The sequence below is a fragment of the Dermacentor andersoni genome, chromosome 10 (assembly GCF_023375885.2).
Source record: "Dermacentor andersoni chromosome 10, qqDerAnde1_hic_scaffold, whole genome shotgun sequence".
Taxonomy (NCBI): domain Eukaryota; kingdom Metazoa; phylum Arthropoda; class Arachnida; order Ixodida; family Ixodidae; genus Dermacentor; species Dermacentor andersoni.
In genome coordinates, this window is record NC_092823.1 from 124,818,853 (window position 1) to 124,963,031 (window position 144,179).

Consider the following 144,179-nt stretch of genomic DNA (forward strand, 5'->3'; position numbering starts at 1 on the left):
TAACTCAGCTATCTGTTGCATAAACCATGTAGTAACGAAAGCGACCGCCGCCACCCTCGGCTGTTCCGTGCACGGGAATGGCATACAGCCTCGTAAAAAGGCTCGTATTTGCCTCGTATTTTGTTTTTTCGTTAATTCAAGTTGATAACACTGAGCTCTATGGGTACCTGCCGGGGAATGTAAATTTCTTCGTTAGATCAGTTACTTAGTAAAATCGGTTGTCGTTAGCTCAAGTTTTAACTGTAGTGCCTTGCTTCCTCCGTTTCCTCTCGCTGAATGTTTTAGGTGTGGTGCTTGTTTTAAAATTGCAGTTTCCCAGACGTATATGTTAGGGATGTTGATATTTCTTTTGTGAATGAGTGAATCAATGCAGCACTTACGGAACTACACATCGCGTGTAGGCAATGCGGCTTTCGCCATATCCTACACAGCTAGAGGATGTGGGTTTAATATCCGGCTGAGCAGACTGCATTTTGGTGAGAACTGAATCCAAGAAGTATTGTGTAGTGGGCCCTAGGTGCACCTTACGGAATCCTAAAGTGGGCGAAATTGTAAGGGAGTCCAGCAGTGCATTGACTTTGAATTCATATGAGTCATTCAGTTATTCAATTGTTGAAATGCGCCGCCTATTGAATTGCCCAAATTCAGTGGTTACAGATACAATACCTCCTTCTTTATTTGTATAAACAGTCACGATGTGTACGCGTACATAGATGCAAACGCGCTGCAAATATAGAGAACTGAAGAGCGTTAAGCGTCAAAAGCAAGGAAGGACAACGTCTCGATAGGTTGACTCATCTTTAACAAAAGGAGTCTTACTGCTTACAGCATGTAAGTTTTACGTGGCTTAGTTTTACGTAGCGTTGTGACCACAAAAAACAATCCAGTATTGATCAAGCCTTCTTGAATAGAGGTGTGTCTGCCCACGCAGAAAAGCTGGAAAGGATTTATGAGACAACTTAGGTGTATTACTGTGTATGTATTTAATTGAATGTCTTATGCGAAACTGCGGCGTATGCTGTTCACGACGGCGCTCCCGGTGCGCTATGGTATGACCTCGCTGTCGTCATATTTTCCACGCTGTCGCTTGTTTGGACCAAGATGACGGAGTATGTGATTATGGAGCCTGCAAGCTGTGGACATCAAAGCAACAATAAAGAGTTTGAATTAAACAAGAGCATATGGTCTTGAGACGTTCGAGCAAAAATGCTGATTTTCACAGCTTATATACCTCACATCACGACATACACAGCGACAGCAGGCCTCTGCTTCCTGGGGCAGCCTTTTATACACACGTCCAGCTGCTGCCATGCTATCGCTGCCTTCAACAGAAGCCCCGACCATTCAAGATCATTCGAGGTTAGACATGTTTCCAGGAGCTGTTGGCCTAACTCGTAACAATTTCGGTACAAGAACGGGTTACACTTCAAAAGAATTATTGTATTTTATGGTGTAACCCCGCGTAGAGAACTACGTAGACTTTTTTGCGTAATGAGAGATGGAGAGATCATACGTAATAAAACGCACGCAAGTTTTGTTTTATGCGATGAGGCTCTCCATAATTTCATATGGAGTGCACATGTTTGGTACAAGTGTGAAAAATCAACACGTAAAGAATAAAAAAGGAAGCCCAGTCTACTCTCAGCTCCAAATAAACAATATCACTATAGCTAACGCTGCTTCAACATTATCCGAAGCCGAATAATAAAAGCACAATAAAAACCCACTTCATCACACCTACATGCCGCGTTGCAGTTCTAGTCACAAATCATTGAAAATAGAGACTTGCGTGACGTCAGTGGAAGAAATGACCCACGCAGTTTTAAACCGCTGAGTTTGCCTCTTCTGTCTTTGTTGAAGCATGCTAGCGATGCCGCAATGTTTTTACCTACAAAAAATGATGTTATCTATACATTCCAGTGTCTCGTTACGGTACAAAAGGATAGAAGGTTGGGCGAGTTGGCACGGTAACATGATCTTGGATTGTAGCGCGCAGTGACACGGACAGGGACTAGAAGCAGACAGGAGCAGCGCTAAGTCTCAACTAAATTTTTATTGAAACTAACAACATATATATAGGTGATTGCAAATACCGCAGCATATGAACATGACAATGTGTAAAGACATCAGTGATCTGTGCTTAACGTTCCAGAAGGAGCACGTCTGTTTGCACTATTCGCCTAGGGCAAAGAAACCACTGCTTGAATTTTCTTCTTGTCATTCCAAACTTGTTAACAGGCGATAGCATACTCAGCTCCTAGGTCTGCCACTGCTAAGTCGTGACCACACAATATGCAACAAAGTTTTTCACAACAGATAGATAGGCTCGAGAAGGCTGGTTATTCTGTGAATTTGTTATCACTAACCTGCGAAAAGCTTCCGAAATGGGTAAAAAGACCCACTAAGAAACAAGAAAAACAGAAAAAGGAAAAAAAGTTTGCTGTGGTGGCCTATGTACATAGGTTATACCATGGTTTGCGAAACGTGGCCAATTGATATGACATCAATACAGTTTTCTCGCCCCCTCCCCGCCCGCCCCGCAAATTGTCTATCATGTGCCCTATGATAAAGAGGAAACATGAACAGGGTGGCCAAAAAAAAGCAAATATGATTGCGGCATTAGACATGTGTTCCCTTTTGTGCCTTGTAACACTGGTATAGTTTATCAGATTCCACTTAAGTGCGAGAAAACTTAGATTGGACTGAGCGGCAGGTGCATTAATATTAGACTAAAACAACACAAATATTCATTAGCAACCCTAATGCTTGACATCTAGCGGCCCATTGTTACATTTGCGGTTGTAAACCTTTGTTTGAAGACAAAAAATTCTTTCAAGACACAAATGCTAAAGCACACGGGAAATAAGCTAGGCATTTCACATGAAATGATTAGGAGAGACTTGCGTTAGCGACGCATCATTGTCTCTGTTAGAATGCGAATTTCAGTATTTTCACATCACGTGTGTTTATGACAAGTAGTGTCCTTTTGTTTTTGTTTTTTTCCTTTTTGACTTTACTACCTCTTGATATGTTCAACTGATGTCTCTTGACCTTGTCATGTTGATATGCTGCGGAATTTGCAATCACCTATATATATGTTGTTAGTTTCAATAAAAACTTAGTTGAGACTTCACACTTATCCTGTCTGCTTCTAGTTTGTGTCCGTGTCACTTCGTGCTACAATCCAAGATCATGTTCTCATTACGGTCTTGAATCGGCATGGCGATCACAGTCTGAGTTCACCTATATCGTTGACATGAGTCTTGTAGTTCAATTTATTAGACACAAGTTAATCTACTACACTGAACCCCTAGTTTCATTGTCTTCATTACCTCCCCAAATTCAGCACTCCACTGACGTCATTCTCATAGGATAATACGCTGTAATGTCACTGTGGTTCGTGTTTTCTGAGGTGCCCAATTCATATGCACGAATGTTCTCCTGTGTGAAGATTTGTCTTATTGGCGTCGTGTTTTCAAATGGTCCTTGTTGGGAACGCTATCGGCATTCAGATCTGGTGTTCCTGTCTAAAATCTAGGGAGAATTTTTCAGAAAAGCCATAAAACGTTCTGAAAGCGAGCCTGGCTTTCCAGTGACTCGTTTGTTGTAAACGATATTATTAGAAAAGAACCTTACCGACACAAGAAGGGGCATGTTAAGAGTGAAAAAATTCCCCCCAGTTAGGAACATTTCGCCTGGACGAATAGAGCTGCGCAGATAGGCAACCTGCATACAGAAAAAAAGAAATACGGGGTCGTTAGAAATGTGAAGCAAGCAAAAAAAAAAATTATGGAGTTTTACGTGCCAAAACCACTTTCTGATTATGAGGCACGCCGTAGTGGAGGGCTCCGGAAATTTCGACCACCTGGGGTTCTTTAACGTGCACTTAAGTCTAAGTACACGGGTGTTTTCGCATTTAGCCCCCATCGAAATGCGGCCGCCATGTCCGGGATTCGATCCCGCGACCTCGTGCTCAGCAGCCCAACACCATAGCCACTGAGCAACCACGGCGGGTCCTATAAGTTTATTACTGGGAGGGTAAATAAAAGAGCGTTGCTCAAAACAGGGTTCGCTGCTGCCACATGTGCCACGGTGCGCTCCGACGTGCGACAGCGTACCATTCTTGCTGGCCCTCTCGTGCTCTCTCAAGTTCACGCTGATAGGGCTCCCCGACAGCTACCTGGCATTTCCTTCTGCGTTCAAATGATTTGCCGCCTTCTTTTAGGAAACAAATAATCTTACTGGAAGAACGGGTGAGGAAACTTGCCGGGTAGCTGGCGTGTGTTAGCCTACTCAATGGCTGATCGAAGCTCTCCTGAGTGGTCTCTGGGCATGACGTACACAAAGCCGCCTTTAGGCACGAGGCTCCGATAACCCCTTTAATAAACTTACACTGAGCTGAAGTGTAGTATAGCGGTTTTACTTAGCTGGGGCCATACGCCCACAGAAATTTTCCAATATGAACTTCAAATACAGAAACTGTGTAGCATCCACTTTTGGCATTTCAGATGTGAATTTCAAGCAACGTCACTTTTCTTGTCCACTACTTCAAAGAACAGTTGCCTATATTTATTTTCTTTTTCAGCAGCGCCCCAACTAAACCTAAAGTCTTATCTTGCTACGAATGTCCTTTCCTGTATTTCTGTGTTATTACTTCCGTGACGTTGCTGCTAGAATTTGTATTCACGAGTTCTATTCTTCTGTGAAGTGAAGTGTACTATATCAGTACTAACAGCATAGATCACTGAAATGTAACAAATCGACGGTAAATGAAGACAGGCCGTTACTCCCGTCGAACAAGTAGCCACCCAACATTTTCTTGTTGAAGTGTAGTCATCAATATTTCAAACAGGGTCCTAATGTGGACACTTCTTTTTGCCACAGGTGAGTTCAAAACAAACTAAAGTGTTAACAGGACGAAGCAATTTTTCGTGAATCTGCAGTGCCTGCGCACGTCCACTTACCTGACGGAATTCCGCAGGTGAGTCATGGAACACAGCAGCCTTCGTCAGGCTCTCCTTCATCTTTAGTGTCTTTATAGCATGGAGAAGCAGAAAGCAGAATCATAAAAAGACACACTAGTTGGTTCACTGACAGCACATGCCGAATATTTACTATGTATGCCTCAATGAAAAAACACTTTCTACATTTGGATGAACAACAAAATGTTAAGACAACGACTGAGCGCTTATTCGCGCCCAAGTTATGTACTATACCAAAATATCGGATAACGCCTTTCATACCAGACAGTTTACGTAAGATTTGGTTACAGAAAAAGGAACATAATGTCTATCCGAAGTCACATGTTATCGGCACAGGACATTCTCTCAGTTCTAACTCTTCCTTATTGTTTATACACTTTTGTAGGCATCGTTCCATCCTTGGCGAGAAGTTTTCTAATATTCTTCCAATAAAAGAAAGCAGTCTACATGCGTATACAAGGGGTAAGACGACAAAATGGATGAAGACTGAATTTGTCCCAGAAGCTCTAATTACAGTTTGCTACAACAAGACAGTTTATAGACGTAGACAGAACAACCAGCAAATGCAGGAACCTCATCACGCAAGGTAGGGCACTAACCTCGTTTGCCATCTTCTGACTCAGCCGTGCGACATCAACGAAGTCGATGGTGGCATAGCCGCAGTATGACATGGTCAGCAGGAGTTGGTCTTTAGGGACACCTTCGTCGAACACACTGTAGACGCATATGCAAGCCACAATCAAGAGAACTACAACGGAAGCCATGATTGAGAACTGCCAGGCCGAGTTGAGCACTCTCCTCAGATGCACGATCGAGGAAAGGTTCAGCCTCACCCTATCCAACTCCGAGATGAGCGTCGTGATCTTGAAGGTCGATTTCTCGCCTACCGCGAGAATTCTTTTGAGCGTGTCCTGCTCCTGGTGAACGTAGCTTATAAGAACCTCGCAACAGGGCCTCAGAATGATGAAATGCATCATGTCGTACGCGAAGAAGAGAAAGTTGAACAAGAGCATGGTGCCCTTGAGCACGAACTCAAGGAAGGCGTCGCCCTCGACGTTGAGCAGCCTGATGGTGATGTTGGCGTTGGCAACCAGGTGCGCGAAAAAGAAAATTGCAACGAAGAATCTGTGAAGAAATGACATTTTTCATATATTCTCTCTCGCAGTGCATTAGAAATGTTTAATAAGAAAATGGCAAACTGTGCACCCATTTCCTGAACATTTTATTGACGTGCTTCTCTAAGCTTGTGCTTTTCGCAGAACTTCTGTCAGATTGACTTGGCGTTTTACGACTAACCTGCTTAAATTTTACAGTTGGGTCATCGGCCATAAAGTAATACGTTTGAACGATTCTTAGCGCTTTTTGTGTTACACAGGCTCTAGTTGTGGCCGTGGAGAAAGTTTTTAGCCCTCTTAAACAAACGGGCAACAACCTTGTCAGCGATATATTTTACTGAACTACAGGATGAACGCACCTCAGTGTGTAGCTGAGGCGACAACTCCATTGATATTTCTTCCAATCGAACGCCGTCCTCATCTCGTGTTCCGCCGATTTCTTGAAAAACTCCAGCATGGTCCAGGAGCCGAACACGGCGCTTGCGATGTTCACAACCACCTTGAAGGCCACGACCGTCGGGATGACTAACACGAGAGACTTCGTGAAAGAACGAACTGTGGTGAAGAGGCGGAGGGAGTTGTTTGCGACGAAGTACAGCTCAGCCAGTGTAAAGGTCAGAAGGCAGCCGGCTGAGTAGAGGGTGTACCAGGACTTCCAGCTGACCACCACATCTTTTGCGCTTCCGCACTGAAGATCTCTGATAAAGAAAACGCCGGCTGCCCGGCAGAGCCAGGCATAAGGCTTGATCCGTGCAGCCATGGCGCTGACCATGATGGCTTAGGGTGACAGAGGAAAGAGGCAGCTAGTTCGCAGCGGTTTCGATGTGAACATTCAGTCCTCAGCAATGCCCAACAGCGCTCCTCCGAGAGTGGAAAACCCCGTCGACTCTGAGCAGAAGAGGTTAATGAGAAAAGCAGTCAGGCATCAGGTGGTTAGATAAGATTGCCTGGTAGTTGACACATAGCAGGTAAACAAGAAAAGTGGACACAGAAGAAGACACGTGCAATGCTGACTTAGAAGAAAATTTTCATTTGGAAAAACAGAACGCGCACGAGCGTGTTACGTTAGCCCAGCAGCCCAGCAGAAAATTGCAATGTCCTGTAAAGCAAATATCAATTGATATCATCGAAATACTACCTACGACTTAAGTAAGGTCCGATGAAACAGAGTTGTGAGTTTTCGTGAGCATAGATAATCATGTCTTGATTATTTAGCACTTGATCATATCTGTTGGACTACACATCACTGTTTCCTGTCGGCTCTTTTAGTGTATGTGCCATGCGTTTTAAATATTTGTGCAATACATATATTGTCAGCTCGACCTGCGTGTGTTGTTCACTCGGCCCTGCTGCCCTGTTTTCTCTTCTTCTGAGTGCACAAATAGTCAAAATTTTGTACCAACAAGCCCAACTGATCACGTGCCATGACATAAGTAAAGTTGACTTCCGTTGTCCTATTTATTGGCACAGTACGTGAGATTCGTGGAAAAGCTTAATATCCGCAGACCACCTACCTACGCTCGAATTCAGCGTTTCTATCCGTAAAACGGTTTTGTGAGATGCTAGGCGACCCATGAAATTAATTGCTCCACGCTTTGACAAAGCCGAATTTCTTACCTTTCCAGGAACCCACGTCCGTTCAGTTTTCAGGGCGGGCTGTATAGCTGTCGACTGCTGATACTGACGGAATTCTACTGAACTTGCCATGCATTCTTTTAACCGCAAGCACAAGTCACTGAAATGTTGTTACTCCACCCGTCAAAAAAAAAAAACATCATATGCCACGTAAATACTCCAGCGGGCTTTCGGCGAATCATCAAGTTGTTGGCAAAACCAAACACACGCCTTCCCGATTCACCATGTACTAAATCAAGGACCATTTAAATTGCCTCTTCGATATCAGTTCACAGAAGTATTGATTCACAAGTTTTAACGTTGCAAAGCAACACGTAAAAATGAGGTTATGTACTGCGAAAACCGTACTGACTGCTCCGAATAATTGTGTGCAAGCTCGAGTTTGTTAACTTGCTCCCAATGTTGGATTGATGACCATGTTGGCATTGTACACAAGAAAATTCGGTCTGGCATTCCAACCCCTTATCTTGTGTTCAGCAGAAGAACACGATAACCGCTAAGATTCCGCAGTGGGATATCTGGAGTCCTTCTCGAGGTTTCGACCGACAAGCAACGGTAAAATTGAGAACTAATCACATTGTGTTAATTGGTCCAAGGTGAAGTCAATTAGAAACTACAGGTAAGGGAAAAAAGAATGTTGATTCATGTTTGCTGCTAAGGTGTGTTTTCCTTTCGGGAAACGTTGGCGCATAAACCTTATAACCGTTTCGCTTTATGCTCACAGATATTCAAAGTAATTTACCCGCTGTGACTCACCAGATCGCTTTGTTAACACCACGATTTCCTTGTTGCAGTGGGGAGACAGGAGCCAGCTACGGGCTTGATCAACACACTCTTACTTATTTAGGCGTGCTGCGCGCCGCAAATTGGTGCTGCCACTGCATAGAGCGCCACCTTCTCTCGAACGCGCGCTTCGTGTGGTCGATATTCGGGAGAGCGAGTGGTGTGGGCTTGTATAAATTATGTCGAGAACCAGCAATTGCGAGGCAGGTGGCGAATGTTGTGGCGGCGTGAATTTGCTTTCTTTTTGCCGGGCAGACTGCGTGTTTGCGAGGAGCAACTGAGTGCTTTTTTGTCAAACTACGTATCGCAATCTAAATAATTCGACTAGTTTATCGGTTTTTTTTTGTGTTCCTCTAATTATGTCTGCATGTCTGCCTTGTGCGATATGTGTTACCGGCTAACATGTAATACTTCATCTAGCTGTCCACATTTCTGATGTCTCGTTTGATCGGTCCACCTGCAGTCAAAACTATTTCATTACCTCTACGTCGAAAAGTCTGTTTTTTCCTGTAGTGCGACCTACCCTTTTACCTGCATGTTTATCACGTATTTCTGTAATCAATGGAGTCAATTTCCGATGTACGTCCTTACGTCTTATCCGTCTATATTTTTCAACTTATTCTTGAAATTACCTCCCCGGATAAGAATGAAATACGACTACTTGGACATTCATGTCGGCCACTAGCTACACACCTGTCACGCCTATTCTTCGTGTTGTGCCTGTGTCAGCGCACAAATTTATATACTTAATGTATCCCTGACTACAAAAACTCTGTTTTATGGAATGAGATGCCTTTTTGGCGGTTCTTTGAACAATATGTAATAAAATGGCAACGCATGCGTAGCATACTCATGATCACATAACGGCAAACAAATTATTCTTCCTACTAGCCTCTCCTAACGAGAAAACACATGAAAACTTATATAGCATCGCTATTATCGCCATGGCATAAAATGCCGCTTGAGGAGCGTAATTATGATATTTCAAGTGTGTACAAACCCATTGTAAAGAGAAAAGAAAAAGGAGCCGCGTTTTCTTATTGGCAGTCAACCGCAAAAGTTTGCGGACAACAGTTGACCTGAGAAAAGCTTCACATTTGTGCAGCCTTGGAACGCTACCTAGTGTTGAAAATTTATTCGCTTTTTCAGTCAATACATTGTATTGCCCGTGAGCCAGGACTATAGGAGAAGGTAGCCTCCTGACTAGGTCTTGTTCTCGCATGGCGAAATAGCAACGGCGACTCTCAAGAAACACGAAAATAGCCACGATTCAGTATACACATCAGTCATCTGTATCAGTCACAGGAGCACAGGATGGCAAGTACATGTACATGGACTGGTAACGAAAGTAAACTGCGTACCAAGAAAAACTTAACCCCTTGTATGAAATAAGCTAATTCGAAAAAAGCGCAATAGCAGAAGAGGTGGAACAGGTGCGAAGCACAATAACTAGGAGACCTTGTACTACGTAAACTCTATACATATCTGAGAAAGGAAATGTCACACATTACTTCAATAAATTTACGTAGAAACTATTTCCACTCGAAGACGTTGTCAGTGCAGATAACGAGCGCAGAGCACGCGTGATACCACCTATGGTTTTGGAAAGCATACAGCAATGTTAATCTTATCAGGACGGATGTAGCGCAGTGATATAATGTGATATTCCATTCGCTGATTACCATAGGTAGTCAGCAACCTTTCCATTACTGGAGAGGCCCGACGTAAAGCATACCCATTTTTTCTATTTAAACGATCATTCGCGAATTCATGCTTGCTTTTTATTAATTACGCAACCATATACGTACCTAATTTAACTCTATAGGAATCTTGAAACTGTGGAAGCTTGCTTGCCCATTGACTCTGGGCCCTTTTTCTTGGCGTGGAGATTTAGATAATCTTGCTGCTCGCCACAGTAGCACAGAAACCACTTCAATATCAGTCTTATTTCATGTACCCTAAATCAATACGCAATAGCTATTACGAGGTTGTGTAATAAAAATATAGTTACCTTATAAGTCTAGCAGGTTGCAGGTTTTGAAGTCGACACTACATACCAATTGACTTCCATACTTTCATGCGAAAACTGCATGCACGTGTAACCCAACTCAGGTTTCTCTGGAAGGTAACCCCAAAAAAGGAATGACTGCCGACATGTTCAAGTCTTAACTCTAGATAGTGCAGTTCAATTTGATAGAATACACGCCTGTTTTTTACAGCGACGCAGTATACCTATACCATCCAAGGAAATTTTCGTGTCGTTGTGGTAAGCAAGAAACTCCACATACGTGCGCCGATCCCGAAGATAGTGCAATGCCGGGCCGACCCGCAGCGTAGGTGAAGCAGCCGTTAAGCACTCCCCATACTTGGACCGATTCTGAAGATAATGCAATGCCGGGCCGATCCGCGGTGGAGGTGCAGTTCGCCATTAAGGGGCCCACATACAATGCTTCGCCGGTCATCCTTCTTCGAAGAGTAGAAGGGCACTGAGATTTTTTTTTAATAAAAGAGCATATATTCAGTTTTTCTAGCACCAACCTCAATTCTGTGAGCTAATACCCAATTAAAAAGTTCATGTCATAGGAATGCTCATGTACTCAAACGTCCTGCCCTTCCTAAAGAGAGACAGAGAGCTCTTCGATGAATCCTGGTGAGATGTGTCAGGTGGCACGCCTTGCTTGTGACTCTAGATAGGTGCGATGAAAAATGAAACAGTATTCACAGTGCACAGTGCAAGTGAGACATACAACATGCTCAGAACCCAGAACAGACCAGCACACATAGCGTAGGAAATACTTCGAGACTAAGGAAGGAGAAATGTGCTTTCCAGCCAGGGTGGGGGAGGGGGGGGACATACAGACTCTATTCGCATATGCATACAACCAAGTGTCGCACATTTTTATTCGCTAGTGTCGTAAGCTGCTCAGAAACGCAACATTGCCCTGATTCGTGGTGGGCAAACTTTTGCGGTGGAATATACGTAAGTTGAGAGCGCCTATGCGGCGTCCTTTCTGGTCGCTTTAAGGTTAGGCTCGTTTTTCATTTCCAAACAGTACCAGCTTGTCCGGCAATGCCCTTTGCTAAGACACGTATGTAACTTTCTTTTATTGTCAATTTTGAAAATGTATTTCTTTTCAGTTTCTTCCCCAGTATGATAATCACTAAGGCAGAAGTCTCGGGACTTTTCTTTTTTTTTTAGTCTCATGGATACTCCAGCACTTCCGATGGCATATACCTTCTCGCAAAAAAAAAAGTTATGTTGCCCTGCCGTGTTGGCGCATTGTATGCTGATTGACATCGTTATTCGATTCGCTTACGAATACATGCTGTCGCGAAATTACCCTAATGAGCTCTTCTGTATTAAAGGACGCCCACGTCTGTTTTACTGCGTTCCCAACGATTTTTTTCCGCCAATCGAAAAGGCATGCGTCATGTTGGGAACCCATGCGGCTTGCAGCAGGCATTAAGCACTCCGTCGTGAAGATCATTAGGTTCTTCTTATGTAAGGCTTGATTCACACGAAACCACGAATCTCTGTGTGTGGTTTCGCCAAAGCAATTAAAATGATGACGCCCCAATGGCGCTGACAAATTCATATGCGTCATTGCTTTCAATTTTTCATCCACAGGCATTGGAACACACAGAAAAGGTCGAAGTTGACCTTTCTGCTTTCACCCGCCGTGGTTGCTCTGTGGCTATGGTGTTAGGCTGTTGAGCACGAGGTCGCGGGATCGAATCCCGGCCAGGGCGGCCGCGTTTCGATGGGGGCGAAATGCGAAAACACCCGTGTACTTAAATTTAGGTGCACGTTAAAGAACCCCAGGTAGTCGAAATTTCCGGAGTCCTCCTACGGCGTGCCTTATAATCATAGTGGTTTTGGCACGTAAAACCCCATAATTTAATTTTTAACCTTTCCACTTTCATTTGAACTTGTTTATCATTACTTCATTTTTTTACGAACTAGAAATAATTTGCCCTAATTGTCCTTGGTGTCATTGTTAGCTTCGTGTGATTTGACTAATGATAATCGGGCGCCTTGGCTTCCGTTCTTCTCGTTCATTGCATAGCGAGGGTCTTGAATCCGGCAGCTTTAGTGCGTTCGGGTGACATGTGCGGGTTTGTTGACCAGTTGCTTGCACCCAAAACGTTCACGTAGACGTGACGCCTGTGGCAGAAAGGATGTCCCACATCCACCACCAAGGCCGTGAGTGGTGGCGCTGACTATCACTCCCAGCGTTGGTTCTTGTAGCTAAACCCAAGTACCCGAGAAAATGGACGGAAAAATGGCGCCGAGGTAGCTGAATTGGTAAGAGCAGCGCATGCGTAATGCGAAGACGAGGGTTCGCATGCCACCTGCAGCCAGTTGCTCTTTGATCCGCTTTCACTTAAAATTTATTTATCATTTCCTTACTGCAATTAGGAACTACAAATAATTTAGCCTATGATGTCCTTGGTGTCATTGTTTGCTGGATTCGTATAATTTGACACACATATATAAAATTATGAGGATGAACGAGCAAACGGCAACAGCTCAACTTTGATATTTAACATACATGCCCGCCGCTGTTCCCGATGTTTTTTTTAAGACGCCATTTTTTTTTCACATCGCCTACGACCGATGGCACTTTCATGGTTTTCAGTTGCATTTCTAAAATAGGCGGTAATTAGGAGCATAAAAATCGCGATGGTGAGGTAGACAAAGATATTCTCTAATAAACTGTTTATTACCCCCTTTGGGGCACCTGTTGGAAGAACAAAATTAAATATCAATGGGGACTCTGCTGAGTTGAAGTACGATATGCGAAAACCTATCTATGACTGCCTCTGTTGCTTTTGTCTGAACTGTTCTGCGAACGGACGCCGCCGTGGCCGCGAGCATGGGATGCCATCACAGCCATATGGCAGCGAGGTTTGTCGCCGATGTGCGCGCACACCCACGTGCATGTGCGCGTTCTCCCACGTGGCCACTCGCACAGCGCTACTGCACGGCGCCTCCTCTCCTTGCTCCCCTCGCCGGTGGCACCTCCTCTCCTTGCTTCCCTCGCCGGTGGCGCCTCCTCTACTTGCTCCCCTCGCCGGTGGCACCTCCTCTCCTTGCTCCCCTCGCCGGTGGCGCCTCCTCTCCTTGCTCTCCTCATCGGTGATCACCGCTTTCCTGCGTCCATTACGGACTGCGCCCGGACACTCATGAGCCACTAAAGGCTTACGCCTTAGAACCGAACTTTAGCGAAAATGCTAAGAATAGCGTCAGTTTCCAAATATGTTTTTTTATTTTTTAAGTTGTCTGCGAAATACATTGGCGTTACAGTTACGTTTCCGGAAAGCATTTCTCGGTGAGCTCGAGGCCACCTGAACTGAAACACCAGTGCATTCTGAGACGATTTTCAATATGGACGGCACAAAAGCAGGGCTTGCATGAAAATTTCTACCAAGCAGACACGAGTTGCTTACTGCTGGCCTTCGGTATCACAATTGCGACACGTCGTTTAAAGTGGAGTATTAGAAAGTTAATTAGCGAGCATTTTTTTAATAAGTTATACGTGGAAACTATGGTTTGCCGTGAAATTATATTGTCCCTAACTGCAGGCATTCCACATGAGTCACCCGAATTCCATTAGAGATGTTAAAATATTTTAACAGCCACAAAATGGTGTTTCTTCCCACTTGTCTATATACAGCGCGAGGCAAGTTCACTGCACTTCGTTTACGAAGTTTGCGATAACGCGCTGTATGAAAACAGCGGGATGTGAGTATGCGCGGCAATACGTTTACGAAATGTCTACTCTCGACCTGACTGTTGCCTGAAGGTCTGGCAGTTGCTTTGGCCGTCAGGAGCGCGTTCTAGACAAGTGTCTCCATCCCCGCATATACGTGTTGGTGCCGATAAAGAATATAATAAAAGCAGCACCATTAGTGCAGCATTAATTTCTTTTTTATGTTTGCCGCATTGCAAATATTCTACGTTAGACACATTTCGGTACAGGGGACGTATTCTGCGGCGATCACTTCGGCCTTCGGCACTGCGGCCTTCGCGTGACGTAGTGCTCAACCAGCCAATCAGCTTATTCAAGTTTGCTCAACGAGCCAATCAGCGCGTGCGTGATGGCGATAGTATCGCTGAGGCGACGTTGTCGCCAAAATTGATTGTCGCAGAATACGTCCCCGGGTTGCTAAACTTCCAATACGACAGTCCCTTGTGTGTTTGCTGTTGATTGATGCTCAATATGTGGGAAAAACGTAGTGAATCCATCATGTGTGAACCAAATTACTGCACAAAGGGAACTTCGAATGCATGACGAACTAATTACTCTCTCATAGAGACAGATGCAATTCAAAAAACGTGCTCCAGCAGTCATCAATATGCCACGTAATTATCAAAAGATCACAAATTGTGGCGCTCGCTGCGTTAGTCGGGAGTGAAATAGAGAAGGGCAGTGTCTTGAAAAAAAAAAGAAAACGATGTGGGATATGTTGGCATTCGTTTCCAAATAAGCCATATTAACGAACACTTGCAATCCATCACACTTGCACTTCTGTCTTCGCAGCGGTTTTACTATATGCATGCAAGTTTCACAGTGAGGTTGCTTGTTTAATGAGCGGAAAAATGCAACTTCATAGAAAATCCTAACAGTGGCAGGGTTCGGGCCCCTAGAATCCACTTATGTTTTCTTTGCTCATTGCATAGCGAGAGCTTCGAATACGGCCACCTTGATGCCACAGAGAAACATAGCAGGTTAAGTGGCCAGTAACCTAATCCGAAACTTACGCACTATATGATATCCTACGGTTAAAAGGATGTTCCATACCCAACACTGTGGCCGTGAGTTGCACTGACTAATACTCCCTGACCTAAGCTAGTGCACATAGACAAGTACCCAAGAAGCTGTCTCCCTAGGGTGACGACCGCCGGTGCAACTTCATGGTTTAAACGCCGCACTCGTAATGAGGGAGATCTAGCTTCGGTTCCTACAGGCGGAAACTCCCTTTTATCTCAGTTTCCTTTTGCCTGTACCTTCTTATTTCTGCATTTCTATGCCACATAACAATATCCCTTGCGCTACACGCACGTATGCACTGATGGGTCAACTACATCAACCAGTTCCGGTGGCGCTGTAGTTATACCAACAATGAGAATAACCCAGCGGTTCAAAGCTTCCCATGTCACTACATCTACAGCTGCCGAGCTGGCGGCTCTCCGCGACGCGCTTCATGTGATGAATGCTGAAAGTCCTAGAAAATGGGCAGTCTCCTGCGATTCCAGGCCAGCCTTCAATGTGTGCAGTCGTTTCTCCGAAATGGAACTCACGATCAGCTCACGTGCGAAATCGTGGAACTTGTACATCACTTAAGAGAAAAACGCCATGATATCTTTTTTCAGTGGATACCAGGTCATTCCTGTATCATAAGAAATGATGACGCCGATAATGCCGATTGGACGTCAATCCAAGAAGACCGCTGCGTCCCGACTCCTCTCTCAAGGACGGACGCCGCTAGACAACTTTGCATTCTAGCACGCACGATCTCCTTAGCACAGTGGAATACCGCACATACAAGGCGCACAAGACTGCACAGACTAAACCAGTCACTTCAACTCAGAGCTCCAGCCGGTCTGCACCGACGTGAAGCGTCTCTTCTGGGTCGGTTATGGCTTGGAGTTGCCATCACAAATGCCTACAAAGCACTAATTGGAATGGCTGATAGTCCTGCATGTGATGCTTGCGGATGCGAGGAGAACATTGACCACTTATTGTGCCCTTGTCCTCAGTTTCAAGCACAAAGGCAATCTTTGTCCAACACATTGAGGAAATTAGATGATCGTCCTCTGAGTGAACAGGCAGTACTCGAGCACCGTCCCGACCGATCATCGGCTCAGAAGGCAGTGCAGGCACTTTTGTGCTTTCTCAGAACTTCTGGTTTGCTTGAGCGGCTTTAACTCAAGTGCTGTCCCTACACGTATCTATACCTTCTCTCTCCCTTCTCTCTCTTTCCCTTCTCCCTTTCCCCAGCGTAGGGTAGCCAACCAGACTATTGGCTGGTTAACATCTCTGCCTTCCTATATTCCTCTCTCTCTCTCCCCCTGCGCTTTCTTTGGCTTAATTGTGTGTTTGTTTCATGAGGCAACAGAAGAATGCACGCGAGTTTGCAACGTTCGACAATTCAGCCTCGCATGGTTTACATTTCATGGTCCTAGTCATCTGCATAGGCACCTGCATTCAATTTTACATAACCTCCTCTTCGCAATTTCTGTTAGAACCCTGGCAAGTATAACTCGTACAACTCGCACGTGCCTACATGTGGATGGCGCACACCCCTCCCTCTTCGAAGTGAGGATTGTGCGCATGCTACATTTGAAAATTATCTCGAGATTACTTAGAAGTGGGGAAGCGAGAAGTCAGCGCCTTGCTCAGTGTAGTACGATAGACTTCTCGAAAGTGAATTTTTATGGAGTAAACGTCTTCCTTTTATCACATCGGCACGCCTGAATAAGCTGATGCACCTACAACCTTAGCAAACGCTCAGCATGACATAAAAGGTTTATGCCATACAAAGCTCACAGGAACATAAAATTCAACTGTTTAGAAGTAATTGCTTGCTTTAAAGGGTCAGTGTGTCTGATATCAGAACAAGTTGATGAACCGTGAACCCAAACCACACCGCAGAAATGGTATAATTGCGTGATTGAACTCGCAGTAACTAATCAAAGTATAGTTTCCATCTACAAGGCTCCGGCAGCTGCGCCTTACTGGAAATGACTATCAAGTCACGTGCAAGTTACTTATATCGACATCATGTATTCACTATGTGTGAGCGTACGTATGGGCCTAAGTGCTCAAGTTTGTAATGTCAAACTAAGCAAACACGCCTACTCCGTAGTAAGGCGTCGGTGCAAAACAGCTGTAGTGTATTAACGAGATGTACAAGTCAGATAGCGGATGACGCACGGCATTTGATCGCAAGCTCACAGGACCTTCTCTTGGCTTATAGAGACCAGGGTTGGCTTGCCCGAACATATCATAACGAAAATAATAACGAATTTACGAACACGCTCTTTGGCCGACTAGGCGTTGTTTATGGAGGAACATTCAAGAAGGTGTTCTTAAATTCGGTATTTTCGTTATTAAATGTCCGTGCAAGCCACCCCAGACCACTTCAGCAACGATTTTAAAAGTAATTTATTCACAGAGGCATAATGTGCAGTAATAGCATCAAAGTATTTTTGTCCGCAAGTTGTCTTTTTGCAGCTATATGGAGTGAAAGCAAATTGCCAGATGACAGCACCACAGTTTTTCCTCAAGTGTACGAACAGAGAAATGACATTTCGTCGAAAGTTCTGGTTATTGGTGATGACTACAGCCTTGATCTAGTTAAAGCTTCGGTGTTGTCCGACCCTGTTTTGCTCCGTGTTGTCACAGAGTCCGGAGTTGAGCAGAGATACGTAAGTATAGATGCCGATTCCTTATTTTCCACAGGTATCCTTCTGACGCATACGTTTGTGGATACCAAAATTAATTTATGCGTCAAAAATGTCTCTTTGTTGTGCTATGCTGAAGATGAACTTCATTTACTATATCGTAGTGTTGAATTGCTATTATGTTTAAAACCTCCTGTTTCTGCTATACCATTGTTCTATGCTTTTTTTTTTGTTTCCCAGTGCATTGTATATTTCAATTATACTTTTGTCTGACATTAGGTGCAATTGTAATTCTGCATTGTGTACGATTCCTTGATTCATAATGTATGTGAAATTGTATTTTTTCCCTTCACTGCTGCCATCTTGTAAATGGGCCCCGGACCCCGTCAAGTTGCTTCAAGGCAGCTTTTTGGCCCGGGCGTTTTTCTCTTGGAGAAATAAATGAATCTTGAATCCTAAACCCATGAACTCAGTCACACTAGCATACACGGAAGTACCTTAATCATATATGTTATCGTATGACCAACTATACTAGCTTCAGAAGAACTTCACTTTGGCCTAGTTTGTGTTTACTGCATATCATATTGACCGCAACTAAAGACGGGGACAGAGGGGGAGAACACATAAGCAGCGCGGGCGGTACCCTCTGTCCCCGTCTTTATTTGCGGTTAATACGATATCCAAATATATTAGTTTGCAGTGAGAAAGTTCACCTTAAGATTGATGTACTCATCGTGAAAGGCATTTTTATCAGAACACAAATTGTTTGTATGTTGTGTGGCAGAAAGGAAATACAATAAATCTATTAACCTTGTATACACTGGAGCAAGTGTATAAAATGTTCTGTGTTATATCAAAATATATTAATTCTCACTGATAAAATTTAATTTAAAATTTATGATGAACCTCAGCCTTAAAGTCATCCGCATAAGACAATATGTTTAGGCTACGTGGCACAAAAGAAGTAGAAAAAATCTTTCGCAGTAGTGTACAACTGACGCACATCTATCATATATTTGGCGTTATAACAAAATGCATTGGTGTTCATCGAGAAAGTTTCTCTTAGGTTGATGGGCCGTATCACGAAAGGAACCTGTACCAGGACACTGGCAAGCAAGCATCGTTAATTCTGAAACCTCTGAGAGATGGGCATTACCACGTAGTAAGTACGGCTCATGCACCTTTCTATCCCGGCCAAGTGAGGGTAAGTTAATTTTCAGAAAGCGCACTGTGTCCGTACAGGTCGGTCTTCTGAATTTTACGCATCGAATAGAGCCTCTCCTAAACCATGAAAGATCCTCAAGAAGCGGAGCGGCGCACAAAATATCAAAGGTTGTCTCGAGAAATGGACCACTAGACGCCGCTACCTCACTCGGTGAGTCGAGAAGATTGTGAAATGAGAGCTTTATCGCAATGGTCAGTTTTAGGTAATCAACTTACGCTTGCTGGGGATGAAATGTTTCATGCGGTTCTGGGCAAAATAGAGTTTTCAAGAAAAATATAAGTTGTCACACCCAGCGTAATGGAAAGGAAGAAATGTTTTCCAAAGGTAAGCTCCATTATCAACAAAAAAAAAGACCACGGAGTTCCTCAGAACGTTATTTAACGCAGCATGTAACATACCAGCATTATGCTCACTCTGCCGCGTAGGCTGCTTAAAATTGAGGGTAAATGGGAAAATGTGAACTCTATTCAATAGCTGTAAATTTAGAACGTCATAAAAGCACAATCTTACCTTAAGCGTTAATCTACCCTTAGTGCAAACGAAAGTGCATTTCCGGTGTATCACCGTTGACCCTATTTGTCCAATCATGAATTTTGCCGCTCGCACTTGCGCATAGGCTTCATTATTGCTCGAGCTTCACCAGGCGTGAAACCTACACTGGCAACTATTTATTTATTTATGTATTTATTTGTTTGTTTATTTATTTATTCACATTACAATTGCGCTTCTACGATAGCGATTAATTTTAGGCCACTTTACAGCCATGTTACAACCCATCATCGTAACTCACCAACCAGCACTTAACGCAGCAGTATCAGTCATGGCGCTCTTTCGCCATACCTGGTCCTTGCGCCATTAAACAACACACATCTATCCATTATTCACATTACCTTACAGGCCCATTGAAGGGCATTGAGTAAGAGGGGCGACAGTAATTATATACCAGAAATATAGCAAAGTGCAACATCGTTATGCAATATTAACATGCAACCAATTCATGTTATCACGGAACGTTTCACGATTGGAGATGGATGCAAATTGATCCGGGAGACTGTTCCAATGTGCAATAGCTCTAGGTAGTGGTGATAAGTTAAATGCCTGCACTTGACTACGGATGCACACGAAACTAAATTCATTGAGAATGCGTCCAGATGTGCGCGCAGGAGCATGAAGCGGCAAAGAGTGAAAGTTATTACTATAGATGTACCTGTGAAACAGACGCAAAAGAACGATGACACGGTGATCTTCTAATGACTGGAATGCAAGGTCCCTGTTTCATTCGGGTATATAATGCTCGAATGATAGTCGTAGTTGCCAGATGAATCTGGCTGCCCTATTCTGAACGGCTTGCCACATACGGATTAGATAATCTTGATATGGGGACCATGTGGATGAGGCGTATCCTAGTCGGGGGCGAACATAAGTAAGACATGCTAATTTTTATACATCAGAAGGCACGTTGTGCAAGTTTCTACGCAGGTAGCCGAGAGATTGAGGAGCTTTGGATGAGGCAGTTCCTACACGTGTTGTCTAGTATAAGTCCGATGAAAGAAAAACGCCGAGATATTTATAAGAAGGGGCCGTCGAAACTGCGGTATTATTATTCCAGTAGGGAAACACTTTGCGCGCTTTCGATAAAACGAGATTAACTTGCATTTGGGGGTGTTAAGGGACATCTGTTACATTGTTACAGGATGCACTGCGTCTGGCGAGTTTACAGACGACGTTTCCCAGATAGGGCTGGCAACGGGAGTTCGACCAAAGCTCTACACTCTAAAAACAGATGCACCCTTTGGGGTGTATATTTGTCACGCAACAATAATCGTCACCTGTCTTGCCCGCATTACCTTTCTTTAACGCTGCGAGCCCGGTACTTCCAAGTCATGAACGGCATGCGCGTTATCAGCATGACAGAGCGTTCTCGACATGAAAGTAACGAGCGCAGCGTTTTCAAGAAAGGAAATGCGGGCAAGAGAGATGACGATTATTGTCGCGTGGCAAATATACGCCCCAAATGGTGTAAACGATTTTTAGAGTGTAGGAGCAATATATCTTCTAAACGCTCCCAAAACAATGACACTCTTTTTCTCGCATTGTGGGGAACGTTCACACGCCTTCTGAAAAAAAAAAATGCTCCGGTTCATAAGGAATTGCACACAGAGCTCAAATATGAAAACACGAAAAATCAGGTTGAGCAGCTCGACATCGGGAATATGGCTCAGTATATTGCGTGCCTGTCCCGTGTTCTGTGCTACAGCTTGAGAGGGTTCTATCGCTAAGCGTATTACAATTTGGCGTATGCAACTTCTGTTTTTTTTTTTCGTATTCATTTATGTATGGCAATAAAGTTGACTAAACAATTACGCAATTCGAGTCCCTACGTAGTATTTGAAAGGCTAAATTAACCAAATTAACTGATAAAAACATTGTCACACCGATAACAAGTATTTATGCTTTCCAGGGGCAGGTGAAGACGAAATAGAGGCACCGGCACCAGGTCAGTACAGCGCACGTTTCTATTCATTTTACATAAAATAAAGCCGGGGACCGACATATGGAGTAGCACACTGCGGTATAAAGGTTACAAACAAGAATAACGTGCCTCAGAAAGCCTTTCTAATGCAGACATTTGAGGAAACCAGAAAAAAACTTAGATGCAAACACGACAAAAGGAAGACACCACAACGCATTGAGGTGTGTCTTCTTTCTGTCGTGTTTGCGTCTCAACTTCGTTGCTGGTTTTCCCAAGTATCAGCATGAAAAGAACTGGTCCAGAAAGCCGTATGTCTGAAGCACCTTATCCCTCTTTGTAACTTCTGTCCAACGGTACTAATATTACGTTTCATTAGTCTTTTTTTTCGTGAACTACTTGGTCAAATAGCCATTACAAGAAAGGCGCAAATTGGCACACATACGCAGAAAACGACAGCTCGTCTTGTTTTTCGTTCTCTCAATGTAGGCGTCATTCTCGGTCTATCTTGTTGTAGCTTCAGACAACACACAAAGGTTGAAAACATGGAGTGGAAAAAAGGCTTCAAAACATGGAGCAAGTAAAAAAGTTGGAAACCCAGAGTACACATCAAATCAGTGTTCCGTTCTCAATGTAGAGAAAGTACAAAGGTCGATGTGGCTCCGGAATGATTTTCATCATCTGAGTTTATTTAATGGGTATCCAGTACGTGAGTGTTAGTGCATGCGGGGTCGTTTGCATCGAAAAGCAGTGTTTAGCCGGTGCATATTCGCCTAAATGCCACTCTCAAAAAAATAGGTCGGACAAGCAGAAAGACCCTACTAGTAGGTGTGTAGAATAGAAAAAATACAGAAAGAGAAAGAATCGCCAGTTTTCGCTCAAAGGTGAAGCACTGAAGGTGATAGCAAGGTTTGGCGTTGCGCTGAAGGCAGCTCAGTTTGATGGCACGATGACAAGGGCCGCCGGCGATAATGCAGGCGTCGCACCTCAATTAGGCCGATGGAAAAACCGTCGGCATTTCTTGGCGCCCAATGAAAGTATTAGATACATTTAGCTTGGCGTTCACTACTCGTTCCGCTCAGACCAGTGGGTACAGCATGTTGCGGTATGCGCACTGCTGCCCAGCAGGAACATTAATGTGTGTACGCGCGAGTCCGGTAACCCAGCACCCTCTTCAAGGTCACGCAGCCTCGGTCGTGCTTTTCCATCTTCATCTCCGGCATCGGCGTAGATTTCGTCTAAGTTAGGCACTCAAGCAAGACGTTTTTTTTTTAATATTTAGACACTTCTCGAGGTGGAACATCCCGCAACCTCGACTTATGATCTCGTATTCGCGCAAAAGGAGAATTCTTGTGTACGCAACGCTTAGTCGAAGCCGGTGATAGAGGGTCTCCAGAAGCTCCACTGATAGCGAGGCTTCAACTTTGGCGAAACGCTATATGCTCGCGGAAAAGAACTCAAACTCATATATACCTTCACCTAACTATACTTTTTGTATACCATTGACAAGTAATTCCAATCAAGTCAACCGCAATGTCTCTATAACATGAGCAACATGCTTCACATTGGCGTGTCGTTGTTGTGTTTACTATTTATGTGTCGTTGCTGTGTGTTCACTGTGTCATTACGTTTACTGTCGCTTTCAGTGGAAACAGACTTTCCAGATGTTTATTACGGACCCTACTTTGTATTTTAGGCTTCTACAATAACTGCTTTCTTTAGATGCAGAAGAGAGGGCTCCACAACAAAGCTTCACCATCGAATTATTTGCCATCAGCGACCACATGCATGCTACACATTTTGGGACTCAAACAGACGAGCACGTTGAATACTTGGCGGCTTTCTGGAACTCGGTAAGCGCTTGTGTAACACTTTTCAAATATATTTCTGCACAAAGGAATTATATCCATAAGTTTTATACCGTATGATACATCCGTACCGCGTGCTGCATTAACCGACTATCATTACGGCTATCTTTCCGAAATAGGTGCCGATAGCGATAACATCAGTCAAAGTGCTGCAAAGATTATTCAAATGGCTTCATCTGCCGCTAGTCGAATGTGACTTCATCGTTATGGTTATGATACAAAAATGTTCACGAAAAAGCTTGTTGAAGTAGCGGTAGAATGAAAACTTGCGATGTCTGCATAGGACACAACGCCATTCACAAAACAAACTTTCTTACAGAACGTTGCATTGCAGTGACTTCATGAAAACTGTTACAGGTTATGCATTTGTTTACCAACCTGCGAATACCTATTTTGCGTACATGACCCTATCAAAAGGCGATAAATACGTAAGCATTGCAGTTTCGCTCGAATGCGATGGTAGAATACTTAGTTCCAGCTAGAAGGGACCAAACATTTTTAAAAGCTATAGCCTGTCGGCACAAAATTTACGCAGCCGAAAGTGAAGGACGTCCGCGTCTAGATAACTCTGAAAAGAAAGTGTATTTGAACGTACAGATTGGTAGGTAAAAAAATCGATTAAAATAAGAAGTACAAATCTCGTCCCTAACTTATTTTCATAATGAGTGCAGTAGAAATATTCGTGCAGCACAAGACTACTGGGCCGTAGAATTCTGATCGGGAGGTAATATTTTCAGGTCAGTCTACGAATGCAGCAACTCGATACTCCAGGGTTCATAGCACTCATTGCCATCGAGATGTCCGCAACTGTAAGTGAAATCCCTCTGAATAACTCGTTCTTTTTTATAAGACAGTTATGTTTTCTTCAGGGAACAGAGCCTTATCTAGATCCGCGTCCCGATGGCACACTTGTCTCCAATGAAACCCTATTGAAGTTGCAGCAATACACTTGGAGAAACCGTTCAATACGGGTGGCAGACGTCGTCTTCCTGGTTACCGGGTGAGTAATCTCTAAGCTTCCTAATACAAAATCAAGCGCACACTAGTAAATGGCTGTAGCCTAGTAGCCGCAGTTCTTGGATGAGAACTATTCGTGGAAAACGAAAGTGTCAGTTTGACGGCCACTCAAGTAATAAACATGGGCTACCGTAGTAAAAAATTATGCGCAGAACCCAACGACGATCATCGTCAATGTATTGAAAAGCTGAGCTTTTCTAGGAAGCTATTCGCGTTATTAAGGCGCTGTATTTGAAGGAGTACATTTGGTGTACTGAGATTATTAGAGTGTTTTTGTGTGGTGAGTAATTCTTCGGAGAATAGAGCTATTAAACCGCCCATCTGTGGTGGTGGTAGTGTATATCTTTCAGCTCATGCGTCTGAAAAAGCGTTAAAATAGCGTTCGGCAGCGAACAGCCCCCATAACTCGGTCCCGCGAGAGCAGGCACCCTTTGCAGGGGTATCTTTGAATCGGCGGTAAAAGTCCGACCACCGGCCATGACGATCACAGCTCAAAGAGCTAAAGAAAGCTATTCACCTTCTTAATGTTCGACACTCGTCCCCACGCGTCACAGGTCATTGCTCTGTGAACAAAAGCTTTCGCTGACCTCGCGAGAGTGGGGCCGAGGACGGCTCTGTGTGATCCCTTAGTCACACAAGGTTGCCCCAGTGAACCCAATGAACGAAAGCGGAGCCTTCTCGGATGGCTTGAATTTAAAACCTGTGCTCGCAAGACTGTGAGACGCCTCGTTGGCTCCTACGCCGATGTGTGAAGGTAGCCACGGAAGAAACGATGGCCAAACTCGTATTGCTTAACTTCTTAAAAGTGGGTAACGCACGCTTGCTATATTTGTCTACAGGGACAAGCCATGTTGTAGTAACTGCAGTGTAGCCTTGTTGTTTGAAAAGATAAGTTGCTTAACGTAGTACTTCTGCTTCCGCAAAGCTGCCTCAATGGCTGCACTTCGGTAGTCATCATCGCCCATCATGCTCCTGTCTTTCCCTCTTTCTTTCCCTATTCACTCTAGCACAGAGTAGTTGGCTGGAGGAACGTACTTTAGGCCCCCCCCGGCATTTCAGATCATTAAAATTTTCTCTCCCTCTACAATTCCAAATGCTGTAGAGCACACAGTCAAGAGTAGCATCGGATTACACCTCGATATACAAAATAATGTAAGCTACTGCACAAGCTCGATTCTGATTATCGACAAAAACATCGACAGCGTGAATCATAAAGGGGCAACATTAAAAAGTACATTTACTTTAGTGCATTGAATCACAAATCACCCCTTTGAAGTTATGGGTGCTAGCGTCATGAACGCCCGGTCACAGTGCCGATATGCACCTACCTGCATGTTGCCGGTCATTACATGCTGCAGTACAAAGATTTGTAGTGATGGCTCATGAACAATACCACTTATGTAGATTATTAATTTTCCTATTACCAATCACTAATTTTAACTGCTGTTATGCGTACTATATAATTTGCATTGCTGAATGGTATTTCAGCTTTGTACACATTATTTTTGTATTCGTTACTACTGTTTCGTGAGACATAGAGCATGTTTGAATTTTGCTTAGTGACGTTGCAAGCATCATGTGGAACATTTTGTAAATATGCTGCAACCGTATGTGCTTAGATCATTGAGGGGAGGCTGGGCTTTTTCAGGTGATGCAAAACACCTAAAGCCGAATCTTCATCAGTTTGTAATGTGTGTTGTGAAAAGGCGTAAAAGGTGTTGCTGCTGTTTTCTAGTAATTAGTTTTTTTTCAGATGCTTTGACTCTTCGTGTTCATCCAGTAATCTGCTTAAAAACCTTTTTCAGGGGCGGAGGACACCGTACAACAATATCGTTTACAAAAATATACGATTTAAGCAAGCATAAGACACGATCACAGTTGTTAAATTTCTTAATCAACAATATTGTATCTACGCAATGACACAATTATTCACATAACATTACGGCATGAATATTTTGACATATGAAGAGATTGCTAGAAAGGATGTGCATTGTACGAATGCGAAAAAGTTTCCGAAAAGCTATGTAGAGGAAGGAAACGAAGACCGTTCAGGTCATGAGCCCGCAAAGTTCAGTGAAGATGAGATGCATTTACAGAAATAAAGCTTTCAGAAGTCGAGATATTTTCACGAACAAATTAAATGAAAGCAATTATGAAAGCAGTCGGAATTCGTTACTCAAAGTTCACTGTAAGAAACACAGAATGTATTTATCTTGCACCTCTTTACAGCGTAACGTTAATCGCGGCATCTTTCAGGGGCGCTACGAAAGTGCAGTAGTTAGTATATTTAGCGATATGTTCAAGAAGACGATCTTCTTCGCAGACTATTCGATACATAAATGAGAATTGTAGAATATTTTGTCATGTCGATCAATGGCTTTAGATATTCTGTTTGTATGGGACGCGAAAAACGTATTTTTTCAGCTGTAGGTGCTGAGCAACAGTTTGCATCGAGAGGCCACTGATAGCCGTTGAAGCAAAAACTCATTGCAGTCCGCGTACCTCAGTAGTTACCGTCAGTCAGTTAATAGAAAGGAATTGGCTCGCGCATTTGAATATATTTTGGTGAAAATAAACGTTAAAAGTGGCAGAATTCATTGTTGTGGTCATTGTAAAGGGATTCATAGCGTGTAAGCGTGGCTTTAGAACCTTCGTTCTTGCAATACATGTATACTGTTTTTTTTTTTCATTCCAGTGGAGTTAAAGAACAAATGGTACACTCTTGCGTAACTATCATCTATCTTATTAATCCTGCGTAAGATTTTTGCTAGGTAACCGGAGTTCTTTCTAGTGGCGCTTTTATAACAGATTATTCGTGTCTGCCATCGTGGCTGAACGACTTACCTTCGAGGCTGTCTGTATGCCATTTTTTAGGTCAAGTGTATACATGCACTACAAGCTACACAAATAGTAATGACAATGGGTCATGAAAGTTTGAAAGAAAAATGTCCTCCCTCCGCCTTCGCGGCGATCTGATCTTTCAGCTTGCCTCTACTTGTATGTTTGTGCATCAGATTGCTGAAAGGTTATAGTACTAGAGTGCATATTTAATATGCCAACATAGCTTTTTCTCTTGCTTGCTTTCAGACGAGACATAGTGGACCTAGTGCCTGGGGGCGTAAGTACCGACGCAGCAGGTAAGAATGGCAATGGCTCACATTGAGACCTAAGGCTGCAGATTCCATCAGTGTACCTAGCCTATATGTTCGTATTACTTAGCATTGACATTTGAGAAGCCATGACTGGGTGTTCAGTTTGCCGCAACTATAGGCATTGCAAGTGCCTTACTGAAAGACTGGTTAACCCCAGTTTTCTGCGGTGTGAAATTCTTAAATCATAGCACGTATTATGTTTTTTCACTGGAGAGATCATGTATTTACATCTTTTATTATGCAATAAAATGATTACTATGTAGAAAGAAAAAATTGAGCCTTCATTTTCTTTTGTTTTTATTGAAAAAATTATGGGGTTTTACGTGCCAAAACCACTTTCTGATTATGAGGCACGCCGTAGTGGAGGACTCCGGAAATTTTGACCACCTGGGGTTCTTTAACGTGCACCTAAATCTAAGTACGCGGGTGTTCTCGCATTTCGCCTCCATCGAAATGTGGCCGCCGTGGCCGGGATTCGATCCCGCGATCTCGTGCTCAGCAGCCTAACATGTTTTTATTGATTAGTTTCGAGGCATGTAAGTAACGAAACTTGTCGCGGCCACTGTCATACGTTTCTACTAACAGAAGCTTCGCATAATTTCTTGTGTATTTATTACCACCTTTTTTAAGAAGGAACGGGTGTGAGTAGAATGACCAGACAATACTATTCACTGCACAAGATATTAAAGGCCAGGAAGCGTGTCATCACGTACTCAGGCACGTTATAGATCCGCTGGCGGTCAAAATAAATGAGGAGTCTCCCACTACGGTGTGCCTCACATTTAAATCATGGTTTTGACACTTGAAACTCCAGAAAAAAATCACATACTTGGATTAAGGAGCACGTTAAGGCACCTCAGACAGTTAAAAGTAATCCTGAGTTTCCCATTAGGGCGTGTCTCCAAATCACGTGGTGGTTACGGCACGTGAAACCTCACAATTTAATTAGTAGCAATTCATTAACAGAACATGTGATCACAGCTGTCGGGATATATAACCACTTTTTCTTGTGGTTTTTTATTATTGAAAATGGAATTTTTCAATTTGTGACACGTCGCATTATTCCGTGTTCACCTCTCTATCGGCAAATTAGTTTCATCGTTTCACAATAATAACGTTGTCTCAACATGCTGGGATTAAAAAAAAAGAAACGCGTCAATACACATGTTTATGATGGTGTTTAATAACGGAAGTTTGGTTGGTGTCCTATACTATGTTGGCGCCAAGAAGTACACCGTGGTGTTGTTGTGCAGGTGTAGCCTATCTGGGCAAAGCTTGCGGAATAAAGAAAGTCGGCATAGGAGAGGACAATCCGGGTCACTTTTCGGGCGTAAACGTTGCTGCTCACGAAATCGCACACTTGTAAGTACCTTTAGGCATCAGCCGATTAGATGGTACAATACTGATCATAATAGCAATCTTTGGTCTGTGCATCAATAATGTCTCGCTACTTCACGCTTGCGCCTTCAGAGAAAGCGTACGAAATATCATGAAACAGCGAACGCAGTATGATGAAGCACTATGCTCGTGAGGGCTGTTACCACATGAACAGATATGTTAAAATGACTCGAAACAGTCACTGGACATGTTACTATGCAAATTAACCTAATTATCTTTCTAACCAAAAAGGTCAGACGACTGTCATAGTTACAAGACTTGGCGCCGGTCCTCCGAGCTCGTGATTGGTTCCAGGCATAAAAAGATGACGATGCCAATTTCAACATGCAGTGTGTAATGAATTCTGGGCGGTTCTATCCATAAAACCAGGACTGAACAGCCGAAAAGCGTAATTGTCACGCCCCCAGGGTGCGGACACGGGTGGTGTGAACGTTGTTTCTTTACCTACCGCCGGGCGAAAATGAAGCGAGCATCTTTGTAAAGCCGCGATCTCGCCTGCTTCATGCTCACTCTAGTGCGAGCCTCATAAACAGTCGCATCATTCGTGGCCGTCTGCTATAAGGTTGTCACATGTGCACTCTTCAACAGTTGAATTTCGGATCACTGGCTCGAATTCATTACACTGCACCCAGACAATGGCAGCAGCATCTTTTCGCATGTATAATAGCACCTGTTGCGGAATAAAGGGCACATGCCCTTTATGGGGGTATGTGTCACAGGGCACATGCCCTGTGACACATACCTAATGACACAAGTTGGCCTGACGGTTGGTTCCCAACGCTGTTCCTTCAGGGACACCTGTTACAAACTTCTCAGATATGAAAAGTTCCAAGTCTTGCATTGTATGAGCAATCGTCTGGCTCTTTCATCTAAAAGTCATTACTCTAATTTGCCCAATTTTCCTAGTTTATTATCGCTAGTCATTTGAAAAATCTATGCTTCTGTCCTAAGCGCCGTTACAAGAAAGTCGCCTAATTATCTTTTCTCCCCTATTTCAAAAGTACAAGTATTAGCACATTACTACAAAATTGCTCCGCGGTTCAATCCTGCAACGTAATTTTTTGTCCAGCCCATAGTGAAGATATCCCGAGGTCGTAATAGCGCCTTCAGTTACGGTGTAGAGATTTGTACATGCGGCTTTCTTTTGCGAGTTTTGGTGAACCGTGGCAACAACAAGAAAAATTTAGAGCTCAACTTACGACGAATGACAGTGTTAATGAGAAATTAGCATTCAACCACTGTAGCAATACACCGCATTGCAGCCGCAGGGACACGTTATACATGAGGCATGTGTGCAACCGGCTCACCGCATCATCTAGTAGCACTGCAGTGAAGTGCGTGCGTGGCGCCTGTGTGAATCTACATTCAAACAAGATTCAGTGCAAATGACGCGCACTGAATTCCGCCAAGCAGAATACAATTTTTATTTATTTTTTTTAGTTCGAGAGTAGGTACCCAGGGACCCAAGATGGCGTCAAAGAAATTCACAGGGCACATCAATCACAGGGCACATGCCCTGTGACACATACCTAATGACACAAGTTGGCCTGACGGTTGGTTCCCAACGTTGTTCCTTCAGCACAGGAGCCTGATGCTATACCCAGTAGGCTAGGGACCACCGATTGGCCCAAGTTGATGGGAAAGTGATTATACAGACTGGAAGATAGCGCCCTTAAGCAGCGTGAACTTCCCGAAGAATGCCAATGGCACAAAAGACAGAAAGACAGAAATAAACTGATATTTCCCTTTAACGTAAAAATGAACACTCAGTTAAAGATACACAAAACATGGTTCTAGCACTTGGAGCGTCTTTCAATCCGGGGTGTCTGCAGTACCTGCGACAAAATTATTTTCTTCTGTCACAGTTATCGACAGTTCATCATAACTCCTAGTCGTTTCCTTTGTTCTAACACAATTTACCTTGAGAATAAGTTTTCCGTTACCTTGACAACGCACGCATCATTCGGTACATGTTCTTTTCTACGAAGTGCTGTCATTTTGGAACCATCTTTAGCCACATGATAAAAAAGAGTATTTCTTCATTTCGTACTTTCAAAAAGGAGCTGTTCTCACGACGGTTGTTTAGTCTGTGAAATTATCGTCCAATAATCAGGGATTTTCTGGGCATAATTTTGTTGCGCATGTTTTTATTTTCCTTTCTGATCTAATTATTGCACTACAATATTGGATTCTCTTAGCTGCGGTTTTGTTGGCTGTTCGCTACTCTAATAAATACCATGGTGGAGGCATTCGTATAGCATTGAACTCAGAAAGATTAGGTTAATTCACCTGTGTATTCCCTTTCATTCGTTGTATCAAGTTGATTGATTCATACTCAGCTTGACGGGCTGACATTAGTTCCAAAGAACAGCACGCGCAGAATCTGCTGCATAGTGGGTTAAGGGAGACGTGTAGAGTTAGTTCATCGATGTACTGTCTCAGATCGAACGGTGTATAACGAAAATTAAATTCGCTTTTTGCAGACTGTCATCCCCCCATGACGGCGAAGGCACCTCAAGTAGTTGCCTGGCATCAGACGGCTACATCATGAATCCATCAACCGCAGGAAGAAATATTTTTTGTTTCTCCGATTGCAGCAAGAAAGCCATTGCTGCCTTTCTGCAGTAAGTAGCGTCAGAAGTAACGCAGCGTACGAAAGTCTAGAAGCACGCAACACCAGCTGGATGAATAGGCAACAGGGACGTTTAGCTCCAATTGCCTGCTACCCGGCTAACTATAAACAAACATAAGAAGGCGCTCCGGCTTTGAAAGTGAACGAGATGCAATGGCGATCACCTCTAGAGCACTTATGTTCTCCGTTTTAAACGTGTTCGAGCAAACATGCGCTTGGAAACGCGGTTATCACATTTACGATGCGTTGACCCCATGTCGTGATGTTTAAAACTACTCGTTTACTGATAATATGGGGAATGCGGGAAACGGAAATTCAAGACGATGAGCGACACGATAACAAAGTGAGAGCAGAAGCCAACGTTGCGAAAAGTGGACTTGTCTTTTTCGTATGTCGCTTATGTCGCGTTGACAAAAGAGAAATCCACTTGTCGAAACGTTGGCTCCTGCTCTCACCTTGTTGTGTTGCGCTTCGTTTACTGATAAGTGTTTGGGATTTACTCTACATCCCGAGCGGAGCGTGAAAAAAAAAATTACGCCTTTTCACTTTGGCGCATGAAGTTGCACCGCTTGCTACGCCAAACTGTAATAGCGCTGTCTCAGCTTCACGTGGGTTCTAATGAACTGAAATTCCGGTCAATTGTTAACCATGCGTCGGATTGTCGTAAGCGCCAAGCAATACCACAGGAGATGAAGAGGGGCGATTGTGTCACTCAAAATTAAAACTTAATGAAAACCTGACAAACACAATATCTCCAAAAATTCTCAACAAGTAGCGCACGCGCCGAACTCGAATGAATCTATCAGCTGGTCTTCATTTTTCACCATCCACTCTAGAGATTGATTTTTATAAGGCTCATGAATGTCCGTTGTTGCCTCCAGCTCTGTAAATATTTTCCTAAGTTTATACGCATGTGTCGCACGGGTGGAGTTTTCGAAAATATTTGTTGTCGACTTATTGGTCTTTTTGTTTCGGGCAGCACCGCGTTGTCGGCCTCTTTCTCTTGCGTTCGTATTTGTCTCATAATACACTGAGAGAAAGGTTTCGGTGTTTTCTGAACGCGAGGCTTTATAGTGTTTCACGAAGCTTGCGCGAATCAGCCCCTATCCCTGTCGCCACACATGCGTAGAGCTATCGTGACACGTTCTTATTATTTCGTCACTTCACTGGGACTTCTGTTTCGCGTATATATAGGAGAGATTTCTCATACACGATAAAACCACCCGATTGGGTGGCCCTCGTTCTGGGAGGAACTATGTATTGGTAGAATGCAAAGAACCAGAACCTCTACGTAAAAAAATAATTTACTTTAACCTGGAGATATCACGTTCCGCTTAAGCCAGCAATTATCCTTGGTAAAGAAACATTTTAAGCAAATAATGCTTTTAGCTCCCGTTGTTGGTGACTTTCAAGCGACCTTGAGCCAAAAAGCTAGAGCCGTTATCCGGGAACTCAAAGGAGAACATCCGGGCAACCAGTCAAAAGTTAAGATGTGGTCTCTGGCCCCCTACCCTTTGTACAGGACCGCATTACATGCGCTAGTTACTGCTCAAAGAAGTTACAAAGAAAATTGCTTTCGAGTTCATCCTAATGTTTGCTCACAATATCACTTAAGCTGTAGCTTCTAGCTGGCTGAGAGAGAGAACAACTTAATTGTTTGCCCGGGATGGGGTCAAGGGAAGGGGAAGAAGTTTTATTCGTCATTCCCAATAGGGACCGTAAACATGCAGATTCAGGGCAGCATACACTTCATTGTCATGTATCAGCGCTGAGACAGGGTTGCCTGCGCTCTTTTAAACGAAAGCGGTCCGTCAGTTGCGTGGCGCGGTTCTTGCGGGGCCTCGAGAGATGGCGCCACGCTCTGGGGCGCCTCCATCAGGCGCTTTTCTTCTAGCTGGGCAGCGTCCATATGAACCAATAACAGTATGGCGTGGTGCGGTGTGGTGGGCTGTGCCGCTGCGAACATGCACTACGCTCATTTTAAGTTCGTGGCTAGTATCATCTCCAACTAATCTGCTCTGCCGGTTGCCATTTCATGCACACATCTACTCTTGATTACGGGAGAGCAAGCAATTTTTTACAATAAGTCAGTATTAAAGATTTTACATGATATTAGTACATTGCAGGTCATCATCCCAGGGGACCATGACACACCCGATCACTAGGGGCTGCAGGTGCCACAGTACCGCTTTGCATGGCATGTGATTGTGTACTTTTGAGACTGAAGGTTGTGGTTAGGCAGTAGTGCTACTAGCACTGACGTCTTTTAGTGTATCGCCCTTCATAGATTACGTTTTTTATTCATAGCAAACCTGACGTCTCATTGTCATAGTTTTAACAAATGTACAGTGCATTTAAGTGAATTACAGCGGCTATTTTTAAGCCACTGTACAGTCATTTCACAAATACCACTTCTCATTGACCGCACCATCACCTACACCATATCGTTTCTTGAGACCCTTTGGCCATCGTTGGCACTTGCGCCACCAAACCACATACACGATGATTATCGCGAATGAACCGATGGATCAAATGATTGATCAATGGACTTTACTGCCGCAAGGGAGTCGGGGGAGAGATTTAACCAGTTATATTACACGATGTAAGATGATGTGGGTGAAAACAATACGGCACACCAAGAGTTTCGGTTGTTGGTCACAGTCACGTAAAGCCTACAGAGTGAAGCCAGGAAAAGCATATAGCAAGAAAGAGAGATATAATAAACTTTACTAAATACTTTGAGCCAGTTGTTTTTCGCCCGAAATGGGATCAACCAATCTTGGCAAAAATGTAGAGTTGATACATCACAGAGGAATGAAACTGAATGAAAAACTTACCGCTTGGGGGAGGTGAACTTACACCTGCGTTACGCGTGCGCTTTTATGACAGAATTACCACGGCAACAGTCCACCCGTACTTCGCTATTTGTGTAGGTCTTCAAGATCTAGCCATCGAAGTGCTATCCAGTGCCATTCGTGGCCATACAAGCGAATTTGTAACATCCTTTCAACCACAGGCGTCACGTATTACGTGAACTTTAGAACCGGGCAGTCAACTAAGACTCCGCCCTGGTCACATTCTCTTCCTTGTCTATGTATTTTGGCGCTGTTTAAAATGCATTAACAGTCAATTAACCAATACACATGGTATTTGTGACGTGACGAACTTGGTGACGCGGTAAATAATACGTTGACCTTTCAAGTTCAGAAGCTATGGTTTATATCTCATGGTTGTCAAGACAACTATCTGGCTATGTAGGGCACATTGAGGTCTAAAACAATCTACTTATATCATGGGAAGTTATGGAATTTCATGGCCCACATACACGACCTTAGACACATAGACTGGATACTGGGGTAAGAAGACGGGACCGCTGTTCTTCTGGTAAACTTTGATAAACAAGTTCTATACGAAGAAATCGTACCACTATTCCCATTGTGCGCAGGTCTCCTCAGTCTTACTGCTTAAAGGACACCAACCAAAACCGCCATATCGTTCTTTTACCCGACGACTCTAAGAAGCTCCCTGGAGAACTGATGAGTGGCGAGCAGTACTGCAAATTCTACTTTCCAAAACATCCACAAGTGACCTATATCAAGGTAAAGCAGTTCCTTCCTCCACGATTTATCGTATATTCATTGCATCTATCTTTGTTTTAAAGTTTAATGCGTAAATATACGGTCTCTTCCAAAACTCAGTACACAAAAGAAGATCGACGAAAACGTTCGAGCACAGACAACTGGGCTACTTGGTCTGATTCTGATACATGTGTCTCTATCGCGCTCAAGTGACGCGCACACAGATAAAAGTGCAGGGACGGTGCGCCAAATTCGGCGACAGAGTTTACAGATAGCGCACTTTTCCTTGTATATTAGTGTCCGCGTCTCTTAAGGACCATATGGTCTCGCGTATCAGGCAAACCCAACGACTTCCCTATCTAATGAGTTTATCCGATGAGTTAATTGGCCATACATGAGGCGCAGCTTGCTGTCTCACCCCTTTTCTACGTTTGCGCACTCTTTTCGTCCTGCATTTGTCAAACACTTAAGCCAACTGAACCCGAGTATATTTCCTACGATAAAACGTTCTCGGATCGCGGTCACAAAGGGCGCTGGCACTGATGCGTAACCGGCAATTTTTTTATGTCACCAGCCTCCGTGACCATTTTTACGTTCCTACGATTGTTCCACATCGGTTAATATACGATGTGGATCCTCCTTGTGAATACGTCTCACTGAGTTGTTGAAAAATATGTGGACCGAGACTTAGATGTTTCGCGCACTTAGTGACACTTGCGTGGAATAATCTTCAGAGTCATGTACACGCGGCCGCACGATATTACGGACCATGAAATCTGAGAAAAGGCTGAATATTTCCGTAACCTCGCAACGCAGCTTGGTATCTACATTTCGGGCCTCGACTAGAATATGCTAACATTTTCGCATGCAGTTTTACTGGCTAACGCTACAGGCTAATCGAGAATTGAACATTTTCTGAGACCCCGTGGTCCGTAAACATTTGTGGCCAGGGGTACATTACCAGTGACAAGAAGCCCGACCGTGCAGGAAACGCCTGCGCTTAAGTATATTTGCTCCACGTAGAGGTTCACTTTAAAAGAAGCAGCATTCTCGCAAATAAGTTCCCCTTACTTTGTGGAACTTATGCAGAATGAGATTAGGAGTATAGTCCTCCTGTGCGTTTCCTCTCTGCCTTCTGGCCCCTTTTCCTCCTTTTATGGTTAGCTGTGAACGCCGCTGAGGAGACAAGGCATGAAGCAAAGAAAAATGCAGTAATGAAATCGGCAGACCACACCTTGACAAGGTCAAGTTCTTCGCGATGCACACAACGTTGTCGTCGTGCACTGCAGTACTGCATGTTGCGACCTCTGAAATACACGCACAGAAGTTCCACTTTCAGAGTATGCGTGATGCCTAACACCAAACGCAAAAAAAAAACGAAGTTGCGCCCGAAAGGCGAAGCATTATTTCGATAACCAATGTTTAGAAGGGTATGCGCAGTAAGGTTAGTAGCGTTATCAGGTGTATTAACTGCTGTAAACATTCCTTTACTAACTAAATTAAAAAGCGTTGTGTCTTATGCAAACGCGGCTCGCATGGGCAAACTTGAACACATCTCACTCGATTACCGCAGACACTCGATGTTAAGACGCTAGCGTGATGAAGAGCGGCAGCAGCGGCGAGCAAATTGCCCTTAGCGCTCCTTCTCGCTTCTATGTGAACTAGCCAGGCGAGAACACAGCGCAGACCAAGCCGCCAGATTAGATTCCTAGATTAGACATACGTGACCGCACTCAGCCACCGCAACTGAAGTAGTCTAGGGGATGTGCGCTGACCTGCCCCCTTTCTTACTCCTAGAGTCTGCCCCCCGCTTCCCCCTTGCGCGCGTAAGACGCCGCGCATACCCTCACCGCCTTCGTCCCATGCGAGCGCATCAAGCCACCATCCTTCTCGGCTCGCCCTCGCAAGCTGTCGCTCGTACCTACATATACGGTGCGCGGCATTGAGCTATGCGTACTTGGACTTTAAGCAGAACATCACGGCGACGCCAATGCCGACGGCAACGACAACGGGGTAAGTTCGCCCTTTATGTCCACATAACCGCAATAAAATTCTCATGACTTCGAAGAACAGATAGAAGTCATGCCATCCGCGGTGGTGGATTAGGGCTACGGTGTTGCGCTTCTAAGCACAATGTCGCGGGATCAAATACCGACCATGGCGGCCGCATTTTGATGGGGGAGAAATTTAGAAGCGCCCGTGTACCGGGCATTGGGTGAACGTTAAAGAACACGAGATGATCAAAATTATTCGAGTCCCTCACTTTGACGAGCCTCATCATCAGATCGTAGTTTTGGCACATAAAACTCCAACATAATGTTTCAATTTACACATGAAGCTGTGAATAATTATTATTTTAAATGTAGTGACAAATTGAAAGCCACTGTATATAGCGTCTGCCGTAAAAACGTGACACGAGAAGTTGAGCGTGAGAGCAGTAGAAATTTGAGAAAGCGACTAGCTAAGCATGACAAAAGTCTAGCCTATTCAGAAAGACGCATGCGTCGCGTGACATAATTTCATGTGGTCAGTAGTAAGTGTTGAAAGGGTAGCCAGTTCATGCTTAACCATTTAAGACCATAACACCTATTTCCACATTTATTGAGAGCCTGTTGCGAGAGCAGTGACGCGTATTTGAAGCATTTTTTTAGTATGCTGTGCAGTGCATGTTTCTATATTTTCTATTTCATTGTAAGCAGAATAAAAAGTTGGAAGTTAGCGCACCTGTTCTCTTCGTCTTTACTTATGTACATTTTTGCGCCAAGGGGCCATGAGCATTATGGTCTAAAATTATCCTAGATGGTCATATGTGTTTATATGGAGACATAAGGGCTTTCGTATAGCAACCAATTTACTCGTACTGGATTATGGACACTGGTCAAGTGGGGCACAGTAGATTTTTCGGTATGGTGTGATTTCAAATTACACCATTCGTTTTGCCAGGCGTCGCTAAAAGACCGCAAAAAAACCGATAATACTTTCAAGTTATATAACCTAGAAAAGCGGCAGTATGAGTTAGCATGCTGATATTCTAGATAATGGTATTCTAAGCTAGCCAGTATGCAGATATCTTAGACAATCTTAGGGGAAAAAAATGGAGTGCGAAAATTACACGTATGGTAGATAACGAGTGGTATGATAATGCGCCCCATGAATAACAAGCAAATGGAAAAGCATTAGATAAAGGGACAAGAAGACGTCTTCTCGTAAGACAGCGATGCTTGTATTCAATAGCAAAGAGTCGGCTTACACAGCACAGCTGTAATGAAATATTTTTGGGAGAGGCCGGAGTGCGACTGTGGGCGTAAACATAATTATGGTCATCACTGATGAACCCTGCAATATATGTGGTTCTGCTTAACTTTTTCCTGTCCAGCCTTAACCAATGGCATTTCAGAAGACAACAGTACTATTCAGAGGACCATGTTTATTCATTTGTACTGTAGAAAAATATTCGAAGTGGTATTGAACGCATCTTTAGACCATCAACAATTTCACTAATTTCGGACTATAATTATGGCCGTCTTCATGTTTTGAAAGTCCAGCCAAAGTATTTCTACACTTCCGTGAATACAGACCATTGTAAATTGATAAAGAATGTTGACTACAATGGTAGTGAACTATGTAAATAAGGTCAATTAACACTATCTCTGCAGAGACGTCTGCGTCAGTAGGCGTTTAGTTGGTTGCGACATCTTGGACCCGAGCACATGAGGGTCGGAACCTCCCGCGTGTAACCAGGCGCGGCTTAACCGTGTCTTGGGGGTTGAGCCGATGCCAGGTGTTTGGACCTTCCAAGGCACCCGGGCGGAGGCAACACCCCTCTTTGTCGTCATCATCGTGTACACGACCCCCTCGGTCCTACCTACTTGGGAGAAATCGGCACTGTCCTTTTCCTGTACACCTCTTCACATTCTTTTTCTTCACATTTCTCTTTCATAACTTTCTTGCCTTCTTTTATCTTCTATATACTTCCTACTTTTCTTGGTGGCAACCGAGAGCCCGTTTTGTAGTTAACCTTTCTTGACGATGTCATATTTGGCAATACCAGCGGTGTACAAGTGGTATGGGCAGGGATTGCAGAACCTCCGGCCACGTCCCTTTGTTGGGCTCGGTGGTGGGCGGCTTGCATCGCAGCCGAAATTCAGTAATAATTTATGCCATCATCTTCATTCCTGAAGCTACCTGATCGTCCTCTTTTCCGAAGAGGACGCACCAAGGAAACGTTGAATTTCTTGCCCAGCATAAGGAAATCATTCCTCGCTGAAGCATTATACATGGAAAAAACTTCGAAAAAAAAACTGTCTGAGCCTGTTTCCCATTTGTCATTGCTAAGTGCTTCACCGACACATTGGGTCGCGGCTGCAAGGTCAAAAAATGGCTAGCGACGACATCTTGTTCGAGGTTCGCGACAAGCGTCAATATGGAAATGTCTGAAAGCTTATGACATTTGGTGACTTTCCAATTACATGACAGCACATCGATCAGTGAGTACCTCCAGAGGAGTCACTTCAGACAGTGTTCTCTTAAGCTTGAGTGAAGAGGAGGTTCGGCATGGCTGGAAGAACGAGAACGTTATAAAGTGCAGCGAATAATCCTCAAGCGTTAAAACAAATTCGAACAAAGCATTTAATACTCACTTTTGCAACGAGTGTACTGTCATTCTCTTGCAACTGAGTTCTCAAAGACAAGAGTGAGGGTAGACAATCCCAACCCGCGCAAAACGCTCGCAAAACTGCCGAAGTCAAGTTACCTGTGCGAAATGTCGAGACATTGAACACAACTCTGGCAACTGTAGTGGTACGCTGCAATGTCCGAATAGCGACGGTGAACATGCAGCACCCTCGCGTTCATAAGCTGCTGTGGATAAAAAGGAAAAGGGTATAATAAATATCCAAATAAGAAAAACATTTATTTCCACGAAGCACAGAAGCGTGTTTTACTCCTTCATACAGTAGGGTATGCTGATGCGGCACGTAAGAGGGGAGTGCCGCAGCAGACTCCGGGATCTTCCCCGCCCACAAAGACTGTGGCAGCGGCAGTGACAGCAGGTCCCTTGGTTAAACAACCAGTGCTGCTTCGCCATCCCTGAAACAGGGCCTATCGACCTCGGAGTTGGTAGGCGCCACGGTTTCGTCTCTTGAGACGAGGCATTCACGACACACACACGGCTCACTAGAGCAGACGTCGAGCGCCTCCAACGACCAGACAACCAGACAGTGCAGCCAACGGCTGAAGACTGCCGCCAGTTCCAGGACCGTGGCAAGAAAAATAAACCCCGCATTACAAGGCCGGGAAGGGGTCCTGTAAGCAAAGTTTTCTTGTCTAAACACACATCACCAATTTTTCTCATTATGGACACACAAATATTACAATGAGACATGCGACTTTACAGTCAAGACGATGTTAAAGAACTCCTTTGTAAATTCAGTCCAAAGGTGCCTTGTGTACAGGAAACACTCTTAAAATCAACTTAAACTTTCTAAAGCAATAACCACTTTCCGCAAAGACCATGACGACGCTCTTGCTTCATCCGTAGGTGTAGCAATAGTTGCAGATTAGTCTGTTGCTTGCCAGAATCATTCTCTCCGCACGCCCTTTTAGGCGATGTCTGTGCGAGCTATTCTCTTTAACAAGTTAATAACTACCTGCTGCAATTACATATCACCACAGTAAAACAGAATTCTAGATGCTGATTGACCAGCTCCAGGAACCATACATTATTGCCTTGGATTTTATTGTTCACACTAGTTTGTGGGGAGAGTGCTTCTGTGATGTCATGGGTCGACTTACGGAAAACTTTCTAGTAACCTCAGCTGCGTGCCTCAATTATATAAAACAGCCCACCCACTATATTATCCACCTCAATTCATATTCTTCCATAGATGTAACCAATTGGAACTGCGCCCCTCCTCCCCTAAGTACAATCGAATGTCTTAAAAAACCCATTAGGGAGTACCACTTACCTGTAACAATGAACTTAATACAGCAACATAACAGTTTACCGCCCGTCCCCCATTGGAAAAAACATCGGCTCACTAGAAACCTTTCAAGTGTCAACTGTTTAACACGATATTTTGTCAATGATTTTAGTTTTGATGACGCAGTATCGTATTTTACCGCTTTTGCTCTTGACGCAGCTGAAAAATTAATTCGCAAATAAATGGTCGCTCACGTAAAAGACATGTCCCCTGTTGAAATGAGGACTGCAGACATGCGCGAAAGAAACAAAAGAAAGCGTAGAGTGTGCTGCGTTGCTCCCCAATGGCATAAAATCTTGTAGAACTTAAATTTCTAAAATTACAGCGAAAGTGGACGCGACGACTGGCGAGGAGGGCTAGCTGAGAGAGGATTGTCTCTGGCATAACATCTTGCACACAGCAATCCAAAGCATCGAATGATCTATAAAGGCTAAAAGGTCAGGAAACTCATCCGTTGCCCCTGGTCAATAAACAAGGAAACAGCTTAGAAGACCAGGCTAACGCTATTGGTGGACACTTACAGAGTTAGTCTAGCACAATCTAGTATTCTGAATCTTTCTTAAACACAAAAATTAGCCGAACGTAAGGCGCTCTAACATAAATGCACGCATATTAACCCTTATAACCTTGCTTTTAATGTCACCGAGCTGAGAGCTTCCTTGAACGCATGCAAGAGTTCTGCCCCGGTTCTTAACAGAATCACGTAAGACATGATTAAACAGCTCGACGCTGACACTCATACGATGCTAATCGCGCCTTTCAGTGCTATATGGGCGGCCTGGTACCTTCCATCTGCAATGAAAGAAGCCATTATTATTCCAGCTTTGACACAGGATAAAGGCCCCTCATTAGTGACAGTTCATCGCCCAATAGCCCTCACAAGTTGTATCTGCAAACTATTCGAAAGAAGGGCTAATTGTCTTCTGCATTTTCTGAAATCTAACTTCTTGACCTGTGTCAGTGTGGTATTAGACAAGGCCGATTGACGTCTGACCATCTTCGACGCAATGAGGGAAACATCCGCGATGCCTTCATTCAGAAACGATTCCTTGATAAATTCCATGATATGGAAAAATTCACACAAAACTTCCTCAATATGCAAAAAGCATATACAAGGCATATACAGGCAAAAGGCATATACAAAGTTCATAGATATAATTTCTGGTATATACAAGTACCACTTTCCCGAAAAAAGAATTACCTCAGGCAAACAAATTAATAAACCTTGGATAACGCCTGAACTGCTTGCAAAAATACATCGCAAAAACGAATTGTATCATAAATTTATTCAAAATAAGGACCCATATACCCTGAAACAATTCAAAACTTATCGAAATAAACTGAATAAAGAAATAAAGCTAAGTATAATGCGACACATTCAGTCTGAATTTGAGTGCTCTGCACCAAAACCTGACTTCTCATGGAAAAGGTTAAATACTGTCCTTAATCGTAATAAATCGCATTCTCGTATAGAAAAACTGAACATAAATGGCAATGAGATATATGGCATCCCTCTCGCCACTATGTTTAATGATCACTTTGTTAGCAACAATCAAAACAGTTCATCTAGGACATTGCTTAAGTTGAAGCCTGTTGCTAGCCCCTTCTCATTATTTCTTGAGCCTGTCTCTGAACATGAAGTTTTCTCTGCTTTCACGTCACTGCGAAATAGTTCCTCGTGTGATTTTGAAGGCATGCAAATTAGACCGATAAAGTACGTGTTAGATATTGTCACACCGTACATTATATATATTATTAATTTATGTTTCTCCAGTGCAACTTTTCCGAAAAGAATGCACATCGCTAAAGTGAGTGTTTTATTTAAAAAGGGAGACAGAAATGATATCCAAAATTATAGGCCTATATCCATATTGCCTATCTTTTCTAAGGGCCTGGAAAAAATCTTACATCGCCAATTTAATAATTTTTTCGAGAAGAACAATATATCACCTGCCCAATTCGGCTTCAGAAAGCTTAAGTCCACCGAATATGCACTGTTGGAACAAAAGGAATTCATCTTATCCCAGTTCGAAGAAAGAAGACTTGTGCTTGGCGTCTATGTGGATTTTAGCAAAGCATTTGATAATATTCACCATTTAACATTGATTAAAAAACTTCATAGCTATAGCACTCGAGGTCATTCTTTAGCACTAATTAAATCTTACCTAGCAAGCAGACAGCAATTTCTTCAGATAGATATGCATTGCTCAAGTATGAAGCCTATTTCAAAAGGAGTTCCGCAGGGAAGTGTTTTGGGGCCCCTTCTTTTTAACGCCTATATCAATGATGTAACTAATATTTACCTAAACGCGAAATATGTCCTGTATGCTGATGACGCCAGTATATTTGTTTCAGGAACAAACTGTACAGATATAGAGTATGAAACGAACCTCATGCTCTCTAAGCTGACGGACTGGTTAGTAATGAACCAATTAGAAATAAATAGAAACAAAACCAAAGCCAAAACCAAAACCAAAACCAAAACCAAAATAAGCCAGTGAATTCAAATATTAACATTATGTACGGGGGAAAACGATAGAAATGGTTACTAGCATGAGAACTCTCGGCGTAACGTTCTCGAGTAATATGCTCTGGGACGAACAGATTGACGCAGTCACAATCCAGTTATCTAGGGTCATTGGCATGACGTGGAAATGTAAATCACTATTGCCGTTTAAAGTTAAACTTCTCATTTATAACTCGCTTTTTTATTCGTACCTCTATTATTGCTTATTGGTATGGGGTACAACTTCCTTTGTTAATTTGCATAAACTACTTGTCTTGCAAAAGAAGTTTGTTCGGCTATTGTTTAATGTCCCCTACAACTCCCATACTATAAACTTATTTCAGGAAGCCAACATAATTTCTGTGTTAAAGTTATACCAGTACAAGTTAACAACTGCATTTAGGCGGGAAGTAAAACTGAACTGTTCCTTTCTACGAGAACTTTCTAACCTTGAACTTAATGACAAATTTTATGTTACCCGTCATAAACAGATATGGCGGGTGGTCACACTCAGAACAAATTATTTAAGGGAAAAGCTGTCACACACAACGCCAATGCTTCTAAATAAATATGATAATCTAGGCGTTGATATCACCCAAATAACGGCCCAACAACTGAGAGGCTTGTAATGCAGGATTTTTAAATTACTGATTGAGTGTACATCCTCTCGGCTAGTATGTATATAAAGTGCGTATATATGCTTCTGTATATGTGTGTGTAGGTATGCATAGAGTGTGTATGCATATACGTGTATATGAATGCATGTGTGTGTATATATATGTGTGTATATAATGTTCAACTGCGTATTCTTGTCTCATTTGTATTCTCCACGAGAACCACACAAGCTACCCTAAGTATTTTTGATTTAGTCACCAGTGGTTCTGTATGGATATGGTGTGCATGTTTATATGCGAGTATGTGGGTTCATGAGAGTATATATGTGTATATATATGTATGTATATATATGTATATGTGTATGTGTATATATGTATGTATGATGCACATGTGTTTGCATGTATGTTGTTGCCGAATATTCTGTAGAGGGGGCTGCGGGCCTCGTCAAGCTGCCTACTGGAGCAGCTTTTACTTGCAGCCTCCTCCATCAAGTAGATGGAAATAAAGCTATTCTATTCTATTCTATACGACACCGCCTGGCGTTGTTGAATATTACAGGAACTTTCGGCAATGAGAATCCACGGAAATATGTTTAAGTTAATTGAAATCAACATTTCCAAACATACATTCCATGTTAGTACTGGAAACACCTTGTCTAGGCAATGTTTACAAGAAATTAGAGTACTACCGGGTGGCGCACTTGGCTAGGATTAAAGTAACCTATCTATATGTGAGCCACATGTTCAGCTGGGCCTGAACAAACTTTCAAAATGGGCTAAACAGAATAGATTAAGCTAAATTCCGGAAAAAGAAAGATTCTCAGTCCTGCTTCCATGAAAGATATGCCTAGACCCAGAGCCTAATATCGAACTCCGTGCAGAGCGAGCACCCGTGAATGCAGAACACAGATTATTAGGTATCATACTAGACGAAAGATGACTTTTATTTCCCACTTTATGTATGTTGATGGCAAATGCTTAAGAACACCGAGTATCCTTAAAATCCTGTAGCAAACAAGATGGGGTACTGACAGGTAGTGCCTCGTGACTCTGCGCAAGTCTTTTGAGCTCGCGTTTGGACTACGGCTCTGTACTTTATCAGTCTGCTACACCATGCGACCTCAAGACCACAGCAGCTTTGCACCATCTTTGTATCCGTCTCACGACCGGTGCCTCTGGAACAAACCCCATACAGAGCCTCTACGTAAATCAAATGATTGGTCCCCTGACCTGAAGAGGACAGAATTTTCCATACTTTCTGAAAGTAAGTTCGTACGGTGACCACTCAAGTTACTCTACGATATACGATGCTCCTAGTGCACTTGTCCTTAACTGAGTTTCTGTGAGAGAGCTCTTCTCATTGCGTGTCAGAAAAATGAGGGGCATTTGGGTGTTCCCCCCCCCCCTTACAAATAAAATAGTGGTTTCACTTAAGTGATTTCACTATTTGTCGAAATCACGACATATACTCCCGATATACACATTCGTATGCACTTTAATTCCGATGGAACCATGCCTGCCCGCAATTTTACATGGACGCATCGAAGTTAAGCTCCGTCGTCGCATATGCAGCTGCTGGTCCATCTTTTACAGAATCAGAAGTTTTGCAACTGGAAATCAGCATCTTCACTGCAGAAGCCTATGCAGTGATTGTGGCTCTGAAACACATTAGGAAAACAAAGTTAGAATATTCACAGACTCTTTAAGTGTTGTGAAAGCTTTAAAATCTTTACACAAAGGTCAAAAATCCTATAATCAATTTATACGCGCTGCTTTTCACAACCTGTACATCTAACCAAGACGTGGTAACATGCCGGTTGCCTGGGCACAAAGGTATAGAGGGAAATGGCCAAAGCCATAGCAATGAAAGGTAGCAATCAGTCCATAGCAGTTCGCGCCCCAGACTTAAAGTAACCTATAGCTAAAAAACTGAGGAGCTTTTGGTAACAGTTGTGGGATGTCGAAGTCCTGAATAAGCTCCGCCTACTTAAACCCCACTTAATGAATTGTCCATCAATATCAAATTCGCGACGCTGTGACATACAGTTTTGTCGACTTAGAATAGGGCAATATTAGTCAGCCCATTCTCTTTTAACTGGTGCTGAACTTCCCTACTGTGCTAGATCTTGCGGCAGGCTGACCGTGCTCCACGTCTTGCTGAAGTGTTGGGAAGGAGAACTTGAACGAAAAAATCACTTTCCTGTTGCATACGAGCAGCATGTTCCCCTTCATCCTGCTCTGTTTCTCGGCGCAGAACCATTCTTCGAGAACAAATCAGTGCTTATTTTTATGTGATGTGTTGCACGTTATCAGCCCAAGAGAATCGTAGCAAGCCCTCTCTCTAGAGGGTGCTGCTCCGATAGTAGTGCTGTAAGGCGTATCTATTTAGGCCCTGGTGCTCAAGGGCCCCATCGAAGTGGTTGTCATACTGGCACTGACATGTTTTATTGTATTATCTACTTGTGGTAAATATCTGATGGTCATAGCCCACATCACTTGTCATTGTATCAATCTGAATCTATTTGACGCCGTTTACAGTTAATGTTCTTAGGCATCTATACAGCCATGTTACATTTATGAGTTGTCAGTTACAGCTCTATAAAATGCTTCACACTATCTTTCTTGGCGCTCTTTAAGAACGAGAAGAAAGAGGGTTAACCCAGGGGCCCGATGTTTAATCATATCATGAGAAGCATACAAACAAATAACACCAAGGAAAATGTAGAGGAAATTACTTGTACGTACTAATTGAATTAAAGAAATGATAAATTAATGGCAATGAAATCGGATGAAAAAACAACTTGCCGCCGGTGGGGAACGATCCCACGTCTTCGCAGTACGCCTGCGATGCTCTAACCAACTGAGCTCCCGCGGCGCGATTTCCCCATTCACTTTCTTGGGTATTTAGGTGTTACTACCAGAATTAACCTTCGGAGTGTTAGCCAGCGCCACCACTCACAAACCTTGGCGGCGAATGTGGAACATCCTTTCTGCCGCAGGCGTCACGAGTACGTGATCATTCTGGATGAAGGCAACAAATAAACCCGCTTACGCTATCTGAAGGCATCAATGTTGCCGGATTCGAGACCCGCGTTATGTAAGAAGGAGAAGAAGGGGGGGGGGGGTTAACCGAGGGGCCCGATTTTTTTAATCATATCATGAGAAGTCAACAAAGACATCAAAAAAAAACAGGGGAAATTACTTGTACTTGTATTTATCATTTCATTTATTGAATTAGTAAGTAAAAGTAATTCCCCCTATGTTTTTCTTGGTGTCTTTGTTTATTGGCTTCTGATGATCTTTAAAAAATCGAACCCCTTGGTTAACCCCCTTTCTTCTCGTTCTTACATAACGCAGGTCTCGAATCCGGCCACGCTTATGCCTTAAGGTAGCATGTGCGGGTTTATTGACCAGTCGGCTTCACCCAGGAGAGATCACGTACTTGTGACGCCTGCGGCAGACAGAATGTTCCACATTCACCGCCGAGGTTTGTAAGTAAGCTACTCTGTGTTTTTCTTTGTGTCTGTTCATTGGCTTCTCATGATATGGCGCTCTTTGGCCATTCCTAGCCGTTGCACCTACAAAGCCCATATATCATCAAGATCAACACTTTATGTTGATTCATTCTTCTCTTCAAAAAAGAATCACCTGGACACATATTGAACAACCCTCGTTGTTCTGTCTGAAAGCTATCTGACAGAATTTCTTTATCAAAAATCACTTTTATTGTTCGTATGTTTGCTTCAAGTTCTCGTCAAATTAAACAGCGTAATTTTTCATATTTTACAGTGGGACTCGGATCTCCGGAAATGCAAGTTTCGCTGCAAATTGGGTGTAAAAGCAATGGGACACCAAATTATGCCATTAGAACTGCAATAGATGGAACTCCTTGTGACCGGCATAAACCCAAGATGGTAACTTACTACTGCATCTCTCTATGACCAAAACGAGATCAAATTGAAAGCAGGAGCCAACGTTTCGACAAGTGGACTTGTCTTCTTCAAAGCGGCAAGTCCACTGATCGAAACGTTGGCTACCCGCTATGGTTTCTCAGTGGCTATGGTGTTGTGCTGCTATCCACGAGGTCGCAGGATCGAGTCCCGGTCACGGCGGTCACATTTCGATGGGGGTGAAATGCGAAAACACCCGTGGTACTTAGTTAAGGTGCACGTTAAAGAACCCCAGGTGGTCGAAATTTCCGGAGTCCACCACTACGGCGTAGCTCATAATAAGAATGGTTTTTGGCGCGTAAAACAAGAGAATTTATCTTTTTTGAAACGTTGGCTCCTGCTTTCACCTTGTTCTCGTTTTGCTCATCGTCTTGAATTTCCAGCTCCCGCCTTCCCCATGTTTTCCCTAGTATTACTACATCTCTCTTGAGAGGAAGCTGTAGCTTGGGGCCCATTTTGATTTTCCAATCAGTATATATAGAACACAAAAGCATCTTTTGGACAAATATGAAAGAAATTTGTCACATTTGAGAGGGAAAGTTAAGTTCAAGTAATTGCAAAAGCACAATTTTAAATCAAGGCTTTACAGTTTTAATAAAATCTTCCGAAAGTTGGTATGTTACAAAATTGTAGCAGGACATTTAGAAATCCGTATTTTTTTCATGTAGATGCTGAAACGTAGACAAGAAACGATGTCAGAGCTGACCATTCCGAACTTCAAAAATTGTTGCTCGAGCAGAATGGGTGCCATATGTGTGCCCTATTCTCAGTCAACAAAATAGGAGGTCACATCATCGTGAATTTTACAGTGACGGCCACTTCCCGAAGTGCGTATAATTATATGGAGCTTATTCAATATTCTAACCATGAAATGCTTTTAGGTCCCGTTGTCAGCCGCCTTCAAGTGACCTTGAGTCAAAATCAGGAGTTGTTATGCTGGCCCGCGAACGAGAACATCCGGCCTAGTTGCGAAAACGAGTTCATGCGAGCAACCACTCAAAACATTGGAAAATGTGGTCTCTGGCCCTCAACCCTATGTACAGGACCGCATTACATACGCCATTACTGCCCAAGCAAGTTAGGTAAAATATTGCTTCCGAGTTCTTCCTAATGTTTGTTCGCAATATCCCTCAAGCTGTAACTTTATTAAAGGTTAACAGCGCACACAGACGGGGATAGAGGGAGCAACAGCAAGACACAGCGCTGATTACAACTGGTACTTTATTGGAAGAGGCAACATATGTATAGGCTGGAACAGCCTGTGGGAAACCTAACAAAGCCAAACACCAAAAAAATAAAAAAAATTCGGACTCACCATATCGCCCTCTGCCCTTTACAAAGCGCCATCCAGATATTCAATTTGCTTTTTGACAGCGCAATAATGTTTATCATGATAGATTTCAAAAGCTTCAATCACTTCACGTGTTATCTTATCCTTCTCTTTCTTAATCACTGTACACTCCCCGTAGACCGGTTCGCATGTAAAGCTTCTGCCGTGTAGGGACAGGTGCCCTGCAACGAGTCCTTCCAATCAGATTCTTGTGCTCCCTAAGCCTGTCGCTCTCACACATACCCGACTGGCCGATATACCTTTTCCCGATGTACAAGGGGAGAGAGTAAATTACACCTTTCTCGCAATTAACAGACTGCCCCTTGTGATTTATTGAGCATCCTACTTTCTTTGTGGCATCAGGGTTGACCATCAAAAACTTTTTTTCGAAGTTTGTTGGAGGCAGAGAAGATAACGTCTACACCATCGCGCACACCTATTTTCTTGAGATTGTGTGCGATTCTGTGCATATAGGTCACTACAACGAACCTTTCCTGCTTTTTATTTGCCAACTGTCTGTCCTTGTCACCACGTTTTAATTCTTTCAGCAAGCCACGAGCCACTGATATAAGCAGATGAAGCGGGTAGACAGGCGACACCAGGCAAGAAACCTGAGGAAAAAACTGCTTTCAGCCAAATGAAAACATAATTTGACGAAAGAATTTCTTAAGCAAGACAAGATTATGCCCCTTTTCACAAGCTCTGTGTGATTGGAGGCGTACGGGAGCAGCGGTTTACTGGCCGTAGGCTCGAACAACCAGCAAGCATATGCTTTAGTGATAGGAAACCTCAAGTCAACAAGCTTGCGCTAGTCATCCACAGGAACGTCATGTTTACCTGCAGTGGCTTCAGATGCTCACTAAAAATGGCCAGAACACGCAGTAGAGTTACTTGAAAGGTAGCTACATCAGGTATTAAAATGATGAGATAGCCGTTCACGTCCCTAAAGACGTGTCTCACATGCGCCACTTCTGAGCACTCCCTCAAAATGCGATTGTGGAAGGCAAGATAAATGTCACTTAAGAGGGGCGCGATGCATGAACCGACGCAAATGTCATTTTTTGTGTGAAAGTGCTATCTTGCCATGGTAATGAACCTTGACGTCAGATAAAGATTTGAAAGCTCTAAAAAACTGCGCTCAGGGATACTAGCAGCATTCAGAAAGCCTACTGCACTATGCTTGTCAAAAGCGCTTTGAACGCAGAACTGTTTTTGCAGAGTCGAGTAAAGCAGGTCTTTCATAGCTACAGAAAAAGGTGAAAACCTTTGTTGTCAGTTTTTAAAAATTCAATCACCTGGTCAGAGTTCCTAATTAAAAAAAGGTCGTCAGCTGTTAGAAACTTGAGTTTGTGTTACAAGAACATAGCAACGAGCTTTTGCCACGCTCCATTCTCGGAAATGATCACACGAAATGGAAAACCTATCTTGCGGGTTTTTACTGAAAAGAAGACTTTCAGGCTTAAGTTTACTTTGTGTGCAATAGCGCGCTCAAGCAGCATGGAGTTTCATGCTGTAGCAAAGACGCAGGGCCTCTTCGTTGACACGGCATAGCTTGACGTCATCTCGCCTGTAAAACAAAGTGTTGTCTTTGATAGCCCTCGACTTACACTCGCTCAGAGGACTTTGGCAGCCAACATTAGTACGCTGAAGTTTAATTTGTCATTTTCAATAGTGACGTTCAGGCACATACAGGGCACCATCGGCTTCATTGTCATATTTCGGCACTTAGACAGGGTTGCCAGCAACCCTTGTTGCACGCGTTTCGCGTCGCCTCGAGAGATGGCGCCACGCTGCACGGCAAGTCCTTCAGGAAATTTTATTCTCCTAGCTGGGCAGGTCGCGCTGTCTGCCTGGCGTCTGTCGCTGCCTGTCGTGTCACCTTCAGCAGGTTTTCTTCTAGCTGCGCAACGCCCGTGTGGACCAGTACACAATATGACGTAGTGCAGCAGGGTGTCCACCACACATATCTTAGGATTGTGGCTGGTATCGTCTCCAACCAACCTGCTTTGCCTGTTACCATTTCATGCTTACATCTACTCTCAATTAGAGGAGAGCCAGAAATTTTTCTGCATCCCGAAAATGTTGCCAATAGCTCCTGGGTTATTTACTCAGGAAGAGCCTCCCGCAGGGGCATCTGCGTCAGCAGGCGTTTGGTGTGTTGCGACACCACGTACCCGAGCACACGAGGGTTGGACCCTCCCGCGTGTAGCCGTGCGCGGCTTAGCCGTGTCTGGGGAAAAGGGGATCCTGGGGGTTGAGCCGATGCTGGGTGTTTGGACCTTTAAGGCCCCCCGGCGGAGGCAACACACCTCTTCGGCCTCGACTTCACATAGACGGCACCTCCAGACAGACCCACCTGGAGGACATCGGCAGTCGCCTTTTCCTGTCTCCCCCTCCTCGAATCTTCGTCTTTATCTCCCACTTTTTGACCTTTCCTGTCTCCTATCTTCTTTTTACTTCCTTTCTCCTGGCGGCAAGGGTTAACCCTGTGTGGCTATCCAACCTTGGGTACACCATATTCAGCTATAGTGACGGCGTACGACTGGCGTCGTGCAGACTTGTATGTTTGCTCTGCCCCGTCCCCTCGTTGGGCTCCGTGGTGGGCGGTCGGCGCTGTTGCCGAATGTATACATTCTTCATCGAAACTTCTTACCCTTCCCTTGCTGATCGCCCTCAGAAACGAGGGCGCACCGAAGATGTCTTCAAGTTTTTTGGACGCCAAACCCAGAATTTTCCCCGCTTCCACGTTATTCATTCCGAAAAGCCAAACAAAGCAGTGCGAAACATTTCACCTCTCCTTGTTTCAAAGTCCCTGACTGATGTTTTTGGTCCAGGTTACAAGGTGTCGAGGATGGCAAGCGGCGACCTCCTCTTGGAGCTCCGCGATGTAAAACAATATGAGAAACTACCGCAACTAGTGTCATTGGGGGAGACCCCCATAACAGTAACCCCGCACCGTACAATGAACACCACCCGTGGTGTTGTGTCAGATGATGATTTGCTTGAGCTGACTGAAGCGGAACTCCTGGAGGGCTTCAGCGAACAAAATGTGATCAATGTCAGAAGAATTAAGATGAGGCGGGATGGTAAAGAGATTCAGACAAATCACCTAATAAGTACTTTTGGATCAAGTATCTTGCCCGAATCAATCGAGGCCGGGTACATCAAGCTCCGTGTTAGGCCGTACGTGCCAAACCCACTCCGATGTTTCAAATGCCAGCGCTTCGGTCACAGCTCGCAGAGCTGCCGAGGCCGCCAAACTTGTGCAAAATGCAGTGCTCAAGAACACACCTCTGAAGCTTGTGAGAACGCTCTCCACTGTGTAAACTGTGATGGGGAGCACGCCGCATACTCGCGGTCGTGCCCCTCCTGGAAGAAAGAAAAAGAAATCGTAACGATCAAAGTAAAAGAGAATATCTCATTCAAGGAGGCACGCAGGCGGGTATCGTACCTGCCCAAGAAAACCTTTGCCGATGTGGTGTGTCAGGGAGCAGCGTCACAACGGCTTCCGGCGGCTGTCCGACCCACAGGCAGTGAGTCGGCAGTTACGGCATCTGCCCCCTCGGCGGTTGCAGCTAGTGCTGCTCCGTCAACACAGCAGAGGGGACCATCGACCCCGAAGGTGGGCGCAGCCGAGGCTGCCCCAACCTGCCCGGCCCCTTCCAGCGCTGGCAACAGCTGGCGCAGCCAAATCCCGCTGGGTGCCCGCCCCATCGACCTCCGGGCTGGTGGGCGCAGGGGTCTTGCCCTCCAAGGCAGGACTCTCTCTTGTAACTTCTCGCTCGCAAGAGCACGTGTCCGGCGCCTCACAAGAGGCAATGGACACTACACCTGTCCTCAAGGCGCACCAAACGCCTAAGAAGCGGCGAGGCTCCCTCGAACGCTCCAGAAAGGGTAGAACCCCCGTTACAGGGCCTCGAAAGAGCTGTGTAACCTAAGGCATCACCTCCGTTTCCATACACACAACACTTATTTACTTTCAATATGGATACACAAATTATTCAATGGAACGTCAGAGGTCTTAGGAACCTTGATGACTTGCAAGAGCTTATCCAAAAACACAATCCAAAAGTGCCGTGTCTATAGGAAACGCACTTAAAACCACAACATACAAACTTTCTCCGACCGTATGTCAAGTTCCGCAAAGATCGCGATGATGCTGTCGTATCATCAGGCGGTGTTGCCATTTTTATTCATAAAGGTATCTCCTGTCAGCGTTTACAGCTACAAACGCCCCTTGAAGCAGTGGCGGTTCTTCTAAATAAACTCGTCACCATTTGCTCGCTTTACGTACCCCCACACTACAAATTAACGAAACATGAACTCCAATCCTTTATAGATCAATTGCCAGAACCTTATGTTGTTCTGGGTGATTTCAATGGACACAGCAGCTTGTGGGGAGACTCTCGTATCTATGTGCGAGGTCGTCTCGTTGAACAATTCCTTTTTTCGTCCGATGCGTGTCTGCTGAATAAGAAGGAACCCACTTATTACTGTCTTGCAAACAATACCTTTTCTTCAATTGATCTGACCATAGTTTCCCCGTCCATACTGCCTAAACTCGCATGGGAAGTTACGAACAATCCTTACGGAAGCGACCACTTCCCCATACTATTAAGAACACTTAAAGAAAACGAATATCCACCACAGGCTCCTAGGTGGAAGATTGAGACAGCTGATTGGGAGAAATTTCGATCTCTTACTAGTATCTCATGGGCTGACATGTCTTCGTTAGGAATTGATGCTGCTGTTGAGTTGTTTACAGCCTTCATAATAGGTGTCCCATCTAAATGCATATCAGAAATAAATGGCTTGGCGTGCAAACGGCGTGTCCCGTGGTGGAACGACGGTTGTAGGATCGCTCGTAAAAAACAGAACAGGGCGTGGGGGTTGCTACGCGCTTCTCCCACTGAGGAGAATCTTATCAACTTTAATAAAGTCAAGTCCCAAGGCAGGCGAACCCGCCGACAGGCCAGAAGAGAAAGATGGCAGAAGTTTTTATCTGGCATCAACTCGTACACAAATGAGGCCAAAGTCTGGAACAGGGTTATTAGGATAAGAGGGCGACCAGCACAATCACTCCCTCTGGTAAACACACAAGGCGATACTCTGCAAGATCAGGCAGACTCACTTGGGGAGCACTTTGAGAGCGTGTCGAGCTCAACCCATTATTCTCAGTCTTTTCTCAAATATAAACAAATAGAAGAATGTAAGCCAATAATTAGAAAATCCAGACAGAATGAACCCTATAACCGGCCTTTCAGTATTGCCGAGTTGAGAGCTGCCTTGAACACATGCAAAAGCACTGCACCGGGACCTGACAGAGTCATGTATGATATGATCAGAAACTTACATACTGACACACAAGTTACACTACTCACACTTTACAACACTATTTGGGCTGCGGGATACCTCCCATCTACATGGAAAGAGGCGATGGTGGTTCCTGTCCTGAAGCAGGGAAAAGACCCCTCCTTGGCAGCAAGTTATCGTCCGATAGCACTTACGAATTGTCTGTGTAAGCATCACAGACTCATACACTTCCTTGAATTCAACAATATACTCGATCCCTATCAGTGTGGCTTCAGACAAGGGCGGTCAACAACAGATCATCTTGTGCGCATTGAAGGATATATTCGCGATGCCTTTGTACACAAACAGTATTTCCTCTCGATATTCCTCGATATGGAGAAGGCATATGATACAACATGGCGTTATGGGATCTTGAGAGACTTGTCGGGAATGGGCATGTGTGGAAATATGTCGAAAATAATTGAAAGCTATTTGTCCAATCGTACCTTCCGTGTAAATGTCGGCAATGCACTGTCACGTCCCTTTACGCAGGAAACTGGTGTACCCCAGGGAGGCGTGCTCAGCTGCACTCTCTTTATCGTTAAGATGAGCACACTACAGGCTACACTACCACCTGCCATTTTTTATTCCGTATACGTGGACGATATACAAAGAGGCTTCAAATCCTGCAACCTCACAGTATGTGAGGGACAGGTACGGTAGGGCTTAAACAAAGTGTCCAGATGGGCCGACCAAAACGGAATTAAGGTCAACCCCCACAAAAGTTCTTGTGTTCTGTTCACAAGAATGAGAGGCCTGGTGCCAGGTCCTTGTGTAGAACTTGGCGGACAACAAATTCCTGTCAACAAAGAACACAAATTCCTAGGTGTTATTCTTGACTCCAGGCTCACTTTCATTCCTCACATAAACCATCTTAAAGAAAAATGTTTTAGAACAATGAACTTACTTAAAATCCTATCCCACACAACGTGGGGTAGCGACAGACAGTGTTTATTGAATGTTTACGAGAGCCTAGTTCGATCACGGTTAGATTATGGTGCCGTGGTATATTACTCTGCCGCACCGAGCGCGCTTAAGATGTTAGACCCCGTACACCATCTGGGTATCCGTCTGGCCACTGGCACATTTAGGACAAGCCCTGTTGAAAGCCTATAAGTAGAGTTGGATGAGTGGCCACTCCATCTTCAGAGAACCAACATCAGCTTAACGTATTTTCTCAAGGTTCGCTCTAATAAGGAACATCCGTGTTTCACAACCGCTAACGACTTGACATGTGAAACACTTTTTCATAACAGACCCTCTATGAGATTTCCTTTCTCACTGCGTGCAAGAGAACTTAGCACGGAAATGGATGTCCCAGTTCTCGAACAACGCCTAATGCCTCCAGCTAAGCTAGTACCGCCCTGGGAGTGGCAGCTGATAGAGTGTGACACGTCCTTTGTAGAGGTCACTAAACATGCGCCAAAGACACATATCAATATGCATTTCTTGGAGGTCCAGTACAAGTACTCGTGCACAGAGTTTTACACAGACGCTTCTAAGTCGCATGCCGGGGTGTCCTACGCAGCCATTGGTCCATCCTTCTCGGAATCCGGTGTACTGCACCCTGACACAAGTATATTTACGGCTGAGGCCCATGCACTATTGTCGGCTGTGAAACATATCAGAAAATCAAATATTCAAAAAACAATTTTATTTACAGACTCCTTAAGCGTCGTAAAAGCCTTGAAGTCGCACTGTAAATACAGAAACCCCGTAATTAGTGAGCTCTATTCCATTCTCTGTAGAGCGTATATGTCTAACCAGCTTGTCATTATATTGTCACGCGCTAAGGCAAGAATAAGCAGCAGTATCGGCAGCCAGACAGGAAAATGTCAGACACAAGGAGGATGGTTCACCAGCTGGCGCAAGATCCTTGACTTCGTCGTCTTCAATCACCGTTTTTGCTGGACACGCAACGCTGGCTCAAAACACCAGGTGGCATTATTCCCCCTCCCAATGGAGCTTCGACTCGATGCTCAAACACAAAACGTACATGGAAACTATACAAATTAGGTAATACAAGAAAAGTGGGGGGGGGGGGACGCGCTAGCACACATACGGAAATGCACACGGAAAAATGTGTTCTGTGGTCGGGAACAAAAAAAACCGCTTCAAAGTTCTCTGGAGGAAGACGCGACGACAGCAAAAAAAGAAGGTTGTTTCACTAGTACACTTCCCCGTGTAAAATACGGCTTGAGGCGGACCACATGTACAGTCTCTGCGCGTGGTAAACAGCGCTTGGGCGATGGTAGGTCTCCATCTGGAATCACTTCATAGTTCACGTCGCTTACACGCCTTAGTACTGTGTATGGTCCGAAGTACTTGCTGAGGAGTTTCTCGCTGAGGCCTCGCCGTCTAATGGGTGTCCAAACCCAAACTTGGTCACCAGGCTCATAGGTCACTTGTCGATGGTGGAGATTGTACTTTATTGCATCGGTACACTGCTGCTGTCTTATGTGCACGCGGGCCAGTTGACGCGCTTCCTCGGCGCGCTGAATGTACTCCTCGACGTCAGGAGCTAACTGGTCGAGCTGGTCGGCATCTTCATATGGCATCATGGCGTCTAGCATAGTTTGGACATCTCGACCATAAACGAGGAGGAATGGTGGGAAGCGTGTAGTTTCCTGCGTGGCAGTGTTGTACGCAAACGTTACGTACGGTAGGATTTCGTCCCACGTTTTGTGCTGCACATCCACGTACATAGCGAGCATGTCTGCCATTGTTTTGTTTAGTGTTTCTGTCAAGCCGTTAGTCTGAGGGTGGTATGCAGTGGCCTTTCGATGACTCGTGTAGCTCAGCTTGAAGATGGCATCCAGAAGCTTTGCCGTAAATGCCGTCCCTCGGTCAGTGATAATGAATGACTGCGCGCCATGCCGAAGCACAATGTGATGCATAAAAAACTGGGCAACTTGAGATGCTGTCCCGCGTGGTAGTGCCTTCGTCTCAGCGTAACGCGTCAAGTAGTCAGTTGCGACAATGATCTACTTATTGCCGGAGGAAGACAAGGGAAATGGTCCAAGAAAGTCCATTCCAACTTGATCAAACGGCGTACGCGGAGGGTCGATGGGTTGTAGAAGGCCTGCAGGCTTGAAGGGTGGTGACTTGCGGCGCTGGCATTCACGGCATCCTTTCACGTAGCGTTTGACGCAAGCAGTCAGCCTAGGCCAGTAGTACAGTTGCCGTACCCTGTCCAGAGTTCTTGAGCAGCCCAAGTGACCAGATGTTGGCTCGTCGTGGCAGGCTAATAGGATGTCGTCGCGAAGGGCTTGAGGTACTACTAGCAGATGTGCTTTGTCGCCGGCACCTGTGTTTCTTTTGTATAAGATGCCCCCTCGTAGGCAAAATGACGACAACCGTCGCGAAATGGGGCGAGGAATGGACGCGATGCCGCCTTCTAAGTGATCGATGACGGGTCTTAACTCAGCGTCCGATCGCTGTTTAGCGAGCAGATCCGGCCCGCTGAGTGCTCCCAGAAAGGCGCTGTCGTCTTCCTCATCAGGATTCTGAGATTTAACAGGTGCCCGTGATAACGTGTCAGCATCTTCATGTTTCCTGCCTGACTTGTACACGATGGTGATGTTAAATTCCTGGAGTCGCAGACTCCAACGTGCCAATCGTCCAGAAGGGTCTCGGAGGTTGGTCAACCAGCACAAAGCGTGATGGTCAGTCACAACTTTAAATGGCCGCCCGTAGAGATACGGCCTAAACATTGTGGTAGCCCAAATAACCGCGAGGCACTCCTTCTCTGTGGTGGAATAATTGGACTCTGCGCGTGACAGAGTGCGGCTCGCGTAGGCGATAACTCGTTAAGTCCCGTCTTGTCGTTGCACCAGGATAGCTCCGAGACCGATATTGCTGGCGTCAGTGCGGACTTCTGTGTCGGCATCCTCATCAAAATGACCGAGCACGGGAGGAGAAGACAAGCGACGTTGTAGCTCCGCAAAGGTGGTCTGTTGTGCATCAGTCCAGAGGAATGGCGTGTCGTCACGCGTAAGGCGAAATAGCGGATCTGCAATCTTCGAAAAATTTTCAATGAAGCGTCGATAATATGCACACAAGCCCAAAAATCGTCTCACACTTTTCTTCTCGGTTGGAGCGGGAAAAGCTGCTACGGCAGCAGTCTTCTCAGGATCAGGCCGAACACCTGCCGCGCTTACGACGTGACCAAGGAACTTCAGTTCCTCATAACCGAAATGGCATTTCTCTGGCTTGAGTGTAAGGTCAGCCGATCGAATGGCTTCGAGTACATTCCGAAGGCGTCGAAGGTGCTCGTCAAAAGTTTCCGAAAAGACAACGACATCATCGAGATAGACGAGGCAGCTTTTCCATTTGAGGTCAGCGAGAACGGTATCCATCATTCGCTGGAATGTGGCTGGAGCGGAACAGAGGCCGAAAGGGAGTACTCTAAATTCGTAAAGGCCGTCCGGAGTCACGAAAGCAGTTTTCTCGCGGTCACGCTCATCTACTTCAATTTGCCAGTAGCCACTTTTCAGATTGATAGAGGAGAAATACTTCGCGTGCCTCAGCCTGTCCAGAGAATCGTCGACACGAGGCAATGGGTACACGTCTTTCTTTGTGACGTTGTTTAGCTTCCGGTAGTCTACACAAAATCGAAGCGTGCCATCTTTCTTTTTAACAACAACGACTGGCGATGACCAGGGACTGCATGAAGGCTGGATTATGCCGTCTTGAAGCATTTCCTTCACCTGCGTTTGAATAGCATGTCGTTCGGTCGGGGAAACACGGTAAGGCTGTTGCCGTATGGGGGGCACGTCGTCATAGGTGATGATACGGTGTTTCGTAATCGATGTCTGACGCACCTTCGACGACCGTGCAAAGCAAGAGTGGAACTCAAGCAACAGCTCGCGCAGAGGTTGTCTGTTCTCTTCAGGAAGTGTTGGACTAATGTCGACGTTGCGTAGAGGTGCTTCAGCAGTGCCGATTGCCTCGGAAACAAAACACTCAGTGACATCGGCGATCGGGTCGGCGTAGGCGATGACAGTACCGAGGAAAAGGTGCCGGTGTTCGTAGCTGAAGTTGGTGACAAGAACCTCACAGTGGCCATCGTGGAGATCGACAAGGCTTCTTGCTACGCAAACACCATGAGAAAGCAGGAGAGAGCGATTGCTTTCTACGACTGCTTCACCGTGTATGAGCTTGTCACATGCCACTTGAACCACGACACTTGCACGCGGTGGTAACGTGACAGCGTCATCGATAACACGAAGAGATGCTCGAGGGTGGATGGTGTTGGTCGTCGCTGTGGCGCTTTTTGTCGAGAAAGTGACGAGGCGTTGTCGAATGTTGATTATAGCGCCGTGCTCCCTGAGAAAGTCCATGCCGATGATTAGGTCTCGAGAACACTGAGGGAGAATGCTCAAACTGGCAACAAACGTAGAGCCGCGAATCTGTATTCGTGCTGTGTACATGCCGAGTGGTGTGACGATGTGCCCGCCAGCTGTACGAACTGGCGTTTGATTCCAAGGCGTGGTCACTTTCTTCAGAAGGGTGGCCAGTTTTTCGCTGATTATAGAATAATCCGCTCCAGTGTCCACTAAAGCAGTCAATTCACGACCGTCAAGCAGTACAGGAATGTCCAAGGAAATTCTTTTTCTGTAATCAGCAGGTACTGTCGTCGTCGATGTATCGTCGGTCCGCGTACGCGTCAGTGGGGGTCCTTGAGCACGTCCAGACAGAGCGGCCTCGCCCCCAAAGGTCGCTGTGGTTAGTTTTCCCGTCGTGGGCTGGGCGACCGACCCTGCACTACGCTTGAATACGTACGACGAGTCGGAGAAAACCGCCGCGGCGAAGGGGAGCGTGACTGGTGTCGAGCTGATGGAGATCCGCGCTGCTGGGCAACGTATTCTTCAATTTCAGGAGGACGCTGGCCGAACCTAGGTCGCGGCGAGTTCGCTGAGAATCCGCGTAGTCCGAGCTCTCGATAGGAGCACTGTCGGTAGACATGCCCAGCTTCGCCACAGTGAAAGCAAAGGGGACGGCGATCAGGTGCCCGCCACACGTCTGATTTCCTCGGGGCCTGTCGGTGGTCCTGGTAATGCCAGGCAGCTTGAACGGGCTCTAGCATGGCCGGGCGCGCGGCGCGAAGCGGGGAGGGAGGTGGGGCAGGTTGCCTCAAGGCTTGCGAATATGACATATGTGGGCTGTCATTTCTTAGCGGTCGAGCTTCTGTATTGAAGGGTGGTTCTTTTAGCGCATGCTGGACTTCGTCACGGAGAACGCTGGACAGAAGCTGAGCGTCGGCTGTGAAAGTACCGACAGTTTCTGGAGTTCTTCGCGGATCACGGAACGAATGAGCTCTCGAAAGAAATCGACGTGACCCCCGAGAGCTCCGAAGAAGTCCGGATGTGAGGCAGTGTTCACTTGACGTTCGTATGATGGTGTCCGCTGGCGAAAAGTCTGCTCCATGGTGATGGCCTCGGAAAGAAATTCTCACACAGTCTTGGGAGGACTGCGCACGAGACCGCCGAACAGCTGCTCTTTCACTCCGCGCATCAGGTACCGCACCCTCTTTTCTTCCGACATGCTGGGGTCGGCTCGTCGAAAGAGACGCGTCATGTCCTCGACGTACATTGCGACACCCTGGTTCGGTTTTTGTATACGGGACTGGAGATCACGCTCAGCTCGCTCTCGGCGATCAGGGCTCGCATACGTCTCGAGAATCCGCCGTTTGAATTCTGCCCATGAAGTTAAGGCATCTCTGCACGGTTCTCGTACCAAACACGTGCGCCATCGTTAAGGCTGAAATAGTCATTTTTCAGCTTGTCTGCGTCATCCCACTTGTTGAACGCGGCAACACGTTCATAGTGCACCAGCCAATCTTCAACGTCCTCATGTATGGCGCCGTGGAAGGGATTCGGCGTTCGCGGATTGAACAGCGTACAATGAATCGGCGTTGTGCCTTCCATACCGGTAGGGGTGGTCGGAGCTGCCATTTTCTCTGGGAGGAGTCCAAACTCAGGGGCTTGTCCACGAATCCTTCTGCTGGCGCGGTGTACAGGCGTAACCACCGGTACGGGGCTGGAGCTCCTGCTGCCCGGAGGGGTTTGGTGCATAGATTAGATTACCCCGCACCTCCACCAGTTTGTCACACGCTGAGGCAAGAATAAGCAGTAGTATCAGCAGCCAGACAGGAAAATGTCAGACACAAGGAGGACGGTTCACCAGCTGGCGCAAGATCCTTGACTTCGTCGTCTTCAATCACCGTTTTTGCTTAGCACGCAACGCTGGCTCAAAACACCAGGTGGCAATATGCTGGGTGCCTGGACATAGGGGCATCGAGGGTAACTTTCTAGCAGACCAGATGGCCACATCAATTTCATTGCATACAGTTAATCTTACTGCTTCGGTCCCTGTCACAGACCTGAAGCCTTTTTTAAGAAGGAAACTGCGAAACCACTGGCAACGTAAGTGGGACGCAGAAGTAAATAACAAACTGCATGTGATAAAGCCACAGTTAGGTTCTTGGCCCTCCATAACAAAATCACGGCGAACAGATGTCCTATTCTGTCGCCTCAGAATAGGACACACATTTGGCACACAACTTTTTACTCACTGAAAATGATCCTCCAACCTGCAGTAGATGCGGGGAAAGGCTTACCGTAGTCCACGTCCTCCTGGAGTGTCGGGCAGCCGAATCTGAGAGAAAGAATCATTTTCCCCTAGCATACCGGCAGCAGATCCCCCTTCATCCTGCAATGTTACTCAGCCCAGAACCGCTATTTGACACCAACGCAGTCCTAAGTTTTCTGAAAGATGTTGTGTTGCATGTTGTTAGCCCCACATATTCGTAGCGTCTCCTCTCTTCAGAGGATGCCGCTGTGATAGTTCTGTCGTATAGCACATGCCTCTCGGCCCGTGTGTTTCAAGGGCTCTGGCGAGGCAGCAGTGCTGCAGGTAATTTTACCATCTCATATATCTTCTATTTTGCATCTATATTTTACGATGGATTTTAATGCTCATAGAACACGTCATTTGCCATCGACATAATTTTATTACACGTACATTTTACGCACTTTACAGCGGCTATTTTTAGGCCCCTTTACAGTCAAGTCACATCTTCACAGAACTCATCTTTCCACCGCGAAATCACTAACACTGTCTTGGCGCTCTTTGGCCATACCTGGCCCTTGCGCCACTAAACCACACACATTCATTCATTCAGGAAGAGCTTCAAGTAAAACAGGTAAAAGGGGAAAAGAAAGAATAAAATAGAAATAGAACAATACATACAAACACAAGCGCCCAAAGAATGTCTGTATGGGCACCAGAACTGGAAGCACAATCCGGTTGATATGGGATGGTCACATATTACAGCGAAGGGAAAGAACTCATATAAGTTCCTTTATACACATCAGCAGACAACACGACAACAAGATGAGCACCCTAAACTAATACGGCAGTTATGTGAACTGCATCTGTTAGAACATTTAAAATGCACGCATTTGGCTCAGTTTATGGTATATGTTAAAGGGTTGTAATGTTTCCCTGGTTTTGCGACGCCCTACTTTCAAGTAAGCGGATACTTCCCATGCAGCGTACATTGCATCAGTATTTTCCTCTTTAGATTTATATTAGCTGCACTTTACAGAAATGTGGTGTTTTATTGACGAGTTAGACTTTATCAGTTCTTCCAATTTTAGAATTTTAAGCGTCTTTTGTAAAAAAATGGACGGCCTAATAAACAAAGCCCGTTACCTATAGTCGCTATATTTACATTGTTTTTTTAAATGCAAGAAAACTCATCAAAAACCCGCCGTGGTTGCTCAGTGGCTATGGTGTTGGGCTGCTGAGTACGAGGTCGCGGGATCAAATCCCGGCCATGGCGGCCGCATTTCGATGGAGGCGAAATGCGAGAACACCCGTGTACTTAGATTTAGGTGCACGTTAAAGATCCCCAAGTGGTCGAAATTTCCGGAGTTTTCCACTACGGCGTGCCTCATAATCAGAAAGTGGTTTTGGCACGTAAAACCCCATAATTATATTATTATAAAACTCATCAAAACCGATACACTCACTGCCGAGAGGAACAATTTCTACGCAGCCATGCAGTTAGAACGGAACCTTAAAACTAAATATTCGTAATAAATTTAAAATACAGTCTTTCTAGCCGTTGAAGAATAGGAACAAGATTCTGGTTAAGTGGTCGTCACCAACATTGCACGGCAAACGGTTTGTGTTCGTATCCCAAGTTGCCATGGTAACACGTTCGGCAATTCTAATTTTCCATCGGTGAGATGATGTGATCCATAAAGACTGATACATAGTTTCGAAGCAGAATCAATGACCCTGTCTGAATCTTAAGTAATGTTGCTTGTGTAGCTGCAGCTAAAGACAACTTATTTCGCATACACTGAGTATCTACGAAGTCCAGCAGGTTAAAATATGGAACGTGACGTTGTTCATGTCATGGATGTGCGGCGTCACGAGACAAAAATTCCCTAGTAAGAAGCGACCCGCATCCTTGGTTAGGCAGCAGTGCTGCTAGCACTGACGTCTTTTAGTGCATCACCCTTCAAAGCATAACATTTACGTTCATATTAAACCCCATATCTCATGTCATAATTTTAACACATGTACAGTAAATTTTGTGCAATTTACAGCGAATACGTTTAGGCAAATACACAGCCAAGTCACAAATACATCTTGTCATTGATGGCATCATCTGATACGCCATACCGTTTTATGGCGCTCCTTGGCTGTGAATGGCCCTTGTACCACGAAACGAAATACATCATGAACATGTGTAATTCCCTATTCTAAAGTACTTCGATCTCAGTTCTCTGCCCGACATTACACTAGTTGCCTAATAAAGACAAATCATTGTTTTGGTTGCACAAATCATTCCGCAAACATAGTTGTAAGTTTCACTAGCACCAAGAGCTCGCATCATATTTTTGGTCTAAACCTAACAATGATGGCACAGTCAGTAATGTGGTGTGTAGTGGTGTAGTCGAAACATCTGAGATCAATTTAACCCGTAGCCATCTCCCTGGTTCTGGCACACTGATCTGACGAAAAATAAGCGTCCCACAGCGCTTTTTCTTTACCATGTTTCAGCAGTATAATAGAGCTTCCCACAAACCAATGCTCGCGTAGAATATAGCTGCTATTCCAATATAACATTGTTCATAAACTTAAAGGCCTAATAGTCTGATCTGCAAATTGAGGCTTACAGGTGATCATGCCTTTCGCAAAATGTCCTCGAATGTTTCTTGGAGAATTTTATGCCTCACATTTTCCTCTACTGGGACGTTTCAGCTTCTATCTGAATGTCCTTTCAACATTACCTATAAAGCGAAACACTGCGTGAAAATAATTTTCGCTTTTCTTCCAATTCTTTCAGAAATGCAAGAACACCCTCTGTGTGGAACAGTAGGTAATCAGTGGCATTACAACACAAACAACTAATGTGTCCTCTCGCCTAAAATTAGAAAAGCCCTCAGATACTCACTACCGTACCCTGGAATGATGAGAGGTTGACACATTGTTTTGAAATCTGCGCTACCAAGGCGTCAAGTATTGGAAGACTTAAATCCCTGGAAGGTATCTGCTTTATCCCACAATTTATGTGAGAAACTCCGCGTAGATAATCCACACATTTTTGCAAATATAAACGTATGCATCGTTTATCACTGCGGCACGTTTTTCAAGGCATTGTTATCTGGCATGGAGCATTTTAAAGAAATGTTTTAAACCGTGGCTGCCTCTAAATTTTCCGCCATATACAGCACGGCCCCTATGTTCTCATAAAAAGTTCAACAAAAGGTTTTGTTACGCACTCTTATGAAACTCGCATTATTAGCGGCAGAGTATGTCCGCCTAGACATACAACGCCTCCGCGGAAACATCACAAGAAAATCTGTATAGCTTGAATAAATAATTTATCCTATTCACCACTGTGTATGTAAATTGCTGAATGTCTTTAATGAAGGTGCTGAAACACCATCACGGAAAGAATGTGATACTTCCTGCTCCCAAAAACTCATCTAACAAGAAATGACTTGGTTATGGAGCAAATACGTTCTGCAAGTAATCATTTTTAAACGAATAAGAAGTGAGGGGAATAAAGTGGATTTTACTAAATTCCGGCCATGTAGGCACACGTCAATCTAGGACAGCCAAAATCAGTAAAATCGTCTGCACACCTTAATCATATGCCATCAAATATCCGGTGACGCCAAATAAAAATATTGTTGCTTAATATGCCCCCGGAAACACTACTCACATGATATTTTGTTCCTGCGAGGTCACTGGATATATAGGAAAGAAGGGCTTCTACTGAAATTGCTCCGTTATACTGAGCTGGAGCGCGAAAGCGAACTGTGTTTCGGATAGCATATGTGGCATGCAGTGCAGAAAGCGAAATAAAATTTGGGCTTAACTCATCCACGATGAGTTAAGTACGCTATGAGCATTCTTTTGAGAATCAAGTGAACTTATTGCGCACTGAAATGACTTTTTCGGGTTTTGTGCATACTTTATGCGCTTTGTACACTTTATTAGCAATCTATCTTATCACGTACGAGTAACTGATCCTGTTTTATAAGTTATGATTATTACTATGCATAGCGACACACATCCAGCAACCTAAGTTCGCGTCAAGGAGGTTCATTAAAGTGTAGCTCATATTTTTGGGTTATATAGTTGGGTAGCGGGAAAGAAAGCGGGTCTTGCAATACCAATAATGAAGAATGCTACTCGCAATAATAAACTTTAAGCAGAGCAGCACACGAGCGAAGCGAGCGTGTGTAGCTCTTCCGCTACAAAATGGGCCATCCCCTCAGTCCAGGCATCTCGAGGCCTAAACTGCCGTTCTCGATCGAGCGACCAGTTCGAGCTCGTACGTCGACAGCCTTGTCCATAAAGCTGGACAGCGCTGTCTGTCATCTGCGCACGGTGAAATGGTTTGTAAATATGAGCTTGGGAGTGGTTGCACACGCCCATACTGTGTGGCAGAGAATTGCAAATTAACCGCATTGGGTGTATTTGTTGAAGGGTGGCGGAGGGATTACATCGAGGTACAGACTGGAGTGTGGGCACGTGTTTGTAGTTTACGCCATACTGCGGCTTCCTCTAACGTTATAGCATCGCGCCGCGGTGGTAGCATCCTTCGTGACAGGCGGTAGCGTTGTAGGATGCGCGTTTAGGGTAGCGGTACCATCTCGGGATTGAACTCCTCGCATCCCTCTGGAGGCTCCCGGTCTGCGTGTGCTTGGGCGGAAGCGTGTGCCTGCTCGTTGCCACGTGAGGACTCGCGTGGACCTGGAGAGGATGGCACGTAGTCTGTTGTGCCTCGGTTTAGGTGCAGCCTCGCCATTAGTCTTGGTTTGCGCTTGTGCTACGGAATGCCCTAGTAATGCTACATCATTTAGACAAAAAAGTGGAACTTGTTGGCCAACGATCATAATGTAAAAAGCAGCGCGAAATATGCAACTAACGTTTCGTGAGGATTTCCTTCTGACTTACGTACACTTCTCGTTTAGTGCTTTGTTGCTTTGTTTTGTTGGCCCCTTTCCAGTTGTATATATTGCTTTGGCGTAATATAACAGTTGGCAGTTAGCGTTGCATCCAGCTCCTCTCACCTGTCCCGCTTTTCGCAAGTTCAAACTGCGAAAAGCTGAGGACAACGACATCACGTGCAAAGAGGAACACAGGTCTGGTCTCGCTATGTCCCCTTTATGTTCTTCTTGCAGTGCACCTGAAACTATCGAACATTATTTTCTCTCATGCCGCCGCTTTCTAAGACAAAGAAAAATATTTGAATACTCATTTATCAAACTTGGCCTATCGCTAACCTCGCCAAGCATTCTTTCTCTTGGGGCGACTTCACTGGGATCCAGCCACAGGGATGCTTTTCTTGCAGTTTACAATTTTATTAGAGAGACAAAAAGAGTACCTTGCTGATTTTCTACAATTATCCATAGTTTCTATTATTTAATTTCCTTACGTTAAATTATTTTATCAAAATTCTTAACAATATTTTCATTGCAAGTCTAAATTACAGTTCTATCGTTCCAGGCTCCACTATTCAAATCAAGTTTCTCTATACTTCTAACCTTACGGAAAACCGTCTCCTTCTTGGCCAATCCCCCATAGTGGGTACGCGCCACTGTCTGGGACACAAGACAAGACAAGGAACTGCGCTGGTGCTGTGTGCGTGTATATTTGTCCTCGTCTTCCCACGCTGTTTATATTTCAGTGACTCACCCAACTTGCCCAAACTAAAGAACTTCTGTTTATTCTACTGCTCTTCTTTGAATTTGTATGACGAGTATCAGCAGAAGTATGGCGATGGAATTAAGGCCCTACCACACTCTATAAGTGGCAGACGGTTGACACAAGCACTGCAGTAGTAGCCTAGTGGGTATGACACCTAACTCTGCTGCGGGGCTCGATTCTAGAAGGCTGCAAAGAGCAACATGTGATCAATTTCAAACCAATTAAGCAGAGGGGTGACGGGAAATAAATCGAGAAAAATCACTTGATCACTTTTGGTTCAAGTGTGCTGCCCGAGAGAATCGAGGCAGGCTATGTAAATATCCGGGTCAGACCGTATGTCCCAAACCCTCTGCGATTCTTTAAATGCCAGCTATTTGGCCAGAGTTCACACAACTGCCCAGGTCGCCAAACACACGCAAAATTCAGTGTTCGCGAACACTCCTTTGAAAACTGATAACTCTCCGCTGTGGGAACTGTGATGGGGAGCATGCCGCATACTCGTGGTGATGCCCATCATGGGAAAGTGGAAAAGAAAGTATGATAATCAAAGTAAAGGAGAACATTTATTCTGGGAAGCACGCAGGTGGGTTTTGTACCTGCGAAAGAACAGCTTTGCCGATGGGACTCGCCAGGGGGCATCTACATTAAGGCTTCCGGCGGCTGTCCGATCCACAGGCAATGAGCCGTCCGTGACGTCATCCACCCCCTCGGCAGCTGAAGCTAACGCTCCTCCACCGCCCCAGCCAAAGAGACCATCGACCTCCAGGCTAGTGGCCTCAAAGGTCTCGTTCGACGTTACGAGGCCTTTACGTCGAACAGAGCGGTCGCAAGAGGCAATGGACACAAAAGCCAGCCAGATGGCGCCGACAGCGCCTAAGGAGCGTCGAGAATCTCTAGACTGTTAAAAAAAAGAGAGAAACTCTGCATCGCGGGGCCCACAAAGGGCTCTGCAAGCTAACTTTCTTTTGAAAACACATGGCGAAACTCTTTATTATGGGCACCCAAATGCTGCAATGGAACGTTAAAGGTCCCCTTCACAATCTTGATGACGTTAAAGAGCTTCTTCACAAATTTAGTCCCAGGGTGCTATGCGTTCAAGAAACACACCTCAAACATACGCAAAAAAAAATGTTCTTCCCCAGTATATTTTTCATAAAGACTGCAACGACACCACCGTGTCATCTGATGATGTGGCTATCATAATCGACAGCGGTGTTGGCTGCGGGGAACTATAAAACTCCGTACGCGCCTAGAACCAGTTGCGGTCCGAGGAGTGTTGTTTGACAAGGTAGGCACTATCAGCTGTATATACATCCCTCCCAATTATCAACTTAATAAAGCCGAAATTCAGAACAACATATGACCTTCCGGCGTCATACATTGTCAGAGATGTAAACGCACGTAACATCTTGTTGGGAGTCTATTGTTGCGATGCGAGAGGCTGCCTAATTGAAAATATTCTCTTCTCCACAGGAACATGTATACTTATAAGATAGAGCCAACGCACTACAGTGTGCACATAACACATACTCCTCTATAGTTTTAAGCGTGGTGTCGAATACACTATAATACCGTACCTTTAGTGGTCCGTTCTCAAGAACCCCTTTGGGAGCGACCACTTCCCAATTATCTCAAGCTCAACAAGATAAGATACATACTCGCCACACGTTACCCGATGGATGGTTGACTCAGCTAATCTGGAACTTTTCCAAGAGCTGACATACTTAAGTCGGGGTGATATCGCCTCTTTTAATATAATAGGCTAATAATATAATAGCTTATAATTAGGCTGAAACAAAATGCATCGGCAAACTAACGGACTGGCGAATAAGCGTCGTAACGCACGGTGGAAGAAAGAGCGTAAAAAATAACAAACTAAACCAAAGCTTGGGGATGACTTCGCTACCCTCCAACCGCCGAAAACTTGATTATTTTTAAACAAACAAAGTTCCAGGGTAGAAGAACACGTCGACATGCTATACGAGAGAGTTGGGGAAAGTGTATGCCCGTTTAAAAATTTCAACCGGAGGGTAACAAAGTTCGGAATGAGTTAAATACATTAGTAGGCCGGCAGACACATCCCCTGCCCTTATTAGGTAGCCAAGGTGACAGCCTGGAAGACCAGGCTAATTGTCTAGACGAACATTTAAATATGTTTCGAGTGCATCGCACTATACAGAAACTTTCCTGGGCCTCAGACAACGCGAAGGCCGGCAGCCCCTTAACCTCAAAGGTTCACCGGCCGAGGCTTACAATCTCCCATTTAGCTTAGCTCAAGTTAAGGGGTCTCTCACTTGTTGCAACGACTCGGCGCCAGCTGGCGATCACATTATGTATGAAATTATCAGATACCTACATTCTGAGGTGCAGAAATACTCCTGTCTCTTTTCAATATCATGTCGGCACCTGGGTTTATTCCCCCGTCGTGGAAAAAAGCCATAGTAATCCTGATTCTTAAAGAAAGCAAAGGCCCGTACAAGCTGTCTGTGCAAACTGCACGAAAAAATTTACACTAGCTCTTAAACTGTTTCTTAGAAAACGCAAAATACTAGACCCCTTCCAGTGTCGCTTGCGAGAAGCTAGGTCGAAAATTGACAACCTTGTTCGAATCAAGGCAAACAACAAATGAATTCTTACGTAAGTAGTTCTTACTTTCCGTATTTCGCGACTTAGAGAAAGCGTATGACTTCCCTCGCCTTTCTGTACGCACCAGCCTGTTCTTCTCCGACCCTATAGAGTGAACGAGACCATGAGCTACATACATATAACGTCCGCTGATAAAAGCAGTTGCTTCCCTAAGGATACAAGTCTCTGTGTCAAAACATTGGCCCCAGAGACATTCATTGTTCAAGCCATGTTGACCCCAGCAAATATAGTGCCCCACTCAAAGACAAAAACGCAGTTTGTACCGATAAAGGTTAATTTAGGTATGATAGAGCTCAACATGAGAGCTACTTGTGTCAAGAGTCCACAAAGACAACCTCGCCTCTTGTGAAAACATGAACTGCCGGAGCTTACTACGTAGTAAGTACTCCTGGTGCGACCAATAACGCACCCGGAGGTATTAGATCGCGGCCCACGATACACTTGCAGTTTGAACATCCCGCGTTTAGCCTTAAAGCTTGGCAAGAATTCCTTTTTGTTTGTGCTCTGGTATTTCTCCGAGTGCAGTGAATTTGCAGCCTAAATATTTTGCGAACCAGGTGCCCCCGTGTCACCCTTGCGGGCGCTGGAGCTTCGCAAAACGCCAGCTTATCTCCAAAGCACCAACAAAATTTTTAAACTGCAACGGCTTTTACCGTTTGAGGGGGCTTGTAAATCAGTTCCCCATGGTTCTTAAATTTCTTCCTCACAATGACAAATTGCCTGTTGAATTCCCATGCTTTCTGTAAAGGCTCCTTCACCTTGAAAAAAAGAGTTCCCTGTCACAGTTCCCACCACTGAAAAAGAACTGCGACAGATTTAGCTTTTGAGACAGAGCAAGAGGTAATGACGATAACAAGAAAAGCCATACTTCCTATGATAATTACATTTACTCCATCATCTGACAATCCATTTACGTCTAAAACGTGTCGTCCATGTGTTATAGCGCTTGTTTGGTGACAGTTCCAGTGACAACTTGTTCAGGCTCATGAGTCTTACCTATATAAGACTTCCGGATACACCTAATATTTTCAATGATTACTGATGCCTCCAGTAGCAGCCTACCGTGTGTCATACTTCTAAAAAAACTGCGGAAATATCCTACTGCGTGCGTGTTTCATATGTGAAAACAATTCACTAAACAGATTCTAGATGGCGCAACAATACCGCGCCAAAACAAACAAGCTACATGAAGTCGTCTAGCACCCGTCTTGTAATGCCCCCAGTATTTGAACCTTGTTATCGCGAGTCCTTTTGTATGAAAGGTTTATGCAAATAACCTGTTGTTAGTTCATTGCAGCAGCAACATAGCTGAACATACAAAAACAGTATCGGCATTTTAGCTGTCATGCCTAATGCAAGAGCTCTTGCAACGCCATTTGATATCTTCCGCGAACGCACGCAATGTAACGCATATAATTGTTTCGCTGCAGATGTTCCATATTTTTCTTTCATTGCAGCCGAGTTACCGTGGTGCAGTATTGCTATGGTACTGGTAGGTTTCGTATGGGGCTTATTTCGCCGCCGTGAATATACATATTTTTCCACAATAAACAATTTACAGCAGAAAATCTTAATTTATATTGTAGTGACAAGCGTCGAAAGTCCAACGTGTTCATACGTATTAATGGCTATGACTTGAAACAAAACGCGGATCTCAAAAGGACACAGACAAAAGCGCGGAAGAAAGGATAGGACTGTGCTAGTCTTGTGCTTTTGTCTGTCATTCTGTTCGCCTTCTTTTTCGCCTTTATTTTCATTCTAGGCATGTAGCGCAGTGCTTGAAACATATGGCCCGCCACCGTAAAGTAAATTAGTAAATTGTAGTTGTTTTTAATCATATATTTCATGTAGAAAAAAAATTTTATTACCTTTGGCTGATCGCGGTGATTGCTATTAGTATATAAAATGAGTGCAAGCACTCATTTTTGTAGGCTGCTTTCCACACAAGAAAAATTAGGGGCTACTAAACTGTACGACTAACTGTCATGAACATTCCTATCTACCCAGTCCTCATGTGTACAATGCCGGCACGGCCGTCGTTAACCCTTTGCCCTTTCGTTCTTGTCCTCTATCTCTCTCTCTCTCCAAGAGCATTGCTTCAGTTTGAGAGCCTGCATGTCTCTTCCATTTGATTTCAGTTTTACAACTTGTCATGGTAGAATGTCATGCTTGTTGTCACACTCCTTACATGAAGCTCCGAAGTGTTCGTAGTTGTACTGTTACCACATCTTGTTGAGGTGATAAATAGACCTAGTCCTCGCAGGAGCGTCTCTGGACAGGCGTTTGGTGTGCTGCGACACCACGTACCCGAGCACACGAGGGTTGGAGACCCCGCGTGTAGCCGTGCGCGGCTTAGCCGTGTCTGGGGAAGGGGGGATCCTGGAGGTTGAGCCGATGCGTAGTGTTTGGATCTTTAAGGCCGAGGCAAAACACTTTGGCCTCGGCTTCACATAGACGGCACCTCCAGATTGACCCGCGTGGAGGAAATCGGCAGTTGCCTTTTTCTGTCCTCCTCTTCAATCTTCGTCTTTGTCTCTCCCTTTCAATCTTTCCGGTGCTCTCTTCCCTTCGTCTCATTTCGGGGATTCCGGATGGCAAGGGTCAACCTTGTGCGGATAGCCAGTCTTGGTTATGCTGTATTTGGTCATAACAGCGATGTGCGGCTGGCGTAGGCAGGTCTTCCCTTGAAGGAACTCCTGTCACGTTCCCCTCTTGGGCTCCATGGTGGGTGGTTCGCATCGCTGCCGAACATCCCACAAATACTAATGGAGAATGCTTTTCCTAAACTTCCTGATCGCCCTCAGAAACGAGGGCGCGCCCCAACATGTCTTTCAGTTTTTTGGACGCCAAGTCCACAACTTCCCCCATTTCCTTGTAATTCACTCGGATAAACCCAACAAACCAGTGCGAACCATTTCACCGTACCTTGATTTAAAGTCATTGAGTGATGTTTTTGGTCCAGGTTATAAGGGGTGGAGGGTGAAAAGCGGTGATCTCCTCTTGGAGCTCCGCGATGAGAAGCAATATGAAAAACTGCCGAAACTAGCGTCATTTGGGGACAGCAAAGTAACAGTAACCCCGTACCGTACTATGAATACCACCCATGGCATAGTCTCAGATGATGGTCTGTTGGAGCTAACTGAAACGGAACTCCTGGAGGTTTCAGTGAGCAGATCATCCTCAACGTTAAACGAATTTAGATGAGGCGTGACAATAAGGAAATCCAGACCAAGCACCTTATAATTACTTTGGGCACAAGTGTTCTGCTCGAGTCCATCGAGGCCGGGTACATCACGCTTCGTGCTCAGTCATACGTGCCAAATCCCCTGGGATGTTTCAAATGCCAGTGTTTCGGTCGCAGTTCACAGAACTTCCGAGGCCGCCAAACATGTGCGAAATGCAGTGCCAAGTTCGGGCCATTCTTTTTAATAAAGTTGTAACTGTATGTTCTATTTATATACCCCCGAACACGCATATCGAAAATAACAGGCTTTTATAACCTCATTGATCAGCTTCCCGGGCCTTACATTCTCGTGGGAGATCTTAACGCTCATAGCACGATGTGGGGAGAGTCAAGATGCGACGCGAGAGGTCAACTCATTGAAAATTTGCTTTTAACCTCCAGTGCGTGCCTCCCCAATAAGAAAGAACCGACGTATTCTAATCCACATCATAATTCACACTCGTCAATAGACCTATCTATCTGCTCGGCATCCATCTTCCCTGATTTAGAACGGTGTGTAATTAAAGATCCATTGGGAACTGATCTCTTTCTAGTAACTCTAAACCTACTAACACAAGACTCCCTTCCGCCTGTCACTCGTTGGAAATTACCCGAGGCTAATTGCAAATTTTTTAAGGAATCCACCTACATATCACCATATTTTATAAGTAATGTTATTATAGATCATGCCGTGTCATATTTTACCGCTTTTATCATTGACGTATCAGAAAATTTGATATCTCAAACAAGTGGCGCTTCATTGAAAAGACGGGTCTCCTGGTGGAATGACGATTGTAGAGTGGCACGGAGGAGACAAAATAAAGCTTGGGGCAAACTACGTCAAATTCCTACGGCTGAAAACTTATTAGAATTTAAACAGGTTAGATCCCAGGGAAGAAGAACACGACGACCGGCAAAGAAGGCACAATGACAGAGGTTTCTTTCAGCTATAAATTCATATGCTCAAGAGGCCAAAGTATGGGGCAGGCTTAGAAGGCTAAAGCGACAAAACATCCATCCGTTGCCCCTAGTAAACGATGAAGGGATTAGCTTGGAAGATCAAGCTACCGCTATTGAGGAACATTTGAGCACCTTTGCAGTTATTATTTCGAGGCATTCCTAAAGCACAAGCGAGTAGCAGAACGCGAGGCCATAAACCGCAAATGCACACAGAACAAATCCTATAACCTGCCTTTTAACATTGCCGAGTAGACAGCCTCCTTGGCTGCATGTCTGAACTCTGCACCTAGACCTGACAGCATAATATACGACATGCTTAAACATGTCCACAGCGATACTCAAATACCGCTACTCGCACTTTTCAATGCTATATAGGCTGGCTGGTACCTTCGTACTGCATGAAAAGAATCACTTGTCCTTCCAATTCTGAAACAAGTCAAGGACAATGGTCTCATAATTAACACTACTAAAACTAAAGCCATATTATTCCAAGCCAAGAACAAAAACGCTACGCTGCCTGCTGACATTACACTAAATTCGGAGAAAATTGAACTAGTGAGCTCAGTTAAGAGCCTAGGGATCATTTTCGACCACGATATGTCGTGGAATAGCCATATATTATCACTTGTCACTAAACTTTCACAGATAGTTGGACTGGTTTTCTCCCTTAGGTACCTTCCACGACATGTAAAAATGCTAACATATAACGCCCTTTTCATCAGTCATCTGAATTATTGCTCCCTTGTCTGGGGTACCACATCTGTCACAAATATAGGTAGACTATTCATAATTCAGAAAAAAATTCTCCGTGTGATATGTGATGTACCATGGGACTCCCCAAGTGAACCTCTTTTCCAAGAACTGAAAATACACAAAGCGCATGATTTGTACACTTACAGGTTAGTCCGTGCATACGTTAGAGAGTGTAAATCGAATAATTGCTGTATCCGTTCCATAGCTAACCTTAAACAGAACATACGCCATTATCAAACACTATCTCCAGAATATTGGCACGTAATGCACCCGCGCACTAATTATGGAAAGCAAATGGTTGCTTATACGCTGCCTGTCCTGCTTAACACACTGATCGCCGTTGATATCGATGTTTTACAGTCTTCGTTAACTAGTCTGTATAATTATTATTGCTGCTAGAGCTGGTTTTATGCCTAATACTTTGTACTTGTAGATCAAAATATTACTTTTGCAACACTATCTGCTGTTAGTATGTGTGACTGATCTGAGTGGTTTTTTTTTTCATACTGCTGATTTCTTAATATGCAAGCTAAGTAACTTGTTTTGGTTTATCAATGTTTGTGTTTATCAACTTGTGTTTGTTTCTTTTGCGTTAATTTATTCGCCCTTTTCTGCTTAATTGTTATCATTTCCATATGCACTGTTTTCCCCCCTGCTGCTGCCATAAAATGGGTCTTAGGACTTAGTCAAGCTGCTGACGCAGCTTTTTTCCTCAAGACCTGTCCATATTCAAATGCATGTTGTATATGGGAATAAAGCACTTACTTACTTACTTACTTACTTACTTACTTACTTGCGTCCCATTAGTAACAAGCTAATCGTCCTCAGAAGTTGCATATGCAAACTTTTTGAAAAAGTAGCTAACCCTCTCTGAAGTGACTACCGCAAGAGTAGACACGGGGCCGAAAAGGGCGACAAGGACAAGGGCAACCTCCAACTGGTGTTTATTACAAAAAGGTTATGAATATATACTCTCGCGCACTTCATCGCGAACAGTTGCACACGTGCAAGACAACATGGTTATCACAAGCAGACAAGAGCGCACCATGGCGGGGGCAGGGCTTAAGGTGGTCTCCCACAGACAGTCCTCAGGAATACAAATTCTGTAGCAGTCAATGCTATGGCTTTCTGACGCAGTTGCCTTCTGCGATAGTCGCTGACTCAATGATGAGTCGGTGTTTTCCTGCCCGTGCCTTGCTATTATTTCTGTTTTTCCAAGGAGTGGCTAACATTTACATTGGGAGCAATGTATCCCAAGGAAACCTTCTCTCCCTTTTTTAACTTTCTGATTGTGCTCCTGTAGTCTCACGTTTAAACACCTTCCCATTTGTCCCACGTAACGCTGTCCGCAGGAAAGAGGTGGGCTATACACTACTCCTCTTGTGCATTCTACGAAACCCTGTATATGTACAATGTTGCATGATTTTGATTGTTTGCTGACAAGGCTAGTTTTTGCGCATAACTGGGATGACTTGTGGGGATAAAAGTAGCATAACATAAATAAAAAGTGTCGCGGCGTATTTCATCTGCCGCTGTCCCTAACACAGACATGAAATTTTCCTACGAAACAAACTAAGAAGCCACTGGCAACGCTTGTGCTATGCTGAAACGAGCATTAAGGTTCACGTGATTAGGCCGAAGTTTCTAGCCCCCAAGGACGAAAACTCGAAGAACAAAAGTCCTCTTCACTGTATCCGCGCCGCGAAGGACGTGACAACAGCAAGGTGGCCAGAACAAGAAGAACGCAGGTTTATTGGGAAGTGCTGCTTTTATAGCCGACCAAGTGATAACGGGCCTACCGCAGCGCGCATGTCAGGAACAGGTGAACGGTCATGCACGCGCCTCATACTGTTCACTAGACTCAGAATAGGACACACGTTTGCCACTCATAACTTTCTCTTGACTGGTAACGAGCCTCCAACCTGTGTAGATGTGGTGATAGACTGACCGCCCCCACTTCTTGCTGGAGTGTCGGGAAGCTGAGAAAGACGGAAAGAAAAATTTTCCTCCTGCATATTGTGTCCCTCTTCATTCGGCTATGTTTCATGGTGAAGAACCGCTTTTTAAGAGCAACGCAGTCCCCGTTTTCTGGAATGATGTTGTGCTACATGTTATAAGCCCATTAAATTCGTAGCGCATCCTCTTCCTAGAAAATGCCGCTATGATAATTGCTTTTCTATACCACATGCCTCTAGGCCCTTGTGTTTCAAGGGCTCTGGTGAAGCAGTTGTGCTCTTGCCCCCAATTTTAGCATCTCACAAATTCTTATATTGCGTCATTCTATCGCAATGAATTTTAACGCTCATAGTACACGTCATCAGTCACGCCATAATCTTATTACTCGTAGATCTTATGCAATTTACAGGAAATATTTTAGGCTCCTTTACAGCCACGTTACATCAGCTTCACAGAACTCATCAGTCCACTGCGAACTCAGTAAGATTAGCATGGCGCTCTTTGGCCATCCGTGGCCCTAGCGTCATTATACAGCACACATTCATATAAATATTCCTAATCTTTATCATGTCAGAGTTTAGAGTGACGTGAAGAAGGGAGAATGTTGGTTGCGCACGAATTACATGCGCTTCAAATGCTTATTCGGAGGAGATGCCGAGAAAAACGAGGAGGATTTCAAAATAAGTGAGTAACGTAGAAGCTTTAGGTAATTTTGTGCATGTTACAGCTACTATTTTTGATAATGTGTAATGCGCGAGCAGAAAAGTTCTCGTCTGTGAAAGCCAGGACCCCTAAGCTTTTTCTGCGTACGCACTTATCCACACTTTCTTGTCTATACATATTTTAAATAATCCTTTTTAATGCGGACGCATTATATGCCCCAATACCCGAAAATCTAGCGTTGTCGGCGCGACCGAAATATGGTACTAAATATGGCCGGCGGCGCGAAGAGTATAAGCACGTAAAAATGCTCGGATTCACACCAAATTTGTCAGACATGTTTCTGTCGACAGTATAGATTCATATGATTGAGTAGACAATCCGGTACATTTCGGTCTAGGTAGGAATCGACTCCGGGCCTCCGGGGCACGCTTCCCTATGCCACGGTGGCTCCACAATGTGGCTCCGGTGTACCAAAGTTGTGCCTAATGCGTGCGTCTCTGCACGCGTCACGTCATCGCCTCCCACGTGTTACTTGGTCTTCGGATTTCATCAGTGCTATGTCTACTGCAATGTACAGGTGCCGAAATCTTTAACTGGCGTGCGCGAGCGGCGACTTTTTCGTGGGTCGGCGCCGTATGCCGGGGCTACAGCCTAGCAGACGAGTGGCCCAGATGGGCGCGCTTTGTCCGCATGCTCTTAGCCTCGCACTGTTTCCAGCCTCGCCCCCTCGCGCACGCCAGTTAAAGATTTGGGCGCCTGCACTCTTAACATCGAATCACGAGTGTGTAAAATGAGGGGTCCCTAGTGTGGGCGTCATTAAACACGTCACGTCACTTTCTTCCGCGCGTCACTTGCTCTTTGGATTTCATCGGTGCTATTTCTACTTCGATGCACTCCGAAGCGTTTCAGCGGCACCTGTCAATCTGCTACAAAATGGTCGAAATGTTTTTGGCCTGTGGCCAACGCGTACGCAAACGCACACACAGCAATTCGGCAGAAAGTACTTTAGTGCATGCCAAAACCGACAATCGAAAACATTTCACCTAAGCGAATATAACGCTTTCGCATTCCCACAGCTAGGTAGCCTTAAGTGTCTCTGAATTTTTTCATCCATCGAACCATTGCGTGTTGAGCGCATCAACGTCAGTCAAGCGTCACAAAGACCGTCACCGTCATTCGCGCCTCACCTTTCATTGCCCGTGGGTGGTCGGGTCCTGGGATCTTTCACGAACGCCAGCAGGTGGCCTTTATAGGTTGTCGCAGCCGTCTAGGCAAACCTGACCCCAGTTGACTTCCGAATGTCGATTGTACTTGCTACTGCACGTGCTCTTCCGGGCCATCCAAGACGTCCTCCTAGGCGACAATGGCGGGTACTAAAGAATTCTGAGTCTTTACGCGTCAAAAACACGACCTGGTTATGAGGCAAACCGTAGTCCAGAACTCCTGGTTAATTTTGACCATCAGTCGTTCATTAACGTGCACGAAGTGCACTGTACATGGGCTTCTTTTGATTTCGCCCCTACGTAAATGGGGCCGCCTAGGCCACGATTCAATCCCGCGCCGACGTGCTTAGCAGCGCAACGCCATAGCCACTAAGCCACCACGGCGGGAGATGGCGCATACTAACTCGATCTGTTAATAGCGCGGTTTGTAGCTGCGTATGAACGTTCCCTTCGTGTACTGGGCAGCTGCCTTGAAAAGACGTCCAAGTTAACATTACATCATTATCACACTTGGTTGTGGTGCTCCGCAGTGAGAAAACGACGTAACAAAATCAGTCGAGCTCGTGATAAAAAAATTGGCAGTGGCTTAGCCCGGCTATGCCATGATATACGTAGCGAATAGTAAGGCATAGCATGGTTAACATTGGTTAATCTTGATTGCAAGTCCAGGTTAGTCTGGTTGTCTAGCTATGTTGCGGTGTTTAGCCAGTCGTTCGGCGCGCTGTTTGTCTCTTTCCTGGGCGATTTTTTCTTCCTTTTCATCTCGTTCCGATGTCGATTCCAGGCCTCCTCCTATCAGAATTGTTGCCGTCCATATTGCCGCCTCAACTGTGGTTGCGGCGTACGCGAGCCCTCCTTTTCAATCCTCCGACATGTTATCAGGCATGCGACGCAGCTGGCGAAGCGAGCGGAGGCGAGCGCAACGACGAGGAACGCGGTGTGACGTCATACCAAATGGCGGCGGCAGAAAGGCGCGGCGCTGCGCAGCGGCGGAGCACCTATGGCTCGGTGCTACTAGTGCCGCATGCGCAGTAGTGACTAGGGAGCGAGAGAGAGAGAGAGAGAAATATCCGTGGCGAGGCGCGCTTTGTGACGTCGTGTGCCTCCTCGGAGCACTGCCACGGCGAAATCGCAAGTTCGCGGTCAGTGAAGCTTTCGCTTTAAAACCCAATCTAAATTTATCAACTAGAAAAACCAACCTACAACCGCACAATAGCTTAAGGGACATGACATCACACGCAGAGTAGGCTAGAAGAACTAAGGTTGCCTGGGTCCGAGAAACAAGCAGTTCAAGAAAGCTCACGGTACGGCCGACGGGAGACGAGAGGTTGCCATAGTGAGGGGCGATGACATCACGACGCAGAACACGCTTGGATGTTCGACGGTGAGCAGCAGATGGCTTTCACAAAGCGGGGACGACCTCTCAGCAGCCAGCCTGCATCCGAGCCGCAATGCACGTTGCAGGAAGGGTCATCCTGACCACCGGGCAGCTCGCGCGAGAGCCGGAATGCTGGGCGCGTACGCTGCCATTAGCCAGGCAACGAACGGCGCTGCGCCGAACAGCTGCTCGGGGAGACGCCTTGCCCGCGATCCGCAATGCTCGCGACAGGGGCTTGCACAGCCGGTCAAGCCACGCTCTACACTGCAGTACTCATGCTGGCGAACGCCTTGGCCAAGGGCAACGGTCGAGTAGGCAGCTCGATGGGTGGTCGCATTTCGTGGTGCGTTGATAGCCGCGGCATCCGACACTTCGATCTGCTGTCTTCCGTCTCTCGCTGACAAGGCGCGTGTCTCGAAGCATTTCGCCACGTGCTCGCCATACGTGGCCCAGTCGGGGCGCGACGCATCTTCGGAATAACACAGGGCCATCGCTGATTCAGCGAGATTACGCATATGCGTGGTCCAGTAGCGAAAGAACCAATGCGCACTTCGTCATCGTCGGCATCGTTTTCATTCACTCACCACACTTTTGCAAACTTTGAAGGCATGCACGCCACGATATCTGCTCACAGATTATGCGCCATTTGTGTTTCCATTTATATATTTATTTATCTATTTATTTAATTATTCGCGGGTCCATCGCGGATTTGGCGAGATTACGCATATGCGTGATCCAATGGCGAAAGAATCCGTGCGCATTTCGTCATCGTCGGCATCGTTTTCTTTCACTCACCACACTTGTAAACTTCGAAGGCATGCGCGCCACGATATCTGCTCACGGATGATGCCCCATCTCTGTTCGTATTTATGTATTTAATTATCCATTATTTATTCATTCGTCTTTTATTATTATTGTTGGTGTTGCTGTCGCCGCCTCCACCGCCACGTTCGTGGTGTTGGTGTCTGTATTTCTTCATATTGATTTTAAATTATTAAGGAATAGTCAAAATATTACGCGCCATCTATTGACTTGCAGTAAAACGTCATCCACCACCTTGGCTACAAGGCACGACAAAAGTGCTCACTCGGCAGCACAACGCGCATAGCAGCCACTTTCATTCTTGTCCTGCGGGCTCCTCCCTCTGCTGTTCGTTGCTATAGGCAAAGCAAGAGGAGCGTAACAACGCCGGAAACAAGCTAGGCTTGTTTATTTTTTTTTCAGCAATGACAAAATAAGAAAAGGACGAAATAAAATCAAATATGCGTGCCACACAGAGGCCGACACCACCTGCGTTGTGGACACGGTGGTGCCGTTAGCACGTAATAGTAGTATTTACACTCGCTCCCCAACCCTCGGCCGTCCAGCAGGTCCACGACGCCGCCAAGAAACTCAACCTCCTGGTTCCGTCATGGGCGACGCCCACTCCACGAGTGCCCCAAAGCTCTCGTGGCCTACAGGACCTTAAATAAATTTGATTTCCTTCCTTCCTTCCTTAAACTTTGATCGTTCCTTGTAATCTCTACTGCAACTAGTAATATGTCCGGCCCCCTCCATCATGTCAGGGTTGTTTAATTTTGCGTCCATCATCACTACTTCTCGCCCAAAAAATTTTTAAAAGGAAATTGAAGCAGAAACTCCTCTGGCTGTTGTCTAAATATGCGTAAGAATTGTGCCACTTGCTCATCTTCATGCAGCTCGGTGTCATTATCAATGTTAAGAAACTTAATCCGGCTGTACAAACGACAGCGCTGCGGCGACAAGAACAGGTGCGGATGGCGACGCAAGGACCATTGATAACGCAAGTACTATCGTGAGCAATATGAGCAGGAACACGCGAGCGCGTGGGAAATAGCCTCGAAACCGACGTGGGGCGATGCGTTGCGGCCGCTGTAGGAAACAAAGTGGAAAGGGCGCCGCGGTTCCGCCAACTGACGGCACTCCCGCCTCACTAGCGTTACTGCGCAATGGCAGCTGATTGCGTGTCACCGGGCGCTAGCGATGATAAGGCTGTTATGTCATGCAGAGCGTGGACCGTGCTGTCTGTAGTTGAGCGCAAAATATCTCTAGCTCTCTTTTTATCATACTTGCGGAACGTATCGCAATGATACCGGCGTGATACTGTGGCGCCTGTAATAGCGCTCGCACGCAGGAAAAAGCAGGGTTGTTTTGTTATGCGTGTTTTTCTATGTCTCGGTTATTGTGAACAAAGAAAAGGTGTACGCAGCAGTGAATTTAAAGGTTTTATTAGACGATTGCTTAATGGTAACAAAATTTTTATCCACACAAAAAGTATCCCAATACATCAGTGTTACAGCTTGACCTTTCCTTGCAGGCTTCATGCGTTAATAACGGGTCATGGCTCCGCCTGCTTGAATGACGGCCTCCATTCTTTTTGGCAGAGACACGTAGAGAGCCTCGATGAAGGCTTTGTGATCTTGAAGATGTTTCCACTCGCGCTTTATGGCTTCCCACAGTTCATCACTGGTCGTCGAGTCCAAGGAGAGTCTTGAAAGGTTAGCCTTCATACGTGCCCAAACATGTTCTATGATGTTCATGTCTGCACCCTTCGCACACCACTCCAAGCTACTTACCCCTAGTTCGCCTAAGAGACGTGCCACGACCTTTGCTGTGTGAACGGGAGACAAGTCCTGCTGGAATAGATAATACCCATCCGGGTGTGGACCATTCAGTGCATAGGGGATCATCTCGTGCTCCAGCAATGTGCAATATGCAGAACTCGTAAATCTCCCAGGGATTCTTACAATGGGACTTAGGCCATCCCGCGAAATAGCCGCCCACACGTTTACTGACGTGCGTCCACTTGCGGCCACCTGCTTGACGTTCTGCGGAGAGAAGCGCGTATTCTCCATGCGCCACACTCTTCTCTGCTGGTCCAGCGGCTTGAGAACGTAGATTCATCAGAGAAGATGACATATTTCCAATCCTCGACCTTCCAGCTGCGGTGATCGACAGCGAACTTTAGGCGAGCAGTCTTGTTGGCAACTGTGAGAAGGGGCTTCTGAGCAGCGATACGACTACGGAGGGCGGCTTCCCTTAGCCTTCGCCGCACCGTGCTGTCGCTTACATGTTCCAGGGCAAGAGTACTGCGCACCTCCTTCGCATTTAGAAATGGCTTCTCGTTGACTGCAGCAACAATTTGTAGGTCTTGATCCGCCGACGTGGCGCGAGGGCGCCTCTCGTGCGGCGCATCCTTAATGCGTCCTTCATCTCGGTACGCCTGCACTATCCTGTTGACTGTGTTCAACCGGCAGCCCGTCAAGGCAGCAATGTTTCGCTGCGAGTAAGCTTTCTTCGACAACTCAACGACTTCTTCCCGCTTATTCAACGGCACTCGAGACATCGCAGGACGCTGAAACGCACTTCTAACCGCGGGCAGTCGTGGTCTCCCTTATAAGCATTTGCCACGAAAAAGAAATTAAAGATGCGCGTCGGCCGTGACGTAGCGTTTTTACTTCTTTTCTTGTTCATCAAAGATTCGAACGTTTCCATGAAAGGTGCGACTGGCCTTACGATAGACCTTTTAAGAAGTCGGCCAGAAAATATTCCCTGTCGCATGCTTGCAAATATCTAAGAGTCGGGTCTGACCGCTCCACATACGCACACTCAGACAAAGAAAAAAGGAACAAAAAAGGTTAACAGCGGTATTTTGCGCTGAACTACAGACAGCGCGGCCCACGCTCTGCATGCCATAACCGCCTTATCATCGCTAGCGCCCGGTGACATGCAATCCGGTGCCGTTACGCAGCAACGCTAGTGAGGCGGGAGTGCCGACAGTTGGCGGAACCGCGGCGCCCTTTCCACTTTGTTTCCTACAGCGGCCGCAACGCATCGCCCCACGTCGGTTTCGAGGCTATTTCCCACGCGCTCGCGTGTTCCTGCTCATATTGCTCACGATAGTACTGCAGGCGGCGACACCAGGTGCGCTGGTGACGTTCCGAATATTTTAAGCCGTTATCGCTCTTCAGCGCCTGATTCGTCCGCGTCAGATCATTATGAACCGTGACCAACCGTACTCTGGCGGCGGCTACGTGTAGCACGGCCGAGTAAGTCGTATCTTGAAAGCGATCTGCGATGCGGAAAGAGAGTGCCGATGGCTGATAGCTCCACGTGTTATCTCTTCTCTGCTCAGCGCTCAAGAGAGATGCGTGAGCCCATATCTTGATAGGGATCTGTGAAAAGGGCACGGTGCGGCGTGTGCTGATAGTTTTGTGAGCGCTGTGTTCTCGCCGCTTAGGTCGCGAGAGGCAGCACGAAGGTCAACTCGCCCACTGCTGCGAACCCGGTTTTGAAAGCGACCCTATTACGTCATGGATGTATGGACGACTTTCCTCGTTTAAATTCAGTTATGGGGTTTTACGTGCCAAAACCACTTTCTGATTATGAGGCACGCCGTAGTGGGGGACGCCGGAAATTTCGACCACCTGGGGTTCTGTAACGTGCACCTAAATCTAAGTACACGGGTGTTTTCGCATTTTGCCCCCATCGAAATGCGGCCGCCGTGGCCGGGATTCGATCCCGCGACCTTGTGCTCAGCAGCCCAACACCATAGCCACTGAGCAACCACAGCGGGTGACTTTCCTCGTTGAGTGACCATATAAATCCTTGCGCATTGAAAATTATCTACGACAGCTACTTTGTTTTTCTTCCTATACGAAGACATTTGCCTTTCATAAAAACGGATTTAAATATTGTCTCACTATTTTAACCATTTAATCAGCCTAAATGTCTTTTGCCTAGAGCGTAAAGAACATCTGGCGGATTGTAGCAGCATACATTTTGCTCTTTTTCCCCGAATAAGTCAAATGAAACTCCAGAAAAGACAGCGTGACGTTCACGAAATTGGTATTTAAGTTGCTAGAAAAAGAAAGCTGAACTTTGGCAGATTCGCCTATGTGCCGCGAATATTAAACATATGTTAAAACAGCTCGGGGGTGGGCAAATTATTCGACGCAGGTTTTGCCAACCGGGGAAATAAAATGGTAGAGCGGTGACAACGTTGGTGTGCAATAATTACCACTGCACCTATTAACAGCAGGACAGATGAAGTCCATGAACAGAAAAGTCCTTGACTTAGAAACCTAAAATCAGTGCGAGAATTAAGCAGTGCACCGAAAGCGAGTGATAGAAAACATGCGCCACGCCCGAACGTGAAAAATATACAAGCTGCGGCGACTAGCTGCAAGCAAAGTACGGAACCAAGTCCTGACGTTCAACTTACCGATCCACTTGGTCCTACGTTTTCTCAGGACTTGCACGCGTGACCCGAATCGCACAATTTAAGTTAGCACTCTCGAACCGAGAGTCCGATGCAAACAGTGCGACCACTCATTCATTGCGTGCGTGGAGCTTCATCACCAGCTTCGACGAACAGCGTTATTACCGAAGCTTCGATATTTCACTGGCGAAGTGTTTTGTTCAGAACGCAATGTGCCCGGGGCATTGTGTTGCAAGCAAATGTTATTTTAGAGGCATGACGCAAGAGCGCCATTACGAATGAATCATTCGTCAGAAAACTTATTCGGGTTCGAAGCGCACGTAGCCGCAGAAAAAAAGCTCAGTACAGGTTTCAGTATTAAAACAGTACGTCTCTTGAGAATGCCGCCAGGACTTGCGAAAATTCATGGACGCGGAAAGCAGCTGGCATCGAATCGTTCATTAATGTAAGCACCATAGTGAAGCTCGCTGTCCGATAAACGCAGGACGATGAAATTGTTTTTTTTTTCCTTTTTAAGAGTCCTGAGTCGCCGCGCTGCGATAATTGCCGAGCCTCACAATATAGAGCCTGTTCACCACTATGCCGTAACGAAGATGACGAACGTGGCCAGTGTTCCCATGTGACTGTGAATTTTGGATGTCCGCTACTGATGACCTCATGTCACAATTAGAACTTCCTCGATTTCCCCGTTTATGTATCGACGAAGGCAACGAAAATGCGCTATGCGTTCCAGCGCCTGTAATTCAACAAGAATGTTTGTTACCTGCAGTTATCCTTCCTCATTATTTGGCTGTTAGGATGCAAGATAGCTATGAGGTTCGCGTCAAAATATTGATCGATGACGATGTGCAATAGTTATTTCCTGCCTCCTCTTTTTTTCTTAACTTCCGAATAGCAAGGATATATTTACTTTGTAAAACTAATATTCTTTACTACATCAAGAACGAGCGTCAGCCCACGCTTTCACAAAAATAACTGCCGTACAAAAACAAGGATCCGTACAAAAACAAGTGAACGCCACTTAGGCGTAACTAAGAATCCTTCATTATTTCGTCGCGAAATTTAAAACCCTGCAACAATGAAATTGCGCTTTTTTCTAAATGTACGGTAACCCTCAAGAACGGTCAGTTTTGGGTGCGCCGAATTCTCGCTTCCACTGGTGGCCCCACAAGTGTTTGGTGTAAGACAGCAGAAACATTCGTGTTTCTACAGAACGTCGAGGTTCATGGATTCAATAGCCCGTGGAAAGTAGCTGTGTGACTCGCGTGCTATATTTGAGCCCGTTATTTTGAGGTTCACTACAAGAGCACAAGTGTGAGGGGCATCAAGGTCATTCCTGGGCAATTTAGTAAGGGATCGTGATGGATTTATTTTTGTTTATTGATTGATTCATTCCGTTATAGGTACTCTTAACAGCTTCACCGAACTTGCTTAAAATCTGGTAATTGGCTGGGTGACCGGCCAATCAGCCCGCTGAGGACTGACTGCTTTGCTGGCTGGCTGGCAGGCCGAATGACTGACTGGCTGATGGATATTTGATTGCTTGATTGATAATTCACTGAATAAGTGAGCAAGAAGTAGTTCATTAGGTGAGGCATTCTTCTAAGTTCTATTTGAGGTCTCATGGAGCTTTTTTAACCGTGTGGCATCATGCGGTCTACAGCCACGCCTATGCGGTAGTGGTTGCGTATGCTGCGTTCATTCCGGAGTGTTAAACAACGAGGACACCTGAAGCGCCGCAATTCCACAAGTCCCAATTTTCGGCATATACACGTTATCGGCAGCTCTTACAGGTACAGTCTTGGTCAAAAAACTTGAACCCACCGTGAACGGCCGGGGAGCGGCTGCGCTCCGCTGTCGCGGCGCTGCCGCCGCCGGTGCGTGCCGCTGCTCGCTTGTGCGAGGATAAAGAGGGCGAGACAAGCATGTCTCTTACTCTCAAGCATGCTTTGATAACAGGGCGCGTGAATAACTAGTGCAGCGTTTGTTCTGCCAGCTGCGAGATCGTCTTGCGGCCGCCGTGGTACGGCGCTTCGTGCGAGTAAATGCGGTGGCCTGGGCGAAACTGCCTGGCTTCCATGCAGCGCATTATAGCATAAAAAATTTTCCTAATCTTCGAAATTACCTTTTACAATTTTATTCTACATATTCAAAGGCGAGAGCCTTCGCAATATGCTTTTAGATAAGCATTTTGAATGTGTTTCTGAGGGCGATGAAAAGATAAAAAATAACTAACATCTCTCATAGTCGTCTAGCGTTGTTCCAGGTTTTTTGTAATATGCGGGCAATTAAATCATCGTTCGTTTAGAAAAGACCAAAAGCAGTAATTTCGACTACGAAGGCTCTCTTCGGAAAGGGCTTGTAACCACCGTTACAATATTTCAAATCCGTTGGCCGCACTTCTCCATTAAGGAACGACCAAACGAGTGCGTTTGGCGTTGAAGTTCTTTAATTAAACCCACAGTGAGATTATGAAAACTTTTCGGGTCTAGAAGACGTTCCCCTGCCTGAGTAGCCGATTGAGTTAAACCCATTCCCTCGGCATTTTGGAAAGTGCCCACTTCCTCACCTTTCTTTATATCTTAGTGCGCACTGCCTCATTGTCGTTAGGGCCCACTATCACGCACACATGAGGCCAGTGTACGTTCATCCCATTTGCATTGGGCATCACGCGTTTGAATCGCGTAATGTACACCAGAGCCACGAGATTATAGGATTCTCGCATAGTGAAGGCGTCACACCGGCGGTGCTGTGGCTGTAACGGGTTCACTGTAAGAAGTATTTTATATATAGTTTACTGAGGTATCGTTCGTTTCTGAGAGAAAGGGCTTCCCAAGAAGTTTAAAAAATGGGTTATACGTATCGTCCTTTCAACCACAGACCTTGGCTAGTTTACAGTCAAGCACATGGGCAAACAGCAATTGTTCGGTACCACAGACAAAGCCACACTCAATGCCTTGAAGGCATGCTCCCCCCTGTGATTTCGTCGAGACGCAGGTGCCACCCTGAAGCTTATGCTTTCTTGATTCATTTTCTACTTGTGACATTCATGATTACAAATACGAGATGCTATTGTGGGACGTTATTTAATATATCATTAAGCTGCTGAAGTTAGATCTTAGATACGATCCTCCCAAAGTGCCCGTGTTCGAGCAGGTGCAGGACTATTCATAGCGCTTTTCCTTTACTTTCCACCCGCCGTGGTTGCTCAGTGGCTATGGTGTTAGGCTGCTGAGCACGAGGTCGCGGGATCGAATCCCGGCCACGGCGGCCGCATTTCGATGGGGGCGAAATGCGAAAACACCCGTGTACTTAGATTTAGGTGCACGTTAAAGAACCCCAGGTGGTCTAAATTTCCGGAGACCTCCACTACGGCGTGCCTCATAATCAGAAAGTGGTTTTGGCACTTAAAACCCCATATATTATTATTATTATTACCTTTACTTTGGTAGCAGAAAACAATAACTGATGATTACGATACGCAGAATTGCGAAATTTGAGTGTATCGCGTGTGACAGCGGTCGCCAGAGACCCCCGCCCTCTCATCCAGCATACGCTGCAAACGGCATGCCAGCCGGTCGGGTGGCTTCCGCTTCGCCACCGTCGCGTTCGCGCCACGCTCGCCGCACTAGTTTTTCACGATCGCTGTTATCAAACGGCGCTTGAGAGTAAGAGTCTTGCTACCCTCGCCCCCTTTATCCTCGATGCAAGCCAGCAGCGGCGTGCGCCGATGATGGCAGCGCCACGATAGCGGAGCGCCGCTGCTCCCCGGCTATTCACAGCGGGTTCAAGTTTTTTGACCAAGACTGTACATTTGGCGTCTCACGCTCCAGCATTTCGTCATTGACCGTGTGTCTTGGCAGCCTCACTTCTCAAAGCACCAAACCCATCGGCGAGCTTAGTAGTGGCCTCTGTCGAGTATAGAGCCACAGATATGGTTGTACACTCTCAGTCCAGTCTTCGCCTTACCAGAAGTAAGGCGGTATGCCACGAACTATCGAGTATTCATTTTAGCTCTTTGTTTTGAAGCTTCTCCTTAAACAATTCGTTTTGCTCCGTGCACGCGGCACTGAGTACGTCAACACCTGGAATGAAGCAGAAATCTTTCGACTAAAGGTGCTTTTTCGAAAGAGCACGCTGTCTTGACACGCCGGCAAGTAGGCTTGTGACATTATATTTAGGAAAGCGCGGTTCCTACTACGAGAGAAAGGGGACACGATTTACATAAAATACTGCTATCGGTTTCTTGGTGCGCCATAGTGACTGACAGAACGTGTTCAGCAAAGGAAGTTTCCGGACGCCCTCGCTACGCTCATGGAAATGAAAAATTACATTCTAGTGCGTTTTTTCTGCATCGCTCTAATAAGTAAGCATCTTCTTTTTTCACTTGGCTTCATATATAAGTGTTATTCTGAAGTAAAGTTTTTTCATACTGACAGGCGCACATTGGTTAGCTCTTTCGGATGAGTATTTTACATCGACAAACCACTGTTACAAAGTAATCGTTCGGCGCTAGCCGCCGCCCAGATATATCTGAAGTTTCGTGAATGTTGCCGATATCATAGCAGAAATGTAATAGCACAAAAAATAGCAGAAACTCTAATCTAACTGTCCGCTCGACATGAATAGTATTGTACATTCTCGAACGTACGCGAGCATCAGCGATTGTGCTCAAACATACGATGGTCAATCATGTATAAATGGTAGAAGCCGTTGACCCGCGAGTTCAGACGTTCGACGACTGACGACTCTCCTCGATGGTGTTGGGATTTCTATGTTGTTCTTACTGGGCATAAATTCGCCCAATAAAGAATTCGCCAGATCATTAACTTACAGTTGCGACAATTTTTTCTTCATCACCAGTACAACATCACAATAAATTGCGTTGTGTGTTCTTTCACGCATTCTTTGCCGTTTCCTGCATAAGCCTTTATTGAAAGACGAAGTGAAATCAATACTATAGTATTAAGGTCCTAGAGAAACGCTTAAGGCGATGGGCGCAACATATATTTAACAAAGCTGCTTATATTGTGCACTCAACCAATTTTCTTTGAGTATTGGGCAGGCGATTGAAATGCACACAGCGGAATACTTATTTTTGACGCAACTTAGCGAAAACCAAAAGGCATGAAGATGTGTGATTAACTGAGATATATCATGGACACCGATTACGGCATATTACTTCTTCGCACTGCCCGCAGGGGCGTCTACGTCAGCACGCGTTTGGTGTGTTTCGACACCATTTACCCGAGCGCATGAGGGTTGGACCCTGCCGCATGTACCCGTGCGCGGCTTAGCCGTGTCTGGAGAAAGGTGGATTCAGGGGGTTGAGCCGATGCCGCGTGTTCGGACCTTTAAAACCCCCCGATGGAGGCAACACACCACTTTGGTCTCTGCTTCACATAGATGGCACCTCATGACTGACAACTGCGGGAAATTGACAGTCACCTTTTCCTGTCCTCCTCTCCGATCTTCGTCTTTCTCTTTCGACTTTTTCATCTTTTTTGTCTTCACTTCTCCTCACTTCCGAATCTTCCGGCGGCAAGGGTTAACCTTATGTGACTAGCCAGCCTTGGTATTGCGGTATTTGGTTATAGCAGAGATGTACGGCTGGCGTTGGCGGGTTTCTCTTGCAGGAACTTCTGTCACGTCCCCCTGTTGAGCTCCATGATGGGTGGTAAGCATCGTGGCCAAAAACCCCATCTATAGTTATGGAAAACGCTTTTCCTAAACTACCTGATCGCCCTCCGAAACGAGGGCACACCGAAGATGTTTTTCAGTTTTTCTGACGCCAAGTCCACAACTTTCCTCATTTACATGTAATTCAGTCGGAAAAACGTGACAAACCAGTGCGAACCATTTCACCGTTCCTTGTTTCAAATTCGTCTACTGAAGTTTTTGGTCCAGGATATAAGGCGTCGAGGATGGCAAGCGGTGATCTCCTCTTGGAGCTCCGCGACCAGAAGCAATAAGGGAAGATGCCGAAACTAGCATCATTTGAGGAGACCCAAGTAACAATAACGCCGCACCGTACGATGAACACAACCTGCAGCCTGGTTTCGGACGATGACTTGGTGGAGTTCAGGGAGGCTGAACGCTTGGAGGGCTTCACTGAATAGAATGTTATCAATGCCAAAAGAATTAAGATGGGGCAGGATGGCAAAGAAACCCAAACCAAGCACCTGATAATCACCTTCGGTTCAAGTGTCCTGCGGTAGTCATTCGAGGCGGGATACACCAAGCTCCCCCATGTTAGGCCATATGTGCTAAATCCACTCAGGTGTTTCAAATGTCAGCGTTTCGGCTACAGTTCGCAAACCAGCTGAGGCCACCAAGCTTGTGGGAAATGCAGTACCCATGAACACACCTCTGAAGCTTGTGAGAAATCTTTCCCATGTGCAAACTGTGATGAGGAGCCTGCCCCGTACTCACCGTCGTGTCCACCCTGGAAGAAAGAAAAACAAATTAGGACGATAAAAGTAAACTAGAATATTTCCTTCAAAGAAGCACCCAGGCGGGTAACCTACCTGCCAAAGAACAGCTTTGCCGAAGTGGCGCGTCAGGGGCCGGCACAACAACGGCTTCGGCTGCTGTCCGGCTCACACGGGGTGAGCCGGCAGTGAAGTCATCTGCCCCCCTCGGCGGTTGCAGCTAGCGCTGATCCGCAACCCAAGCAGAATGGGCCATCGACCTCCGGACCGGTGGTCTCAAAGGTCTCGTCTGCCGAGACCAGCCCTTGAGGTCAAACCCTGAACTCGTGAGAGTGCTTGTCCAGCACCTCGCAAGAGGTAATGGACACAACAACCAGCCAGACGGCGCCACCAGCACCTAAGTAGGGGCGAGCCTCTCCAGATCGCTCAAAAATAAACTCGCGTCACGGCGCCTGGAAAGAGCCCTTGAGCTGATCTCCGTCTCTTAAAACACGCAGCACAAAACACATTTATCATCATGTAGACACAAATACAATGGAATGCTAGAGGACTTCTTCATAACCTAGATGACATCAGAGAACTTCTGCACAAGCATCATCCAAAGTTGCTTTTTGTTCCAGAGACACATCTCAAAGCCACACACACAAACTTTCTTCGTCACTTCACAATCTATCGGATGACCGCAATGAGGCAAACACCACGTCTGGCGGTGTAGCAATAATTGTCGACAAGTCAGTAGCTTATCATCACGTTGCCCCTCAGGCGCACTTTGAGGCACTGTCAGGTCAGACAGTTCTTTTTAATAAATTCATCACTGTATGTCGATATACATTTCCTCAAATTATCATCTCGGAAAAAGCAATTCTTATAACCCAATAGATCAGCTCCCGGGACCCTACATACTCGCAAGTGATTTTAATGCCCACAACACCATGTGGGGAGACTCGCAATACGACGCGAGAGGTCGTTTTATTGAAAATTTTCCTTGTAAACTCCGGTACTTGTCTCTTCTACAAGAAGGAGCCAACCCATTATAATAGTTATCATAATTCATATTCATCAATAGACCTGCCGATTGGCTCGGCTTCAATTTCCCCTGACTTGGAATGGCATGTAACCAAATATCCCTATGGAAGTGACCATTTTCTTGTTATCTTAAATTTGATAAAACAACAATAATGCACTCCACACACCCCTAGTGGGAACTAGCCTTCGCCGAATGGAATCATTTTAAGGAATCCACTCACTTATCACGACATCTTGTCGCTGATTTTAGCACAGATAAAGCAGTTGCATATTTTAGTTGTTTTATACTCTATGCAGCTGAAAAATTCATTCCACAAACACAAGGTCTTTCTTGTAAAAGACGGGTCCTCTGGTGCAATGAGCGGTGCAGACTGGCGCGAAGCAAACAAAACAAAGCGTGGGGTTTGCTGGGTCCCTCCCCAACTGCCGGAAATCTCATTGAATTTTAACTGGCCAAATCACAGGAAAGGTACACGCGGAGACAGTCAAGGCGGGCAAGCTGAAAGACGTTTCTCTCGGGAATCACATCGTACACTCAAGAGTCTAATGCATGGAATGGCCTACGAAAGCCAACGGGGCAGCAAATCCACCCATTGCTCATAGTTGACGACCAAGGGACTTTCCACCTTGGAAGACCAGGCCAACGCTCTGGGTGAACACGTCCGGCATTTATCAAGCTCCACACATTACACAAAATCATTCCTCAAATATAAACACTCAGCTGAACTTAAGGCACTGGATCGTAAATGCCGTCCGGATGAACCATACAACCGCCCTTTTAATAATGCCGAGCTTAAGCTGGATTGAGCACATGTAGAAGCTCTGCACCGGGAGCTGATAGAATCATGTACGACATGAATAAAAACTTACACAATAACGCACAGATGACACTTCTGGCACTTTTCAACTCTATCTGGGCTCCCATGCTCATGGAAACAAGCTATTGTTATTCCCGTCTTGAAGCCGGGTAAAGACCCTATCATGGCGGCAAGTTATCGACCCATAGCTCTTACAAGTTGCCTGTGCAAGCTATTTGAAAAAAATGATTAATCATCGATTCCTACATTTGCTTGAAGTGAACAATATTCTTGATCCCCGTCAGAGTGGCTTCAGAGAAGGACGGTCCACGACTGATCACCTTGTGCACATTGAAAGAAATATCCGAGCTGCATTTGTACATAAAGAGTTCTTCCTATCGACATTCCAAGTTATGGAGAAGGCGTATGGCACAACGTGGCGATAGGGGGTCTTGCAAGACTTGTCGGGAATGGTCAGTCGAGAAAATATGCTAAACATAGTAGAAAGCTATTTTTCCAAACGTACCTTCCGTGTGAAAATCGGCACTGTATTGTCGCGAGCTTTTAAACAAGAAACTGGCGTATCCCAAGGAGGTGTGCTTAGCTGAACACTCTTTATCGTGAAGATGAACACGCTTCGCGCTTCATTGCCACCAGCCATTTTTTATTCCGTTAACATAGACGACCTACCCATAGGTTTCAGATCCTGCAACTTTGCAGTGTGTGATATTCAAGTACAACAGGGCTTGAACCAAGTGTGCAAACAGGAATCCGAGAACGGATTTAAAGTGAAAGCAAACAAAATGTCTTGAGTGCTTTTCACAAGAAACGAAGGGCTCAATAAAGATCCCGATATCGAAATGTCTGGACAACAAATACCTGTGAACAAAGAGCACAAGTTCTTAGGCATTATCCTTGACTCTAAATAACTTTTACTCCACACATGAAGTACATCAAGATGAAATGCCTAAAAGCAATGAACTTACTGAAAATGTTATCACACACAACATGGGGTAGTGGCATGAAGTGTTTAACGAATCTTAACGAGAGCCAGATTCGATCACGATTGGACTATGGTGCCGTGATCTATCATTCTGCCGCCCCGAGCGTGCTAAAGACGCTAGATCCCGTCCACCATCTAGGGATCCGACTGGCCACTGGCGCTTTCAGAACAAGTCCCATTGAAAGTTTATACGGGGAATCAAATGAGTGGTCACATAATCTGCAGAGAGCCTACGTCAGCCTAACATATTTTCTGAAAGTTCACTCTAATCATCAAGATCCGTGTTCTAATACCATTAACGACATAACATGTGCTACACTCTTTCGTAATCGCCTCTCTGTAAGACAGCCTTTTTCACGGCGTGTGGGGGAGCTCAGCATTGAAACGGATGACCCACTCCTCGAACATCGCCTAATGCCTCCAGCTAAGCTGCTACCACCTTGGGAGCCTCAGCTCATAGAATGTGATATATCTTTTCTACAAGTTACAAAGCACGCTCCAGAGATCGAAATCTAAACTCATTTCCTAGAACTCTAGTACAGGCACTCTTGAACGGAGTTCTATACAGACACATCGACGTCACATACCGGAGTGTCCTATGCAGCCGTCGGTCGATCCTTCTCGGAATTCGATGCACTGCATCCGGAAACAAGCATCTTTACGGCTTAGGCCCATGCAATATCTCGGCTGTGAAGCATATGAGGAAATGAAAACTCCAAAAAGCAGTTCTGCAAAAGTGCCGTGTTGGCCTTGATGTCACTCTGTAAGCATTAATTCCAGTACTTAGTGAACTGTCTTCCGTCCTCTGTAAAGCGTATTTATCCAACTAGCACGTAATTATACGCTAGGTGTCTGGCCACAGGGGCATCGAGGGTAAGGTTCTTGAGGACGAGATGGCCACGTCAATTTCATCGCAACCTATTAAACATACCGCTGCTGTCCCTGTCACAGATCAAACCAATGGCCGCCAAGAATAAGTTTAAAGAAAGAGAGCGAGTAGAACCAGGCAAAGAAATCCAGTATTCGATAACACAGGGAAATAAACTGTATTTAAATGTGTCCATACGGGCAAAATAAGGTGCGATGTTTAGGTGATCGTGACTTCTAGTATTAGATGGTTTTGCAGGAGTTAGGTAGTTATCTGAGGATATACGACAAGAATAGTTAATAATGCAATGCAAAAACTTCAGTGATTCCGTGCCTCGGCGATCGGAGCAGTTGTAAGCCTAGAGATGAAAGCGCTGTATATGGTGAAAAATCCCTATCATACCTACCGCATATGAAGCGGATCGCTTTCTTTTGGATGGCCTCGATCTCATTAATGTCGCAGTGTTACTGCGGATTCCAGACGGGAGAAGCCTATTCTAGTATAGGCCAGATTAATAATATATACATCAGTAGTTTAGTATCCCTTGGGGCTGTGGTCAATGTGCGGTGCAGATAGCCTAACTTTTTCAGTGCTTTTGAGGTTATTCAATCTGTGTGGTTCGACCAAGACAGACTGGGTATGAAAACAAGACCAAAGTATTTATATTCACTAACGCTCTGAATTGGAGTATTACTAACATTGTAAGTAAAAGCGGAAGGCGTCGATTTATTAGTGAGAGTCATAGCAATGGTTTTACGGATCTTAATTGTCATTTGTCAGGTAGCGCTTCAAGAGCTAAAACTAGAAAATTATTTTTTAAGCTGTAAATGGTCATGAAAGGAGTACACTTTATGATATAATACACAGTCATCAGCATACAAAGGTATATTTGAGGTTATGTGACGACGCAAATTATTTATAAATATCAAGAAAAGCAACAGACCCAGCACGGAACCTTGTGGCACTCCTGAGGACACCTCTGTTACCCTGGAATTAGCTCTGTTAAAGGCCACAAATTGAGATCGATCGGAAAGAAAACTAGAAATACAGCTATTAACTAGAAATACAAATATTAAGGATGGTGTCAAGTTTATACATCGATTTCGAATGAATCACTGTATCAAATGCCTTTGAAAAGTCAATGAAGATTGCGTGAATTTAGTTGCCCGTGTCGAGGTAAATACAAATGTCATGTGTAAATTCACTTAGCTGTGTTAATGTGCGGAACCCGCGTCTAAAGCCGTGCTGGACATTAGTTAGTAATTTATGTGACTCAAGGTATTCCATAATGTGTTTGTAAATAATATGCTCTAACACTTTACACGAATGAGAGGTTATAGAAATTGGTCTATAATACGGTAAAACGTGTTTGTCACCACTCTCGAATAAAGGAAGAACTTGAGCCATTTTCCAGGATGAGGGTACTGTAGGGGATGCCTGGGACATGCGAAATATGACAGTGAGGTACCGACAGGTCCATAATGAGTACCGCACCAAAAACAAGTTCGGAGTGCTATCTGGCCCGGCAGACTTCTTAATATCGAGTTTCAATATTAAGTTCAACACACCTTCCTCGGTACTGTTAATGTCATTGATGGGTACGTCACTACAAGCAATGGTGTCTGGTTGGATGACGTTGTTGTCACGAGTGAAAACGGACAGGAAATACTTATTAAATGCGTTTGATATATGAAATAGATTATTGGTAGGGTCATTGTTAATCACCATAGAAGTAGCCGTCTCACGTGGCGAATCAGATGACCAGAATTTACGCGGGTTGGTTTTTAGTAGGTCCTGCAGCTGCACACCGAAGAAGAAATTCTTATCGCAGTTAATTTTCAGTATAAGCTCCTCTTTTGCTTTAATGAACCTCATCATGGCTGCCTGATTGTTTGAGCGCCTCTTACACCTTAGTCTATTTACACGACGTGTCAGATATATCTCACGTCATCCAGGGAATTTTCACATTTTGCTTCTTTGTTTTGAAAGGAATAAAACACTGAATACTTTCTTTAACCAAGCATTCGAAATAAGTTACCAATGCGTTAATAATACAACTAGAACTTAGTGCAGCAAGTTCTCCGAAACCATCAGACAAAGCGTCTATTATTGAAACATTATCAGCGCGAGTAAAATCAGGAAATGTAGAGAAAACAAAATTTTGCTTAGTGACCGAGAAATTTAGGAAGACAACAACGGCCATCAACAACGGCCATCAGATCAGAAATTACCTCAATGACATCACTTATGTAACCCTTTGCAACAATGTTAGAACTAACGAAAACCAAATCGAGCAGAGCACCGCATCATGTAGGTTTATTGCTAATCTGAACAAGGTCGGATAAAAGAAAACGGCAACTAGTTCTCTATTTATGGAAGTCTTTTTCAGAAGTGTTAAAGTAGGCCAATGAATGCGGGGGCACTAAAATCACCCATGCAAAAGAGGTTACCCGTATTTAGCTGCTGCTCGTTAATACAGCGACTAAGAGTTAGAACGTGGTCCACGGGAAACTTGGTGGACGGTAAACGATGCCTGTCGTGACATGTGCTTTGTCTAAATAAAGTTTAGACGAGACTGATTCTATGTCACCTGGTTGTGACAATCGTGAAAACTTGAGATCCGACCGAAAAAGCAACGCAACGCCGCCACCTTTACAGTGACGCCGATCTGCGCGAACCGCAACGTAGCCAGGAGGAGTGAACTCAGAGTCTAGTATATCATCATGCAGCCAAGTCTCTGTGGTACCAACCATATGAGGCGAGCGTGCAGAAGTTAAAGACAAAAAGTCTCCGTACTCGTTAGTTATGCTCCTAGCATTGAGGTTTAAAATTGAGAGGTTACAATTGGGATTACGAGGCAGTCAGTGAGAAGAAGTGGAACGTAATGACTCAGAAGGTTTAGCTGCAGCCGACGAATCGGGCGGTGTTGACCGAGATGTTCTGTTAATGAAGGATTTCGGGTCCCTTATAAGGGCATTGGACCCGCCATCCCATTTGTAGCGCACTTTGTTGATAAAAGCGTAATCATAGTGTAGCTTGACAACAGATCCCTGTCTTCGAAAACGTTCTGAGGCATCCCAAATTTTTTTCCGGACTGCGCGAACGCTGGCTGAAAAATCCCCAGTGATGTAATATTGAGATTCCTTAAGCTTCGAGACGCTTTTCACCACCGCAGACTTTTCCCGAAAATCCAGCAGCTTAAGAATAACTGGGCGAGGACGCTCTCTGCGCTTTCCACCAATCCTGTGGCAACGCTCAATGTGTGGGGGTGTAATCTGTAGTATACAAGAAAATATCTGTGCAACCCCATCTAGCAAAGTATTCTCATTTTAATCCGGTTTTTCGTCCAAGCCGTGTATAATAATGTTGTTGCGACGGGATCGGTTATCGAGGCGGTCATTCTTGGCAACCAACTGAGCCACAGTTCCAGTCAGTGTTTTAACCTCGGAGCGGAGACGATCAGAAACATTGGCATCAACCTTCTGGCCTGTTGTAGGCGACAAGAGTATTGCTACACGGTTTTCTAGCGCATCAAAACGCGAGTTTGCAGAAGCTTGGAATGACTTAATTCTGGCAAAGTCCTCAGACATCAGTTTTTGTCGTTCAACAACCTCAGTAAGCATAGTGACAATGTCAGCATTTTCAGTCGAACATGCCGCAGTAGCCGAATGTTGAGTGGTCATTGTGGAGCACGTAGAGCGTTCAGAACTGTTACTAGATGAATTACCGAGCTTTTTTGAGTGATCAACTTTGGGGGAACCAGGATTCAACTCCACGTCTCCACTCAACAAAAGGCAATTGATACTGTACTAGGCATTCAATCATAAATCAGCCGCGTCTTGTGGGCAAAGAAACAGTAGCAATGATCGAGTGTCGGATTTAAAGCATCGAGAATTTTCGAAATAAAATACCTGCACAATGAAGAAACAGCGTTTTAACATCGTGTCGCTGCCGCTGTCACTTTGCCGACTGGCGAGCGAAGTTGAACGCCGCTTTTAAACCCTTGAATGGCGACGCCTGGGTATTGCTCCAGATATCGATGGTGTGCGCACAAGTACCAGACTTCCATGGAACACGCAGGCAGGTCGTTGATTTCCCGAGCATGCCAGAAGTATCACGCATAGGGGCGATAGGGCAGTCGGGTGATGTAGTGATGAAGGTCTCCTCATGTAGCTCGTAGAACGGTGAATCAACCGGGCAACATGCGAAGATGATGTCCCATGCCTTACACTCCGGTAAAACAGGCTCGACGACGCATCCGAGGATCTGCACAATGAAGAAACAGCTTTTTAACATCGTGTCGCCACCGCTGTCACTTTGCCCACTCTGAAGCCAAACTGCTGGAGGGCTGGCGCAATCAAAATGCGATCAATGTCAGGAGAATAAAGATTAAGCACGATGGCAAAGAGATCTAAACAAGACACCTAATTCTAACTTTCGCATGAAGTATGCTACCTGAGACCATTGAGGCTGGATACATAAATATTCGAGTCACACCGTACATCCCCAATCCTCTCCGGCGCTTCAACTGTCGAAGATTTCGCCACAGTTGAAAGAACTGCCGAGGCCGCCAGACTTACACTAAATGTAGCGCCCAAGAACACCCATCTGACAATTGTGAGAATGCTCCACACTGCGTGAACTGTGATGGAGAGCATGCCGCATACTCCTGGTCCTGGCCATCATGGAAGAAACGAAAGAAATAGTAACAATGAAAGTTAAGGAAAACATATCGTTCAAAGAGGCACGCAGGCGGGTAGCATACCTGCAAAAGAACAGCTTTGCCGAAGTGGCGCGTCGAGGGGCAGCGCCACAACAGCCTCCGGCGGCTTTCCGACCCACTAAGTGAGGCGGCAGTGACGCCATCCGCACCCCCTCCGGCTGGTGCAGCTAGCGCTGCTCCACCGCCCCAACAGGAGAGGCCAACTACCTCTGGGATGTAGCCTCAAATGTTTCGTCTACAGATACGAGGCCTTCGATTCAAACGCAGCGCTCGCAAGAGCGCTTGTCCAACGCCTCGGAAGAGGTGATGGACAAAACCAGCCAGACGGCCCCGCCAGCGCCTAAGGAGTGGCGAGATTCTCGCAATGGCTCCAAAAAAAGAAAACACCGCATCACGACGCACTGAACGGTTCGAAACAGAACAGCGCGGTTTTCACGGGTACAAGCAGGGAGAAACGACACGGAGGAGCGCTGACTTGCAACTGTAGTTTATTGCTTGGAACGAAGAATCTATAACAGCTCCAACCAACAGGAGAAACCAAAAAAACATACATATATTCACAATCAGTCATACATGCTGCACTGAACAGGGGAGGTAACTGTAATCATCATACCCCCCTCCCCTCTAAAAATGCCAGTTCTTTGGACGTAATCGATAAGGAGAGGCTACTGACGCATGCGTCTTTTTACCAGGCGATGTGCGCTGCTTCGATGATTTCACGGGTTAGTTGGTTGCTATGTTTACTTAAAATTTGTGTTCGAGCGAAGTCAGGTTGGCAGGCCCCTGCTGTCGCAGTCTCTACAGTGGATGCCAAGATGCCCTTTTATTGTATTATGCACATTGCTGTTGTGCTCCTTCAGGCGTTCATTAAGGCATTTTCCCGTTTGACCGACATTAAGCCTGCCACATGACAACGGAATGGCGTAGACAACTTCCTCTTTACAAGCGACGAATTGATTTTCATGTTTGATGTTGCACACGCTTTGCGCATGAAAACCAATCCCATTATGTTTTTTTAGTGAAGAACAGCTTTTTAACACTAAAGCAGTGCTGGGTTACTTGATGTGGTCTTGCATGTTATTACCCCGAGAAATTTGTAGCGCATCCTCTTTCCAGAGGAGGCTTCTGCGATAGTTTTGTATAGCACAGACATCCAGGTCCTTGCGTTTCAAGGGCTCTGTTGAAGCAGTGGTGCTTATTGAAAATGTTGGCCTCTGACATATTTCAGTATATCGTCATTCTTTCACAATGTATTTTACGTGTCCACAGCACACTTCATTATTTATTGTCATGAATGTACTACATATAGGTTTTACACACTTTCTAGCAACTGTTTTAGGCTTGTTTACAGCGACGTCAAATCTGCCTCTCGTAATTCATCGCTCCACTGCAAAGTCATTAAGAGTTGTCTGGCACTCTTGGCCATACTTAGCCCCAGCGCCTCAAAACGCCACACTGACGATCATCAAGCTACCTACCACGATAATTGTTGTGGCAGTCTGCCACCTCTTACACTAAAGTGAAAGTTACATGATTTCGGCTAACTGTCAATTACAACGGTAAATGCATATTTGCGATAATGAAATTTACGCTTTCGTGTATGTGTGTGTTTTCTCCCAGGTGTCAACAGCAATGATGTTGTAGCGGGCAATAGCATCACCGTTTACCCTCAGGTTTTTCAAGACCGATCAGACAGCACCGACAAACGCCTCGTTCTTCACGAAGGATACTCTGACATTAAATAAGGGTTCAGTCCTGGCCGATAGCGTGTTATTCCGACGCGTCACTGATGACGGCGTCATCGAAAGCTATGTGAGTACTGGTTACAGTATGCAACGTAGTTTATCTTTTAACGCGATAGCGTTAAGGGCCCTGCATCGAATAAACTCCGGTGTCGGTGTCTTGCATCAGACGTCGTTAAGCGAAAAATCATTACGAACCACAAACACCTAGCCCTCCGCATGGCACAGAGGCGTTCCTGAAATAATTGAATTACTCAAAGATGCGTCAAAAAATCATCAATTACAACCTAAACACAACCTGCAGACATGATAGCGTCGGATTGTAATTTGAATATACCAGAAAACGTAATCTGTTACGCGGCCCTGCAGGGGCGTTTGTGTCAGCAGGCGTTTGGTGTGTTGCGACACCGAGTACCAGAGCACACGAGAGTTGGACCCTCCCACGCGCAGCCGTGCGCGGCTTAGCCTTGTCTGGGGAAAGGGGGATCCTGGCGGTTGAGCCGCTGCTGGGTGTTTGGACCTTAAAGGCCCTCCGGCGGAGGCAACACACCTCTTCGCCCTCTGACTCGCATAGACGACACCTCCAGACTGACCCACCTGGAAGAAATCGGCAGTCGCCTGTTCTTGTCCTCATCTCCAATCTTCGTCTTTCTCTCCCACTTTGCATCTTTCCTGTCTTCTATTCATTTCTTTTAACTGCCCATTTTCTGGGAGGCAAGAATTAACCTTCTGTAATATATCCAGTCTTGAGTGTGTAAATATATATATATATTAGGTTTAATGAGAACGTACTGTGACGTCCCCAGGTAGGTCATGGAGGTGGGCGGCAGGCATCCCTACCGAATACAGTAACGCTAAATATGGCTTCTAGTTCCCCCACTCCCTGATCGCTCCCTTAAAAGGAGGCGCACCAATGAAACCTTCAACTTTCTCATGAAACCAAAAATATTTCCCAAGTACCATATAATACATATTCAACATGAAACCAAGACACTCCGTGCAATATCCCCATTTGTTGTCGCAAGATGTCTGACAGAAGCAATTGGCTCTGGTTACAAAGTAACTAAGATTGGAAGCGGCGACCTTCTTCTGGAAGTGCGTGACAAGTTTCAATACAGCAAACTGACAAAACATGTTGCGTTTGCTGCCATTCCTGTCTCTGTGGGCTCCCACCCGTCAATGAACATTGTACCTGGTGCGATTTCTGATAACGACCTCCTTGAACTCAGTGAAAGCGAGCTGTTGGATGGATGGCAAGATTAAAACGTGGTATAGAGGCAAATAATTAAGTTAACCAGTAAAATAATAGCGCAAACCAGGACAACTACAAAATGAGATGGACACACAGAGAAGCGCTACTATTAGTGCTTCTGTGCGTGTCCCTCTCATTTTCTGGTCATCCTGGTTTGCGCTATTCTTTGACTGGATTTGTACCAACTCGCCCCTACAGAAGTTTTACTGGAATTAAGTTAAGGCGCGATGACAAGGAAATTCCAACAAAGCCTGTAATAATTACGTTTGGAACAAGTGAACTGCCAAATTCAATAGAGACCGGACATTGTAAACTTCATGAACAGCCGTACATTCCCAATCCGCAGGATGCTTCAGGTGTCACCGTTTTGGGCATGGGTCTCAAAGCTGCCGAGGGCCTGCTGCTTGTGCAAAATGCGCATTTAAAGACCACGCCTCAGACAACTGTCCTTCCGCAACCCATTGTGCTAACTGTGACGATGACCGCCCCGCCTATTCACGATCGTGCCCGTCATGGAAGAAAGAAAAAGAGATAATCGAACTGAATGTAAAACTAAACATTTCTTTCCCAGAAGCACGCAAGCGTTTGCTTATTCACGATCAACCGAATCCCTCCTGCAGTGATGTGACGCGCCGGGGGGCAGCGCCACACCTTCCGGCGGCCGCCCGTGTCACACGGAGCGTGAAGGCGGTTACGCCACCAGCCTCCCTGGCAGGAGCAGCCACTGCTGTTTTGCCCCTTGACACGAAGGGCCAGCAGACCTCCAGGCCTGCCGGCCCCACGGCCACTGCTCGTGCAGACAAGCCCGAAAAAACGCTGAGCGTGCCCGCAGAGGGGGCGTCATCCAGCGCCTCTGAAGAGGCGATGGATGTAACGAACACTACTCCTGTGTCTCAGACGCCGAAGGAACGGCGCAGCTCCTTGGAGTGGGCCAAGACAAAAGAAAAATCTCGTATCATGGGGCCTGGAAAAGTCTCGTGAGCTATTCTAACTGATTTCTCTTGACACACACCACAAAACACTTCCAATATAGCTACACAGGTAACCCATTGGAATGTGAGAGGTCGAATACACAACCTTGATGACATTAAGGAACTCTTACACAAGTTTAATCCAAGGTTGCTGTGTGTGCAAGAGAGACACCTCAATCCTTCACAAACCAACTTTCTCAAACAGTATGCAATTTACCATCAAGACCGAAACGACGCTTTCGCCTCGTCAGGCGGTGTTGCTATAATAGTTAATAAGGGCGTCGCCCGCCATCATTTACAGCTGCAAACTCCCCTTGAAGCAGTTGCAGTCAGAGTAGCGCTCTTTGGTAAACTTCCGGCCGTTACTTCTTTACATATCCCGCCCAGCTATCAACTTTCCGAAACAAAATTTCAAAGCTTTATTGCACAACTTCCGGAGCCCTACATTGTCGTTGGAGACCTAAATGCACACAATACCTTGTGGGGCGACTCTCGATGTGATGCCAGAGGGCGCCTGATAGTGTGTAATTCTGCTACGCCTAGTGCTTAGAAAATGTTAGATCGTATCCACCACTTGGGTTTCCGCCTTGCTTCATGCGCCTTCCGGAGAAGTCCTGTACAAATCCTGTACTTTAATTTAACAAATGATCTCTACACTTCAAAAGGACATATTTGAGCTTCCCCAATGCCTTGAAGGTACAATCAGAGGTGGATAATCCGTGCCATTCAATCATTCGCGACTTGACCGCAGCCAGGCTATTCCATAATCGCCCAGCCCCCAGGCCTCCTCTGTCGCTCAGATTGGAAGCACTGTCAGAAGAAACAGGCGTCCCTCTTTTAGAGAATGTCCTAAGGGCTCCTGCTCGGCTTCCACCGCCCGGGAGTGGTAAACTATTCAGTGTGATATCTCGTTATTAGAAATAACCAAAAAAGCACCTGAGGCACATATACGCCCGCATTTTCTTGAGCTTAGAGAGAAGTATTCCTGTGCTGAATTTTACGCAGATGCTTCGAAGTCTCCTGCTGATGTTGCTTATGCAGCTCTAGGACCATCATTTTCAACATCTGGGGCAACAAACCCACAAAGCAGTATTTTTACAGCGGAAGCATACGCTATACTTTCGCCTATCCAACACATACTACTCATAAATGTTACTAAGGCTATTGTCTTGACGGACTCAATAAGTGTAGTGAGATCCCTAATTAGTCCAGGAAAACAAAGGAACTCTGTTTTGAATGAACTATACAGCTTGCTGTGCTCCGCATGTATGTGAAACCGAGTGATTGTCTAATGATGGATACCTGGCCACAAAGGTGTATAAGGCAACGTAGCTGCTGACTAAAACGCTACGTCAATGAGTTTTAGTCACACCGATTGAAATATCCCCATTCCTGCCACAGACTTAAAGGCTCATCTACGCCGTAAACTGAGGAATCATTGGCAAGGAGAGTGCGATAGACAAGCATTGAATAAGCTACATATGATAAAAGGAAGACTAGGAAACTGGATAAGTGAGAAAACTACACGTTACAAGAAAGTACTTCTTTGCCGATTTAGATTAACTTAAGGACACACTTACGGTACTCACTCTTACCTCTTAACTAGGGAGGATCCTCCGACTTGTAGTAAGTGCGGCAATAATCTCAGTCCTCCATGTTCTTATTCAATTCCCTGCAATAGAAGCAGAGAAGAAAGTGTGTTCCTTCTCCATATCGCGAAAATACACCTCTTCCCCCGACATTTTTTCTAAGCCATGAACCGCTTTTTAACCTAAATTAGTGTTTGAGTTTTTAGCTGAAACAGACACTCTGAAAATCATTTGGCAAGGTAATTTTAGCACACGATTAACATCTCTTGCATTCAAGGGCTCTCTTGAAGCCCTAGTGTCACTGTTATGTTTTATTGCATCATGCTTTAACAAAACATAATTGCCATGGCCCACATGACTAACTAGTAAGTTTCATTATTTTAGTACTTATATATTTTACGCCATTGCAGCGACAGGTTTTAGGCCCTTTTACAGCCATGTCACCTCTACCATAAGGAATTCACTGTCCACGCTATCTACAAGTCATCGATAACATAGCCATTTGCCATGGTACTCTTTGGCCATACCTTGCCCCTTAGCCGTAAAACACCACATATCATCATAATCTGCTACGCGAAAACTCAAACATAAACCCCTTTTCCAGCGTTTCTACTATTCACAGAGCGGGGCGCGTCGCTCGTTTCCTTGCAACACATTCACATGGCGCTCACCTCCACTTATCCGGTTTCTTTTATGCGGACGACATTGTGTTGCTATCTAACAAGCAAAGTGATTTGCATCATCTGGCTAATATCAGTGGACAGGAAGGCAACAATTTAGGTTTGAAATTTAGGGTTAGAAAATCAGGCGTTATGGTATTCAATGAAAACAGTGAACAGACAGTGGAGATACAGGGCCAGGAAATAGCTCGGGTAACAGAATATAAATACCGTAGTATATGGATAAATGAAGGCAATAGATATATGGAAACACAGGAAAAAAACAATAACAGTGAAGGGGAAGAGAAATGTAGCCATAATGAAGCACTGAGCTCTATGGGGATACAATAGGTACGAGGTCCTCCGAGGTATGTGCAAAGGTGTAACGGTTCCAGGACTTACTTTTGGAAATGCGGTTGTTTGCTTTAACTCCGGGGTACAATCAGGACTCGATGGGAACCAAAGGTGAGTGGGTCGCCTCGCATTGGGTACTCATGGGAAGACTACAAATGAAGCTGTGGAGGGGGATATGGGCTGGACTAGTTTTGAAGTGAGGGAAGCGCGCAGTAAAATGGAGTATGAATAACGGCTGAGGAACATGGAAGAAAGAAAGCTGGGAGAGTGCTCCAGGTATCTGTACAGGAAAAACATTGATTCACAGTGGAGGAAAAGAACTAGGAAGCTTACCAGCAAGCATGCGGCCTGTAGGGAGGGCTACACAGCAACAAAGAAGGCCAAGCGGAAAGTTAGAAAGGCTGAAATAATCTCATGGGTGGCGGCAACGGAAAAGAAGCCTGCCATGAGTAACTACTTAAGAGGAAAAAACTAAATCAGGAAAGAAACAATTTATGATAACTCAAAGGGAAGCTCATTACTTTTCGAAGCGAGATCTCGGGATACCTTAGAACACGCACCTATAAAGCGAGATATAAGAATGAAGAAGCATGTGCTTGCTGCGGTAAAGCTAGGGAAACTATGGAGCATGTTTTATTAGAATGTGAAAACATCTACCCAGCGGTCGATTTAGGTACCACTGGCCTCCTTGAAGCCCTTGGGTTCAGCGGGAGCAGTGGAAAAGTAAACATGCCCGCAATAGGCATTAGTAAGAGGCGATTGAAGGACTGGTGGAAGAAAAGTAGGCAAACGACAAAAATCGGAGACGTACAAAAGCACAGTTCGCAATAGGAGATCAGAAAATTTGGGCGCGGTAGTTCATAGTGTTATTTTCTTTTCCTTTTTTGTTGTTTAACCTAGGTAGGACATTAGGCAGTATAATAGCAAGAGCTTGGTAGCTCAACCCGCCGCCCCGTTCCAAAGGGGACGCTCATACCATACATCCATCCATCCATCCATCCGCCGCCCAGCAAGAGTCCGCGCTTCTACCAGAAAGCTCGCCCGCTAGCCTTCGTGCATAGCGTTCTCTGGCAGTGTTTCCCGGTAAATATTAAGGTTGCATACGCTTCAGTTGCCGGTAAGCGTGAAAAACAGTCAGAGATCTTTGAATGCTACCGGCGTTCCATTCTTAAAGACGAAGCTTAAGTGCCTTCCAAATGTTGAACTTTCTTCTACGCTTCGACGCGCTCTTTGTGAGCGCAAAACCCCTCTGCTATAAGCAAATTGTATAATTATCCCTCAAACGCGCGGACAACGAGTTTAAGGCGAACGTTTCTTTGCCTACATTCTCAGGATTGGCGTGGCAGCCAGACTGTTGGGTCGGTTCCTATGTCACCGGCTGTGTTTGTGGATATAAATACGAACGTTATACGAATGTGCCGTCGAACTGCCCTATATAATCCTTGTATGGTGACCAAATAGTCCCACCTCCGTTTTATGCGAAAGAAATAACTTCCTACGTAAAACCTGAACTTATACTGTCGGATTAGAGGTGTCTCTGAAGAACACCGATCTCTGAATAGAATGGTAAATTATATTGTTACGTCGCAGAAGTCCCATATAAAGATGCATTTACATTATTAACGACTTCTTCGATTTACTTTAATTTCTTCAATTTATTGACTCACTATGAGGCACTGTGGTTGCCCGTCCTTGCCAAATCCTCCAGAATGGCGATGTCCCCCTAGAAACTAAGATAATTTGTACTCCTAATGGTGTTTTCTTGTGTCTACAACTCACTCCTTTACCACTATAGAAAGGTTTGAGGGAATACATCTATATGAATGGCTGAGTTTTTGAGATTACACCCTTTCTAACTGTGGACCTATGAATTGTCAGTTGGAAGAGTTACATCTCGGCTAATTCATCGCCATTGCCACAGATAAGAACACAACGCCTAAAAAGAGCGGTGGCGCCTCTAGGTGTTATCATAGACTAACACCATGCACTTGAGCGTATCTATAACCCAACAACAAGATTAAACAATTTAAGTGACCCTAACAGTAATATCTGGCCAGCAGGATAGGAGAGAGCAGGGCAAAATCGTTGTCGCCCCATTTTACTGCCGCTGCGCCACCTGCGCAATAAATGGGTAGTTCTTATCAGTAGTAAATTGTTCCGCATGCAGCTGCGAATGTTTATTACAGTTGATAGCGCATGAAATAGTGCAAGATGTACTCCGCATAATATTGTACCCGCTCCGATACCACACCGGAAAGAACATGCGCCTGGACAACCATGATTCGCTGACGCGCTGTGATGCACTGGCGCTTCAGCGAATCATGGTTGTACAGGCGCATGTTCTTTCTGGTGTGGTATCGGCAGCTGACATAGAGTTTCCTACAATTTTTAAAGGGAACTCTGGCGCTACAATCGTTCAGCCACCATGGGAATTATCTGTAGTACGTGGATTTGCATGATCTTCGTTTTTGGCGCTTCAGACGTTCTTGTGGTTGCGTTTAGTACGCCTAATCAAGGTTTAAATTGGCCTAAGTTTCAAAGCAATTTACATTTTTTCTAATGCAGATGGTAATAAGACTGTGCAAGCACGCATAATCGCTAATAATTGCAGGGGTTCCGCTGGTCCATGCGTCTGTAGCGCAATGGCTCCATTATTGGGCTTCTGTGCTAGAGGTCCTGTACTCAAATCCTGCCGTCGGACAATACTGTTCGAATCAATTTGATTAGGTATAATGCAGTACTTTCTTAAGATGATCATTTGCGGAGTCATGAAGCCATTTAAAGCCAGAAAGACTAACTTTAGGCAAATACGTCGTTCCCATGCGGGCTCAACCACCCTGATTGCAGCTGCCGTAGACACTAGCATCACATTTCCCTCTAGAAATTCTATGAAACTCTCTTACAGCCAATCAACAAGGTGGCACCTAGCTTAAGAAACAATTTAAACGAATGCAGTGGTAAAAAATTAAGGGCACAACAGGAAATAAAATAAACAGGGAAGTATTCTGTTATAGTCCACGTAGTGCACATGTCTATTTCGTCTACTGCTGAAGAACTGATGGGCTGTCACGCCTGGCGGCTGCGGACGCGCAGCGCAGCGCAGCCAATCAGAACCTCAGCAGCAGACGAAATGGGCGTGTCCACTAGGTGGACTCTTGCAGTGAAATTTGGAGGCCGCTTAAGTTTCACGTTTAAGAGTGGAACGTGATAGCATTAAAAGATCCCTGACTACTTCTCACGCTTCGTGTAAACTGCAGCATGTGTAACCGTAGTGCTGACTGGGAAACGCTCGCAGCGAACACTGTGCACGAAGGTGGGCTTTCTGATAGAAATGCGGCGTCTTGCATGGGCCGCGATGCGGCGGAGGCGAGTGCCATCTGGAAGTGTTTCAAGGAAGCAGGACTCCGAGATATTGACGCGCCGGTTTGCGCAAGTGGCGGATGCCGTCTCCAGTCTATGCATTGTAGAAACGCAGGAAAAGGTGTTTGTTTGAGCTTTTCCATAACAAAATTATGTTTCTTGTATATTCAGATTACAGTCCGAGAACTGTCATGTCCGTAGGTTGTGTGTAAGTTGTAGTTTATTGTCTTTCCTCGTATTTTAGCTTGAGAAATTCAGTTAGTCCAGTCAGTTCTTTGCGCCACATTCAAGACCTGGGTATGTGTGGTTCGAAAATTATTTTGCCGGAACGATGTCCGACGCCGGACGCTGACGCCGGAATTTCTGTGACACGGGCTCCTTAACACTTTCGCGTTAATACCTCCCCAGCTCTGTCTCTCCACTTCACCACCAGCGATGCCTTGTACTGTAGGTGGTGGCGCTCCGCGGAGCGCCACCATCGGCGCTTTCAGAAGTCTTGGCAGACGACTCAGCATAGAAGAGGGCTCCCCGACTTTTACGCCAATCTCTGATTGCACCAGCACCGCACGACTTAATGAAATGCCGGTCGTTGGGCACTCTGCCGGGCTTTTCCATGGGCCCCGTGTTCCCATTATCTGTGGCGACGCCTGCACACGAAGTTGTAAGATGACGTCTCTAGCCCACTGTGACCACGTGACGTGCTCGAACAACGACTTGGCACAAACCGCTTGGGCGTAAACCTGTATTGCTTTTTACTTGCTTGAAAGATGAAGTGCTCTATCAGCCTTAAATTCTGTAAGGGTACGTTTCGCCAAAAACACGTTTTAATCACCCTCAAATTATCAAAACTATGCACAGAGGGCGCTCTGCTAACGACACATCCATTTTCAATCTTTTCAGTAATATTACGGGCGCAAAAAGGGTGTTTCGACGTACGATCAACTGTCGAAGGTGCAATTTTCGTTAGCGTATATCATTCCTGCACACAATTCATCAAACCAAACCTGTCTTTATATTTAATCAAACAGGCATAAGCAATCACCAAAGCTTCGCTTTACAATAAATCAACATGTCTGTTCGATCTGCATAAGTGCTCGCCGGTAACACCTGAAAAGTGTTCCGGTCTGCATTCCCTAAAGACTGCTACATCTATTTATATACAAAATTAAAATGACAAAATATCGAATAGCGTCTCTGCAAGTGGATTTACATTCAACCTCACGCTTTCTGCCCCACATGTGCGACCAACGTTATGTTCAAAGATTGATGGAAAGCACTACGAACGGCACCTCTACGAAAATCTCGAAGAACAAGCATCTTTACTGGTGACACCTCAAGAGGAAGGATCCTATCATATAGTAAGAAACCCATAAGGTCCTTTTACAGTTCATCTTTTACGAGAATTTTTTTACTAAAGTGTTCCTCTCTCCGGCAGTTCGGCGTCTTGAACGCAACACATAGAATTGAGCCTGCAATGAAGCTGGAGAGATCGTCATCATTGAGGGTTCCACACAAAATATTAAGTATCGACATAAGGAAAGAAACCCCCGGCGTTTTTAAAGCCCTGCGTGAGTTTCTTATAGAGTATTTCTTTTAAGCAGGAAGTATGATAGCACAGCAAGTAAATGAATATACTTTGTGCACCATTTTTTCCAGGAGGAAGTGACTACACAGAACTAAGAGCTACCATGGCAGGTATGTTTTGTCCAAGTGTGGCACCCACTTCAGGTTACCAGGTATGGAAAATAAATAATTTTTTTTGTTTGTTTGCAGAATCCCGATCAGTGCCTACGAACCAAAACTTCACCGTGGAGTTATATTTCATAAGTGACTACACCCACGCCGGGATGTTCAAGAATCAGTTGGGCGCACCTGATATTACATCTTATGTTGCAGTGCTCATAAATGGGGTAAGTGCACGTCACATTCAGCTTTTTTTTTCTTAGACAAGCATTGAAATGCAGTGGAGCGACACTGTTTATTTCAATAGATGATACCATACAGAGATATGAAATTCTTATTTTTTGTTCAGTCTGGCATGTATATTTATACAAACTTTTCGAGGCGCTAACCACTGCGGACTCTTAGCAGCTATGGTGTTCCACTGCTAAGCACAAGGTCGCGGGTTCAAATCTCAGCAGCGGCGGCCGCTTTTTGATGAGGCGAAATGCGAAAACGCCTGTGTGCCATGCGTTGGTGGAACGGAATTAATCTGGTGGGCTTTCAGGCAGCAAGGCTTAACCTAGTGTGTCGTAACCATCCTTTTGAATACATACTTAGTTATAGTGGAAACATACTGCTGGTGTTTGTAACGCTTGTTTGCAAGTCCTACAGCGTGCCCATATTAGGCTTCACGATAGGTGGCTGGCGTTCTTGTCGAAATAATATTTTCGTGGCTAGTTATTTTCCAGCATTTCGCTCTTTAAAAAGGCGGCAGGCTGAAGAAACATTTAAATTTCTTTCCCGAGAGAGAGAACTTTCTTGACTAACACATAATACGAGAATACCACGAATTCAACGTACAGCCGCGGTTAAAAAATACACGGCCTACCGCTCCGGGCGCAGAAACTACTGCGGGTCCCCACCGCGGCTCGACTATCTGCGTCTGGCGTTTCTGGATGCACCGAGTGACGATAATCTTCGCCCTCACTCTTGTGCGGCCAAGTCACGCGCTTGACAAATTTCAAGTGCAGCGTTCGGCTGTTTCGCAGCTGACGGTCAGTTGTGAAGAGGGTTCGGCACTGCGCCCTTGCCTTACCGCGCCAGCGCCTGCTCGCATCTCTTGCATAGGCCTAACGACTCCGGCAGGGGCGCGTTCCACCGTTCGGCTAAGCGCACGGCACGTATGCCTGGCAGTGACCGATTAGGGTCCCCACTTTGTTTACGTGCGCCTCGCGCCCGTGGGCGCCGGACTTCCGTGCCTGGCGCTTCAACGGACGACGCACGTGCGTGCAGGCTGGCAAGGCACTGGCGCATAGGAGTAGCAAGCAAAGAGCCGGCATTTCGCCACAGTTCGCAGAACTGCCGAGGCTGCCAAACTTGTGCGAAATGCAGTGCCCATGAACACACCACTGAAGCTTGTGAGAACGCTCGGCACTGTGTAACCTGTGATGGGTAGCACGCCGCGTACTTGTGGTCGTGCCCATCCTAGAAAAAAGAAAAAGAAATTGTAACGATCAAAGTAAAATAGAAAATATCATTCAAGGAGGCACGCAAGCGGGTTTCATACCTGCCCAAGAAAACCTTTGCCGATGTGACGCGTCGGGGGGCAGCGACACAGCGGCTTCCGGCGGCTGTCCGGCTGTCGACAGTTACGCCATCTGCCCCCGCGGCGGTTGCAGCTAGCGCTGCTCCGCCAACCCAGCAGAAGGGACCATCGAGCTGGGGGTAAGCGCAGCCAAGGCAGCCTCAGCCTGCCCGGCCCTTTCCAGCGCTGGCAATAGCCGGCGTAGCCCAATCCCACATGCAGCCCCATCAACCTCCGGGCTGGTGGGCGCAGGAGCCTTGCCTTCCGAGGCGGGACTCTCTCAGGAAACTTCTCGCTCGCAAGAGCGCGTGTCCGGCGCCTCACAAGAGGCACTGGACATTACACCTATGCTCATGGCGCACCAAGCGCCTAAGGGGCGGCGAGACTCCTTTGAACGCTCCAAAAAAGGCAAAATCCCCGTTACAGGGCCTGGAAACAGCTCCGTAATCTAACGCATCACTTCTATTTCTGTATACACAGCACCAATTTACTTTAAATATGGATACCCAAATCATTCAATGGAACGTCAGAGGTCTTCTTAGAAACCTTGATGATGTGCAAGAACTGATCCACCAACACAATCCAAAAGTGCTGTGTTTACAGGAAACACACCTAAAATCAAAACACACAAACTTTCTCCGAAAGTATGTTACGTTTCGCAAAGATCGCGATGATGCCGTCGCGTCATCAGGTGGTGTTGCCATTGTGATTCATAAAAGTATAGCGTGTCAACCTTTACAGCTACAAACGCCCCTTGAAGCAGTGGCGGTTCGAGTAGTCCTCCTAAACAAACTCATCACCACTTGCTCGCTTTACATACCCCCACATTACCAATTAACGAAACATGAATTTCAGTCCTTTATAGATGAATTGTCAGAACCTTATGTGGTTCTTGGTGATTTCAATGCACACAGCAGCTTGTGGGGAGACTCTCGTATCGATGCGCGAGGTCGTCTCGTTGAACAGTTCCCTTTTTTTTTTTTCTGGTGCGCGCCTGTTGAACAAGGAACCCACATATTACCATCTTGCAAACAGAACCTTTTCTTCAATTGATCTGAGCATAGCTTCCCCGTCTATACTGCCTGAACTTGAATGGGAAGTTACAAACAATCTTTACGGGAGCGACCACTTCCTCATACTGCTAAAATCACCTAAAGAAAACGCATATCCACCACAGGCTCCTAGGTGGAAGATTGAGACAGCTGATTGGGAGAAATTTCGAACTCTTACTAGTATCTTATGGGCTAACATGTCTTTGTTAGGAATTGATGCTGCAGTGGAGTATTTTACAGAGTTCATGATGGATGCCGCATCTAAATGCATATCTGAAGTAAGTGGCTTGGCATGCAAACGGCACGTCCCGTGGTGGAACGAGCAAGGTAGAATCGCTCGTAGGAAACAGAACAAAGCGTGAGGGTTGCTACGCGCTTCTCCCACTGCAGAAAATCTTGTCAACTTTAAGAAAGTAAAGTTCCAAGGCAGGAGAACCCGCCGACAGACCAGAACAGAGAGTTGGCAGAAGTTTTTATCGGGTATCCACTCGTACACAAATGAGGCCAAAGTCTGGAACAGGGTTAATAGGATAAGAGGGCGACAAACATATTCACTCCCTTTGGTAAACACACAAGGCGATACCCTGCAAGATCAGGCAGACTCACTTGGGGAGCACTTTGAGAGCGTGTCGAGCTCAGCCCATTATTCTCAATCCTTTCTCAAATATAAACAAATAGAAGAATGTAAGCCACTCACCAGAAAGTATCGACAGAATGAACCGTACAGCCGTCCTTTTAGTATTGCCGAGTTGAGAGCTGCCTTGAGCGCATGCAGGAACTCTGCACCAGGATCTGACAGAATGATGTATAAAATGATCAAAAACTGACACAATGACACCCAAGTTACACTACTCGCACTTTTCAACACTATTTGGGCTGTAGGATACCTTCCAACTGCATGAAAAGCAGCCATTGGGGTCCCTGTATTTAAACAAGGCAAAGACCCTTCCTCAGTGGCAAGTTAACGCCCAATAGCCCTCACAAGTTGCCTTTGTAAGGTATTTGAAAAAGTGATTAATTGGCGACTGATCCATTTCTTTGAACTGAGCAAAATGTTTGATCCCTATCACTGGGGCTTCAGAGAAGGGCGGTCCACAACCGATCATCTTGTACGTATTGAAGGATATATCCATGACGCATTTGGACACAAACAGTTTTTGTTGTCCATATTCGTCGACACGGAGAAGGCGTGCGACACAACGTGGCGCTACGGCATCTTGAGAGACTTATCACCAATAGGCATTCATGGCAATATGAAAAACTTAATAGAAAGGTATTTCTCGAATCGTACCTTCCGGGTAAAAGTCGGTAATGTACAGTCACGTCCTTTTGTACATGGAACTGGTGCACGCCAGGGAGGCGTGCTCAGCTGCACACACTTTATAGTTAAAATGAACGCACTCCGCGGTTCATTACCAACAGCTATATTTTATTCCGACTACGTAGATGACATACAAATTGGTTTTAAATCCTGTAACCTTGCAGTGTGCGAAAGACAAGTACAGCAGGGATTGAACAAGATATCTAAGTGGGCAGACGAAAATGGGTTTAAAATCAACCCCCACAAAAGTTCGTGTTTCCTCTTCACAAGAAAGAGAGGCCAGGTTCCAGACCCGTGCATGGAACTGTGTGGACAAGAAATAATTGTCAACAAAGAACACAAATTTCTAGGTATAATACTTGGCTCTAAGCTTACTTATATCCCACACACAAAGTATCTGAAAGCTAAATGTCTAAAAACAATGAACTTACTTAAAATACTATCATACACAACATGGGGTAGCGGCAGGAAGTGTATAATGAATATTTATGAGAGCCTCATTCAATCAAGGTTAGACTATGGCGCCATAGTATACAACTCTGCCACCCCGAGTGCACTAAAGATGTTGGATCCCGTCCACCACCTCGGTATCCGTCTGGCCACAGGCGCATTCAGAACCAGCCCCATTGAAAGCTTGTATGTAGAATCGAATGAGTGGTCACTCAATCTGCAGAGATCTTACACTAGCTTTACATATTTCCTTAAAGTGCTCTCTAATCCTGAACATTCGTGTTGTGAAACTATTAACGATTCGACATGTACTGCACTTTTCCGTAATCGACCCTCTGTGAGACAGCCTTTCTCACTCCGTGTGAGGGAGCTTAGCATGAAAATGGATGTTCCACTCTTCGAACACCGCTTGATGCTTCCAGCGAAGCTGCTACCGCTTTGGGATTGGCAGGTAATAGAGCGTTATATATCTTTTGTAAGAGTTACAATATACGCACCAGACCTCCAAATACGAATGCATTTCCATGAACTCCAATTGAAGTACTGTTGTTCGGAATTCTACACCGATGCGTCAAAATCGCATGTTGGTGTGTCTGACGCGGCTGTTGGACCTTCTTTCTTTGAAGCAGGTGTACTGAACCCCCATACGAGCATCTTTACTGCAGAAGCCTACGCAGTACTGTCTGCGGTAAAACACATAAAGAAATTAAAACTAGAGAAATCGATAATATTCACGGACTCGTTAGTGTTGTAAAAGCCCTAATGTCCTTAAGAAAACAAAAATGATACTTTCATTGAGCTTTATTCTCTCTCGTGGGGAATTATTCGTCTCGTAGACATGTAACAATATGCTGGGTCCCTGGTCCTAGATGCATCGAAGGTGATGTTCTGGCCGACCAAATGGCCTCATCAATTACACCTCAAGCTGGTAATTGCACTACTGCTATTCCTGCCTCAGACCTCAAGCCTTTTTTGAGAACGAAACTGCGAAGCTACTAGCAACGCACGTGGGACAATGAAACAAATAAGCTGCATTTTATTAAGCCAAGTATAGGTTTCTGGCCCCCCGTTACAAAAACAAGACGGACTGATGTCCTAGTCTGTAGACTCAGAATAGGAGACACATATGGTACTCACAATTTTCTGCTACTGGCAACGAACCTCCTACCTGTGGTAGATGTGGTGAAAGGCTCACCGTCCTCCACGTCCTCGTGGAGTGTCAGGAAGCCGAAAAAGAAAGAAGGAAACATTTTCTCCTAGCATACCGGTATTGTCTCCCTCTCCAACCCGGTATATTTATTGGTAATGAACCCCTTTTTACCACCGAAGCTGTCCTAGGTTTCTTGAATGATGTGGTTTTAGATGTTAATAGCCCAATGGTATCGTAGCGCATCCTCTCTCTAGAGGATACTGCTGTGATAGTAGTCCTTGTACAGCACACGCATTCAGGTTCTTGCGCTTCAAGGACTCTGTTAGAGCAGCAGTGCTTTTTTGAATGTTTATCCAAATGACCAGTTTTAGCACATTGTAACTCTTTTACAATGCACTTTTCGCGTCCTCGGCACGCTTCATAGTCATTGTCATAGTTTTATTACATGTAGCTCTTACACACTTTACAGTGACCTTCTTTTATGCCCTTTTACAGCCGTGTAACATTCTTTGCTCGTAATGTATCGCTTCACTTTGATCTAATTACCATTCGCATGGCGCTCTTTGGCCAAACCTGGCCCTTGCGCCATAAAACACCACCCATCATCAGCCAACAAACACGCTGCCTGATGCTTGGCAAGTTTGCGGACACGGAAATCATTTAAATGTATATCGTTTAAGTTGTATATTTATTACATACAACATGCAGGTCGGCCTTCGTCTGCGGCAGCTTAGCCCTCCTGGCTTCATAGCTTTGATTGCAATTCAAGAAAATAAAATCGTAAGTACATGGCATGTGCATCCGCCTTTGTTACGCATCTAATTTATATTTGCAGCGGCACGAACCTTACATAATCAAAACGCCCGAAGGCAAGTTGCGGGCTAAGCTAACAGTGGACAGGTTAGCGCTCTATGCTACGCGGGAGAAGAAAATGAAGCCGGCAGACGTGATCATGTTGGCAACAAAGTAAGCATTACTTTTAAATGTCTCACATAAAAATGGCGCAGGCTTGCGCGACAGTGAAAGCATCGATTGCGAGAGCAAATCAGTAGACACCTATACGAAATAGGGATAGCAGTTTTATCGACAGTATGAGCTTCTCTGCATAGGCTTACTAGCTAAATTAACAGGTATTGTTTCACGTGCCCACATGCAAACATAAACACATCTCACTCGATGACTCCTACAGAGCCGTCTCCGTCTATTTAAGCAGGTGTTAGGTGCGTTCATGCACTACGTACCTGAGAACGCGTGGATTGGACCCCCCCGCGTCTAACCATGCGCTACTTAGCCGTGTCAGGCGAAAAGGGGATCCTGGAGGTTGATCCGAAGCCGGGTGTTTGGGCCCTTACGACCCCTCGGCGGAGTCAACACGCTCCTTTCGCCTGGGCTTCACGTACACGGCTCCCTTGGACTGACCCACCCTGGAGAAATCAGTGGTCGCCTTTTCCTGCCCCGCTTCTCAATCTATTGCTTTCCTATCAACTTTCCTTTTCTGTCCTCTCATATCTTTTCCTCCCAATTTTTTTCTCTCCCAAGCGGCTTGGGTTAACCTGGTCTAGTATATCCAACTTTGAATAGGGCGCATTGGGTTATACCAGCGATGTACGGTTGGCGTGTGCAAGTCATTGCTCTGTCAAACTTGCAGCACCCCCTTGTTGGACTTCATGGTGGGTGGCTGTCTTTGCTGCCGAATTAACTATATCCTACATGCATAGAGCATCATTTCCTTTACTTTCTGATGGTGCCGCTGCACAGCGCGTCACAACCGAAGTCCCCATGGACTTTTTCGCTCCACACAAAGAATCTTTTCTACGTTATCGCGTTACTCCTAGTGATAAACCTGAAAAACCAGCAAGAGTTATATCCCCTTTTCTTGTATTGAAATCTCTAACGAACACCATTGAACCAGGCTATGATGCTAGCAAGATGGCAAGCGCCGACCTAATTCTTAAGGACGTCATCTTCAAAGCGATCTGCGATGTCTGCAAAGTGCGCGTAGTACTGGCAGCTTTGTATGCGCAGTGCTTCCGACGTTTCGTTCGCGTTGAAGAAAGAGGTGCCTAAAGGTCGATTCGCTCGCTGCTGCTGCCGCGATTCCTCACTCCAGCATTTTGACAGCAAGTTTCCGCGATCATCGAGTGAAGTGTTTTCACGTTTACCTGTGCGCGCGTGACACCGTGTTTGTTAATTTAGCTAGTAAGCGAATGTTTACAAGTTTGTATGACCTGTAAAACTACCATCCTTACTTCGTATAGTTATCTACTAATTTGTTGTTGCAATCACTGCTTTGCCTTTCGGGCGGAACTGCGACTTTTCCAACACCAACGCAATTCTATATTTCTTCAATAATGTGGTGTAACATATTATTAGCCCAAGAACTCCGTAGCACATCCTCTCGCCAGCGTATTATCCTGCTGTGGTAGCGTTTTTTATAGGACGTCTCCAGACCCTTGTGCTCCGATGGTTCTGTTGAGGCAGTAGTGCTTCTGTATTATACTTGAGTAGATCATATCATCATTCCGCAATGTCACTTTTAAGAAGGGTGTAAGATTGGGCTTATCAGTTAAACGTTTTTTACGTTACCTTTACTCACATTGTATTCCAGTCATTGCCATTTTTATTACAAATAACTTCTGTGCACTTTACAGCGACTGCTTTGTAAAGGCCTCTCTACAGCCACGTTACGTCTAACTCGCGAAATTCATCGCTACATTTCGAACTCATTTACCCCTAGCATGGCGCTGTTTAGCCATATATGGCCATTGCGCCAGAAAGCACCACATAACATTCTCATCCTCTGTGTGGTTGTGCGAATGATAGCAGCGGAGAAGCACTTCAACCTTGCCTGTATGCTTTGACGGGGAAATGTGCACTAAAATGTTTTAAATATACGTGAAAGGCACAACATATGCACACTTGAAAATTTTGCTTAACCCGTTGTTTGTTTTACGTGTTTCCAGGAGAGATATAATTTCTGAAGCGGCTTATGGTGCCACTGTGCCTGACCATTTAGGTAAGAATGATTGAAATCATTTGATGAATTTAATTTTTGAGGACCCTAACGGAAAAAATGTGAGAGGATGGTCGAAGATTAATATGCAGAATAAAAAGGTAATGATCAATGGCCTAGAAAACAAACATTGATGACCGCCGATCAACCTCTAGAGTCTGTGTAGGAGTACTTTTATTTAGGTCTATTACTCATAAGGGCCCCTAATCATTAGAATGAAATTTACTGAAGAAGAAAGATGTGTTGATGTGCCTACGGCAGGCATTACCAAATCCTGACTGGAAGCTAAGCACTACCGTTTAAAGAAGAGTGCATAATGATTGTATTCTACCGGTGCTAACATATGGGGCGGAAACATCGAGGTTAAGGAAGAAGCGCGAGAACAAGTTAAGGACTGCCTAAAGAGAGATGAAAAGGAAAATGTTAGGCATAACATTAAGAGATAGGAAGAGAGCGGTGGGTATCAGAGAGCAAACGAGGATAGCCGTTATTCCCATTGACATTAAGAGAAGACAATGGGACTGGGCAGACCATGTAATGCGTAGGGCGGATAACCGGTGGGCTATTAGAGTTACAGAATAGGTGGCGAGGGAACGAAAACGCAGTCGAGGACGACAGATAGTTAGGAGTGTGGTAATGAAATTAGACGATTTGCAGGCGAAAGTGCAGGTCGGAAGTAGCTAGCGCACGACAGGAGTAATTGAAGGTCACTGTGAGAGGCGGAAGAGCAAGCGCAAGACAGGAGTAATTGGAGATCACTGGGAGAGACCTCATACTAAAGCGCGCTTAAAATTGGTCTTTATGATGATAAGGATCGTTTCAGTGCAAATAATGAGATCACCGAATAGTTGGAGCACCTTTAGAACAATAATTTCAAATGCGATACTGAATTTTGAAAGCAATGTTTCCATCGGAGCGCTATAAATAATGTACGCAGTGCTTCCACTGCGTATACCTGGATGTTAGCCTGTAACCTGGAAGTTAAAAATTGAAATTTGTTTAGGTACTGCGTAGTGGGGCCACCCCAGAATATATTTGACCACCTTGGGTTCTTTTACTTGCTCTCAATGCCGGGTACAGGGGAATCTTTTCACTTCACAAACATTTAAATGCGGCTGCCACGACCGGGATCAGATCCCGCGCCCTCGGACTTACCAGCACAACGCAAAAGCGTCGCCATCGCGGTTGAAGTGCACGGAATTGAAACTGATACGCGACCGTGAATAGGAACTATCCATGAGGCGTGTTCCGCGCTTTGAGAAGTATGTCGCGAAAATGCCATGAGATTACATGTTCGAAATGATATGAAATGAACTTCTGAAGGCAAGATGTTGAGGGCCAGACGCAAATGAACCCGTGTTCCTTCGGCATCCACTAGCCGCCCATATCATTTTAATAATCAGAAGCCATATCTGCTCGCTGAGGTCTATGACCTGTCATGCCTATTTCATGTATCTTCGTGTTATAAGGGACAAATTTACGTATAAATTTTCTAAACACCTAGTATCTTCTCCTAAATGTCAGTTGGTACCAATGACATAAACAAGTGCTATTCTACACGTATACGTGAATGTGTAGACTAGTATTTGTTTATTATGCTTTCTCTGCATAATCCTGGCCTCCCACTTGTGTACAATGTTAGCGTTATCATCCAAGGTTTGACTAGTACGCTGTAAGCAGCGCGAAATACTACAGTGGACGGTGGACGTTGTAGCCGAGGATGGTGAGACCCCTCCTTGGGCCTCCACAACCACGAACCACTGCCATAGCCTTCTGATTAAGCCACACGCTCGGCTGTGGGAGGCTACGAGAGTGGTGGTTGCAAAAGCGACCTCGTCTAAAGTGATCATGAAACCTTAATGGCAGTGCTTGGCTATTTCTAGACGAACTATTTGAAACAAGGCGTTCTCAGCGCCTGCTAGGGTAGATTGAAGATAACCTGTGCTCCTGAGCGAGTGAGAGACATTGAAACATAGCGTCTTTATCAGTCAAGGGTATATACAGTAACTCTATTCTGTTAGGACACAGGTGGGGCTTTGAGTCCTGATAATCTTCAGGTATTTTCAGTGTTCATTGAACGCCGTAGAGTAGCCATAAAATACACTAAGAAGGAAACGTTATTCATTCATCACATTATTTGTGTACAGGAATGGCGTATATAGGAGGTGCTTGCGGCCTCAATAAAATTGCCGTATTTGAGGACGAGCCATTCACATATTCTGGACTACATACCGCTTCCCATGAATTGGGACATCTGTAAGTATCACGAGCGCAAAAGCACAATTAAAATTTTGACTAATGCACCCACTCCATTGGCGTGTGCAAAACAGTATTCTCTCTCAAGCTTTCCGCTTTTATTTACCTCCCTGCGAAAGCATCTGCTTTGCTCAGCCCTACCTCGCGCTGTTGTAAAAAGGACATATTTCTTTGCTTACATACCCCGGTTTTAGTGGGTGTACTATGTGGCCTTCGATCAGAGCAACACGAATTTAGGAGGAACAGAGATAGTGGAGAGGGCAGCGCCAGGTGAGGAGGACAGGAGATTGGAGACAGGAGTGGCACTATGCTTCGCCCACCAAATGGCGAAGCCTGAACGCTCACTCTGGGAGCCTTAATGCGCACGTGTCCTGCTTGAGCGCGTCTTAAGGTGCCTTTATGCGCCCTAGCGTGTCTGCGTAAGAAGCCCCCCCCCCCCTCCTAGTTTACGTCATCAGCGCTCAATCAGCAAAAGCAAACAGTACATATTTATGGGCTAGTTGGTTTGTTTCAGTAATTCAGAATATAGTGCTTAATTGACACGGACAAAAAAAGACAAGACATGCGTTAACCATCAAGTGATGTTATTTCGCAAGGGCATGGTGCTTATATCGACAAATCATATGCAAAGCAGAAATTATCGCACGTGCAAACTAGCATTTTCCGGATAGGCACTTTCTCTTCCACTCAGAGTAATCGACGGAGCACTGACGCAGCTAACACCCTCTTTTGCAGTCAATCTTGATTCGACAATTTCCTGCGTATTCTTATTCATATTTTTATACGTGACGAAACAATGCTTATACAGTTGTTCCCACTCCCAATCGTCAGAGGGCCCTGAAGCAAGTCCATCTCGATAACAGTTCAATTTTCGACTATGCTCTCTTAATCTGTCATTGAGGCGTCTGCCGGTCGCCCTTATGTGCACGTTTCTGCACGAGAATGGGAATCCATAAACGGCACCTTCCACCCAGGGTACAGACGCATCTGACGCATCCTCGGCGATTCTTTCCAAATGGATCGGTAGCCTTACAGTTCCTGCATAGTTCTGGTGCAGCTGAAAATACGACATCCACTACCCCTTACGGGCCACTTTCTTTAAACCATGCGACATCCCATGAACGTATGGCACAACTACCTTTCCTGTGCTTTCGCGAAAGTGCGGGCCCGTGCCAGCTGGTTCACTCAGCTTTTTCAGCCCATTTTCCGCCACTGTCAAACGTACGTGGACAGGGTAACCTATCCCAAAGCTGTTCTTTTTGCCTTCAAAAGTTCCCGAGCAACCAATGAGGGCATGATTTGTGGAGCGCATTGACAAAACAGGTTTGTGATTGCTAGCTTCATCAGCTTCCAATATGACGAAGCATGCAGAAGCAGCATTGTTTGGCCCAACGGCATTCAAAATAAGTTTGATGTCTAAAAACGGGATGGCATTATTAGGTAGGTTATGCGTAATAAATTACCATATAGATGCCATATTATATCACCATGTAGATACCATACAAATAGATACCAGATTGTCAATAAACTCAATGAGCAAGGCAACCGCAGGAGTCACTGTATCAGTGTTACTTGAATTTTTACAGCGCTAGATAGTTGTCCCCCCACAAAAAAATTCTTAAAGCTTCAGTGCCTTCATTTCTTGTTCTTTTAGACTTCTATCATGATGGCCGAGAAACACATCGCTCAGGGAAGGGTAACTCAAGGGGAACTCCTTCCTTCTGAAGATAGATCAGCCCATCACATTCAACAAATGGTGACCTTATATAAAATTACAAAAGCTCTACGAACCCATTGGCTGCAATGCCTGTTTGAGTTTGTAACGCGATTACGCCATAGTTATCTATGCAATCTTCAATACATAGCATTAGGTCACCTTGAGGAACGGAGTAGTTCAAATCCTTTGCATGGATAGAGTAGGCTGACATTTGTTTGTCTTGATTTCTTCTTAGGTACTTTACTACTTCGTTTGAGCTTTCAGCCGGGAAATGATCGTCACTATGGGAAAAGCTAAGCTTATCTTGCAGAAAACATGCAAGTGCACTCTTCCACGTACACCTTTCGGACATAATCACTCTGAATGGCCATTCTAATTTGCGAGTCTACGCAGAAAACACGAATTTTATGTGAAGGTCTTTACTATTTATAAAACACTTCGAAACGTGGAAGCCCCACAGGGGCGTCTGCGTCAGCAGGCGTCCCTGCGGAGTGTTGTGACGTGTTGGGGTGTTGTGACACCACGTTCCCGAGCACACGAGGGTTGGACCCTCTCGCGTCTAACCCCCCATAGCTTAGCCGTGACCGGAGAAAAGGGGGTCCTAGTGGTTGAGCCGATGCTGAGGGTTTGGACCTTTACGGCGCATCGGCGAAGGCAGCACTCCCCTTCGGCCTGCCCTTCACGCGGACGGCACCTCCAGACTGACCCACCTGGAGGAAATTGGCAGTCGCCTTTTGCTGTCCTCTCCAACCTTCGCCTTTTTCACTCACTTTCAACCTTTCCTGTCTTCTTTTCTCTTTTATTTACTTCCAATATTCCTGGCGGCAAGGGTTAACCTGGTGTGGTGCAACCAACCTTGGTTGTACATATTTGGTTATAGCGGAAACGTACAGTTTACGCCGGGCAAGGCTTCTTTATAAGACCTGCGGCGTCCCGTTATTGGGCTCCATGGTGAACGGCTGCCGTTACTGCCAAAAGCTTAACATTTCCTATGGATAGTCCACTGCCGAAATCCCTGATCGCCCCCAGAAGGGAGGCCGCACCTATTTAGTATTACTATTAGAAACTATTTAAACGTTCTGGCCGACGCACTGAAAACTTCCCTCGCTATGAAGTAAGTTACTCTGAGAAACCAGGAAAGACAACGAGAATCAGCTCGCTTTTCCTTGTTTCCAGATGTCATACTCTTGACTACTGCCTGACTGTTGGCCCAGGCTATAAGGCATCTAGACTAGCAAGTGGCGACCACCGACAGAACTACATGACAAAAACCAGTATCAATAACTAAGTAACCTTCGTAGCCTTTGACATAGTAGTCATAGTAGTAGTTCACTACTAGTAGCTGACATAGTAGTAGTTGACTACTATGTCAAACTCTTGCCGTTGCTTCGTGTTGTCGACAAATTCGACTTCGCCCTGCCATCTGCTAGCCGCCTGGTTAGCTCAGATGGTAGAGCGGCTGCCCCGGAAAGGCGGTGGTCCCGGGTTCGAGTCCCGGACCAGGACGAATTTTTCTTCAACTATGAGGCTTTTCTTTCGAGGAACTCGTATGGGTTTCCTTTGTAGCAATTGCTACGAACGGGTGGATGTCTGATTTTCCCTTTATTCATTCGTAGCCTTTGTAGCCTTCGTACGCAAACAATCCTTCTGATCCCCCGCAGGGGCCTCTGCGTGAGCAGGGGTTTGGTGTGTTGCGACACCACGTACCCGAGCACACGAGGGTTGGACCCTTCCGCGTATAACCGTGCGCGGCTTTGCCGTGTCCGGGGAAAAGGGGATCCTGGGGCTTGAGCCGATGCCGGGTGTTCGGACCTTTAAGGCCCCCCAGCGGAGGCAACACTCCTCTGCTTCACGTAGACGGCACCCCCGGACTGACCTACCCGGGGGAAATCGGTAGTTGCCTTTTCCTGTCTCTCGCTCTCCCTGCAACCTTCGTCTTTCTCTCACTTTCCATCTTTCCTGTCTTCTCATGGCTTCTCTTTACTTCCAATTTTTCCAGGCAGCAAGGGTTAACCTTGCGTCAATAACCAACCTAGGTTATTTCATATTTGGTTATAGTGGTAATGTACAGTTGGCGTTTGCAGGCCTTGTTTCACAGGCCCTGCAGCGTCCCCTTGTAGGACTCCACGGTGGGTGGCTGGCGTTACTGCCGAAATTACAATCTCCTATGGCTACTTCCTTTCCCCACTACCTGATCGCTCCCTGAAGAGGGGGCGCACCGATGATGTCTTAGAATTTTTTGCCCGTTAAAAAGAAAATTTCCCTCGCTTCCATGTAGTCCACTCCGAAACACCAAACAAACCCGTGCGAACCATCTCACCATTCCTCGTGTCCAAGTCTCTTACCCACGTTTTTGGTACAGGTTACAAAGCATCCAGAATGGCAAGCGGTGATCTCCTCTTGGAGCTCCGCAACCAGAGGCAATATGAAAAGCTACCCAATCTGGTATCATTTGGCGACGCCAAAGTAACAGTAACTCCGTATCGTACTATGAATACCACCCGTGGCGAAGTCTCCAATGATGATCTCTTGGAGCTGACTGAGGCTGAGCTCTTGGAGGGCTTCAGTGAGCAGAACGTCATCAACGTTAAGCGAATTAAGATGAGGCGTGATAGTAAGGAAATACAGACCAAACACCTGATACATACTTTTGGCACAAGTGTTCTGCCCGAGTCCATCGAGGCCGGGTATATCAAGCTCCGTGTTCGCCCATATGTTCCTAATCCCCTGCGTTGCCTCAAATGCCAGCGTTTCGGTCACAGTTCACAGAGCTGCCGAGGCTGTAAAACCTGCGCGAAAGGCAGTGCTCATGAGCATACCTCAGAATCTTGTGAAAACTCTCTCCATTGTGTAAACTGTGAAGGGGCGCACGCTGCACACTCGCGGTCGATCGTGCCCAACCTGGAAAAAAGAAAAATAAATTGTGACGTTAAAAGTAAAGGAAAATATAAGTTTCAAGGAGGCACGCAGGCTGGTATCCTACCTGCCCAAGAACACATTTGCCGAAGTGGCGCGTCAGGGGGCAGCGCCACAACGGTCTCCGGCGGCTGTCCGACCCACACCCAGTGAGCCGGCACTGACGCCATGCCTCCCCCCCCCCCCCCGGCGGATGCAGCCAGTGCTCCTACGCCAACCCAGCAGTCGGGGCCATCTACCTCCGGGCAGGTGACCTCAAAGGCCTCGTCCAACGTGCCGAAGCCTTCCCGCTAAACAAAGCTCTCGGATGGGCGCGTGTCCAGCGCCTCGCAAGAGGCCATGGACACAACCACCAGCAAGACGGCGCCACCAGCGCCTAAGGAGCGGCGAGGCACTCTCGATCGCTCCAAAAGAGACAAAACTCCCGTCACGGCGCCAGAAAAAGGCCCGTGAGCTAACCTCAGTGTCTTAAACACACAGCACCCTACACATATAGCATAATGGATACACAAATACTACAGTGGAATGTTAGAGGACTTCTCCATAACCTTGACGACATTAAAGAACTACTACACAAACACAATCCCAAGTTCCTGTGTGTTCAAGGGACACATCTAAAACGCACACAAACAAACTTTCTTCGCCAATACACCATCTTCCGCAAGGACCGTGATGAGGCTAACACCTCGCCCGGCGGTATAGCAATCCTTGCAGACAAGTCCGTAGCTTGTCGCCAGGTAGCATTACAGACACCCCTCGAGGCAGTGTCAATTAGAGGAATTATTTTCAAGAAGTCGGTAACCATCTGCTCCATTTATATACCTCCAAGCTATCGTCTCCAAAAAACCGATTTCTATAACCTGATAAATCAGCTGCCGGAACCCTACATACTTGTAGGTGATTTTAACGCCCACAACACGTTGTGGGGAGACGTGCGTTGCGACGCAAGAGGCCGACTTATTGAAAATTTTATTCTGATCTTTAACGTCTGCCTATTTAATAAGAAGGAACACACATATTACAGCCTTCAACACAATTCATATTCATCCATACACCTAGCAATAGGCTCTGCTTCCCTTCTGCTCATCTTGAATGGCAATATGATCAAGAATCCGTTTGGAAGTGACCACTTCCCTATAACTTTAAAACCAATAACGCAACATTACAACTCTCCCGGTTTCCCATTTGGAAATCAGCATCGGCTGACTGGGAGCATTTTAAAGAATCTACTCATTTACCACTCAATTTTATAAACAATTTTAGTATAGATGAAGCTGTCGCATATTTTACTGCTTTCATTATTGATGCTTCTGAAAAGTTTATCCCGCAAACAAACGGTGGTTCACTTAGAAGACGTGTTCCCCGGTACAATGATGACTGTAGAAATGCGCGAAAGAGGCAGAATAAGGCATGGGGAATATTGCGTAGGTCGCTGAATGCAGAAAATCTTATGGAATTTAAACAAATAAAGTCACAGGGGAGGTGCACACGGCGTCAGGCGAAGAGAAAAAGCTGAGTGAGGTTCCTTTCAGGCATCAGTTATTACACGCAGGAGGCGAAAGTTTGGAATGGCGTAAGAAACCTAAATGGGCAGCAAGTAAATATGTTGCCTTTGGTGAACGATCAAGTAAATACCTCAGAAGAGCAGGCAGACACCATAGCGGAGCACTTTGAGCGTGTGTCGAGCTCAATCCACTATTCCCATTCCTTAAACATAATGAAATAGAGGAGCGAAAGCCAATCACACGAAAATGCAGACCGAATGAACCGTATAACCGGCCTTTTAGTATTGCCGAGCTCAGAGCCGCCTTGAACACTTGCAAAAGCTCTGCACCGGGACCTGACAGGGTCATGTATGACATGATCAGAAACTTACATACTGACACACAAGTCACACTACTCGCACTTTTTACACAATTTGGGCTGCGGGATAGCTCCCATTCACATGGAAAGAAGCGATCGTAGTTCCTGTTCTGAAGCTGGGAAAAGACCCTTCCTTGGCGGGAAGTTATCCTCCGATAGCTTTAACAAATTGTCTGTGTAAGCTTTTCGAAAAAAAAACTATAAATTGCAGACTTATACATTTCCTTGAGCTCAACAATATGCTCGATCCTTATCAGTGTGGCTTCCGACAAGGGTGGTCGACAACCGATCATCTTGTGCGCATTGAAGGAAATATCCGCGATGCATTTATACATAAACAGTTTTTCCTATCGATATTCCTCGACATGGAGAAAGCGTATGACATGGCATGGCGTTACGGCATTTTGCGAGACCTTTCGGAAATGGGCATACGTGGAAATATGCTGAACATAACTGAAAGCCATTTCTCAAATCGGATCTTCCGCGTGAAAATCGGCAACGTACTATCGCTACCTTTTATACAAGAAACAGGAGTACCCCAGGGAGGAGTACTCAGTTGCACTCTCTTTATCGTTCCCCGCAGGGGCGTCTGCGTCAGCAGGCGTTTGGTGTGTTGCGACACCACGTACATGAGCACACGAGGGTTGGACCCTCCCGCGTGTAACCGTGCGCGGCTTAGCCGTGTCTGGGGAAAGAGGATCCTGGGGGCTGAGCCGATGCTGGGTGTTTGGACCTTTAAGGCCCCCCGGCGGAGGCAACACACCTCTTCGGCCTCGGCTTCACATAGACGGCACCTCCAGGCTGACCAACCTGGAGGAAATCGGCAGTCGCCTTTTCCTGTCCTCTCCAATCTTCGTCTTTCTCTCCCACTTTTCCATCTTTCCTGTCTTCTCTTCCCTTCTTTTACTTCCGTATTTCTTGGCGGCAAGGGTTAACCTGGTGTAATTATCCAACCTTGGGTATTTTATAGTAGGTTATAGCGGCGATGCATGGCTGGCGTCTTCTGGCTTCCAATCCTGTAGCGTCCCCTTGTTGGGCTCCGTGGTGGGTGGCCACCATCGCCGCCGAATTTTCCAATTTTTTATGGCAAAAGCTTTTCCCCCATTACCTGATCGCTCCCTGAACCGATGAACCGCACCGATGAACCGATGGGCGCACCGATGAACAATTCAACTTTTTTATGCAACCGAAAGTGTCCTTTCCTAAATACCACGTTGTCCACAGTCAGCACGAAACGAAGACAGTCCGAATGATATCACCATTTCTTGTAGCCAAATCTATCACTGAAGCAATAGGCCCAGGTTATAAAGCAACGAAGATGGGAAGTCGCGATCTTCTACTCGAAGTTCGCGACAAGCCACAGTATGACAAACTTTCAAAAATTGTAGCATTTGCGGACATTCCCGTTTCTGTAGGCCCACACAGGTCGATGAACACAGTGCGCGGTGTCATCTCGGAAGATGACCTTCTCGAACTTACCGAAAGTGAATTATTAGAAGGATGGCAAGAGCAGAACGTCGTCAAGGTACAAAGGATAAAAATAAGGCGAGATGACAAAGAAATTCCAACTAGGCACATAATCATCACTTTTGGAACTAGCAACTTACCAGACTCAATAGAAACAGGATACTGCAAACTCTGTGTAAAGCCATACATTCCTAACCCACGCCGATGCTTCAAGTGTCAGCGGTTCGGGCACGGTTCGCAAAGCTGCCGAGGGCGCACTACTTGTGCAAAATGTGCATCAAACGAGCACTCGTCCGACACTTCAAATTCCACCATCCGTTGCGCCAACTGTGAAGGGGATCACCCCGCATACTCTCGTTCTTTCCCATGCTGGAAAAAAGAAAAACAAATCATCGATATCAAAGTAAAAATGAACCTTTCCTTCCAAGAGGCGCGCAAACGCTTCTCCATCAATAAATCTAGTCCAACCTACACCAATTTGGCGCGCCGGGGGGCAGCGCTACATCCTTCGGCGGCCGCCCAAGTCACACGGAGTGTGACGGCGGTCACGCCATCAGCCCCCCCCCCCCCCCCCCCCGGCTGGAAGAGCCAGCGCTGTACCAGCCCCCACAAAGGAGGACAGGACCAGCAGACCCTCGGGCCTGTTGGACCCAAAGCCACTGCGCGTGCAGATAATCCCACCAGCCCCGCGAACGTGCCCGCTGCGCAGGCACTATCCACCGCCTCGGACGAAGTGATGGATACAAAGACAAATCCGGCGTCTCAGACGCCGAAGGAACGGCGCAGCTCCCTCTAACGCGCCCAGAAGATAGATCTCGTTTCACGGGGCCTGGAAAGGTCTCGTGAGATAATCTAATCTATATTTCTTAGACACACAGCACAAAACACATACATTATGGGTACACAGATAGTACAATGGAACGTTAGGGGTTTACTCCACAACCTAGACGACATTAAGGAACTCTTACATAAGTACAGTCCAAAGGTGCTGTGTGTCCAAGAAACGCATCTTAATCCTTCACGCACGAACTTTCTGCGGCAGTATACCGTTTATCGAAAAGACCGCAACGACGCTCTCACTTCGTCTGGCGGCGTGGCAATAATTGTAGATACGGGTGTTGCTTGCCGGGAACTACAGCTTAAAACAACTCTAGAGGCAGTTGCAGCCCGTGCGGTACTTTTTAATAAGCTGATCACAATTACCTCTGTATACATCCCCCCAAACTACCAACTTTCAAAAACCGAATTTCACACCTTTATCTATGAACTGCCCGAACCTTACATTGTCGTTGGAGATTTTATTGCACACAATACCCTTTGGGGAAGCCGTCGTTGTGATGCCAGAGGACGCTTAGTGGAAAACTTCCTCCTCTCTACAGATGCTTGCTTGCTAAATGGAAAAGATCCTACATTTTACAGTGTGGCAAACAAAACATTTTTATCTATCGATTTGAGCATTGCATCGAGTTCACTCTTGCCGTATCTGGAGTGGAACGTGATCGAGAATTCGTACGGGAGTGACCATTTCCCCATTGTCATAAAACTAACAAAAGGTGATGAGTGCTCTCCACATGTCTCCCGGTGGAAAGCCAATTGTGCCGATTGGACACGATGCAGGGAGCTGACACATTTGACTTGGAATGACATCTGTAATCTTTCTATCGAAGATGCAGTGACATATTTCATGGCGTTCATAGTTGATGCGGCGTCAATATGTACCCCCGTAACAAATGGATCGTCCTGTAAGCGACGTGTTCCATGGTGGAACGATGACTGCAAGAAAGCGCGTAGAAATCAAAATAAAGCTTGGAACAACCTTCGAGACTCTCCAACTACGGAGAATTTGATCATTTTCAAGAAAATAAAGTCTGAGGGTAGAAGAACGCGGCGCCGTGCCAAAAGAGAGAGCTGGCAAAGATATATTTCTAGCATCAACTCTTATACTGACGAGCGAAAAGCCTGGAACAGAGTGAATAAAATCAAAGGTCGGCAAACTCATCCTCTACCATTAGTAAACACGCCAGGAAATACTCTTCAGGACCAAGCTGTCTCTATTGGGGCACATTTTGAAAACATTTTTAACCCATTGCATTACTCCGATGCATTCCTTAGATACCAGCAACAAGCTGAGAGACTGCCTCTGGACCTAAAAGGAAAGAGCAATGAATCCTACAACCGTCCTTTCAATATGGCTGAATTTCAGGCTGCACTACCTAGTTGTAATAAATCAGCTCCTGGAACCAATCGAATAATTTACGAGATGATTCAACACCTACATCCCGAAGCCCACAAAACACTCCTCTCTCTTTTTAACGCCATATTCTCTGCCAGCTACATCCCGTCAGCCTGGAGGCAAGCAGTCATAATCCCTATTCTGAAAGAGGGCACGGACCCGTCTTTGGCCAGCAGCTATAGGCATATAGCCCTAACAAGCTGCCTATGCAAGTTTTTTGAGAAAATTACTAACCGTCGCCTGGTGCATTTTCTTGAAAGTAACAAGATACTAGATTCCTTGCAGTGCGGCTTCAGGGAATATAGATCTACAACAGATCAACTCGTCCGTATCGAGACACATATCCGGGATGCCTTTGTGCACAAACATTTTTTCTTATCGGTATTTTTAGACATGGAGAAAGCATATGATACTACTTGGCGTTTCGGAGTCCTTCGTGATCTAGCTGAAATGGGCGCCCGAGGCAACTTGCTAAACGTGATTCAAAGTTATCTGTGCAACCGCACATTTCATGTTCGGATTGGTAACGTCCTGTCTCGTCTATTTACTCAGGAAACAGGTGTGCCACAAGGTGGAGTGCTGAGCTGTACTTTATTCCTTGTAAAAATGAATTCGCTCCATACTGTCATACCACGTACAATATTTTATTCCCTATACGTGGATGATATCCAAATAGGTTACAAGTCATGTAATCTTAGTATCTGCGAGCGACAAGTGCAGCTTTGCCTGAATAAGTTGTCTAAGTGGGCAGAAGAGAACGGCTTTAAACTAAACCCTGAAAAAAGTACATGCATTCTCTTCTCCAATAAGAGAGGCGTAATACCGAAGCCCGTTATAGACCTTAATGAAGAAAGGCTATCTGTGAGTCATGAACATAAATTTCTAGGCCCCATTTTAGACTCCAAACTAACTTTTATCCCACACTTAAAATATTTGAAACTGAAGTGCTGGAGGACAATGAATCTACTGAAGCTCTTGTCCCGCACATCTTGGGGAAGTGACAGAAGATGCCTCTTGAGCTTGTACAAAAGCCTTATACGGGCATGCCTTGACTACGGAGCCATTGTGTATAACTCTGCCACGCCTAGTGCTTTGAAGATGCTCGACTCCGTCCACCACTTGGGTATCCGTCTTGCTACTGGTGCGTTCAGGACTAGCCCCGTAGAAAGCCTGTATGCCGAATCTAACGAATGGTCCCTACATCTTCAAAGAACATATTTAAGTCTCTCTTACGCCCTCAAAGTTAAATCAGATTTCCATCATCCATGTCATTCAGTTATTCACGACCTGTCTAGGGCTAGGCGTTTCCGTAACCGCCCAGGCACTAGACCTCCTCTGTCCCTTCGGTTGGAAGCATTGTCTGAAGAAACGGGCGCGTCGATTTTAGAGAATGTCATAATGGCAACTACGCGGCTTCCACCGCCTTGGGAGTGGAAGACTATCGAATGTGACGTGTCGTTTGCAGAAATATCAAAACGAGCGCCAGAGGCACACATGCGCTCACATTTTATTGAGCTTCAGGAGAAGTATTCTTGTGCTGAATTTTACACGGATGCCTCTAAGTCTCCTTCTTGTGTTGCTTACGCAGCACTAGGCCCAGCATTTTTAATATTTGGTGCATTGAACCCACATACATGTATTTTTACAGCGGAAGCATATGCAATACTCTCTGCAGTAAAGCACATCAAGCAAACGAATCTGACTAGGGCTATTGTGTTCACAGACTCAATGAGTGTAGTCCAAGCCCTAAGGAATGTATGTAAACATAAAAACACTGTCTTTAATCAATTATATACATTGCTATGCTCAGCTTATAGTGCCAAACAAACGATCATCCTATGCTGGGTACCTGGCCACTGTGGCATAAAAGGCAACGAAGCTGCTGACGAGAAAGCTACTTCGGTAGCTTTTAGTGACACGGACAAAAACATACCGATCGCAGCCACAGATCTTAAAGCATACTTGCGTCACAAGCTGAAAATCCACAGTGGAATCCAGCAACAGTGGAATGCTCAGATATCAAATAAACTGCACTTGATAAAACCCAAATTAGGATATTGGGTATCGGAGAGAACATCACGATATAAGGAAGTGCTCCTTTGCCGATTAAGAATAGGAAACACTTACGGCACTCACTCTTACCTCTTGACTGGGGGGAATCCTCCGACTTGTAGTAAGTGCGGCCAAAGTCTCACAGTCCTGCACGTTCTTATTCAATGCCCTGCAATAGAACCACAGAGGAAAAAGTATTTCATTTCTGCATATCGCGAAAATATTCCTCTTCACCCGAAATTTTTTCTTAGCAATGAACCGCTTTTTAATGCGAAACTAGTCTTAGAATTTTTAGCTGAAACAGACACTCTGGAAATCATTTGGCCAGGGAATTTTTAGCGCACGTATAACAGCCCCTCGACTCAAAGAATTTCTTGAACCTAAAGTGTCAACGTTATGCTTTATTGCATCATGCCTTTAACGAAACCCCATTGCCCTAGCCCAAAGCACTACTTAGTGCCATTATTTTAGCAACAACATATTTTACGCCATCCACAGCAACAGATTTTAGGCCTCTTTACAGCCATGTCACATACACCATAAGAAATCTATTATCTACACCATTCACAATGCAGCTTAAACATTACATTTGTCATGGCGCTCTTTGGCCATACCTGGCCCTTGCACCATAAAACGCCACACATCATCATCTCTTTATCGTTAAGATGTACACGCTTCGTTCTTCACTGCCACCAGCCATTTTTTATTCCGTCTACGTAGACGATATACAGATAGGTTTCAAATCCTGGAACCTTACAGTGTGTGAAAGACAGGTACAGCAGGGCTTAAACAAGGTGTCGAAGTGGGCAGACCAAAATGGATTTAAGATCAACCCCCAGAAAAGTTCTTGTGTTCTCTTTACATGAAAGAGAAGCCTGGTTCTAGATCCTTTGTAGAACTGTGTGGACAACAGATACCTGTCAACAAAGAGCATAAATTTCTAGGTGTTATACTTGACTCGAGGCTTACTTTCATTCCACACAAAATGTATCTTAAAGTGTAATGTCTAAAAACAATGAAATGACTTAAAATCCTATTCCACATAACATAGAGTAGCGACAAGAATTGTTTTTTGTATAAAGCCTTATTAACAGGAGCCTAATTCGATCACGATTGCACTATGGTGCCCTGGTATATCACTCTGCCGTCCCGAGCGTGCTAAAGAAGCTAGATCGCGTCCAACATCTTGGTATCCGCCTGGCCACTGGTGCATTTAGAGCAAGACCTGTGGAACGTCTATACGTAGAGTCAGATGAGTGGTCCCTCCATTTTCAGAGAACATACATCAGCTTCACCTATTTTCTCAAAGCGCACACAAATCAGGAACATCCGTGTTCCACAAGCGTTGACTTGACGTGTGCAGCACTTTCTCGCAATAGACCCTCTCTGAGATTACCTTCATCACTGTGTGTGAGGGGACTAAGCGAAGAAAAGGATGTCCCAATTCTCAAACATCGCCTAATGCCTCCAGCTAAGATATTACCACCCAGGGAGTGGCAGGGGAGATCTCTTGTAGAGGTCACAAAGCGCGTTCTTAAGCTTGAAATCGCAGTGCATTTCCGTGAACTTCAATCGAAGTACTCTTGCTCCGAATTCTATACAGACACGTCAAAGTCACATGCTGGCATATCTTTCGCTGCTGTTGGTCCCTTTTTCTCTGAATGAGGTGTATTGAACCCGCATGCAAGTATCTTTACTGCAGAGGCCTACGCAATACAGTCTACGGTAAAACAAATGAAGAAATTCAGCAATAATATTCACTGACTCGTTAAGCCTTGTAAAAGCACTCATTTCTTTACAAAAGCATATAAATCTGCTCTTCAGTGAACTCTTCTCACTCTTATGCAACATCTATATCACATAAACATGTAGTAATGTTGTCGCGTGTACCCTGCTGGAGTATACAAGCTGAATGAAGATACAGGCGGTTGCACTTTACGAAAGCGTAAGCGGCGACGCACGATGCCGAGACGAACCTCTTTCTCCTCTTCATCAGTCCCTTGCTGCGCCACACCATGTGGCAATATGCTGGGTTCCTGGCCATAGAGGAATCGAGGGTAATGTGCTAGTCGACGAGATCACCAAATCAATAGCATCGCAGGGTATTCGTTCTGCTGCTCTCCCTTCCACAGGTATGAAGCCTTTCCTATGAAACAACCTGCGAAGCCACTGGCAACGCTTGTGGGATGCTGAAACGAGCAATAAGCTTCACGTGATTAAGCAGAAGTTAGGTTTCTGGCTCCCAACTGCGAAAACATGAACAGATGACCCATTCACTAGACTCAGAACAGGACACCCATTTGGAACCCATAACTTTCTCTTGACTGGTAACGAGCCTCGAAACTGTGGTGGATGTGGTGACCAGCTGATAGTTCTACACGTCTTCCTGGAGTGCCGGGAAGCCGAAACAGACAGGAAGAAACATTTTCCTCTTGCATACCGCTTTTGTGTCCCTCTTTATCTGGCTATGTTTCTTGGTGAATAACCGCCCATCCAAAAACGCCCGTGTTCCGTGCATCGGGGGCACGTTATTCTCTTAGTGGTTAAAATGAATCTGCAGTCCCCCACTACGGCGTGCCTCATATTCAAATAGCTTTTTTTTGCACTTAGAGCCCCAGAATTCAATTCATTTAAATTCTTTTCCTGAATATATTACGAAGAATGACTGCTTCGGGAATGATTTATCTTCTTTATATGGTAAGCCACAGCTTTATTTCGCTCATGAGTTGATTGTTCGGATGCTAAGTGTGCTATTCCAAACGCTCAATGCGCTCCGATGCGCGACAGCTTATGGCCTCTTGATTTCTCTCTCGTTCTCTTTCAAGCGCGGCATTGCTGCAGCAGTCTGACCATGCAATATACTCCCCCTCCCCGTATGATAATACGTTTGGTAAGCGCCAGACCGCTTCTACAAGATACGAGTGAATTTTTATGAATACCCGTTTCATGTATGTCACATTTGTTTGCATGCCAACCCATTTTTTCAGACTTTCGCCTAAGATTGCCGTTGCCGTTGAAGCGATCTTTTGTGTTCATTGTGCAGCTCACTAATCATCGGCATAATTTTATCTCATATACGTTTTATGCACTTTACAGCTACTGTTTTTAGCCCCCTTTACAGCCACCGTAATATCTACCTCTCGTTATTCGTAGTTCCACAGCGAACACGGGCCTGGCGCTCTTTGGCCCCATTTGGCCCTTGCGCCACAAAACACCACATTCATCATACAGTAACTCTAGCTCACTCAGCGCACTCCTCCGTACTTTCCCATGCGCGCAATTCTTTTCACATTTAGGCACATTCCTCCTCCTGCGCTCGCTTCCCTCGCGGCGATATACATAATTTTGCCGTTTTCACAGATTGCTGACTCGACGGCATTCAGGAAAAAGGCCACTTATTTACTCAGCTAACTATTCATGCAATGCAGATTCTGTTTTGAATCTAACGGACATTTTATTGCAGGCTTAGTTCACCGCATGATGGCGACGTTGAATCTAAACATTGCTCACCAGATGACGGGTACCTAATGAACCCATATGATAGGGGAACGCGCCGTTTCGAATTCTCCTTTTGTAGCAAGCAGGCGATAAAAAAATTTTTGAGGTAAGTTTAATTTTGTTTGCTTTTCTATTTGTCGTATATAATGTTCACTGAAACTCAATGCGTGGATCCCTCAGTGAAGCTTCTAAAAATGAGTGATATTGTTGAGACAGTGTAAGAGCAATTTATTCAGTTTCCTAATTCACCTACTATATGTAGACATTATTCCCAGGAACGTATTTGTTTTGTTTAAACAGGTAATGACACAAATACTCTGACTAGAAATAACTAACAGATTACATTGCTGCGAGCTCATACTTATCCCCTATAAATTATCAATCGCATGTGCATATTATAAGTCTTTTTAATGTAACGGTGACGTTCACGTGAACGTCGAATTCGAAAGGTTATCACTGATCGATGTAGTCATCAACGTATGTCCTATTTCTAGACATGGTTACGTCAGGTGTGGCTGCGGAGGTCCGGGGTTGTAGGGAACCACCAACCTCCAAAAAATATATTGGGGCCTTTGGAGTTAGTACTTCTCCTTTTATAACAGGCCCAGTCGCAGAGTGCGAACGGACAATGGTAGGGAACAGCATAAACTTCGAGCTTCTCAATCGTCATCTTCTTCCATGAGCAGTGCACTATGCTTCTCCAAATAGCGATAATATTCTTCACTACAGTGGTTATATACACAAAGGTTATATGAATGTACCCGTGAAGTAGCTAATATGAACCTTGCATAGTTATTCATTCAGCGCTAAAAAAAACGGAAGACATCGAGTTAGAAGGACACAGGACGAGCGTTCTCTAACTGAAATTTATTGAACACGCTTGAAAAAGAAATCACAAAAACAACTACCTGTGTGAGCTGGAAATCTAAGACACGTGGAAATAGCTTCTGAGCAATCGCGTTTCACAATCTAGCAAGACCACAGATGACTCAGATATACAAACATTGCGCAACCTTTGCATATGGAAGGCTTCTGCAAGTTCACGAGCCCTTCTGTCTTTATCGAAGGAAGGTTTGCACCCACAAGATGCGACGTTGGGCTATCGCTGGTTCGTCGTAAATTGGTGTAGAAGAACAACGCGCAGAAAACTAGATTGTCTAAATCCAGAATTGCGTTGTTGCACAAGTACTCACGTCATTACAACGTATCGGCGCACTTGTGTTGCTCAATTCCGGGATTTTTACGGAGAATAGCTGAGAAATTCTTGGAAGGCGGTTCCAAGCGTGTTCGAAAGTCATAATCGCAAAACTTGAAAAAAGGCTTAATTACCTGTGTTCATTGCACTACCCGAATGCCAAGAACGCTGCGCCGAAATTAGTCCTGAAATTGTTGCGTGTGGCTCCAACATGGATGCCAGTTAGTGCAAAGGGACCCTCCTGGCCTCTGCATTGACAGCGTGAGGCTGAGTAACTTGCTTGTACTTAAGTTTAGCCAAAAGCCACGACATCTATTCCTTCGCTTACAAACTCGTGTTGCATGCACTTATATATGCGTTCACGAAATTTGAACAAAGTCGGGTTGCTGTACAGGGTCCGGTAGAAAAGTAATGCTCATGATTTTATTATGACGTGGCTAAGCACGGCAGCGCGGTAAAACCGGTCGGGAAATGAGGCAAGGGTTCTGCCCTGCCAACGCAGCCGGTCGCCAGTTTACTCCAAGCAGTGAGAGAGGATAACACGATGCGATGGACCGTTCGCTTGAACAGCGATACGCTATCATGTTTTGCGTGAAGCTTGGAAGGAATGCAACCGAGACATTCCAGATGCTTCAAAAGGCCTTCAAGGCCGACTGCATTTCGAGGTCAGAGTCCGGGAGGTGGCACAAGGCGTTCAACGAGGGCCAGGAGGAGGTCGCTGACGAACCCCGTTCTGGACGCCCAACAACGACCAGAACCGACGAAAACGTGGGTCATGTGCGCGAGGTTTTACTTTCCGACCGTCGATTGAGCATCCAGCAAATTGCTGACCCACTACACATGTCCACATATGCGGTACATGGTATAGTTACCGAGCATCTGCGCATGCGCAGGGTCTGCACGAAGCTTGTGCCGAAAGTTTTGACGGAAGATCAGAAAGAACTTCGAGTTTTGCGCTGTCAGGAATTGTTGAATTTGATTCAAAATGAGCCGGACATTCTTAACTCTGTCGTAACCGGAGACTAATCATGGATGTTGGAGTACCACCCAGAATAGAAAAAGCGGAGCAGTGAGTGGCACACAAGATCATCCCCCCCCCCGCCCCAAGAAAGTGCGAAATAGCAAGTCTCGCATCAAAACCATGCTCATTGTCTTCTTTGACGCCCGAAAAATCGTCCATTTTGAGTTTTTGCTGCAGGGAAAAACTGTCAACTCAGCCTTTTATCTGGAGGTGCTCAAGAGATTGAAACGCCGGGTCGCGCGCGTGAGGACCGACATCAAAGACACGGTCAAGCTCCACCATGACAATGCCCCAGCCACACGTCCTTAATCGTTACCAACTCCCTGGCTCAGAGCAACACCCCGGTGGTCGCCCATGTCCCTTATAGTCCCGACTTGGCTCCGTGCGACTTTTTTTTTTGCTTCCCTGACTGAAGAGACCGCGGAAGGGAAAGCATTGGGAGACCGTAAAAAACATCCAAAAGCCTGTTACAGCGTTCCTGGGAGACATTCCCGTCGAGGACCTTCAGGGTGCCTTCCAGGCATGGCAGACACGTCTCCGCAAGTGTATTGATGCCGGGGCAGAGTATTTTGAAGAGTTTTAACCATTTGTACAGTTCCGGCCAATGAATCTATCTTTCCCAGAAAATGCGCATTACTTTCATAATGGACCCTGTATGTGCTATAAAGTTCGCAGACAGCGTCTTCTTTATAGATTTAAAGACACTTCGGCAGATTCTTGAGATCAACATAGTATACGCTACAATAGCTCATGGGGCTGAAAAAATTTTTTCCGTCTTTTTTTATTCCTCATAACTAACAATGCGTCCAGAACGTTCTGGTATTAACAGCGCAAAACGTAGAAGGGACGAGAAGACATCACAGGGACTGTGGTGTCTGGAGTCCTTCTACGTTCCTCGCTGTTAACAACAGGATGGAAAATCAACAAGGCCAAGCTGCTAGTCCAGAACTTCTTCCATGGAGTGGTGTACTTGCACAGGAAAACTTGCTGCATTGTAGTATTAAAATGTACATGGCAGGCTTGCTATGATACAGCAAGTACAGACGCGCAAATGAGTTCACTAGTATTTTTAATTCTCCTCTAGACACACAGTCTTAGCTACTGCACTTCCATGAACCTGTGTACATGTTGACGTTTACGTGCCGTGAAAATTTCTCACAGTATTCCTAAAACTTTATATCCAAATGTAGAGCTTATGTAACTACACGGACGTGAAATCTATTCTTTACGCAGGTCGGAGAGCTCAAAATGTCTTAAGAAAAATAATAGCTCCCACAAGAAATTGCTGCCCACCGAAGCTCTGAGTGGATCTTTTATCACTGGGAACGCCTACTGCAAAAGCTATTTTCCTAGCTACAGGAACGTGACCTATGATGAGGTAAAATATTTCTTCCAACGATACCACTTATAAACATCACTTTCGTGACTCAAAGTGACAGAAAGTGCAGTAGAGCGAAATTATCAGGGGCTGTCTGGCTGCTGTAGTCTAAAATGTTCGCAAGTATTGGTGACTGAAGCTGTGCTATCACAAGGTTCTCAGAGTTCACTCACAATTCCATCACAAGGCCACCAAAATTAATTAAGATCTACGATAAGCTAGATCAGAAAACATAAGGCTGCGCAGCTATGGCTTTGACTGTAGTGTGCTGTACAGGGGCAGAGAAGTTTTAAAAATATGATTCTGAAGCTAGACCTCTAACTATAATCCCTTATTGCAAACTTCCTTATGCAAAGGTCAAAGCTGCCACAGATAGAAAATACTTTGGCAAGAACAACCAACTCCAATACTTATGTATGCTGCAACGAGCAATAAAATCTACCACAGTCCGCACAACATAATTTACAATTCGGGGATGTGCCAAACATCTAAAAAGGTGCGGACATAGCATTAGTGGTGGTCAAATGCTAACTCGGCCCGGAGTTCTGCCCATGCCACGAAAAAGGAGGAAGGTTGGCTTCGTTGGTATGAGCCACCTGTGAAGCTTCTTGCCGCACCCTCCACGGTAGCTTAAATGTTCACCGCTTTCAGGTCGATCTATGATAGAGTGACGTGGAAAAGTGTGTGTGTTTGTGTGTGTGCGTGGTTTCAAGCTTACAGCTATTTTCTGTCTTACAGTCAAAATATAAAGGAGACAATTGCAAGTTTCACTGTATATTAAACAACAAAATGAAAAAGAATAGTATGAAGGAAGCAGTCCTGTTTGCACCAGATGGCGTACCTTGTGACCAAAAAAATCGCAAGAAGGTAAATGATTTCCTCAATTTCCGTCTATTGTTATATTTTTCATTTGTTCTACTTTCACTCGTTATTACTGTTCTTTCTTATACCTAAGCAGAAGCTTGATACAGGCTCAGTAATAATTATGCTCTTCAAGTAGATGCGAAAATGAAAATCATCTTATTACGCGATGATAGAAGTACGTTTGATCAAAGATAAGAAATTGCACTATGAAAAACCATTCGCAGACTTGAACGATTCTTTCGACTCCGAACACATTTACAGCGACAGCAGCATGCTCCCTGAGCGGAGACCACCATTTCATTTTTGCTTGCCCGATTTTCCTAAAATGCGCTCGCGTACGCCACGGTGACATGGGTTGAAATCCCAGGGGTGGCGGTTGGAGCAAAGTTCTATTTTTTTTAACTTGGCACTATGGATATAGTGAAGCT

The 144,179-nt window shown here is 45.4% G+C and overlaps 2 protein-coding genes and 2 long non-coding RNA genes across 4 annotated transcripts; 3 read left to right on the plus strand and 1 right to left on the minus strand.

The window, feature by feature from the left end:
* Positions 1 to 950: 950 nt before the first annotated feature.
* On the minus strand, positions 951 to 6,942 carry LOC129380327 (uncharacterized). The gene is made up of 4 exons (XM_055061130.2): positions 5,582 to 6,942; positions 4,965 to 5,033; positions 3,637 to 3,726; positions 951 to 1,133 (listed from the first exon to the last, which is right to left on the minus strand). Exons 1-4 carry the CDS (start codon positions 6,122 to 6,124, stop codon positions 1,023 to 1,025), a joined length of 813 nt encoding a protein of 270 aa, XP_054917105.1. The 5' UTR covers positions 6,125 to 6,942; the 3' UTR covers positions 951 to 1,022.
* Positions 6,943 to 12,694: 5,752 nt separating this feature from the next.
* Positions 12,695 to 65,885, plus strand: LOC126544943 (A disintegrin and metalloproteinase with thrombospondin motifs like). Its single transcript, XM_072284738.1, has 11 exons — positions 12,695 to 12,719; positions 17,758 to 17,951; positions 18,994 to 19,131; positions 24,228 to 24,299; positions 24,360 to 24,490; positions 27,595 to 27,644; positions 28,913 to 29,021; positions 31,541 to 31,681; positions 35,135 to 35,288; positions 48,158 to 48,282; positions 65,367 to 65,885. Exons 1-10 carry the CDS (start codon positions 12,695 to 12,697, stop codon positions 48,245 to 48,247), a joined length of 1,104 nt encoding a protein of 367 aa, XP_072140839.1. The 3' UTR covers positions 48,248 to 48,282; positions 65,367 to 65,885.
* A 24,664-nt stretch (positions 65,886 to 90,549) lies between these two features.
* LOC129380328 (uncharacterized) lies at positions 90,550 to 112,410 on the plus strand. The gene is made up of 3 exons (XR_008608322.2): positions 90,550 to 90,649; positions 102,752 to 102,943; positions 112,321 to 112,410. It is a non-coding gene; the product is annotated as an uncharacterized lncRNA (long non-coding RNA).
* A 6,513-nt stretch (positions 112,411 to 118,923) lies between these two features.
* LOC129388101 (uncharacterized) lies at positions 118,924 to 123,542 on the plus strand. The gene is made up of 4 exons (XR_011890503.1): positions 118,924 to 119,058; positions 119,114 to 119,244; positions 121,242 to 121,294; positions 123,439 to 123,542. It is a non-coding gene; the product is annotated as an uncharacterized lncRNA (long non-coding RNA).
* Positions 123,543 to 144,179: the final 20,637 nt, after the last annotated feature.

Bases quoted from the DNA above. Each gene is read 5' to 3' on its own strand.
- LOC129380327 (XM_055061130.2), bottom strand. From the start codon at position 6,124: ATGTCATTTCTTCACAGATTCTTCGTTGCAATTTTCTTTTTCGCGCAC. The intron at 5,034-5,581 runs GTTAGTGCCCTA...CATGCTATAAAG, and splicing joins GTCAGAAGATGGCAAACGAG to ACACTAAAGATGAAGGAGAG. The intron at 1,134-3,636 runs GTAAGGTTCTTT...TGATGTCCACAG, and splicing joins ACATGCCCCTTCTTGTGTCG to CTTGCAGGCTCCATAATCAC.
- LOC126544943 (XM_072284738.1), top strand. From the start codon at position 12,695: ATGTCCCACATCCACCACCAAGGCC. The intron at 19,132-24,227 runs GTAAGTTAATTT...TAATATTTTCAG, and splicing joins TCTATCCCGGCCAAGTGAGG to GTCAGTCTACGAATGCAGCA. The intron at 29,022-31,540 runs GTAAGTACCTTT...CGCTTTTTGCAG, and splicing joins GCTCACGAAATCGCACACTT to ACTGTCATCCCCCCATGACG.